The following is a 144179-nucleotide window of genomic DNA, read 5'->3' on the forward strand; positions in this document are numbered from 1 at the left end:
GTCCCCAAGATTAGCAAGTTGCTTCCCCCACCCAGACAAGAGTAGCCAGGTGGAGAAAGAACAGGGCTCCTGCTCCTTTAATAGTAACATAGAAGAGAGAATTTCAGCAACTATTAAAGGTACAAGACCTTTTTTACATAGCCACCATATGAGAAGTCTGCTGCTACTGTTCTGTGGCTACAGAAGCAAGAGGAGAGTGAGGGCCAAACTAGATATTTGCATTTTAGACTCACATTTTTTAAAAATGGAAATAGTATCAGTTCTTTTTAAATTAGAATTTCAGAATGCAGGAAAAGGAAGAATTTAGCCCCTTCATACCTTTCCCTGATCCTCAAGAATATCCCTCATTTAAAACTTTAGGAGGACAAAACCCTGTGTTAGCTAAAGAAGGTGTGTAACCCTGTCTCTTCCTCCATTGTTTAATAAGTGATTGCATACAGGTTATAAAGTATTTTGTGGGCCATAACTGCAATCTGCTCCTATTGTTTTTGTGATATGATCCTTTCTGCTGAGCATCACATTACTTTGAGTGGGGATAGTGTGTTTTACTTTATCACAGCCAGTCATGTTTCTCTTTGGAATAGGATTAGGGCATTTGGGTTTGGAATTACTAAAAAACATGGTCCCTTATTATGAATTTTGTTACCTTATAACATTTAACTCAAAATAAATACCGGTAATACACCTGCAGTATTTGCTAAGCAACTTTTAAATTTTCAAAAGAAGGTTAAAGCTTTCTACTCCTGAAGAGTAGAAAGTACTGTATTTTTCGCTCTGTAAGACGCACCAGACCACAAGACGCACCTAGTTTTTGGAGGAGGAAAACAAGAAAAAATATATTCTGAATCTCAGAAGCCAGAACAGCAAGAGGGATCGCTGTGCAGTAAAAGCAGCAATCCCTCTTGCTGTTCTGGCTTCTGGGATAGCTGCGCAGCCTTCATTCGCTCCATAAGACTCACACACATTTCCCTTTACTTTTTAGGAGGGAAAAAGTGAGTCTTATAGAGCAAAAAATACGGTAGATTGTACTAACCATAGTTTAGTGGAAAATAGCCCTGTGGTAGAGCACATGTGGAAAGCCCCCAGGCTCAAATTTCCAAACCTTCAGGTCAATGGATGTCAGATGACGTAATAGGGCTAAGAAAGACCTCTGGCAGAAACTCTCAAGAGTGTCAGACAATCTTATTTCACAATACTATGCTGGCGGACCCAGTAGCGTAGGGGGGGCAGTGGAGTGGTTTCCCCAAAAAACTTTAATTTCCTTAAAAAAAAAGGCCCCAGCTTCATATGTTCAGTCACACATAGGATTGGTTTCAATGCTGCAATTCTAAATGAGTTCACTGGAATATCTCTCCAAGTGAACTCAGTGAGACTTGCATATGAAAAAAGCACATGTAAGAAGGCCAAATTCCTTATCCCCAACCCACCCCTGCTTGTGCCAAGTTTAGAGGCTGGCATTCAACCAAGTTTTACTCAGAGTAGACCCAATGAAATTAATGAACATGACTAAATTAATCTCAATATGTGTAGTCTGAGAAAAGCTTACCTGAATGCTATCTAAAGCTTGAATCACAACATTATTTTTTCCTTGGCCAAAAGGAACTGACTTTGCAAAATGCAATGTGTGTTGCAATTATGTATTTAAGCAAAAATGCATATGTATAATAGTGACATTTGTTCCTTGTAGTTGTGAATTGAGCAACTGGGAGTGAAAGAAAAGAAATAAAGGACTAACAGCACAATCTTATGCATGCCTCTTCAATAGCAAAAGTCATTACAGTACTTCCATTTAGTCACGCATAAACTGTATTGTAAGGATTTGAGCCTAAGACCACACCAATGGCGGACTTGGGGATCTGAAATTTCAGAGCACAGTCCTGTGCAGCAGCACCGAGGCTCCACACAGTGTGACTGAACCCATTGCACTCCCCTAAATCCATGGGAAAACATGTCACCCCCTGGATGTTGTTGTATTACAGCTCCCATAATCCTTGGCCACTGGCGAAGCTGGCTGGGGCTGATGGGAATCCAACAGCATCTGAACACCACAGGTTTTCCATTTCTACCCTACTGAACATCATGGGACTTTATTTAAAGGACATATTTAAAGTAACGCGCTAAATGACTGAATCTATCAAACAATAGTACGTACTTCCAAGTTAACATGAGCAGAATTGTGATACATGTATATGTTTCTAGGAGTGATCCCACTAACCACGTCTAAGGATTATGCCATAGGTTGTACACACCAAGCAGAAATAATCCTGCAAGTGTACCTTTCAAATTTTCATCATTCAACCCAGTGCTGCCTGTTCTCTACGGCTTGAAATGTATAAACAGGTGGGCTTCACAGAGCTAGGGAAAAAGGAGAAAGGCAGGAGAGAACAAATGTGGGGTGCCTTTTACAATGAGCAGTTTGCTTACACGTGAGAAGAATCTCCCACCTGTTCCATAAGGATCCAGTTGCCATATCAAATTGCTAGATGGAAATGCTTAGATTCACGGCTTCGGTAGTATAAAAAAAAAATAGAATGCAAAACAAGGAGAAGCAACCTGTTAGACCAGGTGCCTTGTGGTCTTGTTACAGAATGTTCTGGGAAGCGGGGAGAAGCTTATCTCTTCATTTCCACATATTAATTGCTGTTTCAACTCTTCCCATCTTTACTGTGATGCTTTCTACACCAGTGATTAGCACTTCAGAAAGGGTTTAAAGTGGGAAATGATGGTTATCCATCTGCACTAATTTCCCCTTTGTAGTTAGCTATTAATTTATTTACTTTTATAATTATGCCTCCCATCAGGTCAGAGCCACTTGCTTCAGTACACCGCTCTTTTAAGTCTTCCTTACCATGCCTTACTAAGACTCTTGTGACATTCTTAATTGAGTGACACATCCCTGCTGGATATGTTAGAACTGTGTATTTGGGTTGTGCTAATGAACTAAGTAGGTTATAATAGTTCTCTGATCAAACCAGGCCTTTTGCATAGTGATGCACAGTACTCTCTAATGGTCTTGGCGAGTAGCTCACTAAAATGAATGGGGCCTCTTGCTAAGAACTATTCACTTTGCACCAGATTCTGAACAATTTAGCAGGCTTTTCTTATTTATTCCAATGTTTACATTCACAAACAACTCTTACTGGATCCTTAATGCTTATTTGCCACCGATATTTATTAGTGCAATTCAATCCGCTGTAACAAGTCCAGGAAACAAGCTGTATATCCAACTGTTCCACGTGGCCTTTCTTTCCTAAATTGTATTTTAACAGTAGATTATTCCACTCTGATGAAAGATCTGACTAGGATCATTCATTCCTGAATGTTAACACTATTAGAAAATATTAGAACAAGGTCACACAATAGACACCACAGTGGCATGGGAATTTTTGCACCCACTTTGCTGAAGGCAACATAATAATGGCATTAATTGATAGGAAAGGCTTTGCCCTGTTATAATCCTTTTCCTTCCCTCCTGAGAAGCTCTAAGCACAGAACAGTTCATAGAAAAATAAAACAACTGTAGAATTGGAAAGGGACCCCATGGGCCCAATTCTGTGGTGAAGGCATTGGAATCACAGCTCAGTCTGTAGAGCATGAGACTCTTAATTTCAGGGTCATGGATTCGGGCCCCACATTGGACAAAATATTCCTGCAATGCAGGGGGTTGGACTAGATGACCCTTGCAGTCCCGTCCAGCTTTACAATTCTGTGACTCAACCTCTATTTATAAACCTCCACTGAAGGAGAATTCCACCATCTTCCGGGGGAATCTGTTCCGCTGCCCAACAGCTCTTACTGTTAAAAGGTTTCCCCTAATGTTTAGTCTGAATCTCTTTTCTTGTAATTTGAATTCATTGGTTTGGGTCCCATGCTCTGGATCAACAGAAAACAAGCTCGCTCCCTCTTCCATGTGACAGCCCTTTAGATATTTGAAGATGGCTATCATATCACCTCTTAGTCTTCTCTACTCCAGGCTAAACATACCCAACTCCTTTGTGAGTGGGACACAGTGAAGGAGGTGACCTTGAAAGTATGAAGTGCTGAGTATTGTCCTAGCACAACGAGGTGGGGGTGGTGATTTGGTGGTGATTTGTAAACCCTAAAAAAAAACTTTGTAGGAATGAAAATAATGATAACAAACTAAGCATGGGGAGGTGTGGGGATATATATACCAACTCAGGCAAATATATGTTGGTTGTTTGCCTACCTGAAAATAAACTTGTAATACCAGTTTTTAAAAAGTTAATTCTGGGAGTATGAATTTTCTTGTAAGCCAAGCCCAGTAAATGTTGGTCTGAAACTGCATGCTCTTTCCAGAATTCTTGTTTTGAAAACAAAGAAGCATAAATGGTTTGCAGTGGGTTGTTGTTTTCATTTCTAATGGATAAAAAAACACACCTTAGGAGCTATTTTCTGACTTAGTGGATATTTACCGAGCTTCCTGCCAGCCTATAAATGTGCGCACATGAACATGGTTACTCATTAGCTTTCTTTAGAAAATGAGGGGTAATAATCACTTGGCAAACTAGTTACAGTTTGCTATGTTTTAAATGAGCAGGAATAACAAAGGAATTGTTAAGGGATTTTCTTAGTCATCTTGAGAGCTTTTTTTCCCCAGAAAGGTCTAATACTATATGAATTTTTAAAGTATTACTTTATTTACCACAAACTTATGTAAATCTCCCATTGGGCAAGAACCTGGATGGATCAAGCCCTGTTAAGAGAAGGAGTGTTGGTGGTAGGAAGTGGTTTATGGGCATAAAAGCAGGGTGATGAAATATCCCAGTGTTTGGCCTCTGTGCTGCACAACAACAGGGAAGCTTTAGATACCACAGCTTGGACCTAAAGAAGGGCAACTTCCCTCCTTTCAGTAGCAGCTTCCTGGACTCCCAAAGATCCATGTCCTGGGACCACAGTGTGTGCGCACAGAAGCATGCAACTTACTCACTGTATTACAATGCATGCATGCACACACAAACACTTTTCTCTGGATCCAAGTCAGATGTGACAGGATATTTCTCCGAAAAGTGCACTGTGACTGCCATTTAGATCATTCCAAACAGAATGATCAGAAAATTGTCCCCAGACCTGGCAGAATACCTTCTGAGAGTTCTTTGCTGCATATTTAAGATCACATCCCTCTTCTCTCATATAGAATTTTTAGAAGTAAATGTGGATTAGAGTCTGTTCTGCACTCATAATAACGCATTGAAAGGCTGGGTGTGGGGGCAGAATCAACTGCTGTATCACTTGTTAACTACCTGCAAGTCCACTTCATACATTAACAGTATTCTGGCACAAGACAAGTCCTGCATGCATGTGAACTGCTGTGTTTATACATGCATGTAGGATCATCATATATTACACTTTAGTCAGAGGAATTACAACATAGTAATGGGTTGTATTTTCAAGATTGGAAACCCTGGCTGAGAACAAGATATAGTAGGGAATTGACCCAGTGTGCAATATGTGATCTGGATTTATGCATTTCAAACTAGATAGATTGGAATCTTTGGTTTCTATGGCTCTATAGTTGTGGGTGTTTTGGCAGTTGGAGCAGCTAGCTTATTAGAGGCGCTCCATTAACTAGAGGCGCTAGTTAATAGTGTCTGTGGAAGCTCAGTGTAGTACAATGGTACCTCAGGTTAAGTACTTAATTCGTTCCGGAGGTCCATTCTTAACCTGAAACTGTTCTTAACCTGATGCACCACTTTAGCTAATGGGGCCTCCTGCTGCCGCTGTGCCGCTGCTGCACGATTTCTGTTCTCATCCTGAAGCAAAGTTCTTAACCCGAGGTACTATTTCTGGGTTAGCGGAGTCTGTAACCTGAAGCGTATGTAACCTGAAGCATATGTAACTTGAGGTACCACTGTACTGGAGCACTCACACATTCATACATCGTCCCATCAAAGGAACGTAAGAAAATCTAGTTTGCATGGAGATGAGCTAAAGTGGAGAGGTTCCAAATCAGGGATTTCTCTGAAAATCAGAGACCTCTGACAGCTTGTTTTGCTGAAAACAAGGTCTCAGGCGAGCTAATTCCTGGCACTATCTTTGCATGTTTTGCAATAGGTTAGTAATTTAGCTTCTCTGTCCTTCAGCCCTTCCTCTCTGAAGAGCATTCATGTGTAAAAAGCCTCTGTTGGGTAAAGGAAAAAAAAATCTTACCTCTTAGTCAGATAATTTAACTGGGATGGTGAAAAGCTGACTGAGAGGAAAGACCTGGTAGGGCAAAGTGAGGCATGGCACGTATCAAGCCTCTTAATATCACTGCTGAATTTGTCATCATTGCAACCTCTTCTTGTGAAAGGCTGCTCCTGGTGAGTTTTAGCAGGGCAATAAGCTGATGAAGGCGGGGCTGACCTGCCATGCCCAAGAAGAGCCTGCTGGATCCGTCCAATGTCCCATCTGGTCCAGCATCCTGTTATCACAGTGGCCAACCAGATGTCTATGGGAAACCTGTAAGAAGGACCTCAGGACAAGAGCTCTCTCCCTCCTCTGGTTTCCAGAAACTGTTATTCAAAAGCATTACTGCCTCCAGCTGTGGAGGCAGAACATAGCCATCATGGTTAGCAGCCATTGATATCCTTAAGAATTTGTCTTTAAAAGTTGTCCAAGTTGGTGGCCATCACTGCCTCCTATAGCTTAATTATGTGGAGGTAGGGATGGGTCTCTGAAAAGCGCAGCAATGCTTTTTAAAGTTTTGATCCAAACGGGGAGATGGCGGGAGACGTTAGGGCTCTGCTTCAGGCAGTCCCAGTGTGATTTGTCAGCAGGCACCACCCTCATTGTCCATTCACTGCCTGGTAAATACCTTGTTCATTTTGTTAAACTTTGTAGGATGCATACACACCATACAGATAAAGCACACCCACCCAAGAATCCTGGGAACTGTGGTTTGTTAAGAACACTGGAAATTTTAATTCAGTGAGGGATAAACTACAATTCCCAGAATCCTTGGGGAACACCTATGATATAAATGTATTATTATTATTAACTTTGTTTATTGCCCTTCATCTGATATGTACTATGTATGATATGTAAACAGTACAGCCATAAATGCAACTTAAATCTTGCAGTTTGTTTTATACTTTTATGACATTGTGGTTTTTTGTCTATTATTTGTATTTACATTTTAGTTGTGCTATTCCTCCTGTAAACTGCCCTTTGGGATGATATAGAAAAAAACACCATGTCTGTTTGGGCTTGCAGTAGGGAACACAGAGTAAGTGGTCAACATGGTGTTTAGCACAGAACCTAGAGTGGAAGATATTAGTAGCAATGGCTATGAGCAATGAAGACTCTGCCCTTGTTTATAGCACCCAGGTGCCTGAGACTAGCTCTAGTAAATACCTGGTAATTAACTTTTCTGTCTTATTCTTATATAAGAACAGCGCATACATTTAAACTGAACAAAGAACACATTCCAGCCTACTGTTTTACCTTTGCTTATGCTCCAAAAGGAACAAGAGGTATGATGAATTTGTATGTTTTAGTGTATCTGTTTATCAGTTCCAGGCATATTTTGTTGTAGGCCCATGTATGATATATTTATGTACCCCAATCTAGTTTGATTATGCACCAGTATCTAGTTATGCAGATGAAACGTGATTATGAGATTAAGAAATATATATAAATACAAATACCTGTCTTCAGAATGTAGGTGCATGTTTATATGGGATATTAACAAACATGGCCAAGTTATATTTAAGTCCCGCAACAATTGGTAGACAAATCCAAATCCTATCTGAGCATGGAGGAGTGGTGTAGCCACCACTGCACCTTTGGCACTATAGCTCATGCTGCCGGGGACCTGGGCAGAGGGAGATCTCTGACCCTTCACACACACACACACACACACACACACTACCAGTGCAACTGATGGGTTTGGACTGCACCCTGATTTTTTAAAAACACCAATGAATTCAAACATTTTCAAAGTTTAAGACTTGCCATGTTTCTATCAGCGAATGAATAACAACCAACCAACAGTTTTGTATAACTGCTGCTTACAAGGAAATTAATATATGATAATTTTAAATTTCTCGGTTTGGTGGGCTTCCCAGAGTAAGTGGGTCCTCATGTACTGCACAGCTTGTGTGCCACTGACATGACTGGGAACCTAACTTTCTAGCTTTCTTTTTGGTACCACTGAGTGGCCAATTCCTTCTTCTAAACTTCATCACGGACTACAAACCAGTCAACAAGGATACTCTCTAGCTGCAGAACTAGTGAACTTAATAGAACTTGAATAAATAAATATTTCCAGTGCAAATGGAAGCTTGAACAACTTTCAGCCCACAGTGTATAGAACTAGTTAAAATTGGGGCTATGCACACATCAGTGGCTTAGGATGCAGTGAGGTTGATTTTTCTCAGTGTTTCAGTTCATATTCTTACATTGCTGTACACAGTTGAGAGGGAGTGGGGATGTCTTCACCTGATTTGTTTCCGTGCTGATCTCCTGTTTGCTGAAGCTGCTATCTGCCCATGTGCCGTCCGCTTTCTTAAATGTACCCACCTCAGCTTACCTTTTTGAACAGGTTGGAAGTTGGTTTGAGGGGTAGCGCATCAATCAGCAGCAGTTTCTCAAGAAACTACAGGATAAATATGGATTGCTGCTCAAGTCAAGTGTACTCAGCTTCAAACACCAGCGGTGGGAACACACTGGAGCCAAAGTAAATGAAAATGGGCGTAGCCAAGGGGGGGATCACATGCCCCCTATCAAGTAAAACAATATAAGTACTTTTCTAATTGACCAATCAGGTCGGTTCTGCCTCCCATAACAAAAGTCCTTGTCCCCCTTAACCAAGTCCTGTACCCCCAACAAAATCCTGTCTACGCCCATGTATATGGCCCACAAGAACCATTTGCAAATGCAAAGTGGGGCCAGTGTAAGATTCAAGTTTATTGCACCTTGGGAATGAACAAATGTGCATGGTGCATGGCCAGAGTGCGCTTTTCAGGCTTTGTGGTGCAATTCTAGATACCCTTACACCAGTGGTTCCCAACAGAGGGGCAATTTGATTTTGAAGGGGGCAACTGAGAATGAGTTATTATGAGTTAATGGCTTCCTCCACGTGAAAAGGTGGGGGCATCAGTATTTTAGAAGTGCTTAGGGGGGGCATGGTGAAAAAAAAGGTTGGGAACCACTGCCTTAGATGGAAGTAAGCCCTACTGAGCTTGGTGGGGTTTTTCTTTCTTCTACCTAAAGGCGCCCAGCGAGTTAGTCAGGCTACAGGTGTCTGGCCAGAAGACGACGCCCGGTGATCTGCATGTAACGGCGCTTCCTCCCCATTTTTATTTCGTTGACCTGCTCCTCGGCGCTGTCGCTCGCCTACAGAGGTGCTGCTCTGCGAGAGGCCGCCGAGCAGCAGGGCCTCTGCCAAAGCAAGCGAAGGGCGCGCGCTCCTTTCCCAGAGAAAGAGGCGGGTTTAGAGGTCTGATTTCCAGCCAGGAGGCCGGCAGAAACCAGCCGGTGGCGCTGCAGCTGCGGAAGAGGGCGGCCCGCCTATTCTCGTCAGGAGGGCCCCGCAGGCTGGAAACGGAACAGAGACATGTCGGAGCGGGGCTGAGGCTTCCTCACAGCCTCAGGAGCAAAGGGGGCGGCAGCAGCAGCGGCGGCGGGACGACGACGGAGGCAGCTGCGCCCGCTGCCCCTAGGCCCCGCAACCGGAGCAGTAGCGGGGAGAGCCGCCGAAGTGGGCGGCGGCGGAGGAAGCGGCGGCTGCAGGAGTGGCGGCGGCGGAGGCAGCAGGCTGGATCCCTCCCCGGGAAGATGAGGCGGAGGCCCGGGGAGCTGAGCGGGCTGAGCTGGGGCGCGTTCCTCTCAGCCGCCAGGACAAGATGGCAGCGGCCGAGGAGGCGGCGGCAACAGCAGCAGCAGCCGCAGCCAGAGGCTGAGCCTGGCCTGGGAGGCGCCTCCTGGTAGTAGCGCTCTGGTCATGCCGAGGGCTGCTGCGGTGGCGGCGGCGGCGGCGGGGACTGTAGCGCTGCCGAATCTGTGAAGGTGAGAGGCTGGGAGGAGGCGAGCGAGTGACCGAGCGACCCTTCTTCCCCGCTGAGCGGGCAGAGCCAAGCTGAAACGCCCCTTCGTCCCCTCCCCTGCCCGCCACTATGTTTTGGGAGTTGTTGTGAACAAAAACCGAGGGGGCTGAACAAGGTAACCAAATAAAAAAAAAACATTTTAATTCCCCCCCCCCTTTTGGGTAAAAAGATCTCTCCACCTCCGAACTGGCAGTGGATCCCCGTCCCCCTACATACCCCTGGCTTCGACCTAAGGAGCTGGGGGCGCCCCGATCTTGGGCTGTAGGGCGAATCCTGTAGGATCGGTCCGGGAAAGTGAGGCAGGTCAGGTTTTCTCGCCGTCAGTTGACCCTTTTCCGGAACCAGGATTTGTTTGGGAGGCTTTACCACCCTCCTCCCCTCCAAAAAGGGGAAAAGGAAGGCAGGTTTTCTCGGAAGTAGATCCCTTTTGGGACTTCCGAAGAATTGTGCGTGGATGGCAAGTGCCAAGGGGACTGGCTGTACATCCCGAGTTTTATTTAAAGCTAGACGTTGAGTTAGGGCTATCTAGGAGCCTCTCTAGTTCCCTACCGGATCTGAGAGCTGGGATAGAAGAAATGGTACGAGAGTACCCGCGAGCATGTGCAGAGCTCTGTTTATATTGTACACCCGCACCCGGTCCCCGTGATTCTGGGACTAAGAGGACTGGTTGCAAGGTAAGGGCATGATTTCCAAAACAGGGCTGAGTCCTGGCGCACTTCTTTTTACAAGTCAACTGCTGCCTGACATGGGGGCTTAACCTTCGCACATCTTCTTGCTCCATCGGATGAAGCTGGTGACTCAGTAAAAAAAAAAAAAGGCTTTTAAGTGCTGAAGACGGAGCCACATTTTCTAAAACAGAAACAAAACCCACATTTCCTTTGTTGCCTTTTTTCCAGTATAAATTGACGAGGTCGAATTAGGAAGATAGTGAGGCTTGCTGCCACCAACAGCTCTGAGAGCCAACAGATTAGTACTGTACTGTATATAAATAGTTCAGCTCCATTTCGTAGTATCGCTCCCATTCTTGTTTTCTGTGGCGGTCTTTTCCTTTGGCAACCAGAATTTTCTCTTTTGTGTGTCTCCCACCCGTTTGCACTTTTGCTAGATAAGCCTGTTCGGGCCTCTGTAAAACTAACCTTTAGGATCTCTGGATATGAAAGAAGAAATGTGACACGACTGCTCCGCTTGCAACTTGCTAGGGCAGCAGGAAGGCGTGGTCGCAAGCTACTCTAGTTACAAGGGATTATTGCTTTCCTTTGGGACTCAGGGGTAATTTGCAACTGTAGTTTTGGTAAAGTAATGTCTATTTCCATGTCAGAGAGGGGAAACGCCAACTTAAAATGGTACGTGAAGTGAACATTTGATACTGGCAGTAATTCAGAGCTACAGGGGCTTAAAGTTGATGTAGAATTTAAAACTAATAATCACTTAGTCTTTGATTTCTTTTAAGTGAAATGCTGGTTTTTGTATTTTGTTTTCCCCCTTCATATTCTGATATAGTTTATTCACTGTAAAACGAAGTACTGCGAAATGATACTGTTTACTTTATCTAGCATTTTAGTTTGTCGTTTTTTGTTGCTTGGTGACAAGCTTAGATACTGATTTGAACAAGAACCGTGTGTAGTCAAGGTTTATTGATTTTTAGATTTTAAATAACTTGATTAAATAAACATTAAACTTTGATATCTGTTACAGGATTCCAGTGCTTTTAGTACAGCAGCTTTATACCCAAACACTTGTTTGGATAACTAACAACTTGTCACATTTTCAACAAGATTTAGGGGGCAATCCTAATCATGTCTACTCAGAAGTAAGTCCTGTTGAATTCAGTGGGACTTACTCCCAAGTAAGTGGGGCTAGGATTTCACTCCAATGTACTATGACATTTACATTATTTTTCTCATTCTATAAACATATTCATCTAAATTTATCTTTGGATAGAGATTTTGTGCATGTTTTGTAGGCTAAAAATGTTGAGTTCTCTTGGCCAGAGATATTGGTGTCTTATTCTCGTGTGCCTTGTGAAACCAGATACTTGGATATGCATGTAGCTAATTTTGTAAATGCACTTATTTTAAGCCATGACTATGCACTAAGTGCTATATAAAGTGTACTGTTAATCATTGGCTCTTTGTTTTGTGGTGTTCACATCTATTCCTTTTCTAAATTAACAAATCAAGAACAATGATTTTTGGCATTCCCTGTGTACTTTTCTTGATAGTTGTTGGATTCTTGTATGACACTAAATAGGCTATTGGAATCTTATTTTTGTGGAAATAAAATCTTGACATCTGTGTATAGCCCTTCTTAGAAAACTAATTAAAAAGTCATGATGCTCTTTTCTTCCTCATAGTAGGGCAGTTATGATGCTGAGTATAGTATTAACTGAAACTACTAAAGCTATAATAAGGTTCATTGTTTGTTTGAATTTTAGTTTCATACGCGTGACAAGGAGTAAAGATGTTCTGACATCTTTTAGAAGTTTGGTTTGTTGGAGACCTTTTGTAAATGCAGTGTCAACATCAGACTATTTCTTCTGTAGTGCTAAAGTGTCTAATATTAATAAGCGTGTCATTGCGCACACAGATTAAGAAGCACGTAACTAGGTCATGGCTCTAGTATAGAGTTTGTGAATGAGCCAAGCTCTCTTAAAAGGTAATGATTCCATGGAAAAAATATTACATTGGTCACACATAGCTGACCTACTCGAGCTTATTATTATTATGGGTAACTATACATGAACTATATAGCCTATAAATAAGAACTCTAGCCTATATTGTTTGACTTAGAAAAACAGTACAACCCTGTACCTGTCTACTCAGAAGTCAGTTCAGTGAGGCTTACTCCCACATAAGTGGGTATAGGCTTGCAACCTAATAATTATTTGTAATGTTTGGAAGCTTCTCAAATTCTAATCATATTTTTGTTGATGTAAGTATTAGTGGACGATCTTATCTTTTTATAGTTCAAAAAGTTTTTGTATGCGAACTAATGACATACATAAGGACGGTAATAATAATAACAATAATTTTATTATTTATACCCCGCCCATCTGGCTGGGTTTCCCCAGCCACTCTGGGCGGTTTACAACAGTAAGTGGTTGAAAAGTCAGAGGGTGGTATCTGATTAAGTTGTACTTCAGAGTGTGGGCACATTGAAATGCGTAGACTTAAGTATGATGTTGTCTGGGGTGGGGAGCCTCTGGCCTGGGAACTGAATGCTGTCCTCCAGCCCTTGCAAGCATCCCTAGGCTATATTCTTTTGTTGGGCCACACCCCCCATTGGCCCTGCTTCTTGCCATCCTCAAGTGCTTTTGCCTGTCTGTCTGAAATGTGATAATGCCTCTTGCTTGTGTAAATGGGAAGGTGAGGGTGTACATACAGAAATCTCTTATTTTGTGTAGCTAGAATGTGTAGCCCAATGTACAAAAGGAAGAGTTGTACCTGCTGCTTTGCATATTTTTGCCTCTGGGCTTCCCCATTACTGATATGCTTTCCCCAGAGACTGAAAAAGGTTCCCCACTGCTGACCAACCCCCTTTCAATAAGACTGACTTCTGAGCAAACATAGTTGAAGTTGGGCTGCTAAGTGGTTACTTTCCAGAATGCTTAGTCGATAGGAAATTCTGAAACAAATTTTACATTTAACTTGGCTGAATTTGATGAAGTGAAAGTCATACACAGGCATTTGCTTGGATTTGAGGGAGGCTGAGAAAAAAACAATTTCAGTTACTTGTCCTTGTCCTTTAAGACGTGGGTGGCGCTGTGGGTTAAATCACAGAGCCTAGGACTTGTCGATCAGAAGGTCGGCGGTTCGAATCCCCGTGACGGGGTGAGCTCCCATTGCTCGGTCCCTGCTCCTGCCAACCTAGCAGTTTGAAAGCACGTCAAAATGCAAGTAGATAAATAGGTACCGCTCTAGCGGAAGGTAAACGGCGTTTCTGTGTGCTGCTCTGGTTCACCAGAAGCGGCTTAGTTATGCTGGCCACATGACCCAGAAGCTGTACGCCAGCTCCCTCGGGCTATAGAGCGAGATGAACGCCGCAACCCCAGAGTCAGCCATGACTGGATCTAATGGTCAGGGGTCCCCTTTACCTTTAATGCTCTATAACTTTTCGTAATTCAGTGACAATCATTCATTTACTCTCCTCCCCCTCCCACAAACCATATGTCAAATACCTTAAGTAGGGGCCAGACAAACACCTCTGGACTAAACTAACATGTTGAGTGGCATCCTAGTTGTCAACCCAGAGGCAACGATGTGTAAAGAGATCAAGGTGATTTAAATTCCCAAGAAAAAAAGGTTGGTTTAAATAACTAATGTAAAACAAATGTTTAGTATTTTAATTTGTATTTCCTGAACAAGCCTACATATAGTAATATAGCAACCAATAAATTGTAACTACGGTAAATAGCTCCCTTAAACTTACTTTGAAGACTAATCCAAAACTCTGACCATGAAGTCCACATCCATTTTTGTGCTACAGGATCTGTTTGCTTAGATGGGGGGGGGGGAGGGGTTTGTTGTGATTTAAGGGTGTCTTTTTGGCACTTTTTTTTTTGCACATGTAAGAACACTAAGCAAGTTCCTATACTTGAATGCTAAGTGCCCAGAACGTTTCTTATTTATTTTATTTTATTTATAAACCTGTCCACCACATTGAGCCCAGGACAGATTGCAACTAAATGCAGACTTGAAACAAGCAGGCCAGCACCACGTAAAAATATCTTTGAAAGATTTCAAAGATTTCTTTGTGTTTTCTTTAACATCAGAGCAGGCTGGTGCAGGCTGCTTGGGGAGGAAGAATAGGTAGGAAAGGCTGCTTAAGCCTTTTTGCCTATTATAACTTTTTGCACTACTATTTGTGTTGCAGAAGTTATTAGCCTGCCAGCCTTTCCTCCTGCATGTGAAGGTTCGTTCCATGAGAGCCTGAAAAGGAAATAAATATATAAATGTTATTGTTTACACAAGTTCCTTTGCCAGTTGCCTGGAAGCTGATCTTATTTACCAGTGGCGGCTTTTTAGAAGCCTGTTATGCTTTCTTTCTGTCCCTTGTCTCATAATATCAGGTACTGCTACTTGTTTTGTCTCCAGTATTTTCCTCCTGTATAAATTAAGACACGATTATGTCACTCCCTAATTACCTTCTCACCGTCAAGTCGAGAAGTGCTGTTGTTTTCCACGTTACAGTTCAGTGCAATGTTTCTGGTTAATGGTACTTAAAATAGCACTGACTAGTTGTGCCTGGCATCATGCCCTTGATGTCTTCAGTTTTCATAACAGTTTCAATTCGGGTATGATTTTGAATTATTTGTTGGGTTTTGACCCTCCGTTTACCAGGAAGTTGTAATGTGTGTTAGAATAAATCTGTAAAGATTAAAAAACCCCACCAAAAGTAGAGCTGCACAGATGCTTTGGGCAGGGGGTGGCGGCAGTCTGAGTATGAGCCATATGTTGGCAATTGCTTGCACTTTGTAACTTTGCTTCTCAATCGCTGTTGCATTTAATCTATTTTGATAAGGGAACCTGTTACTGGAATGCTCCTGAAATACAAGATTGAGCTATGAGAATCCTAAAGTTGATCAGTGCATGCACCAGCTGTACAAGCATTCTACTTTTATTTTAAGTATGCAGCTATTTTAAAAGTGTAAAGTTGGATGGTCCTTTTACTGTCACTTTTTACCAAACTGAAGGATCCGTCCGAAACTTACCAGATAAGTTTTTGTTTTGGCACAAAACCCCCGTTAGTAAAAAGTAGTCCCCTGAATATTTGCAGTTCTGTTTAGTTGGCGTACCCCACAATTGTTATATGGAAATGATTTCGGAATAGAAAAGATTGTCTTTTTTGGGGGGTGGAGGGAGGGAAGTATCCTTCATGTCACTCTCCTCTCGTCACTTGGTCTAGAAGCGGCTGCTAGGCTTGCATCTATATTCATTGCAGCATTATGACATTGTAGTGAGTTGCTATAAAAATCAGGCAGAGGTCTTAACAGAGGCATAACATGTGACACTATCACCTGTGAGTACTGTGTGTAATTATGTAGTGTTTTACATCAAGCTTCCATTACTGTGGGATTATAGCTTGGCTCTGTGGTACAACCTTAACTGATCCTCTTGATGAATCCCTCCATCTTCTGGAGCAGTTCAAAATGCCTTCCAGCTAGTAACCGTTGGTTCTGATTATTCAATCTACTTAATGTCTGCCTTTGGGCAAGACAGACTTGGAAAAATTAGGGAAATAATGCTCTCAGTTGCTAAAACATTAGGGTGTGTCAGAAAAGTTGTGAAATCTTTCAAATAAAGTGGGTTTCTATAAGAAAGGTGATGTAAAAAATGTTTTTAGTAAATAAAGCTTGGGGTGGTTCTAGAGCAGGGTGGCACAACTTTTCATACCAAGTGGGCCACAAGAGTACTTTGACATGGAAGCCACAGGCTGCATAGTGCCTTGTTGCATGGGAAGGGGAACAGGAGGCCAGATTTGACATGTTCGCCCCAGCCCTCATGCTGCCTTCCCAAAGCTGAGTAAGCTGGGCTTTGGGAAGGAGGTACGAGGCTCTGGCAGGGTCCTAGAGTACTCCTTTTTTCCTTCCCAAAGTTGGGAAAGCATTAACTAGACCAGGGGTTTGCAACCCGTGGCTCCGGAGCCGCATGTGGCTCTTTCACATCTTTGCTGCGGCTCCGGGGCGGATACTAGCGAGGGAAGGAGGCGCATTGTGCGCCCCGACACTCCTCACTGTGGCGGGTGCTGTACTGGCTGTGACGTCGCATGGGGGCGGTGCGTGCATTAGTCACGCACCGTCCCGACGTCACCTTCCCGCCGGCTGTCAGATCGTGGCTCCGGAGATATATTTGTTTTAAATGTCGCAATGGTTTTGCGGCTCCCAGTTGTTGTTTTTTCTTTGGAAACGGGTCCAAGTGGCTCTTTTTGTCTTAAAGGTTGCAGACCCCTGAACTAGACTTTGGGAAGGAAGCTGGAGGACTCATGAACACTGTCAGAGCCCTCATGCCTCCTTCCCGAAGCCCAGCACTTTGCTAACCTGGCTTTGGGAAGGCAGTGCAAGGGCTACGGGGAGGGGAGAAGCATAAAAAGTTGTCAAGGGCCGCCCCTGGGCCATGTGCTGGACTGCCCTGCTCTAGAGGAAAGGCTAAATGTCTGCATTGACTTGATGATCCTTAACCAGTGTTAGAAACTGAGACACGAAAGCTGGGAGCTAAATGGCACCTTAAACCTAGGTTATGGGCACAACAACGGAATGTCTAGGTGCACTTTTTTATAACAAGAATACAAAGCTGAAAATGAATGAACTGCAGCTAAAATATTATGTTCATTTTTCACATGGTCTAGTCCTTCCCCTGCCCACCTCCTTAGTACTCTTAACAGAGTTTTTTCTCCAGTCTTCAGAGAGTAGCTGGAAGTGGGGAGGCAGAAAAAAATCCCTCCTTTCCTTCCACTCTGCAGTTTTAATCTGAAATCTTGGGCACGGTACTGCGTCCAGAGCTCAGAAAGTACTCATGCTAACGAAATTCCCTGTTGCAAAATGCACCTAGAACAATGATGGTTTCGGGCACTGTCCTTAACTCTTCCATTAATATATTTACATACAGGGTTGGCATTATGCTGTATTTTGAAAGAATGCACTGTTGAGATACTCCATTTTATTTTGACTGTTTATTGGCAAAGCAAGTCCTTGAATTGTCATAGATGTACTACAGGCACTGTTATTTGCATGAAGAAATACTTCCTGCTTGTTGACGTGCACAGTGGAGTAGAAATGTTTTTGTGTATTATGTGTTTAATGACATGCAATTCAACATGTGTTGCTTGGAATTTATCTGCTTTAGCATGCCTTGAATTTCATTCCCTGCAGCAAAAGTGAAGGCAGGTAGAACAGGCCTAGACTGGAGCAGGTCTTTGAAGAATCCTGTTGTTGTTTTTTCTTGCTCAACTGTAGAAAATTAATTTTGTTAACAGGCATGTCTCTTCTTTTCTTCTGTTCACAGTATATCTACAAAAATAAAGATTAGATGGACAAGTTAGTTTGCTTTTCTGAACTTATTTTAAAAACTCTAAAAGGATTCTCCTATGTTTTAAACAAATCAGTTACCAAGACTATTTAAGTAGTAATGGGAGAAAGGCTTTTCCCAGTACAGTGGTACTTCGGGTTACATACGCTTCAGGTTACATATGCTTCAGGTTACAGACTCCGCTAACCCAGAAATATTACCTCAGGTTAAGAACTTTGCTTCAGGATGAGAACAGAAATCGTGCAGTGGCAACGCAGCGGCAGCAGAAGGCCCCATTAGCTAAAGTGGTGCTTCAGGTTAAGAACAGTTTCAGGTTAAGAACAGAATTCCAGAACGAATTAAGTTCTTAACCCGAGGTACCACTGTAAATACTCTGGAAAATTATTGATTGGCAACTTACAAGGTTAAAATACCAGCTGCCATCCTTAACCAGCTAACAAGCTCGTGTTAGGAATGGAGATGAAGTGAGAAGTTTTAGCTACCTTTATATCTACCACTGAGTACTATCCTAGTGTGCGTTATGCCTGCTGTCTTTCTCAAAGTTCCCCTCTTAAGGGACCGTGGTGTTTAGGATCCAGAGTAAAAGTCACACAAGAGGCATGTGTAACAGCGTCTCCCTCAGAGGTTTTCAGAGTCTGGGACAGGGGTCAGCAAACTTTTTCAGCGGGGGGCTGGTCCACTCTCCCTCAGACCTTGTGGGGGGCGGACTATATTTTGAAAAAAACAGAACGAATTCCTATGCCCCACAAATAACCCAGATATGCATTTTAAATAGAAGGACACATTCTACTCATGTAAAAACACACTGATTCCTGGACTGTCTGCGGGCTGGATTTAGAAGGCGATTGAGTTTGCCTTAGTTTGCCTACCCATGGTCAGGGAGCTGGGGAGTGACAAATAGAAAAATCAGAAAACATTGAGTTGAAAAAAACAGCTGATGTGGAAAGGGTTATGCAGCATCTCTCCTATTCCCCTGCTTCTCATCACAGCCTCCTGTGGCTGCTTTTCATTTTGTAAGAGCCCTGTGGGGGCACAGACACACCATCTGGTTTGTCCTTGACAGGAAGCAGGGGAGAAATAGGTGCCTAAAAACTTAAGTGTAGCACCCCCTCTGTAGCTCTGCCAATTTAGGTAGGATTTTTGCTGAAAGTTGCCATGACTACATTTCCACTGCCATGAGTGACCCATAGCCATATTATGGCCTGGCTGTAGTTCTCTTTTTTTATGTTTCTGCTGCTTTCCCCATCACTGCCCTTCCCACCCCTAATCTGTAGTTGCTATTTAGAGATGCCCAAAGTGCTTTAAAACACTGTAATTGTGCTCTGTAATAGTTTTGAATTGATGACAAAGGCCTTATTGATAAGCTATGGTTTAATGTGAATGAGCAGTATGCTAGTTAGCGCATGCTGCTCAAAAGTTTCCACAGTGCACTTTCTCCACGCCTGCTGTGCCACAGACGAAACAAACCAGAGTCTGGCTTGTCATTCCTCAAACAAGCAGGAATTTTGGATTATACAGAATTCCTGCTTGAATAATATGAGCTGCCATGATGTTATGTTGTTGCATTTCATTAACTTTTGTATTAGTCAAAATGAATGACTGAATTGTATGTCTGTATCAGGGGTCAACAACCTTTTTCAGCTGTGGGCTGGGCCATTGTCCCTCAGACCATGTGGTGGGCCGGCTATCTATCTATCTATCTATCTATCTATCTATCTATCTATCTATCTATCTTTTTTTTTGGGGGGGGGGATGAATGAATTCCTATGCTCTACAAATAACCCAGAGATGCATTTTAAATAAAAGCGCACATTCTACTCATGTAAAAACACGCTGATTCCCGAGCCGTCCGTGGGCTGGATTTAGAAGGCAATTGGGCCGGATCTGGCCCACGGGCCTTAATTTGCCTACCCCTGATCTATATCAATGATATTGTCAGCAATGTAGTTATTCTATCAAGCAAAGTACATATCCTTTAGCATAGCACAAAGGAAGATGGGGACCTTCCTGTATACTTGCTCATTGCTGTAGACCTCCCTTTTCAGTTACATAGCAAGGAAAATTCTTCTTAACCTGTTGTACTTCACTTTCCAATAACCTGTCCCACTCAGGTTGCTAAAGCAGAAAAATGGATCTGTTTCTATGAAAGAAAATAGAACTCCCTAATGTTATATCTCACAACTGATCTGGTCAGCATTATTACGATGCAGCTGCAACTTGAAAGCATTCAGCAGTTGGTTAGGTGGTTATGGTAGAGGTGTGTGGGACGGGAAGAAAGACAGTTAATTCTGGGTCTGATCACATGACCATTTTTTTCTCCGAGGGCTGAATTAAAGTGTGGCCAGCCTTCAGAAAGGCACATTCCAGTGGTGGGTGTGGCTGGAAAAAGTGGGTGTGCTCAAAGATAAAGCAATGAAAGAAACCCAATTCCCTCCAGTTGGATTAATAAAAATTAAACACTAAAGGAAAGCAGTGCCCTCCCGCAAAATAAAATGAGTCTGTTGAGCCTTTCACCTTACCCCCTGCTGTTGTCACTGAAAGCCTGTCTATGAGATGATCATGCCTGCCTCCACCGCAGCTCACTTGCTGATCTTGTGATCCTCAGCACCCACAAGAAGCTGGTAATGAGAGCAGCCTCCCTCCCAGATGCAAGCTGGTTGCTAGGAAACACTAGCAAACTGGCTCACAGAATCCCTCTGGAGTTAGAGAGGAGGGTGGAAAAGGCGCAAAATTCAAACAAGTAAAGTTACATTCAGGAAGCATGTATCATAGCTAGCCTAATTCCTATCCTTCCTTTCTAATATGCTGCACTTACACGTGAGCTCAGGTTAGAGAAGAGAGGAATCGGCATCAAAATTACAACTGGGCTGCTGCTGTTAGCTGAGCTCAGGTTACAAGAGCTACAATTAACAAAGAATACAGAAGTGTTTTAAATGTAAGTGTCCTTAATCACAACTGAGTTTAGCAGACTAGCAGCACCATCTGTCTGAATCCTTTTCTGAAACCCTTGACAGTGGGAATCACAAAACAGTAACAAATTCAAAGGTGCTTACAAAAACCAGGCAGTTTTCAAAAATGTGTGCTGCTTGCTCTGGTTACATAGCAGGGAACAAGCTAGAGGAGCCAAACTGAGCAGGATTTAACCACTGCTCATCTGTTGATGTGTGTGTGGGATTACATCCTGCTTCTTTGGCTCGGAACAGGCACACAGTAAAGGCAAAATTGAACTGTGCTGAAGTAGTCTGCATGCTATTTGGTGCTGTAGTGATTTACATGTACTGTACCTGCAATGGAGTGGAAACATTCTCAAGGGGAAATATTTGGCTTAGAATGAGAGTAGGTAGGAATTCATGCCCCAAAACTGTGGGGAGTGGAAATCTTTGAAAGATTTATGGAGGCGGGGTGCTTACCATGAGAAGAAAGTAGCAACAGTTGTGTGTCTTCAAACACAACTTGTAATATGTTGCTGCCACATGTAGTCACTTTTGGTTGTTGTTTTTTTGCATGTGGCTGCCACCATCTGTTTTATTCAAAATGCTGTGGAATTATGCCATGACTTGGAAACTCTGGTACAAAATGGTGTTCGCCAGCTGCTGGGAAGAGCTCCGCTGTCACTTGTGGTAGTATATATTTAGTTGTTTGCTAGATTTTTGGCCCACTTGTCAGGGTGTAAATCCTTGGCAGCCAATTAAAGGTAAAGGTACCCCTGCCCGTAAGGGCCAGTCGTGTCCGACTCTAGGGTTGCGCGCCCATCTCTCTTAAGAGGCCGGGGGCCAGCACTGTCCGGAGACACTTCCGGGTCACGTGGCCAGCATGACGAAGCTGCTTTGGCGAGCCAGACCAGCGCAGCACACGGAAACGCCGTTTACCTTCCCGCCTATAAAGTGGTACCTATTTATCTACTTGCACTTAAGGGTGCTTTCGAACTGCTAGGTGGGCAGGAGCTGGGACCGAAAGACAGGAGCTCACCCCGCCGCGGGGATTCGAACCACCAACCATGCGATCGGCAAGTCCTAGGCACTAAGGTTTTACCCACAGCGCCACCCGCGTCCCTTTTGGAAGCCAATTACAAGGTACTTTAAAATTAAATAAAAATATTCAGTACACGAATAATTAAGATAAGAAAGCAACAGTAGATAAAACCTCAGTTAAAAGCAAAACTAATTTAAAATTAACCATAGGCAGACTGGAATAAACAAGCATTTAACATACTCCTGGAAGTCAGCAAAAAGGAGACCATTGGCACTTACCAGGAGAGGGTGTACCACAAAAAATGGTCACAAATATTTACTAATTAGGGTCCTCTCAGAGAGCAGGGCTTCAGATGCTGAACTTGAGCATCAGACTATTACAGGTGCAGGTGGTCTTTCACATAACCCAGTCCCAAGCCACTTAGGGCTTTAAAGGCTAATACCAGCAGCTTAAATTGGTCCTGGAAACAAATAAGCAGGCAACATAACAGACACAGAATAAGTGTCACATGGCTCAGGAGTTCTGGCTGCTGTCTTCTGCTCCAATTGTAATTTCAGTACCATCTTCCTGGGCAACCCTGTGTAAAGTGCATTGCAGTGAGTAAGCTTGGATGTAACTGGAGCATGTGCTGCTGAGGCAAGACCAGCTTTTTGTAGCTGGCGAACCAGCACAAGCTAATAAAAAACACTCCTGGGTGCCAACACCACTTCCATCTCCATGGTAACCACCACTGAGCAGAGGGGAACAGCACACCTGGCTCTTTGGGGGGAGTTTAGCCCCATCCAGAATAAGCAGATCTCCCCACTCATAACACTTCCATCTTCTCTGAGCTAAGCTTCAGCTTGTTTGCTCTCACCCACAAATTGCTCCCAAACACCTGCTTAGGATTTCCACAATGTCCTTGGGATTAGAAGACGAAAACAAGTTCAAAGCTTCTTACTATCTGCATCTGGCATTTTAGCCCAAACCTTTGGATGATTTTACCCAGCAGTTTCACATAGATGTTGAAAAGCTTAGGGGACAAGAGGGGTGGAACAGAGGTCTCACAGCACCACCTTTGAATATCATAAGAAGAGACCTGCTGGGTTAGGTAAGGTAAGATAAAGGAACCCTGGATGGTTAAGTCCAGTAAAAAAAAAAAAAAAAAGGCAGTCCAAAGACAGCTTTCCGGATCATTTGGCCAACATAACTGAACTGTTTCTGGTGCAACGGAACACCTTGATGGAAGCCAGAGTGCGCAGAAACGCCATTTACCTTCCCACTGCAGCGGTACCTATTTATCTACTTGCTCTGGTATGCTTTTGAACTGCTAGGTTGGCGGAAGCTGGGATAGAGCAATAGGAGCTCACCCTGTCACACGGATTCAAACTGCCAACCTTCTGATCAGCAGGCCCAGGAGGCTCAGTGGTTTAGACCACAGTGCCACCTGCATCCTACTGGATTAGGTCAAGGGCTATATGGTCCAGCACCTTGTTGTCCCAGTGGCTGACTGGATGCCTATAGGAAGCCCAGAAGCAGGACCTGTTCTCCCTCCCTCCAGTGAGGACAAGGGAACACAGTGTTGTTGTGGCTTGAGTCCCAACAGAGAGAGAATTCAATTGGTCCATGATATAAAGAACATACTCTTTTGTCTCTTCTTGATTGTAATGGATCCGAATAATCAATATTCTCCAAGACTGCTGGAATTGATGAGCAGATGTCTAGTCTTGGACTTTGCTTTCAAATGGTACATTGGAAACTGGTTGATAATTTTCAAAGCCATAGAATCCAAATTTGGCTTTTTTTAAAAAAGAGAAAAGGGGTCACTGTTGACTCCCTTCCAGGCACTTCTCAAATCTTTCCCCACTTGTGTATGAAGTGACACATTTAGGGTGTGTTTTTGCCAGCTCTAAATATATGTGTGCTCCCTGCTTGGGAGAGTTTGCTTGTAGAGACCTAGGGATGGGGATTGAATTGTGAGTAATAGCAAGTACAATGCACATATGTCCAGATTAGGAACATCTTACAAGGCATCAACAAAAGACAAAATAAGGATAGTGATTTATTAGGGCCAAGTGCCAGAAATAGACACTATGCTTGGTAAATGGGGACAGTTAAAGATGGTTTTAAAGTAGCGGAAGGATTGTTAGAGAAAACTCACTTGGCTATGTTGCTTGTACAGCATCTGATTTCTATCCTGCCTGAATAATTCTAGCCTTGGGGGGCAGAGTTCAGCATCAAGTCCTCTTCTTCTGGGTAGACTGCAGAGTGCTTGCCCTTGGATCAACTTGGAGGCTGCTGACCTGCATCTGTCAAGAGCCTCTTTGTCTAAAAATCAATGTCTGATTATGTTATTGTCAGAATCAGAGGTCTGCTCTCTTCACACATCATTTGGTATTATTTATTCATTTAAAAACAATTATATACAGCTTAATATTTCATGTATGTGTAAGACTTTCCAGTACTTGATTAGTTTTAGTTTTAGTCCAGGGTATGTTGCTTCTGTTGTTGGGGAGTTCAGATTAGTACAGTAGAGGGTTAACAGTGCCTTTTGTTTTTAATCTACAAGGCTGGCTTAGTTTATTAGTGTTTTCTCAGGCTCCTTGTGCAACCTTCATATTGACTCACTGATATACCAGTCTCTGCCTGCCTGCATGTATTGTATATTGCAGAGTCTGTAGCCAAACTAGTTTGTGTGTAGAACAGAATATCGGAGGTTCTGTTTAACCAACATAGAGATTTTGTAAATATATACAGGTGGTGAGCATTTCATGTGGGGGTTCCATTCCGGGCCCCTGCGCAAGTTGGCAGAGCATGCATAAAGTCCCCTGTTCTGTTCTGTCCTTCCCCCGTCCCTGTTCCACCTCATTCCACCCCTGTTCTGCCCTCTTGCGGGTCCAAAAGGACCTGCACATTGGTGATCACGCATCAATTGGACATGCCTAAGATGGTTGCCGCCTGTAATAGCATAAAACAGGGATGGTTCAGCTGTGACCCTTCATATGTTTTGGGGCTTCTAGCATGGCCAACGGCCAGGGCTTGTGGGAGCTGCCGTGCAGCAACATCTCGACAGCCACAGGTTAGCCGCCCCTGGCAGTAAAGCTTTACCAAGAAAAACACACACACCCTGTACTGATGTCTAGACTTTAGCTGCATTTTCTTTCAAATGGGAGTCTCCCTCAATCACACGCAGCATGGGAAACAAGAGTCCCTTTGCGGTGTATGGATGCCTGCAGAAGGAGTTGGAATCTCGATGCCTGCTGTTTGTTTTTCTTAATTTCTCCTACCTTAACCACCTTTCTCCCAATTAAGATCACCTGGTATTGGAGCTTGGCTGAGAAAAAAAATCATCCTGGAACTGATGGGAATTGAGTGGTTTGAACATGCAGGGGGTCTTTAGAATCCTCTTTGCCATTACTCCATTTTTTGTTGCATACCTGTTTATTGCTATGCAACAACAACAGCAAAACAAGTGGGTTGTTCATCCCATTTGATTAAAGTTATAATTAATGCCATATTTATGTTGGCTAGTTTAATCAATGCTACAGTATGTATATAATAATTCTGTTTTTGCTAAATTCTTTTTGGAACAGATGACTGAGAAATAACAAGACCCATATGTGCTTGATTTTAAAACAATGTATTAGATCAGCACTCATTATGCATGACCATGCAGAATTTTATTTTTGTTTTGACTAGTTTGAGGTGGGATACCTCAGCGAAAGAGCATATGTTTTGAGTGCAGCTCTTAAGTTTTAATCCTGCTGAACTCTGTTTATAAAGGATCTCCAAGTTTCAGAACTTGTAAATAACTCTCTTTGCTTGAATCACTGGATGAACACTGCAAGTTGGAAAAACCCCAAAACAATTCAGGATTAGATGAACTAATGATTGAATTGTGTATAAGGTAATACCCAACATTCTAAAATGTTCAGAGTGAAATATTTTCTTACTAGGATCATGTCTGTCAGCTTTTCTACTTCTATACCTACCCATCAAATTCAGATACACATGTAGCTTTCTATTTAAATCAACTTGGGACATACATATATATTGATTTTTATACCATCTTAGCTTTATCTCCAAAGCATCCTGGGAATTGTAGTTTGGTGAGAGTGTGAATAATTCTCTCTCAAGATTTCTCTAGCCATATTTGCACAGTTAGAATGCCTGTGGTTCCCCAGAAAAAGTTACGGCAATAGGCCCATGTTGTAGATACGTTTTGTGTGTCCTTCAGTAAATTACTTTCTTATTATTACAGAGCAGAAATGTATTTTAAGACAGATGTGTTAGTAATGGAACAGTGGCTTTCTCAGTTAAATAAAGTGTAAACTTGAGATGCGTTCTCTTATTTCAAGGATTAGATAAGAAAGCAATGAGACTATGAAATGATGTCTGAAATGATAAAACTATATGTAAGGAAGGTAAAAGGGACGTGGGTGGCACTGTGGGTTAAACCACAGGGCCTAGGGCTTGCCGATCAGAAGGTCGGCGGTTCGAATCCCCGCAACGGGGTGAGCTCCCGTTGTTCGGTCCCTGCTCCTGCCAACATAGCAGTTCAAAAGCACGTGGTGCAAGTAGATAAATAGGTACCGCTCCGGCGGGAAGGTAAACGGCGTTTCCGTGCACTGCTCTGGTTCACCAGAAGCGGCTTAGTCATGCTGGCCACATGGCCTGGAAGCTGTATGCTGGCTCCCTCGGCCCATAAAGCGAGATGAGCGCTGCAACCCCAGAGTTGTCCGCGACTGGACCTAATGGTCAGGGGTCCCTTTACCTTTAAGGAAGGTAAAGTAGATGGGCACTTCTCAATGCTTGACAAATACTTACTGGTTTTTGTAAAAGAAAGCATACTGTTTTGCCTAGAATTGATTTTGGATGAAATCCAGCATTGCCTGTGGATATGAAGAGATTTCCCCTTCCTCTCCTCCCCACCCTCTGCAACCGCCAACCTTTCAGAGTAGATTAGGAGTGGGGTGGGTGGGAGGGTGTCTGGAGGGAGAGGAGAGAAAATAGATGCCTTGCTTGTGTAAGCCGAAGTCCATTGCACAAGTGGGGTTCCACAACTGGGTATCCCTCTCCCCCCCCCCATGTAGTAAAATGTTAAATTAAAAGAGAAAAATCCAGACAGTCATAGGTTTTTTGGGGGAATGTTTGGATATTGATGTCAGTTGCTGGCTGATTTTCTTGGATGTTGATTAGAGGCAAATGGACATACAGGCCCCACCCTGTTTTCAGGCCACTTTCGGGGTGGTAGAGATGACCATGTGCGTGCTTGCGTGGCAATTGGACATGTATAAAATGGTCGCTGCCTGTACTATATTTGACTTAAGATTCTGTTATTTAATTTTCCCTATAGTGGTAGTGGTGGTGTGAGATTCTGTCAGGAACCGGAGTCAGGAGTAAAACACCCAGAGAAGTTAACTCTTTATTAAAAGAAACAAAAACAGTGCAAGCCTAGTGATCAAGCAACTCTTCCTAGTAGGTCTTGCCTCAGTGAGGCAGTTGTGAGGTCCAAAGGTCCTCTCCTTCCCACTGTTCTCTAAGGCACCTCTCCTGGTTTCTTCTCTGGGAGCCTAAGACTCTGTCATCTTGTCTCTCTTTGCTCCTTCCTTTTCATTTCTCTCTGCATTCTGGGAGACCATGCGGAAGGGGAGACTCCCTGGATTCTTCAGCCTGCCTGATCTCTGCCTCCCCCCTCCCTTCTGCCTCTGATTTTGGGTTGCTCTCTGCCCCAACCTCTTCTTGCTCACTAAACCCTGTTGCCTTTTCAGCTTCTGACGCCTCCTCCTCCTCCCAGTTTGCTCCCTCTTCTGCCTCTGACCACTCATCATTGTCCTACTACCAATCCCCTGGCTGTAAGCCATCTTCCCCTGAGAGTTCCCATGGGGATTCCCCACCTAGTGCCTCCCACCATCCTCTGCATCCTGCCAGTCCATGACGTCCTGTGACAGAGTTACCACCAATTTCTTCCTAGAGTTGCTTTTTGAGGACTTGGGAGTGTTTTATATAACAAGCTCAGTCGGCAGAGCATGAGACTCTCAATCTTAGAGTCCTAGAACTTGGGGGAAAAGATTCCTTCATGGCAGAAAGTTGGACTAGATGACCCTTGTGGTCCCTTCTAACTCTTACGATTGTATGACTAAAGTGGTTGCAGAATTAGTTTTCCAACAGAGGTGCAGTGTGTTGGGTTGGTTACACAGAGACTAGGGGATGCTTTCAAGTGTCATCACTTTTCTAACTTAAGAAAAAACTAGTTTTGGCTAATAATTTCTGGAAAGATGACTCTTTCAGTTCTGTTTTTAGTGGTGATCATATGATTTGCATATTAGCATTAGTGGTATATATTCATGTCTATATGTATGCAGAAGTGCCAGGTGCAACTCCTTAGGAAATGGAGGGTTTTTTCTTTTGGTAAATAAACTAGAAAGCCAAAGTGCCTTTTATTCATGGAATTCAGACTGTTGCAATTAACCTCTTAGTCTGGCAGTTTCAATAGTTTCCCATTTAACACAAATGAAAATATTTTTATTCTTCTTCCACCTTTTCCCCTGCGCCACAACATATAGTAGCAGTTTCTATTTGATTGAAATTGGATCCCGCCCCCCTCATTCTGTCCAGGAGCTGTGGAGCATCTGTAGGCCCTGGATTATGGGAGGGGTATAAACATAAATAACAAATCCAGTTTGAGATTACCGTATTATTCGCCCTATAGGATGCACTTTCCCCCCTCCAAAAATGAAGGGGAAATGTGTGTGCGTCCTATGGGGCGAATGCAGGGGGGAGGCAGGCAGGAAAAGCTCCCAAAAGGTGGGCTGGAGAGGTGGTGCGCGGCTAAAGAGGCTGCTGCCATAGCCGCGCGCCACCTCTCCAGCCCGGAGAGTGTGTGCGGGGCTAATGAATAGCCCCGCCACCCTCTCCCAGCTGGAGAGGTGACGCGCGGCTTTGGAAGCAGCCTCTTCTGTTCCTCCTCCAGCTTCGCTTGAAGGGCGCTGCGCAGTTCTCCCTCTCCGTGCAGCGCCTCTCCTTCGCAGGAGAGGTGTTGCGCAAAGAGGGAGAACTGCACAGCGCCCCTTCAGCCACGCGCCTGCCTAGAAGCTGGAGGAGGAACAGAAGGGTCTCCTTCTATTCCTCCTCCAGCTTCCCAGCGAGGCGCCTGTCCTGCAAAGCGGGAGGAGGAACAGAAGGGTCTCCAGCTTCGTTTGAAGGGCGCTGCGCAGTTCTCCCTCTCTGCGCAGCGCCTCTCCTTCGCAGGCTTCCCACGGCTTGCGGAGAGCTGCCTGTTCTGGGGGCTGGGGTCGGGGGAAGCTCGGGCTTCCCCCGACCCAGCTCCGCACCTGGGGGGGGGGCGATAATTTCCCCCCTTTATTCCCCCCCAAAAAACTAGGTGCGTCCTATGGGCCGGTGCGTCCTATGGGGCAAAAAATACGGTACTTTACATATCGTTTAAGAATGATTGTTTAAGTATCTTTTGTCCTTGATGTGGAGATACAATATAGCTTGTCAGCAAATGGATAGTAGCTATTTAAAGAGAAGAAAGTCATAGGATAAATTGTACTGGTTCAGGTGATTGGGAATACAAAGCAGGCTAATGAAAGCTTTCACTTCAGAATAGAATGAATCATATTTTGTATGAACTTGTGGATTGTTATTTACTAAAGTTATTTAAAATATGCAAGGATTAAACTGCTTCAGATCATGGTTTAATAATGTAACTTTAGGGGGAAAAGGCATTTATGGGAGTGTGAGAGAGGTCTAGAAATTAATGCACGGTGTGGAAAAAGTAGAAATAATTTTCTTCAACTCTCAGAAGATGAGAACTTGGAGTTTTACAATTAAATTGATTTAGAAGTAGATTTGCAATCGGCAAAAAAGTACTTCACTCAACACATAATTAGCATGTGGAATTTGCTGTCATTGCCACTGATTACATGATACATTGCATGTAATTTGTTCCATATTATTTTATACTGATGCAGCAAAGAAACAAGAAGCAGAGAAAGAAATCTGTATGTACGCTGTAGAATATTGGGACAGTCAGTTCAGTGCATGCACGAACATTTTCCCCTATTTGTCCAAAGATTCTTGCAAATGTATTCTTCAATATTTGTCAATATGAATTATGATGCAAGGCTTTTTCTGTGAATTGTGGTAGATGGGTTACTTGACTGTTGGAGACAGTGGGGCTTTGAACTCAGCTTTTGTCTTTTTCTTCAATTTGCATTTTATTATATCATTATTAGTTTGCATTTTATTTTAAGCCTTGAATTACAGACAAGTAGCTCCCTTAGCTCTTTCTCAATCATTCCCTCCTTTCATAAAAACACACTCACCAGCTAAGCTAAGGACAGCTGTAGCCCTGCTGGAAATGGGGAGCAGTCTGCTGGGCTACAGCCTTGGTAGGGTGGAGACTGCTCTTCCTGGCTTTTGTGCACACAAGAAGTTCCACTAGTGGTGGAGCTGTACAGACTAGAGGGAAGAAACCTGCTTTTCACCAATCTGCTACAAGAGTCTTCTCTTGAGCCACTTTATGCTTGACTTGTGGGCTTGCAAAGGCAGTGGGAAAGGCTTTGTTTGTTCCTATGTCCTAGGGCTGATTTGCTCAGTTGCAGCCAGTTTTTCCACTCTGCTTTTGGCACATCTGATGTGAGAGGGGATGTCAGCTGATGGGCAGCTGATCCATGGTTTGGTGGGAATGGCTTGGTGGGCCAAGGTTGGGCCCCAGGGTAAAAGTTATTTACCTCTGTCTTAGAGACTCGGGAATGTTTCTTAATCGTATACTTAATGGTGTACTGCAATGCTATATGCATTTCCTATTTATTTTGGTAACTAAGCTTTGAAATATCATTTAAAAGAGCATTTAAAGAATAATGGACAATCAGTAATGGAAAGAGAGGAATAAATTTGTTACTGATAAAGAAATAGTAATGTTTTGATTTGTTGCTAAGTATTTAGTGGTTGTTGTGTTTATCTGCCTTCATTGCAATTTTTGTATGTAATAAACTCTGCTTACAAACATAATTTGGGACCTGTTGTGTTTACAAAATATGGCAATTAATTTCCAAGCTGTGGTTTGTTTTGAGATTTATTTATTTTAAAATCTATAAAGGTACAATGCTTTAAATTTATTTTATCTCTAGAAGAATGATTACTTTAAAACCTACACTGGTCAACCATGTATAAGAGTATGCTGGGAGCTCTCTGGTAGTACTTCAGCAGCCGAGAAAGATTTCTATCTCTTTGGTAGAATGTGATGGAAGTATAGCATTTCTTAAATGTGTGTTATTAACAACAAAAATTGTCTGTGGGATGCTGAGGTAGAGGAGAGTGAAAGGTGATTGGTTAGGGTTTTTTTTCCTTGATGTAGTAAGGCTTGTTTTGAATTAGGTGGGGAACCTCTGCCTTCATATTATTTATAATTTATAATTTCACTTTTCTTTCTTGTTGAAATTGTCTGCATTTGCATCCTCAGTATTTCACCTTTAAGAAAGTACCATTCATCTTGGACTCCCTTCTCTTTGAGTATTTCTGCCCATGGGATCTCACCCATTCCACTTTTTGAAATCAGCCTTCTTAAAGTCTAGAGTGGATGTCTGATTATACTCAATTTTCCCCTGCCTGTGTATAATAAAACCCAAGAGGCCATGATCACTTCCTCCCAAGTTTCCCAGTACTTCCCCTTTGTCAATCAATTCCTCCCTGTTGGTGAGGGCCAGGTCCAACATAGACGAGCCCCTTGTTGCTTCTTCCACCTTCTGGAAAATGAAATTGTCAGTGAGGCAATTGAGGATTTTGTTGGGCCTTACAATCTTGGCAGGGTTTGAGTTCCAACAGATATCAGTGTAGTTTCCCATGACTACTATATTTCTCCCTTTTGAAAGTTTGGTAATCCTACCTGTTTGTTATCTTGTTTCAGACCAGTGTTATAGTACTATTTAAGTACTTTTAATAATATACAAATTGACTGAGTACCTCTGTTACTTTCTTGCTTTTCAGTTTGACAGGGCTTGCAATTGAAGGTCATATCAAGGCTCATTCCATTCGGGGCAGAGCAGCTTTGGCAGCTATCCTCAGATCTGTCAATGTCCAAGAGATTAGCAGGCCAGCCATAAGGTTGAGCAGGTTCACATTTACAAAGAATTATTACTTAGTTACCATTCAGACAAAACCTTTGCTTAGGTGCTGCAGAATTGCTTTACTTGAGAAGGGTGTCTGGATTCAATTTTTCATCCCTTCCATGTGTAATATATTTTTGTGTGCCTACAAGTTGTGGATACTTCTGGTGTTAGCTTCACTTGGAATTTTGAAAACATGATCGCTGCTGTCATGCATCTGAGTTGAGGAAGCAAGTTGAAAGAAGAAACTAACTTTAACCATTGAGAGGTTCCCAAATGGCAACGTGTTTTACAGTAATGAATTGCCTTATGCAGTATATGCTTCTACTATATTGATAAAAGAGGACCTTTAAAAACAAAACAGGAGAATTTCAGTTTAAATCTCTTCTTGCCTGTGAATGTAGCTTCACTTCTCTGTGTTATGGAAAATAGTAATATTGGACTTTCATTTTTTTTGCTCACAAATGTGCTGCTGTCTGTAATGAGTGACGAACCTTAAAACAGCAGATATGGGTAGATTGTTCCAGCAATTTCATTGTACTACCCCCCTTCTCAAGTTTGGGAGAAAGACTGTGGAAAAGTCATGTTTTTGAGGCACCTGGTGCACAGTGGCCTTGAAAACAGCCAAACCAGCAAATTCCTCACACCAGGTCCTGGACACCACAATCTGACAAAACATTATGGACCATTGTTTGTAAAGAATACTGAGATAATGTTGAGCACAGTTAAGAAAAAGGTATATAAATACTGCATTCCTGAATGGTTGCTTGCTCCCAATGTCTTTGTAGTTAATCAATTGTGGTTATTTCAAACAAAATTTCTTACTAGTACAGGGAAGTAAGCAAAAATGAACATACACACGCATTGAACCCTCAAGGCTGGTCAGAAGAGCATTTTATAAACTCACTGAATGAGCACCACACAAGATTTTATTCTCGAGGTATATATGTAAAGAATATCATCCTACTCACCATTCTTCCAAGCCAGGGGTATCCAATGTGATGTCATCTAGGCATAGCTGAGCTCCAGCTCTCATCATTCCCAGCTACCATGACTAATGATCAGGGATAATGGGAGTTGTAGAACAATAAAATCTGGAAGGCACAATGTTGGTTGCTTCTGTTTCAGATTCAGAACTGTCTGTATAAGGTTTCGAAATGGTGACTTATCTAGGTAGTTGTAGCCACTCCTAGACCGTGTCCCCATCTCCCAACCTGCAATATGATCCTGTGTTCAATTTTGTTTTAAAAGCCAGCAATACAACAAGGCGAATTAACCAGGTTGCACTTGCCATCTCTCTTACAAGTCATCGACCAGAATGATCAAAGTTATTTCAGTGCTGTAATTAAGCCTAAATCCTGAATGAAATGAATCAAGATTATCTGTTTCCAAGCATGTTTGAAGTAGCCTGGCCACCACCTTCTCAAGCATATTGCCTGCAAAGATGATTGAGTGGTAGTTGTTCAAGACAATGTGGGCTTGTTGAAGTGGGGCTGCGCCACTGTATCCTTCAAGGCAGCTGGTACTATACCATCCTGCAAGGAGCATTAACCACTAGACCCTAGACCCATCCAGTTAATCACTTCCAACTAGTTTTTAATAGCCAAGGTTGACAAGGGTCAAGGTGGCTGACCAGAGCCCCTCAAGTGACTTGTTTGAGACCTGAGGCCTCAACTGAATCTATCTCCCAATAATTAGATCAGGCAGTACTCAGGACACACAGACACTGTTAAGTACTTAAGAGTCAGGAATAAGTGCATGCTGGCATTGAATATATAAAAGTATAAAGTATAAATGAAAATAGTTTATCTTTTGTTAAATAACCTGCAGGGACACGCATGTTTTACAGTATGCTGTTTATAAAGTAATGTGTTATATGCACCCATCAGTATACAATTTGAAAAAGCAAATTCATATATGGACAAGATGCTGGTTTACGAATACCTAATGTACCGTAGTAGGAATTAATGGAGATTCCTATATACTGATATATTTCTATATATAATTAACCTACTATAAGGGCTGACCCTTTAAAAATAAAATTGTAGTTCGCTGCCCTTTATTAAATAAACTCAGAAAGCTGTTTGGTTATTCAGTGAAAAATCAGAATTATTATAATTTGAATATAGTGTTGCACTTCTGAACAGGCTTAGCATGCTTTAAACTATGCTATGTTAAGCTTCTAGTTGGAGAATAGTAGCTTACCAGCAAGTGAACATTTTATTTTATTTTTTTAAATAATATTTATTAAAGTTTCAAAAAGGTACAAAGGACAAAACAGAAAACATAGAAAAACACACAAAACACACACACACACACAAGATTCCACCTTTTAAGTCTCATTTTCAGTAACTTCTTTTCATGACTTCCCCACACCTCCCCTTCTTGTATTCCAGCTCCAATTATTTGTTCAGCAAGTTTTTATCCTTAGTGTCTTAACCATAATTTGTTAATATGCTTCTTTGTAGTCGGTTTAACCCTTAGTTCATTATTATATTTAATTTAGTTTATTCAGTAACTCTTAAATTATATACCTTAGTCATATGTAAAAAAAGAGAAAAAACAAGAAAAAAAAGAAAAAAAACTTTCCCTAAGGTTGACCCTAGTTCCCATCCACGAATTCCCCATTCTTATAATAAACCACATAAAATTTTTACAAGTGAACATTTTAGACCCCCAATCCCCTCCTGCTTTAAGAATTCAGTTCAAGATTCTAAGGTGGATGAGTGTATAATGAAGACTGCATTTCCTTGGAGTAGCAATGGTTGTACAGTTTTAGTGCTTAAGATGACTCTAAAACAACATACAGTACTGTATAGCAATAGTGCAAACGGATAGTTTCTGGCAGTGATGTATTGTTGATGTAGCAACTCAAGTATTTAAATCCAAGTGTACAAAAGGACTTGCAATTTTTTTGTGTGTAGTATGAGCAAACTCCAAACAAGCACAGAAAAGTTTTAACATTTTCATGGATTTATAATTAAATTACTAGGAAACAACTGCCAAAGTTTACTGACTCTCTCCCTTTTTTCCTCTTCTTTCAGGTATGGCCTCACAAGTCTTGGTCTATCCACCATATGTTTATCAAACTCAGTCAAGTGCCTTTTGTAGTGTGAAGAAACTAAAAGTGGAGCCAAGTAGTTGTGTGTACCATGAACGAATCTACCCACGGATCTATGTGAATGATAATTTTTTTGGAATTGCTCAGCCTCCCAGCAGTGTTGGTACTTTCTTGCAGGCTAGAAACCTATTTGACAGACCTCAAAGAGAGACCTTTTTGTTGCAGACCAGTGCTGTTGCTTTAAAAAATATTGCAGGTGCTACAGAGATATTAGCAGTGCAGGCACAGCAACCTCAAGTGGAAGCACCTTGGACTGAGATACAGGAAAGTGGGTTAAGCGTCTTGGACCGCCCCCAGCGATGTGGACTGAAGCGTAAGAGTGAAGAGTTGGAGAATCAGAGTGGCGCAATGCAGATTGTTGATGAACTGCCTATATTGCCTGCAATGTTGCAAACAAACTTGGGAAACCCAGTGACGGTTGTGACAGCTACTGCAACTTCAAAACCAAGTGGTACCAATGGAGATGGAGATTATCAGCTAGTGCATCATGAGGTGTTATGCTCTGTGAAAAATACTTACGAGGTTCTTGATTTCCTTGGGCGAGGGACTTTTGGACAAGTAGTAAAGTGCTGGAAAAGAGGGACAAATGAAATAGTGGCAATCAAAATTCTAAAGAATCATCCATCTTATGCACGCCAAGGACAAATAGAAGTGAGCATATTAGCAAGACTGAGTACTGAGAATGCTGATGAGTTTAACTACGTGAGAGCGTATGAGTGCTTTCAGCATCGAAACCATACTTGCTTAGTTTTTGAGATGTTGGAACAGAATTTATATGACTTTCTGAAACAAAATAAATTTAGTCCTCTTCAGCTAAAAGTAATACGGCCCATTCTGCAACAGGTGGCCACTGCACTGAAAAAACTAAAAAGTCTTGGTTTAATACACGCTGACCTCAAACCAGAAAACATTATGTTGGTGGATCCTGCCCGGCAGCCGTACAGAGTTAAGGTAATAGACTTCGGATCTGCTAGCCATGTATCAAAGACTGTCTGCTCAACATATTTACAGTCTCGGTACTACAGGTATGTAGCTTTCTGTATTTAATCATTTTTCTGCCCTCTGATTGGTATTTTTAAAGCTTTGACTTTGCTCCAGTGTCTGCAGTTTACTAAATTGCATGCTAAGCATGTTGACTTGGATAAGTCTTGAATTGAATTCTATTTTTCATTTCTCCCTAGAATATTTACCCCATTAAACAGAGTGTAAATATTTTTGTTTTGGTTCTGCACAGAAGTCCTCATAAGCATAACTTCAGTTTAAGTGTCATGTGTAAAACTGGACTATCTGACTTTAAAGTGGATTATGAGGTAATTGTCCAGAAGAGGTTATGCTATTTTTGAATTCTGCTTTGTAAAGCACAATTCAGAATATGTCCTTTGTGTGCGCAAGATGGCCTGGGAGAGAGAGAAAAGTTGATATAAACCTGATTTTATCATATAGTCACCTTATAGCTAAATCTTTGGTTGAAGGGATATGAATTCAGCAAACATACATGTTACCTCTTGAAATTTGAGAGTACCTTTTATTTTGTGTAGTAACTATTATGCAGATATTGTGGGTGATATCCAGTGGTGCCTTCCTGCAGCCAAACCAACTCCTGCAGCCAAACCAATGCCCAACTTTTTGCCCTACATTCCTTTGGACCACATCAGCGAGACTGAGAGAGGGGTCTTGTCATCTGGGCAACCCAGGACCGTCATACACATTGCTCAGGCTTGTGCCCCAGGGAGGTCACTTTGGTGCTGCTAATGCAGCGGTTTGACTTAACCCACAGAGGCGCACTCCATTGTCTCTTGAGACAGATGGATGCCAACAAGTGTCAAAGGTTAGTCACAACTCACTGTAGACCAGGTGTAGGCAAACTTGGCCCTCCAGATGTTTTGGGACTACAACTCCCATCATCCCTAGCTAACAGGATCAGTGGTCAGGGATGATGGGAGTTGTAGTCCCAAAACATCTGGAGGGCCAAGTTTGCCTATGTCTGGAAATCAGTGGGCTAACCTTGGGTTTTTTTTAAAATACTGCAGGTTGGCCTTAATTACTATGGGTTGGATCCAGATTTGTTGGAAGCAAAACTTTGTTTAACTGGTCACTTCCGTGGGTGGAAGGAGGGAGGAGGTGAGTTTTGCAGATTCCTCGATCACTGTAACTTCCCCAAATAGGAGGATTGTGGGGGCAGTGCCTGCTGGAGCTGTTGTGGGAGCTAGTACTGGGGCCTGAAACAGAACAGGATCCTGAGCCATTCCACAAACTTCAGGTGCTCTTTTGTTCTCAGAAGGACGAGTCTGGATCTAATCTTAAAGGTATTAATGAATTTAAATTCCTGTGGAATAAAGTCTACATGCTGGCTAAAGCTGGCAGAGTTGCTAAAAATAGAAAGGTGTGGAAATATTTTTACAGATATTAGTGATTGACTATTATTGATAGCAACTGTTGAAATGGCTGATATAAGGAATGGTGGAAATGTGCCTGCTTCAGCTCCACTTCTGGAAAAAAAGCAGGTCTGCTTTAGAGTATTAGGATACCTGTGTGTTTTACTTTGAGGTCCTCTTGAGAGGGGAAAATTGAAAAGAGACAGAAAGAATATGAATTTTTCATTTTTCATTTCACTTTTCATTAATACACAAGGCGGTTTACGAACAGAAGAAACAACAAAATATACAACACACATTATAATATGAACCCTGGTTTAAAAGAAATAATGCATGAAGTGTTGAAAACACAGCTCTGTTAGATTCCTCATCAGCAGACCTGATGAACCTGGAGTTGACTATGGAGAGATTTTTTCAGTCGTAGCACAATCTTTACAGAATCATCCCTACTCTGCACTAAGGCAAATGGCAACTCTGGCGTTTCAGTGATTGCTAAATCTCATTAACATTTTTTCCATGGCTGTTAGTATCAGATGGTTGAATTCATCTGTTTTATTGCTGCTCTGGCCTGTTGACTAGTGTGTTATATTCTATTGTAATTTTAACGTATTTATTCTATACTGCTTTTTCACTTCAAATGAAAGGCAGTGGATACATATTTTAAATAAAAACAGTAACTGCTGTATAACAATATGGAATAAAACATTTCAATTGCTCAAAAGTGCTATATGAAGGATGACTAGATATCTCTGAATGTAAAGTGGGGTACTTGAAAATTGAGGAAGTTCATGAACTTGAATATCTAAATAATGGTGACAGAAAATATTTTAGTTATCTCTCTTCAGTCTTGCTATCAGCTTCGTGAAGCAGGTACATATGAAATCTATAGCTAGCAAGGGGCCTAGTGGAGCCGTGCTGTTATACAAGCGCAACATTCTGACAAGGGTACACCTCTGGAAATCTGGGTATTTTCTGGACCATATGTGTCTTACCTGGCAATACATATTATCTGCAGGAGTTCTGTTTTTTTATAAACTTTTAAAAAGCTTTTTTAAAGCTGTAAAAATTATTTCAATTCCTGAGTACTAGAATGAGATGTTCAGGATCCAGCTTCAGATGTTTTGAACCACTAGTGTTATCAGGAGAGAGCAACATATTTTGTTTTGTACAAATATTTATATACAAACTATTTATGTACAGTGGTACCTCGGGTTACAGACGCTTCAGGTTACAGAAACTTCAGGCTAGACTCCGCTAACTCAGAAATAGTACCTTGGGTTAATAACTTTGCTTCAGGATGAGAACAGAAATCGTGCGGCGGTGGCGCGGCGCCAGCGGGAGTCCCCATTAGTTAAAGTGGTACTTCAGGTTAAGAACAGTTTCAGGTTAAGAACGAACCTCCAGAACAAATTAAGTTCTTAATCCGAGGTACCGCTGTACTTGGTTGGTGACTAGGATTAGATTAAAGATGACACAGCCAAGGTTAGTTGATAATTTTAAAAATAAATTGTTTTATGGTCAAAACTGTATTTGGAGGACTGATAAATGAATATAATTTCTGCCCTTTGTGTTAAAGTTGAGTCTTAAGACAGTTTCTCAAGGGGAGAAATTCAGTGTGCTTAGGCTAAGCATTCTGATAATATTTCATGATAAAGCTCAGCAGACATTGTTAAAGCAGATAAGCAGGTGTTTTTACATTTCTAGCTACATTTTTAGTTCCGAAACCAAATATATTTCTACATGTGGTATGCTATATATAGTATTTGTGAGCAAAAGCTGCTGCCTTTCATATTTTTCCATCTTGTCACATGCTGATATGATTTAGCTATCTTTTTATAAGTGAACATTTCCCACAACCCTTGATTTAGCTGCTGCTCAAGGGATATTGTGAAATTATGTATATTTGTGTTGTATAAGTGGAAATACATAGTTCTGACCATATTCTACTCATTGATGAAAGAAGCAGCGCATGAGAACCAGAACAAGATTCCTCTGTAAACAACTTGAGCTGGAATGTGGCCTCAGATGTTATTCTATCACTTTGAACTGTGCATCACTGAAATGTTGTGGGGGATATCTTAAAATAGGCAGGGGGTGGTGGCCAGAAACTGTTGACTACTATAGATGGTGAGGCTGTTTCGCTGGTGCAGTGAAATAAGCCAGAAGTACATGCTGCTAAGTGCGTTCATTTGCTCAAGGTCAGCATGCTCTAAGTCAGCTGCTATGCTTTTAAGCCTAGTTACTGTTAGGGAAGAGGCAGGGGCTACTACATGAATTAAAGGCAGCTTTTTAAGATAAGGGCTGAATTTCAGCAGACAAATTCAGCATACAGGAAATTTTGGGGTGGCGTTTGTGTGTGGTTGGCTTGGTTTTTTCTTTTTTAGTTGAAGCCCAAATTATGTGGATTGGTTCTACTGTTCAGCTGGCTGGTGTCGATGTAAACAAACTGTGAATTGTAATTACCAAGCATGCTGCTGCTTGGCAGTTACTTTACGGTTTAGCCTTTGTGCTTTCTCAAGCGGACAATTTGAGCTGACACCTTTTTAATTTTCCACTTTAGAACTATAAACCTCCTAGGGCGTCCCCATACTTTTTCACTTGTGGTGGTATGTTTGTCCTGCCTCATGTTAGAGTAGGTTTTGATTCTTTCAGACCACTCAGGTGGGTATCTACCAAATATTACATGCTTTTAAAAAGTTGATTTGCTGATACATTCATGTCCTTTTTCTGCATTGAGTCACTCTGTCTGGAGTTATCTCCTGCTGACCCAAGCAATCTTTCAAGTGGAATTCAGATATGGTTACATCAAGCAGCAATAGCATCTGGTATTCTTTTCTCTCTCTGTGTAGCTGTTAACTTTACTTCACTGGAGAGCTCAACTATTTCTTGCTGGTTATGCAAAAAAGAAAATCTGTTCTGGGGAGGCTGTTGGGTTCTACAGTGCCACAAGCTGACTAGATTGTGTGTGATATATGTGTGGGGTGTGTGTGTGTTAGTAAGGCATTCCCTGGAAAAGAACAGTCAATAAGACTTGATGCTGGTTTCTTAGCATAAGGACAATATTTTCTATTGAGTAATCTTGCTATCCACAAGCCAAACCCTATGCTATGTACTTCAAACTGTTCATTTCAGCTGCTTGTATGATTAGCAAGTGAGGCATGTTGTCTTGGTTTCCTCAAGTCATTTCTCTTCTTGAGTCTAATACTGTGCTTGACAAGAGTAATCTGTTGCATAATGATTCAGTAGTGAGTATTCAGGGATTTACCCTCTTCTTAGTCACGAGTAACTGGGAACTCAAGAAGATATCTCAACTTCTAGAAATTTGTGTGGATAGGGAAAAGTCATTTTCTCCCTTCCCTCTGGCCCATCGTAGGCTGTCCTGCCCTTTCAACCAACCACTACCTCAGTTATGGTGACTTTTATTTACTTATTGCTAAAACTGATTACTAGTCCATTGGCTATCCATTTGTCATTTTATTGACAAGTCAAAATGTAATGCATCACTGGAGCTGAACTGAAAAGACTGAAATGTAAAACTTTTGAATTTTAAGACTGAAATGTGTAACACTGCTAAAACCAATCTCCTCTTTTGACAGTTTGATGATAACTGTTCCTGCTTGAAAAACAAGATTTTGCAGGATCCACAAACCTAGACCTGCCAGCCCAACATATATTTTAATGTCAACACACAAGGAGACACTAGGCAAGAATGGTCTGGTAGATTGTAAATCTTTCAAAAAACAAAAGGCTCTTGAGTAAAATTAAGCCTGGAGTAAGGATGTGGGTTCTGTCACTTGTTGGGAACTCATCATCACTTTCTTATTACTAAAATAAATACCATATACTGTAGATGCTACTTAAACTTTGATGGTGCAGTCTTATACAGTTTCTTCAGAATTAAGCACCTCAATGGTCAATAGGGCTTAAACTCAGATAAGTTTGTATAGTATTGTAGCCTTAGTAAGATACAGTGGTACCTCGGGTTAAGTACCACTTCCGGAGGTCTGTTCCGGAGGTCTGTTCTTAACCCGAAACTGTTCTTAACCTGAAGCACCACTTTAGCTAATGGGGCCTCCTGCTGCTGCCACGCCGCCGGAGCACAATTTCTGTTCTCATCCTGAAGCAAAGTTCTTAACCCGAGGTACTATTTCTGTGTTAGTGGAGTCTGTAACCTGAAGCGTATGTAACCTGAAGCGTATGCAACCTGAGGTACCACTGTAATATTTAGCAAATCAGCATTAGCAGTTTTGAATGTGGTTGTAAAATTCAGTCATTTCAAAAAAAAATTAAATGATGTGTATTAATGTTAAAACTAATCACTGAATACATTTGAAGGCAATATGGACTTAAACCCTGGTTTAGTGTCACAAAAATGATCCTAGCCTCCCACCTGTACTTGTGCTCCCTTTTTTCCCACCTCTTCCTCCAGCATGACACAGAGGAGGAGTTTAGAAACCTTTGCTTTTAGTTGGCCATTACTTCCCATGTTGTCCAAACCCAAAATTGTGAATTAACAAACCAACTCTAGACCTTGGATTAGGAACCTCACTTCTTAATACTGACCTTAATTAGTGTTAAGACACAATTCACTGCTGCAAGGTATGATGGTCACCACTTTATTTGGCTTTAAAAGAGTATTAGGTAGATTTTAGTGGAGGATAGACCTCCATGATAGCTCAGCAAAGACTCTCATAAACTACCGTATTTTTCGCTCTATAACACGCACCCGACCATAACATGCACATAGTTTTTAGAGGAGGAAAACAAGGGGAAAAATATTCTAAACAAAACAGTGGATGTATGATTTTTGTGGTTCATGCTGTGGCCACAGACATGTGATCTGATGGTGAATTTGGGGTGACCCAGTGCAAAAATCCTGAGGATCCATGTGGATCCGTGCTTTGTAACCACATTTTAAGTGACAGATAGGTAGCCGTGTTGGTCTGCCATAGTCAAAATAAAAAAAATTCCTTCCAGTAGCACCTTAAAGACCAACTAAGTTAGTTCTTGGTATGAGCTTTCGTGTGCATGCACTGTGTCTTTAAGGTGGTCTTTAAGGTGCTACTGGAAGGAATTTTTTTATTTTCACGTTTTAAGTGGGGAGGGAAGGAAAAGCACTCAAGGGACAAGGAGCACGCGTGGGGTGGGTGGAGAAGGATGCTGCTAATAATGAAGAAGAGGGGTTTAAGGGGAGAAGAAGCATGTGTGGGGTGGGTGGAGAAGGTGCTGCTAATAATGAAGAAGAGGGGTATAAGGGGAGAAGGCTCCTCTCCTCTCCCACTTTGCTTCTTTAAAGCAAGCAGGCTCTGCTTTTCTTCCTCCTCCCCGCTCATCCCCGGCTTAGCGAGCTGAAAAACTTTGCTGCTATGTAGCGAGCTGAGTGGGGAGGAGAGAGGGACAGAGAGCCTGCTTGCGGAGGAAGGAAGGAAGGGGAACCATGGATCCTCTGCTCACGACTGCAGCAGATCTCTCCCCCCCTCCCGGTAGGCATTCCCTCCATAACACGCACAGACATTTCCCCTTACTTTCTAGGAGGAAAAAAGTGAGTGTTATGGTGCAAAAAATACGGTATTTCAATGTAGAGCCCAATACTGTACCTTTCAGGTATACATGTTCCCATGAAGGAGGGCCTGTGTGTAGCTTGAAATATGTTGGGTTTTTGGTTTTGAATTTAGTTGTCTGGAGATTTCCACTGGCTGGTTTGTGCCACTTTTGTTTTGGGAGCTCATAGTAGAGCATCCGCTTGCATGCAGAAGTCCAAAGTTCAATCCCTAGCACCTCCAGGTAGGGCTGGGAATGTACCCAATCTGGAATTCTGGAGAGTTGCTACCAGTCTGCGTAGATAATTCTGAGCCAAATGGACCAATGATCTGCATAAGGCACATTCCATTGTTCCCATGTCTTCTTGGTCCATGTTGGAAATGGGACACTGGATAGGTGGGCTGGTTCATCAAGGCTGTTTTTAATGGCCAACAATACAAGTTAGGAATTGCTAATTTACAAGGGCCTTGGTGGGAGGAGCTGCTTTTAAAAGTTCCGTTTTAATGCTCATTTTTGGGTGGCAAACCTTCACTTTGAGAGAATAACATTCTTAGGAAGACCAGCAGTATTTAAGCATGACTGCATACTGTCAAGTGTTTCAGCAAGTCAAATTATATGTGTGTAAGTTTTTTGGGTCAAAATCTGTTTGTCAGAAATGTTTGTTGGCAAAGAGAAGATGGTTTGCCTTACCATAGTTTTGATATTGACACTGGGGCATGCATACAGCCCACCCTGTTGGTACACTCTTACCAAGGTCCCTGGTATATTGGGTTGATTACATCTGGCCCTAATGCAACTTTCCTACGTTCAGGGACATGTAGTCTGTAGGGACCTCCTGCCTCTGTATGACCATGTTGGATTGCAGGAACTAATTTGTTCTGATGTAAGATTGCAAGCACCAATTTGCCTACATTTGGTTTTTAAATTACTGAATAGGTTGGTCCAGGAGGTCAGAAACACAGCAGCCATGACATTATACAATGTGCCCAGGGCTGGCCTCTACGAAATTTTACCTCTTGTCGTATGGCTGAAAGGCTTCCAACTTTTGGGAAAAGACAGTAACAGAGTAAAATAATTTGCTTGCATCACTCTGTTATCTCAGATTTGTTGTTACTCTGTGTTATAATTCTATTAACAGTCAACCAGTATTTGGCCAGGCAGTGTGATCTCTTTTAGAAGTAGGAAGAAAGAAAGAAAGAAAGAGGTGTAGATTTTTAAATAAATACATCTGGACATACGTTTTCACATGTTGCATGCCTTTATCTTGTTCAGTACAGTGGTACCTCGGGTTACATACGCTTCAGGTTACATACGCTTCAGGTTACAGACTCTGCTAACCCAGAAATAGTACCTCGGGTTAAGAACTTTGCTTCAAGATGAGAACAGAAATCGTGCTCCGGCGGTGTGGCGGCAGCGGGAGGCCCCATTAGCTAAAGTGGTGCTTCAGGTTAAGCACAGTTTCAGGTTAAGAACGGATCTCCGGAACGAATTAAGTACTTAACCCGAGGTACCACTGTACTGAGTCTGCCACTGCTGTAGTAATATTATGATGTTTCCTTCTATAGGTAAGGAAGCAGAATAGATTGTAAAAATATAGCCTACTGGCAGGCAGGTGAATAATTATTTGTTTTAGTAGGCTTGTATTTTTGACTGAAGTTTTCAAAGCAGCTCACATTATAAAAATTCAATGAAGGATGCCAAAAGTTTTGTAACAGAGTTTAGGCAGCTCAACTGGAGAAGGAGCAAGCTCCTGACATTTTTTCTGTCTGTCTGCCTGCCTCCCCCTCTTCCTCCTGGAATCCTTCCCACATGGCAGATGGCGTTGTGGCAGGTGAGGGGATAGGCCAGTTGTTTGATTTTCGTATGCTTGACTGTTGCAAGAAGACATTCTAAGGTGATGTCATAGGTCCATAAGCTTTCCATTGTGTGTCTGTATGTGTTTGATGGGTAGGGGATAGGATAGGATTCAGTTTGGTTCCTTTGTTAGTGAGTTTAATGATATCCTCAAAGAGAAAATAATTAGACACATTCATAACTAACAGTTGTAATTGGGAGCTAATGTGCTGTCCTGAAAAGACAAATGATGTATTCGGATCTTTTTAGGAATGCTACACAGCTAGAGAAAATCAATTTAGAGAATTAAACAGAGACTAGCTGGCAACAATTAAGACTCTCAAATGCATTTTAGACACAGAATTGCTATTGTAATTCCATTATAGGTGAAGGGTAAGCATTGGCAGCTGAAGCATGGGGAAGCTGAAACAGGTAGTAAAGAAAGTTCAAATCACACAGCCAAATTCATGCTTTTATTCTCTTTTTTTTTTTTGCTAAATTGGAAACAATGTTTTGCCAGGTAATTTGTATTTATAGCCTTACATTACTTATGTAAATTAAATACAATTTTGTAGCTTGCAGAATACTTTTGTAGCTTGCAGAATACTTGTAGCTTCACTGTAGGGGTGAGAAATATGCGTCAATGCAGAGTATGGGAAGAGGATACGTGGAAGAAACAGAATAGCTAGAAAGGACAAAGAATCCCTGTCTTTAGAGGACTCTGGAGATTTATTTATTTGTTGTTTTGGCTTTGCAGACACTATATGTCAACATCCAACATGGCATCCATGAGAGTTAGGAGCTTGGCATGTAGTACATAATCCACTTAATTTAGAGTTTTTCATTTGAGCATAGGGGACTGCTTCACAGTAAATAGCTTGTATATTTCAGCTTTATGTCTTCAGTGACTGCTTGACAGTCTAAGGAATACACATTTGTATCAGAAGCGGGGTGTTGTCTTGTGCTTGTTTGGGAGCAAAAGCTCTTACTTAGCAGGCAAAAGCGGCTGCTGGCCAAGTAATGAAGCCAGATGTCTGTGGGAAGACCTGTGTGGCAGAAGAACCTGCCCCAGAAATTTCTGTTTTGCTGTCATATTTGATGCAAGGTGGGGTTTGCTCTTTCGTCACTGCCAAAATTGCCAGGACCTGAGCAGGCTTCACACATTGGATGAGAGTGGAAGATGTACATGTGGAAACCTTCCTGTTCTGAGACTGTAAACCACTTTACAACTGTCAGCTTTCAAGATGTAAGGCTGACTTTATTTGAATATTGTTGTTTGCATCAACATTAGACATTCCAGGTATGCTCAGAAGCATACAGAGAATTGGGAACTTAGGAAGAGTGTTCAGCTTTAGCCAGTGCTTGCGTTCTCTTCCTGCCCAGCTTGGTTAGTGTGGGAACTGGGATATGTTTTATTTTATTATCTGTTTATTGCCTCTATAGCTCAACTTCCCTCCAAGGAGCTCAAGGTGGCATACACTGTTCTCTTACCCATTTTGTCTTCACAACAACCCTGCATGGTAAGCTAGACTGAGAGACAGTGATTGGCCAAAGATCACCAAGTGACCTTTATGGCTTTGTGAAGTTTTTAATCCTGGCCTGGCAGGTCACAGTCTAGCACCCTTAACCACTACACCAGGGGTCAGCAAACTTTTTCAGCAGGGGGCTGGTCCACTGTCCCTCAGACTTTGTGGAGGCCGGACTATATTTTCAGGGATGAAATGAACGAATTCCTATGCCCCACAAATAACCCAGAGATGCATTTTAGATAAAAGGACACATTCTACTCATGTAAAAACATGCTGATTCTCGGACTGTCTGTGGGCCGGATTTAGAAGGTGATTGGGCCGGATCTGGCCCCCGGGCCTTAGTTTACCTACCCATGCACTACACCATTAGCAGACAAGATGATGGATGACGGTGGGGAAACTACCCGTGGCTGGATGTTCTTTCAAGCTCTCAAAAGAAGTGTTCGGTTTTCCCAAATGCAGCACAGCTCATTTCAAATTGAGATGGGCTGATTTCACAGCACTCCTCTCTACATTAAACCAGTGGGATGTAAAGTGCCATTGATTTTGTTGAGGCTCAAGCATGCTTAATGTTTGCTGGTTTGTGCCTTTGAACCCTGTTGCTCTGTATTATGCCTTTTAAAACTGTTGATGAACAGTTGGATTTCATTTAATTAGCCAGACAGTCATGTGTCTCTTGAATATTCGTTGGACCAGGTTTAAACTGCATTTGCAGAGCAATTTCATGATAAGCTTTTCTAATAGGCATGCATACTGAATAGCGAAAACAGCTTGATAGGGTTGTTCTCGAAATGATGACTTGACAGTATCTCATAGCAGTGGAATCCGGCTATCAATTGTGTGCTAATCCAGCTAAGTGGAGAGTCTTTCCTAGGAAAATACAGTAGTCATGTGAGCAAAATCATTGGTTGTAAAAATTGCTACCAGAAATGCAAACATCATTTTAATGTATCTATATGCAAATATTATATGCATTTTTGGGTAATGCACAAACCGTATTTCTGGATTGGTTTATTTATTTACCAAAATTTATATACTTCTTGTATATGCTTCTTGATTGTAAAAAAAACAAACATCTGCCCCCCAAAGTTTACAAAAATATAAAGCATTAAAATTATGAAAATCATCTTTAAATGTATTCAGTTATTCTTTTATAGATCAAATTGACCATTGATTAATAAATTGCATTAGTGTGATTTTGTAAAAAATGGGATGCTTATTGGAGCATCCAATAAATTGAACTAATTTGTCTTCATAAAACAATGGGTCAGATACTGTAACCGTGGGGGATCTTCCACTAGGACTCCTGGCCCACAGTTGAAGGTGTGAAACAATTTTTAAAATCCTCCTCTTCCCCAAATCTCAAAGCCACACACTCTGTCTATCCAGCAGACACTCTTATCAGGTTAGGGAGGACTGCTTGAAACCCCTTAAGAACTGTCCTGTACCATGTGGTACCCAATTAGAATCATACATCTGTTCTGAGCATGCTCAGAGCTGTTTCCATGAAGGGCATATTTCATAGCTTTTAGCCTGTTCCGGTAACTAGAGAAGCAACAGGGAGCGTTACTTACTTTGCTTTTGTTTCGTTTAGTATTTGTTTTGTGACTTTGCTATAAAGAGAGAGAGAGAGCAGGTAAGCAATTTACAGTTGACACAGTGTGAGTTTCTTTCTATAATTAATATGTTTGCTTAATCATGCTGCATATAATTTTTTGAATTGGATTGGGAGGAACAATGGTGAATGGCTTGTGTATGCAACAAATGCCATATTAGCCATTTTCCTGCATTCACTTATTGAAAGTGGCTGTAGCTGCTGGGCAGTGCAGGTTGAGCCCCGTGCAGTTGTATTTCCAGAAGAGGTGTGTGCATGTGCTTCCAACAAGCCCCTTCCCTAGCTTAAATTCAGGTTATCTTGAAGGCAGAATGGAGTAAAAAGCTGTTGCTAGTATTTCTTGCTACCTTTTTTTTTTTTTTGAGTGTCAGTGAATATTTGAAATGAAAAATATGAGCTGTATGCCTGTCTCAGTATCACACTGACTCCAAATCATTTTCCTTCCTTTCTTTTAAATATATTTTTATTGCTTTTCCAATATCGTTCCAGTAACAGCCTCACTATAACAATACCAATTTTATCCAGTTAATACCATTATCAATGCCAATTATTTAAATGTCAAATTATACAATTTAACTAAACTGGACCCCTCACATGCTAGAGTTGATGAGTTCATTCTTCTACATTTTTTCTGCATTCCAAAATTTTAATAATTTCCATTCCATTCCATTCAGATATAATAATCCCTTATATAACAGCTACAATTGTGATTTCAATTCGTGTTGGTATAATAGGTGATTTATAAAGTTTCAAGTGGGAACTATGGCTGTAATTCTTATTCTTTTCTACCTCCTTTTTCACTGGAAGATGCTGTCCTTAATCTCAGACATAAGAGGCTGATTGTGAGTAGTCTAGTGTAAGCTACTCTGCACATGAGCAGAGATGATTACTTCACATTTTCAGGACTAAGCCATACATTGCAAATAGGTTCTGATGTGCTCCAGCTCAAATGAAACAATCATTTTTTGTCTATTGGTTGGAAAACTTTGTTCTTCTAACTTAGTGGTTTGGATAATAAAAGTCAAAATGATTTTTGTGGGGAGGAAAACTGCACGTTCTTTACCCTTGAAATGTTTTTCTGTTTGATTAGTTTTTTGGCAGTGGATGTGTAGGTGTAATCAGTACAGGAATTGAAAAACATGTCATGTGGTATGCTTACTTGCTAAATAAGAGACATGGAATCAATCTTGTCTGAATGAGAAACATACTAGAGGCCTCTTACATGTAAGGTCTTCCCCACTCTACAGATGTGCAGAGAAAAGCTTTTTGTTTATTTACTGAGGAGACAGTGACATTCTGCACACATGTATTAATCCTTTAACAAAAGTTTGGTTCCTGCAGGCCTCTGGGTAATCCAAGATGTTACTTTGTGGTGAGATCACGGATTGAGTGCACCTGTGTTATCTGGTATGAACTGGGCTCCAAAGCCACTATGGCAGCCCAGGTAATTGAAGGAAATGCCTTCGTGGTGAGAGAGCACATTTCTCTCTCAGTTCTGGAAATTTACTGACAGCCCAGTATCTGATTAGCTAACTTGGCCACCATTTTTTTCTTGCTTGAGCACATGTCTGTGCTGTTTTATTCCTGTGGTATGGTGTCATTGCCTTGCCATCTATATCTAGGATATCTAGATATATTTTTCATTCTAACTTGCATTCTCCCCCTTCCTATTTTCCAACAGTATTCTTTTATTAGTACTTTTTCTGAGCTGTGTTTTTTGCATTATTTTTTAACCACCTCACATCAATTTGATGTGCTTTATTCTGGAAAAGCTGGGTCCTTAATTCCAGTGTTTTGGACTTCTTTAACTGCTACTGCATAGCATATAAAGGAGGGTGCTGTGAGCTACCAGGACCTAGGCATCCACATGAAAGTTGGTAGGATGACAGGTGTGAATGTTAGCTCACTCGGAGCAGTTTCTGCTTCTGAGCAGTCTCTGCATTAAGTTAGATTCTTCCATAGTGGTTAATATATCAGCAGTGATTGACCGAAGAGTCTCATTTGTCTCTGGAAATTGGATATGTTTATGGACGCGGGTGGCGCTGTGGGCTAAAGCCTCAACGCCTAGGGCTTGCCGATCGAAAGGTCGGCGGTTCGAATCCCCGCGGCGGGGTGCGCTCCCGCTGCTCGGTCCCAGCGCCTGCCCACCTAGCAGTTCGAAAGCACCCCCGGGGGCAAGTAGATAAATAGGTACCGCTTACCAGCGGGAAGGTAAACGGCGTTCCGTGTGCGGCTCTGGCTCGCCAGAGCAGCGATGTCACGCTGGCCACGTGACCCGGAAGTGTCCCCGGACAGCGCTGGCCCCCGGCCAATAGATGTGAGATGGGCGCACAAACCCCACAGTCTGTCAAGACTGGCCCGTTCGGGCAGGGGTACCTTTACCTTTACCTTTATGTAAGTAGCAGCTGCAGTGACGGGGAAGGGCCCTACAGCTAATTTGCCCGCCCACCTGTGGTTCTGCCCTTTAAATATATATCATTCAATGTAGCTGTTAATTTGTGACACCTGTGAGCAAAACAAATGACTGGAACGAGAGATGTGTTTTGATTTACATTATGATTAACAAATTATCATGTTTTTATGGCATAGATTCCTTTAACGATAGCATTTCATTGTGTTAAATGGATGGGAACAGAGTACACTGGACCTTCCAGATACAAACTTAATTCATCCTGGGGGTCCGTACTTACCCCAAAAAGTCCGTATCCAGAGGCGCCGCTTCTGTCCATGCGCGCTGCGTGATAGAGCTCTTATGCACATGCGCGCATGGTGAAACCCGGAAGTATACGCTTCCAGGTTTGCCGCGTTTGCAACCCAAAATTACGTTACCCGAAGGTAACGTAACCCGAGGTACCACTGTATATTCTAGTACATACTAGTGAACATTTGCATTCTGCATTAAATCTGCTGTGAAAATGAATTATTAGCTTGTTGGCAAAGTACTGAGGATGTGTTAATGTAACTTACTCACTGGCAGTAGAAGCAAACATGGACCCACAGTCGTTGGCTTACCTTAATAGCCAACCAACAGTTTGTGTTGCCAGAACCCACTGCAAAGGGCAGGGTTGTCTCCCTGAGCTTGTGTTGCACTTCTCTTTTCTCCAAGCTCATCTGCTTTTAGATGGCTTATCTGAGGCACTAACTGTACCTCAAAGGTACAGTGAAACACAGAAGGACCACAAACCACCTCCCAAACAAAGAGCTGGAGGGAGTGGTGAGTGATCATTCCTCCAGTTGTGCTTGTATAGTTTAAGCTGCTGTAAGAGCTTCAGCAACGCAGTGTGCCAAACCTAAGATCCAGCTCTCCTCCTTATTGAGTAGGTGATGTTGGAATGATTTCTGCACTTGCAGTGCAAGCATGTTGGTTTTGCCTCAGAAGCACAGAGCTAGGAAAGGAACAGGGTATCATCCCCAAGGTTGTATTGAGAGGTTCCAAGTGCCATGCAGGGCAACATTCAGAGGACAAGTTTCAGCAAGGGAGGAGGAGGAGGAGGAGGAGGAAGATCACCATTCCATTGTGTTGTGCTTCAAAAGCTCTTTGAGTATCTCTCTGATCAAAAATAGAATAGCGATTTACCCATCCCGAGTATACTTCTTGCACCTCAAACACAAAAACCAGTATTTGGGGGGATGGGTGGGAATGTGCACTGCTGATTCATTTATCCTTTTTTTGAAAAAAATAAAAATAGTGCTCTCAATGAGCATCTTTTAACTTTTGTTTGGTTTTGCATATGAAAAAAAATTAAACTCTAATTAAACTTGTGCCAAAGGTTTGTTTAGGCTCCACCTAGCATAATTCAGTTTTTAGGCTTAGTTTTGTTCAGTCATAATGACTAAACTTTGTTTCACCAGTTGTCTCTTAAGAGACGTACAATGTACACAATTAAAATATCATGTAATTTGTACAATTGAAATATTGTACAAAAGAGGTGCTATAGATATTTATACTTTAATATAGATCTGATGAGTAGATTAAGCCATCATGCATTGTGAACATTCAGGGCCAAATTACTGTAACAGTATTGTGAGTGTCAAACATTTATAAATCATGTTTTGTATATTCCAAAGCAAATTGCTATTGTATTACCTCTGTAATGTGGCATAGTTGTCTTACAAATATTAGTATCTCAGTTGCAGCTAGGCATGGTGTTCTGCTTTCTTGATTTATTAAAAGCAAAATGTTGGAAAGGATTTGCCCAGAATTCGTTATTAATTTGAAATCTGATTTACTGTCCGATTGGTCAGTCTTTTAAGTTTCTCCTGAGTTACTGAGTATAAAAACCTGTAACACCTTCTGCAATCATGACATGAGATACTTCTAATGTGGTCCTCAGAACTAAAATACCCCCCTTTCTAAAGTAGTGCCTTACTGAAGTGTCTGCTAAAAATAGTCATTCCATCACTTCAGAAATATTTGAGCTATTTAAATTCAACATGTAAAAATACCACAATAAAGAGATTTTGCTGCTACCATTTTTGGCTTTTGATGGGAATCTTCTTCAGCATGATTGTCATGCCATTTTAGGAAATGAAACAGGTTTTAAATATATAGAGTCTGTAGTGCATTATACTTTTCTGGAAGGCATGTGACTTTGAAGTTCTCTGAATTAACAGCTGTCTTTGGTAGTCTTCCTGACTTTAAGCTGCTTGAAGGATCATTTTTATTTTTATGGCACCCAACTGAAATGTCAGCCAGACCACATTGAAAATGCAGTTTTTACTTATTCCATTATTAGCAATAAGTTCTTGGCTACATATTAATGAGAATTCACTTGTTTCTTTGAACTTTTTTTCCTTTCTGTTTGTATTATCCAACAAAGGGTTGACATTCAGAATTTGTAGATTCATGGAAACAATGCTGCACTTTTTATAGCTTTCATTAATTTCACTTTTCTGATCACATCAGGCAGTTTTCCTTCCTATACGAATTTTTCAGTTGGATTTATATTCTGCAATTTTAAAGTCTTGAATTGATTTACCAAAAAATACAATCAGATGGGCAATGGATGAATATCCTGTGTTACAAAATATGCACATGTTTGGATCCAAATATTTCATGGCACATGTGGAATCTCCCCTGCTCCAACCCATGTGGGTGTTATGGAGTCAGTTATTAGGGAGGAAATTCCCTGGGCTCAACCATTATTACCATATTGGCCTGCAGATAAGCCACCCCCCCCCCAAATTCTGACTGTGAAAAGTTAAATTCTCAACCTTACAAAAATTGGCTTTTACAATATTGCTGCTGAAACAGACATATGGTAAAACGGAACAGGTGTGAGTGCCTGCGGAATTTTAAAGGAGCAACTTATATTCGGGTATTGTCTTTTCTTCTTCTTCCCCCTTGAATTTTAAAGGCACAACTTATTTACAGGTGTAGCTTCTTTTTGGTCCAATACGGTATATGAGGAAAAATTAAATTAACAGTCTTTCTGGGCTTTGTATGTATCCATTACGGATGTTCAGAATGAATTGGTTCCACTGTAACACACTGACCTGGTGTGCACACAGTGAATCATTAGGAAAGGGATTGAAAATAATATTGTTAATACCATAATGTCATCATATAACTCTGTGATATGGAAGTGCACTTGAATACTGTGTATGGTTCTGGTTGCTGCGTCTCAAAAATGGTTTTCAGAGAGCTCAGAAAGGTTCAGAAAAGGGCAGTGAAAATAATGAAGAGCCTGGAGGATCTCACCAAGAGGTTTGGATAGGTGGATAGGTCTCTACCATAATACTAAAACCTGGGGGCATCCAATGAAGATGACTGTTAGGAGATTCAGAAAAGAAAATAGGAAATGCTTCTTCACACAGCACATATTTAAACTCTGAAATTCATTAACACAAGATGTAAAAGGGAACTAGACATATCCATGGCGAATCAGACTTATCAATAGCTACTAGCCAGGATGGCTGTGTAGAGGTGATCTGCCTCTGAATACTAGTTGTTGGGCATACCATGTATGGAGAAGGCTATAGCACTCAGGCCCTGCTTGCAGGTTTCTCACAGGCATCTTGTTGCCCAACAGGATACAGATGACTTCCCATTTACGTGAGGGTTATGTTTAGACCCTCCCTGCGAAATAGCATAGTATGGGGAGCCACCTGTATCGGCTCAGCTGGGCAAACCACACTGTCCCTCCAGCTCGCCAAATGCGTAAATGAAGAGTTGTCTGTCTTGGATTAGATGAGCTTTGTCTGATCCAGCACAACTGTTCTTATGTAAGCCATAGTTTATTTAGCAAGTGTGGTTTCTTTCTGTCCTAGTTCATCAGCCTAACCATGGGACACACACATTTTATAATCAAGCTTCTGCCCAATAAAGAAAAAGTGCTACACTTCACAGTCAACAAAACACCTGGATTCGTGCAAATGTTAGGAACAAAGGCTAAATAATAAATTTAATTGATGTATAAATAATAAATTCAGTAATTGTTGGGAATGGGTGAACTGTAAATTTAAATAAAGAAATATTTATGGCCTAACCTTGTGCCCATGATGCCTTGTTGAATATGCTTTAGTATCCCTTTACTTTGGTTTTCAGTTAATTTCTTTTACTAAACTTTAATGTTAGCACACACTTGAGGAGCATGTCTCCATAGATACTGCTATGTGCAAAGTAAAGCACAATGCAAGTTCTCACACACATTCAGGTGAAAAATAAAGCACTGTGTGAATTTACTATAGAGTAAGTGTCAACTTTTTTGTGTTTGCAGTAAAAATAGCCCAGATACTGAAAGCCACAACTGGTAAAGTATGATAAAGCAGAATAACATATAATTTGTAGATTCCATGGCACATAACTAGTATGGTCTGCATGGGAAGATGGGGGATTTAATAAGAACAGTTTACCTTACAGAAAAAACAAAGTTATATGACTTTTATAATTATTTAAATAATGTTTTCCAAATTCCAGTTTTTATTCAGGTTATTGTTTTTATGTAGAATATCCATTAACCATCCCTGTTTTATTTGCAGAGCACCAGAAATCATATTGGGTTTGCCGTTTTGTGAAGCCATAGACATGTGGTCACTGGGCTGTGTGATTGCTGAGCTATTCCTTGGATGGCCACTGTATCCGGGAGCCCTCGAATATGACCAGGTAGTAGAAACTTGATGATCTGAGATACTTTTATCCGTTTAAGTCTGCAGTTTAGTCAGTTGGAGTTTAGAGTTCATTGATTTTGTCATATGACTTTGAACATACGAAATAATCGTGCACCGATATTTAAAAACACCAAGAAAATGGTTTAAAATAACTCCCTTTGAGTCAAGCTCTTGAAGCACTGCAATATTGGATAATTGGCATTAAGCAGGATAATGGTGGTGCGGGCATTCAAAATCATAACTGTATACAGTACGATTGTACCTTGTGCACGATTTCAACCTTGTGTGGTTGAAAGCTGGCTGGTTGAAATCCCGCAAAATTAATTGCATGCAAGGCAAAGAGCTTAAAAGCTTCTTTTTCACTCGATTTTCCCAGAATTTCTTACTGGGTTCTGGGATGTTCTTGCAAGAACTCAAATGGCCCTGTGAGATCTTGCAAGAGCCCACACAAGAGCATCCCAGAGCCTAGTAAGCAGGCAGAGAGTGTAAAAGCTTACTTGGAAGGTAAGGGTGATCCCAAGGGGGGTATAAACCTTTTTGCACATACCCACCATCCCTGGAAGTAACCACCACTCAAGACGCAATCGTACAGCAATGTGTTTGTAAAAGTCGCACTTCTTTTCACTTTTCAGATTCGTTACATTTCACAGACACAAGGCTCACCTCCAGAGCAGTTGTTGAACGTTGGAACGAAGACCACACGGTTTTTCTGTAAAGAAACAGATGCACCATATTCTAGTTGGAGATTAAAGGTACTAAGAATTCTTGAAAGCGCAGACAGGAGTTCCTGCCATCCATGTTTTTGGCTATACATGTGCCTTCAAGGAGGAATACAGCTGAAGCAGAACAGGGGGTATATTTTGTGAACACATGGTTGGTCTGTATTGGTGGCTGATTGGAAGAAGCAGTTTTGTGGGAGGGGCCTAGGAAGCACATCCCTCTGTGTTGGCACACTGCCTTCCCGCCAGTTGTGCTTCAGGCAAGGATAGAACTCGATTGGCTCTCTTCACAACTGCAGCTTTAGGATCCTTATTTCATCAGCCTCCCTCACTTGTCCTCTGATGTAATCACATAGCAAAAACTGATTGGCTGTATGGTCATGTCACTATTACTCTGCAGAAGGGTTATCTTGCAAACAAAGTGGTATTAAGGGTTGCAGATTGTCAGGAAAATGTAAGGTTGCCAAGGGGAAGGGGGACTGGAGAAAGTTTTGGCTTCTTCCTTCATACTGACTGGAGAACATTTGGATCAACTCTAGGGACTAAGGTAAATGGCATAGCTGATTAAAATGAGTTGCCCTGCACACCTCTCTTAGACATAGAACATTTCCATTTTTGGGAAAGGCCATATTTTTACAGCAATAAACAGAAAACACAGTGATGCCTACTGTAGGTTGCTATTGCTTTGTGCCGCAGAATGATTTCCTTCCCAGTATATTAATAATTAAACCATCCATTTCTTAAATTTCTGAAGACACTGGAAGAACATGAACGAGAGACAGGGATGAAATCCAAAGAGGCCCGAAAGTACATTTTCAACAGTTTGGATGAAATAGTGCATGTGAGTACATTCAGATGCATTTAATGTATACAGTTTGTGTGTTTTTTAATGTATTAGCTACCATTTGTGATTTAGCTACCTCTAATTTCACTTGTGGGAATTGCTCCCCTGTATCTACTTTCAAGATTTTCCCTTTATTTTAATTTGGGGGTTTTTTTTACTTTAAAATACCTGATGTCTTTATATCCATACCCGTCCATGGTAGCTTCACCAGTGCACATGGATTTGCTTTCCAATTATGACAATTTTTGTTTATTTATAAAGCATCACCTCTTTAAAAGTTCCAGTCTCCTTTCTGCTGCATGCCAGTCCCACCTGCATGTGAAATATTTACCCCCCTACTAATTTCAATGAATAGTGTTACAACCTAGTGACTACATGGCCTCTAAAGGTTTGTAAAGCTAGGTAATTAAAAATGACACTTGACATTTGGCAGTTTCCTTTATTTTACTAGGCTTTTTAAAAAAATGAACTGTTCATAATCCATGGTTTGAAGTTGGCTTTTTTTTTAAACTTCCAGAGTTTATCCCAGGTTTACATATAGTGATAAACCAGAAAATGACATTTAACTGTGGTGAAGTTCTGCTCCCAGCCACATGGAATGTAGAGAACCATGAGAGACTGAGGCATTACATAGGCTCCTTTCTGTTTGTGCATGTAGCACTAAATCATGGCTTAGCATTCCAGGCCAAATTCATGAATGAATCCCACTAGCGGAAGCCGGTGCAATATTGTCTACTAGCGCAGCAGAGCTTTGTGCCCCAGATTGGCTTGGGGAATTGAGGGAACCCCCCAGAAAACTGCATAGGATGAAGAGAGGAGAGGCTTGTGCTGACAGAAAAAAATCTGTTGTGCCTACATTGAATTCTTCCCTTTGTGTGAATGCAGCCATTTAGGTTCTAACCATATTTTACAAATACTGTAGTTAGTTAAGTTGATATTTAGCCTGTACTCTGCAGCACGGTTGTTTCTTTAATAGTACCCTTTTAAATGTTCTTTTATATATATATATATATATAAACATTTCCATCTCCCCTTCTCCTAAAGCTTGTACCACTTCTTTCTATCATCCAGGACTTTTCAAAGTAGAAGGGCACATAGAATGAGGTTTTGCTTGCAATGTAATTAAAAATTACACTTCATATGCTGCCACTGATAATTGTTTGTATAGTGTTGTTTTACTGCTATTTGTTTTACTGTGGAATTTAATTATGATTTTGCTGTCATTTATATTTTTATACGAAGCTGCCTTGAGTTTAATAATATCTTGAAAGGCAGGATATAAATATTTGAATGAAAATGTTGTTATTGATGAATGATAAACACCTGATTGTTTTCACTCTGACATTTACTCGTTCAACACCAGGTGAACATGGTGATGGACTTAGAAGGAAGTGACCTATTGGCAGAGAAAGCAGACAGAAGAGAGTTTGTCAGCCTGTTGAAGAAAATGCTGTTGATAGATGCTGACTCAAGAATCACTCCAGTTGACACACTGAACCATCCTTTTATTACCATGAAGCACCTCCTTGATTTTCCTCATAGCAACCAGTATGTTGTATAACACACTTGTAAAAATAATCATGGGCAAGGCTTTTTGAAAGGGTTCCATGCTACCCATGCTGCTATGTTTGCTGTAGTTCCTGTGCCTTTTGATTCTGGGCCACCTTCTCCTGGTTAGTGCAGATTACAACAGAACCAGGGTTTCAGTAGCTATGGCTTTTCCCCATTCACAAGCATTAATTAGTCTTGGTTGCTATGTTGCCTGTTGCTGGTGTGCTGCTTTATATTAGAACTAGAAAATAAAGGATAACTGAATCCAGGAATTGTTTTGAATTACCACAGCCAGCCACACACATTCATAGTCACAAATAAAAAGACAAAACACTTGCTGGCAAGCATTTTATTCTTACTCTTGTATTTTCTTTTCTGTTCCAAAAAGATAGTAAAAGCAAAATTCACCAAACAAACCACACAGAAAGTACACAGAAAGTTGAATAATACTGCAGTGACTGCCTGATCTCAGATGAATCCAACACACGAAAGATGCATAACAGTTGCTAGGGGGAAAGGAGGGACATCCTATGGAAATGGCAAGGAATAGAAAATAAGAGAGAAGCAGGAAAAGTGTACTAATGGAGATAGGAAAACAGACAACTCACTTATCAATCACAGCTCTCACTTCTCCCATTGGCTTAAAACACTTGACAGGCAGGAACAACCGTCCAGACAGAAATTGCTTAGAAGAGTATCTGCAGAATTACTTTAAAACAAAAGAGAAAGAAAGCTCAGGATCTGGGGACCCTGCTGGGAGGCTACAGTGAATGCCTTTGTAAGCACTGGGTTGGCAGCCCCCTGGCTTAGTGTGTCCTCTGACCCAGGGATCAAGCTTCAGCTTTCTTTCTTAACCACAGTCTACAGCCAGTGTCTGTTCTTGGCTATAGATCATGGTTAGGGAGAAGAGAGCTTAACTCTGCTCCTGGATTCAGGCAGCTAAACTTTGACTAAGCTGCCACACTGCACTGATTTAAAAGGCTGAGGGAGGGGCAAAGTGGGCATCAGCTTCTCTTTGGGAGCCAGCACATTTGCATGGTACTGGTAAGCTGTAGTGTGGCTAAACCATAACCAGGGCAATGAGAGTAAAATACTTGTGTGGGTTCTCCCCCCCCCCAACCCCAGTTGAGACTGAGTTTTTAACCTGTTTAGTCTCTAAGGAAATAGTCTGGGCCAGTCCTGTGATTGTTATAGTGGGTTTCTGTGGTTGTTGTCACTTACTTTCCTCACAAATCATTCTTTCTTCTCTTCGCCATCAGAGTGAAATCCTGTTTTCATATCATGGACATTTGCAAGTACCGATCAAATTCATATGATACAAATAATCGCAATAAAACTGTGCACCTGAGACCAATTGCTTCAGGTAATGCACCAAATCTCTCAGCTAATTTTGCCAAGATTGGTGCAGTACGAAGTCAGGTAAGTACCTTTGATTTCACTTTGGGTCTCCTATTCACTTCCACCCTCATCCCAGGGTTTAGATCATGCAAGATAATGAAGGGGGCGTGTCTTAAGGTATTGGAAGGCGGCAGGCCTTTCTAAGAGGGGGAATAAAGATGTATCTGGTTTTAAGGGAATGGTTTTTATGGTTTGGACAATGTAGTTGCACATGACATACTTCTGAATAAAAAGGTGAGGTAGAAATCATGTCTCCTAAACAGAAGATAAATCAACATATTCACTGTCCATTTCATGCATATTAGGCAGTAGACTAGCTACAGAAGCTCATTGCACTATAAAAATTGTTAAGTTTTAAAAAGTGCCAATAAGCTCTTCATTGTTTTTGCACACAGTGGCTTGGGATATGATGAAATGCAAATGCTTCATCACTCCTATTATTATATTCACCAACCTAAATTGAACAGTCACATTTTCCCCTGTGGGGAGATCCAAAAGTTGAAACTATGTCAGAATCATACCAATCTCCTCATGGGTAAAGATGTGGAAGCTAAGTTGGTAACTGAGGCATCTGTGCTTCTTGTTTTTGCTGCTATTTGTTAGCTTGATGCTCTTCAGAGTCTGGAATTGTATTATGGGAGTATAAATAATTGGGAATCCAGGAGTGCCTTGAGACTTGGCTATGGCACTCTTAGCATTTATCATACTTATCCCCTTACTTGCTCTCTTGTCCACATGGGCCAGGAGAGGAGGCTTCTGTTGTGGCTCTAAATGCCAGCCTGGTAGAGAACCGTGGAGAGCAAGCTCTTCAAGATGAGTTACGTTCCTTGTCTAGTAGTTCTCTTGGAAGACATTTTCACAAAATAAAGCCAAAGGTTTTCTGTTCAAGAAATCCTTTGTTGCAGTGCCCCCATGTGGTGAAATATTCAGTGTGCTGGCATGTGCTATAAACATGATATGCATATATTAGGATTTGCTTTTGCTGCATGCAAAAGCATGAACATCATAATCCTCATGCAACATTATAACTTGCGATTTTAAAAAAAAAATGCATGTGAAAATTGTGGCAATCATTTTGTTAACTTATAATATACTATTATTTTCAGGCGTTAGCAGGATCTGCCCATTCAGTTATGCACCATGGAATACCACTGCAGGCAGGAACGGCTCAATTTGGTTGCAATGATGCTTTTCAACAGACACTGATTATATGCCCTCCTACTCTCCAAGGTATGAGGCAATTAAAATGACACGTGATATAAAATTAGATATTCACTTGGTAGTTCAAAGAATCGCCAATTCAGGCTTTTGACAAAACCTACTACAATTAGCCAAGATTTTACTCCAGGTTTTCCATTTTCCTTGGATGATCTAATAACATTGAGAACTCTAGTGCAGTGTTTCCCAACCTTTTTTGGGCAAAGGCACACTTGTTTCATGAAAAAAATCTCGAGGCACACCACCATTACAGCCCCGTGACGTCAGCGCGCAGCGTCACGCCGGGAAGGACATGAATTGCTAGCAAATTACATAATCACCTCCTTGAGGGCTGGCTCATCTTCTCCGAAGGCAGAACCCCATTAATTAACAGCACAGACTCACACCATAGCCAAGACGAGGGGGGAAAACCTCAGTCATGCACAGTCATGCACATGTGGGGGCTAAATGAGGACGAAGACCGGGCAGAGAGCAGGGTTCAAATCACCCCACCTGGCCAGGACAATCCCTGGGTGCTCCCTTGGGCCACTCGCCTGACCCACATCGCAGGGCTGTTGTTGCGAGGATAACACGGGGAGAACCACGCGCGCCCCCGGGAGCTCCTTGGAGGAGAAAGCGGGCGATGAATGCAATGCACGAAATATATGAGAGGCGACCAGGTTTTGCAGGTGAGGGGCCCCCACCAGCCTCCGCTTCCAACACCCGGCGCAACGACGCTGAAGTTTCCCCCCGGGCTCGGCTCGGGGAGCAGCGCTGCTCCCCCCCGGCTCCCCTTCGCCCTCCCGGCTCTCTCTGCCGCCCACTGGGGACCCCCCTCACCTGCCAAGTCCGGAGCGCCGGTGGAAGTTGCATGCATGCATGCAGGGCGCCGCGTTGCCATTGCATTGCACTGCACTCCATGCAACGCCTGCACGCATGCATTGCCTTGCACTCCCGCCAAGGGGTCTCCCCGCGGTCCGATGTGTCCCCTCCAGTGCGGATGCAGCATTGCAAAAATTGAAAACCCCCGACGCAGCCCTACCTGGGGGGCAGCCTCCGCCGCTCCGCCTCCGCGGGGATCCCCGGGCTCCATCCTGCCGCCCGATCTCCGTGGGGGCGCAGGCAGGCTGCGCGGGGTCTGCGCGGAAGAGCCCCTGCCCGCCCGGCCGCCGCCGCCGCGCTCATTCCATGGCCGGGAGAAGAGCGTTTCAAACAAAACGCCTGGCCCGCCAGGCCACGCTGGGAAACGTAGTTTGTGCACCCCGCGCGGGCGCGGAGCCCAAGGGCGAGGGGACTACGGATCCCGGCAGCCCCCACGCCGGGGACGGAGGGGGAGAGGCCGGGTGCCGGGATGGAGGGACGGGTGGGTGGGCGAGTGAGTGGCAGCCGCCAAGCCTTGGCCGAGAGCCAGGAAGGGCCTCCCCGGAGGAGGAGGAGGAGGAGGGAGTCGTAGAGCGGGAGGGAGGGAGGGAACCCCAGGGGTCATCTAGTGACGGCGACCCAATCGAAAATTTGACTTTTTTTAAAAAAAAAATCTTTTGAATTTTTTAATTTTTCCTGCGGCACACCAGGCAACATCTCGCGGCACACTAGTGTGCCGCGGAACAGTGGTTGGGAAACACTGCTCTAGTGGACAAGTATTTTCAAGAAGATGAAACGGAAAGGTGATAGTGGAGTCATATTATTGCATTTTGAGGCAAATTTCCTCACTTTTGTATCTAAATCCCATTGCACTTCCTTCCAGTGAACCAAAATAATTACATGGACCTCATGCATGAGTTGTCTTATCGTTTTTGAGAATACCTGTTGGAATCCATAGCCTACACTTATTCAGCGTTAATCTTACTTTACATGGTAAAAATCTAGAAGCACTGTGGGCCTCTCAGTGTTCCCTCTTTTAGCTTGTCAGCCCTTGACGGTTGCTGTCTGGGTCATGTTTCCTAATATGGATCCTTCTGTAGTCTGTCTGCCCTTTGTTGCTGAAGATTCACTTTTACTTTTACTTCCTTGACATAATTTATGTTATGCACCTTTATTTTTAAAAATCACGTTTAGGAATGTAGGGCTAAAACAGTGCAGACTTTGTGGAATTTCTTTGAACACCAAGTACACGCAATGACTCCTCTGTCTAATAAGACTTGATGCGAAAGGCTTGCAACATATGTTCTCTGCTTAATCCCAGAACTAAAAAGGACGCTTGTGGGACGCTTGTGGGACGCGGGTGGCGCTGTGGGCTAAAGCCTCAACGCCTAGGGCTTGCCGATCGAAAGGTCGGCGGTTCGAATCCCCGCGGCGGGGTGCGCTCCCGCTGCTCGGTCCCAGCGCCTGCCAACCTAGCAGTTCGAAAGCACCCCCGGGGGCAAGTAGATAAATAGGTACCGCTTACCAGCGGGAAGGTAAACGGCGTTCCGTGTGCGGCTCTGGCTCGCCAGATGCAGCTTTGTCACACTGGCCACGTGACCCGGAAGTGTCCCCAGACAGCGCTGGCCCCCGGCCAATAGATGTGAGATGGGCGCACAAACCCCACAGTCTGTCAAGACTGGCCCGTTCGGGCAGGGGTACCTTTACCTTTACCTTATCTGATTGCTAGATTATGGTTTAGGAATCAGGTCAGAAGTGATTTGGCCCTGGGTGATCACTGGACTGAGCAATATTTCCCTGAGCAAAGTTTGCATCAGGCTCAGAAATAAATTCTGTATGCTAACCTTTTATGAATTTGGATTCAATCTTAACTCCTCTTTTCATTTTTGTGAATTAGGAATTCATGCTAATCACGGGAAGCCCAATGGTTACTCTGTAAGAGTTGATAATGCAGTGCCGTTGGTCACACAGGCCCCAACCCTACAGCCACTCCAGATAAGAGGAGTCCTTTCTCAGGTATGTTGTTTGATGCTGTAGGTTTCACATTTTCAGAGGTTTCACATTTTCAGAGTCATAAACATTAATTAGCTTGACAGATTTTGAAGTAATATCACATCAGTCGAGAGGGACTGTAGATTAGTGACAGGCCAAATGCTTTGCATGTAATCTGACTCGGCGTTACACTCCCTGCATTACTATGTAAAAGGACCTTTGGGCAGCTGGACTGATAAGATCTGTTATCAGAGTCGTCCGAGAGCTGCTGCCAGTCTGTTCTGACAGTACTTTGGGCTAAATGGACCAGCGGCCTAACTTGAAAAAAGGATGCTAAACATATTGTGATGTCGTTATTCATAACGCTTTATGTGTTTACAACAGACGTGGTCTAACAGAACACAGCAGATACTGCTTCCAGCATGGCAACAAGTGACGCCTGTGGCTCCGCCTACAACACTAGCTTCTGATTCTGTGGCTGGCCCGCAGAGACTTGGAGACTGGGGGTACGTCAAAACAGTATTTTGATTTTGTGCTTGAAAACAAAGTACGCAACTCTGCTATATTTTAATAAGGATGTGTTTTTCTCTGTTCTCCCTAGGAAGATGATTCCCCATGGCAACCATTACAACTCGGTGATGACACAGTCTCTGTTAACCAATCAAATAACTTTATCTGCTCCTCAACCAATCAGTGTGGGCATTGCACATGTAGTCTGGCCTCAGCCCACACCAACCAAGAGAAATAAAGTGTGCCAGAACAGGTTGGTTTTATACAGTGCCTGTGGATCATTTAGATGTAAAAAATAATAATCATTCTTTCAAAATCCCTTTAAAAAGGGGCTGTATATTTATGAATGCTGCATGCTCGCCAAGGTGTTACACCTCAGACTAGTTTGTTTAGAACATTTATTTCTTTAAACATTAAATACGGTGTTACAGTTCAAATTGATCAGAAGCCTACCCGTTAAAACCAAGGGATGGTAACAAAATGGGAAATAATGTAAAGTAGCATTTGCTGCCCTTTGATCTTCTCTCTTCTTGTGACAAAAGTGGCTTTGACTATATTTATCTGCAGAAATAGACTTTGGTTTGGTTATTTAAGAATTGCAGGTAGACGCAGTTAGCAGTTCCTAGACTCATGTGCATGAGCAATTGTAAAATTTGGACTATTGAAAATAGAGACATTGTATAATAGTCATAATATGACTTAGAATAGTATTAAGAATAGTCTTTCTTTTGCTGGCAGCAAGAAACACTTTAAGTGCTCTGTGGAGAAAATGTGCCCCATCACTACAGAAGTTATTTACAAAGGTATGGGACATTTCAGTAATGGAGAAACGTAAGACCGGGAAGGACAGTTACACTATGTTAAGTAACCCCTGATTCATGTCCCCTGAAGTCAGTGAACACAATTCCTGATGATTTCAGTGGATTTTGAATCTGATTCAAAAATGTTTATGGTGTCCAAGCCAGCATTTCTTCATTCCTTCTTTCCTTTTTAAGAGAATGGTATCTTCAGCGTATTGTACTACATTTCATTGGTAAATCCAACTTTGAACCTTGCATTGCAGCATCTGAACAACCCTGCTTGTGATATGCAATAGTTACCTGAAACGTTTTCCATGATTGCTCTGGAAAACAACATTTACAGTGTTACCTGTATGTTCATTGTTTTATGTTTCATGTGTTGATTTATATTCATTGCTGTTTCAAAGTCTTACGTTCTAGTTTGAGTCAATTTGGGGAGGGTGAAGTCAAGTTACTGCATTTGTTTGATAAAGAAACATCTTTATGACATGTCTAAATAAATGTCTTCTTCGCAGGAGTAATGTGTTACAAAATACCAATATCCAAAATTCAGCATTTGTGTCTCCAAAGATAAGCAATGGAAAGGCTGGTGAGAAGCTGAGCTGTGTAGAAACACAGGACAATTGTAACTCAGTTGGTCAGGAAAGCACCTGTTGCAAACCACCCGTCAGGCAGGACCCTGATTCATCTGTTTCAAACAAACAGCGACAGGCTATCATTATTGCAGATTCCCCAAGCCCACCAGTCAGTGTGATCACCATCAGCAGTGACACGGATGAAGATGATGTGGCACAAAGGCATTCATTTGCAGAGTAAGTAGTAGCTTTGGGCTTATTTTAACTCCCCTTTTCCTCAGGGTTGTGCTGGAGAGTTGGTGTTTTGGTGATAGTAAGAGGAGCTTCCTAAATATACAGCGCCAGTACATTCACTTGAATCAGCTTAAATCACTTGGAACACGGCTGCCACTTCTAGGCAGCAGGTTGTTACACCTCTTTGAGTTTCACAGCATTCAGTCTTGGTAGTATAGCTTAGCACACAGTTGGCACTAAATCAATGCAGCTAGAAGTTGCAATCGATGTTTAGCGAGAAGTGTGCAGGATGAATGTTTTATTTATGTATGTATGTTTGCATTTCAGATGTAAAGGGAGCCTAGATTGTGAAGCTTGCCAGAGTACGCTAAATATTGACCGTGTGTGTTCATTAAGCAGTCCTGACAGCACTTTGAGCTCTAGTTCTTCTGGACAGTCGAGTCCATCCCCTTGCAAAAGACCCAACAGGTAAGAAATGTACATAACTGGGTTTGATGTCCCTGTGTGGCAATAAGACCTCAGAGTCTAAAACCTATTTCTGGAAGCATTCTTAAGCATAGTGTAATGTTTACATAGTGTAATGTTTTGATCATACCTGCCTCAACAGAGGTTTCTCTCTGTATATGTGACAATGCTTCTGTGCTGGATTTTTTGGAACAAGGGTTAGGGTAATAAAGCTTCCTGAAGGAAAAGCCTTAGTATGCTGGATATTGCCTGTCACTGTTAGCCTTCTGTAAAGTCTTGATAATTCTGTTAACATAACTGTTTGGATAGATATATGTATTATTTGAGTATGTGGAGGAATCATTTCCTATCAAATATCTGTTAAGTGATTTTACAGTAAAAAAAAATCAAAAATAAAACCATTCCATATGTAAAAACAATTACAAATCCAATACAGAGATTGTCACTTAAAAGGCTTGTTTAAAAGGGAAGGTCTTCCATAGGCAGTGGGGGGGGGGGAACCATAGAGATGGAGTCTTCCTGATATGTAATGATTGGTTATGCCAATCATATCGTTTCTGAAGATAGAAAATAATGAATCTTAAAGATAACGGTCAGCAGCACCTTTCTACTATTGTACGCTCAACTGGTTCTTTGGTTTTCTCGGAATCTAATGGTGATAGCTCAGTTGCATCACTAATTCTTGGATATAAATTTAAATCCATTGTTGAGTTAAATAATTAAGTATTGCAGAGCGAACTCAAATGAGCAGCTCTGTGCAGTTGTGAAAATCATGGATTTGTGATCATTTTAAAGATCCTTTATAAAATTACCTTGCTGCCCTGACAACGATTGCCATGACAACTATGCAACCCTAATTAAAAAGATGAAAGGAATTGCTAGGGCTGAGCCAGATGTCCTCCAGTGAATATTTTTGACATGCAAAAGGGGCTTCACCACCTCCAATTGTTAGATTAAAGAGTCCCCCCAAGCTTACATTTTTAAACTTGGTTTGTAGTCCTAATCAGCTACAGAATTGGTGTCACTTTTTATTTGAAAGATAACCCTTTCCTACCTAGCAGCAGTAACATAGATATGCAGCTATTCAGATTTGGCTACATGACATCACTTAGGGTAAATGAAGTTAATTTAGCTTTAGAGTGATGTTACAGTCACTAGAATGGATAATAAATGGCAATGAAGTTGCAGCTTCATTGGGGTCTGCAACAGGGTTGCTGCCATCTGAATGATGGTAGGTGGAATATACATGGACACTACCTGTGTTTTGGTTGGGGGCATCTACTTCCCTTCCTCTAGGTGTGGTCTGCTGGCAGAATTAAAGTCTTTTCTGGTGTGTGTGCCACCAGAAATCGACCAGCAGTCAGATTGGTGGATCAGGGCTGACATTTATTTTACTGTTAGTTTATTTCATATTAAAACATTTATAGGCTGAATTTAGGAGTAAAACTCTCAAGGTGGCTTCAATAATTATGGAGTAAAATATCAACAGTACTTTCCAAACACCAAACAATACTAAATCTAGCAGTATGAAACATCCAGCCGCCACCCAAAGAAACCTTAACTGTAACCAAAACCATCAGCAACAAGAGAAAACAATAAACAAAACTAAATACACATTCTATCTGCTCTTTCGTCATAAAAACTTAGAAGTTGCTTAAACCAGTGACTAGTGAAAAGTGGTCTTGGGCAGAGTGAATTGGGATAAGACTGCAGCATCTCCATTCATAAGTGTTGGCTGATTTCTTGGGGAAAGGTACATTTTATGTACAGATCTGAAGCTCCTTGGTTTTTTGAAGATGTCCACACTTTCCCTAGTAGTTTGTTTATAGAATGAAACCTGGGTTGATTTTGGAAAGCTGGAAGTTTAGAGTCAAGAACTTCAGCTCTCCTGTTTAAACTTAATTTTTCCTGTTTTTATTTTGTTTTGTTTTTGGATGTTTGCTGCAAATGGAATGAATGTGATGTACCCTTCACAATGGTGCTTTACTTTATTTCTGTAGTATGTCAGATGATGAACAAGAAAGTGACACTGTGGATGGTTCTCCCAGTTCAGAGTCTTCAGGCCACGATAGTCCATTCCTAGAAAATAGTTTTGCAGAAGACACCAATGAAAACCCAGAAACAAGAACCTCAGCTAACTTGGAAGCCAAACCAGCTGTCTGTACTGTGGTGGTGCCACCAATGAGGATAGAGAACAGGTTAAATGCAGATGAGCAAATTACAAATGCAGGTAATTGGTGCTTATGTGTTTTCTGTGCTGGCCACGTTTTGTTCAATGTAGATTACATGAATGGGGGACCACCTGGGTAACAGATCATTTCCTGTCTCTTCTCCTGTATCCTCAAAAACCCTCTCGGGGGGAGGAATGGGACTCCGGAGAGGTTTTTGGGGGTGCACTTCCCCCCTGAACCAATAATAATATGGGATGTGTGTGGTTTGTTATCTTCTCCCTTGAATGTTCTAATGTTTTACAGTTTTAATGTTTACCATTAAGATGAATAAAGTGAAAACATTAGAAGCAACCCTGATGTATCCTATGTTGATCTTTGCATATTTTGCTAGTTACCACCTGTCAACCACTGGTAAAACGCCGATCTGCCCGTATAAAAACAAACCATCCTTCTGGCTTGGGCAATCGTCAACGAAAATTGATATCAGCATTCCATCAGCAGCACTCAAACCTCAGTCAGGTATGTATGTAAATATTGCAATGTAGAGATATTTTTTATTAGTTCAGATATTTTAATGTTGAAATCTACTGCATACACATGACTCAAACTCATCCCCACTACTTCATCTATCTTTCATTCTGACCTTTGTTAACTATACTTTTAATCAAATTAACCAAAGAGAAACTTTTAGACTGGTTGAGATATCAGGTAGAGACAATTAACATGCAGTATGCTGGGCTTCCTTGAAGTCTAACTAGCAACTGCAGTGCATACATAGTTTGATATCCCAGTTCCTGATGATGGAGTAGACCACTACAAACATATGACATAAATCTTCCAGAGTCTGCATTTGACACTCTATTTCTTTTCTAGCGTAACACAAGATTCTGGTTTGGACCTAAAGCTCTAAATGGCTTTGAACCTACCTATCTAAGGGGCTGCCACTCTTCTGTAGATGCTTTCCTGAGGATACCTTTTACACACCAGATAATACTGAGGACTCGTACAGTGGTATTTTCTGTGAATGTTGCGAGTGGTTAAGCATACAGCAAGAAATTGTATCTACACCTACATTTTGGGCGATATTCTGTTAATGAGTCCTGTCAGTGCAAGCATTTCACAATGGGATTCCCTCCCTTCTCTGCCTGTGTAGGCCCATGTCCTCACCGAGTCTGTTCCAGAGAGTTGGAAACAGATTTGGTGGGTGGGTGGAGGGTGGGAGGAGAGGACTATAACTTCCCATTTCCCAAGCAGAAATATTTGCGCCGACAGAACGTTTGCCTTAGTGCTTTCTTTGATTCCATCCATTGTGTTCAAGTCTGAGAGCTCCTTCAAAAAGTTGTGTAGGAGCTGCTCCTTCATAGTTATAATGTTTTTTTCTTAAACAAGAAAGAGGCTTTAAACAAAGCCATTGAGAAAAGTTAATTTAATTCAAATACTGGCTCTGGCAATACCTTGAAAGGCCGCAGTATTTGTGACATGACCACAACGGCATGGATAAGTGGGACTTGTGTGATTTGCCCTACTTGCGTAGTTGTGGTATTTACATTGGGACATACAAACATGCATACACATATACCATAGTTGCGTAGGAGAACACACACACAAATAGTATGGTTCATTTGAATGTGAAAGTGGGCCAAAGTCTAAGTGTTACCCATTAAGTTTTGTTTTGTTTAAGCATATTTGCTGGTGCTTTGGATCAGTGTGGATCTGGTTTATTCATGCATTCATTTGTGTTTTGTGCTACAAAATTTGTGACTTATGTGTGCTTGTTTTCAACTCATAGATAAGTTTTCTAGAAGTCTCATGACTGTATTGAGAAGCATAACTTATAAATTGGTTATTCATATATTCATGAGTTCGTAGATTCCTTTGAAAAAATCTAGTTGAAATTCTCTCATTGTATTTCCATATATAGGTGTGCACAATATCATTTGTGATGTTACATATAGATTGGTTTTAAGGGGCAGGATTCAAGAGAGAAACTTCAAAACTAATATAGTCAAATTTACCTGAAGGTATTCTGAACTTCCTCTCCTATTGCATCACATATCCAGTGTCAGATAATGCGATCAATAATTCATATAAAAAGCTTTGAGCTTCTTAATTCATAATGCCATACATCATAGTCTATAAATTGTTCTTATTATAGGGGACATTAACTGTTGGCTCTCAATCCGTTCACATGAGAGGTCTTGTCTAATTCCCAGTTGCCAGAACTATTTTGTTTTCCACTTTCCGCCAGTCCCAACATTATAAAATGGGGTGGAACAGAAGATAGGCTGTTCTTCCTGTCACAGTATGAGGATTTTGGGGTCACCAGGTTCAGAATAGGAGAAAAAACACGACTGTACACAATGGATTTGGATTTGCAAATGAAAGAGCTCCTTCCATTCACAGGCAGAACTGTGATTTAGTGGAGGCTTCTGTTGGGGGGGGGGAGAAGAAGGGAAGCAATTTTCCAATTTCTCCTTCCCCTGGAGCCTCCAGTGCCGCCTCTCACATGGTTCCAGAGGGTCCTCCAACCCTCTAGGGTAGCTTTTCAGAGGGCTGTAGAGGGACAGACATAAGTAAAAATTGCCTGCTCCCCCCTTCAGTGGGACTATTCTATGATCAAAGTTTCACTTAAATAAACTCTGGATCCAGGTCAACAAATATTAAAATTAGGAGCTGTAATTGCTGCAATACGTGTTGACCAACACTAATTTGCATGGCTTTAAAAAGGAATGGACAAATTCAAGGTGGATAATTCCATCAGGCTATTCCAATCCTAACTAGATGGAAACTCTATATTCAAAGATGATACACCTCTGAGTACCTGATGGTGGGGACAAACAGAGGATGCTTTTTCTCATGCCTTGCTTCTAATCTTCTCAGAAGCATCTAGCCCAGGTGTCTTCAAGCTTTTCAGACCCACGACCCACTTCCAACCGAAACATGCATTTGGGGACCCATCTCTTAACCTTTTACCATATATTTGCATGGTGGTAGCACTCCTGTTGTGTGACCCACCTTGGGTCAGGCTGTGACCCACAAGTATGGGGTTGAAGACCACTGATCTAGCTGACCATTTAGGGGAACAAAATGCCAAACGAGACGACCCCTTGGTTTGATCCAGCAGCGTAGTTCTTATGATTGTGGGGTGGTGGGCATATATGACCACAAGGAGGTGGAGGAAGCCCATCCCCAAAGATGTTTCAGGCAGCGCTGGTGGGAACAGAAGAAAGATTGTTTAGATGTGATAGCTGTCCACTTTGGAGACTGGGGAATCTTGTATTTACTGCTTGAAATTAACTGCAGTTTCTCTTGAGACAGGTTCAACACTTTGGATCTGGGTCTCAGGAGTGGAATGGAAACTGTGGTCATTGGAGACAGCAGGCTTATATCCCAGCTAATGTTGCCAGTCATGCATTCTCCCTTCAACATGGAAGTCCCACTCATACCTCAGTCCATGCACATTTGGCTGGAAGTACACATCTTGGAGGACAGCCTGCTATTCTGCCGTATCCATCATCTGCGCCCCTCACTACTGCTGCTCCCGTTGCCCACATCCTAGCCTCACCATGTACCTCAAGACCGATCTTACAGCATCCCACTTACAGTATCTCTCATCACGGTGGCCTAGTTCACCAGGTCCCAGTGGGCATAAATCCCCGACTGCTACCTTCCCCAACCATCCACCAGACTCAGTACAAACCAATTTTCCCACCACATTCTTACATTGCATCACCTGCTTACACAGGATTTCCATTGAGTCCAACGAAACTCAGCCAGTATCCATTTATGTGAGAACTCAAGTACGCTGACAGAGCTCAGTGATACATACATGTGATTTGAGAGGAAAACATGGTATTTAATAAATATTAGCCATGGCACAAAAAGATATTTTTTTTAATCATGTTAGACTTGGGTGCAATTTAAACAACCTTGAGCTTTAACTCACTTTTAATGTGTTTTTGCACATTTGGTATAAATTTGTCTTTAGTCATGTTATCTTCTTATAGAGTAACTCCAGACAGGTGACTTATGGGAGCAGAAATCCAGTTTTGCTCCTACTATTTTTTATAAAATTGCCTTCTAACTAGTGCGAGACACGTCTACATTTGGGAAGCCATTGAGTGTACAGATTTAGAGCAACAGATGCACATGTGTCATCAGTATCATGTATGAGTAACTTGTTTGTATTATGTATCTTGGTGTTCAGTGTCGAGTCACTTATCTAAAAAAGGTTGAGCTGTTCTTCACATTGCATGTGTCCTTTGCATGGGCAAAAACAAAGTTGCCTAGAAATTTGCTCTTAAATGTTGGTGTCCTAATAATCTCAGCTGCATTGTAAACTGTTCCCACACATAGTGCCTTAAATATTTGAGGTTGTTAATGTTACTATATTATAAATGTTGAGGACTGCAGCACTTAACATTCAGTTTTGCTGATTATTTCATAGAGTTATGCGCTCTCTCTCTTTCTTTTTTTATTTGTGCGTGGTATGATTTTAGTATAGGTTGTGATTTCTTTATCTAGGGGACAGCATGTTTTGCTGTAGCTGAATTCTGCTGTCTGATATTTCCCCCCGAATGATCAGCTTCATGGAAAGCATTTTGTAGTTCATAGGAAAAGTTGATTCAGTAGCTGTTGAATTAAAAAAATGGTGTTTTATACTGTTCAGTGGAACTGCAATACAATCTAAGTAGTTTATTTTCAAAGTGTTTAAGTCCAACTGGATTTTAATAACCTGTTAGAGGTGCAGTAGGCATGACTTGGCTAGATTATGAAAGAAAAAAGCAAAATGCTCATTGATTCATGCTGTGGTTTCATCTTAGCTTGAGCAAACCATGCAGTATTTAATAAATAGTAGCAGAATATTTACTATTGAAGCTTGAAAAGGTGTGAGTACTTTGTGTGCAATTTTTCATTTATGCATGGGAGAGATTTTAGCCTTTTTACATTCTAGTATTTGTTCTAGACTTTTTTGGGGGTGGGGGTATTTTCTTATTTAATACATTCCGTCAGGGACAACAAATTACATGCATTTTCCCCTCTAGGAAGTGCATCATTTCTCTGTGTGTGTGTTTTTGTTCTTGTTCAAATAAGATTGCTTTTGCAGCACCAAAGACTTAATCATCCATTTCCTATTAAAAGGTAGCTACTTTTTTCATAGACCTCAAGTGTAGTGATAGGGATGGGTTTTAAAAGGAGGGTATTAAAGTGAGGTTGTGTTTTAGCTTATGAGGCAAGTAATAAATTGTATCATCTATCTTGAATGTATCATAGATAAGCTGCTATATAATGATTGCCACTTCAGATAGCTGTGAAATTAGGTGATTTAACTAGTTCTTACCCTTCTAATTTCTGTATAAGTCTAATGACATGAAATGGAAGTATGGGGTTGATTTTGTTTTTGTTTGCTTTCATGTTTGGAGTGTTGTAACTACTATATTGTAAATGATGGAAGACAATTGCATATGTTATTTTGGGGTGTGTTATTTGCATCAGTATTTTATCTCCATTAACTATCATTGCATATAAATGGGTGTATCCATGTAATTTAATTTGTATGTGTTCATATTGACATTGTGTAGACACTTAAGAAAACTATCTTGGTGGCTTGACTTAACTTTTTTTTATAAACAAAGATTCTGGAATACAGTTTTTGCAGCATAGACTGGAATAGGAGTGCAAAGGGTTTCTCTCAAGCACAATCCTAGGCATGTTTACTTAAAAGTAATTCCCACAGAGTTCAGTGGGCATTACTTCTAGGAAAGTGTGAGGATTGCAGCCTCAGCAGTCTAACAGCTGATAGAGTTTTTCTTTGTTCCATTAACACAAGCAGTGTTTTATTTAATGAATGTCTAAGTGGAAAAAATGTGCCTACATTTGATTTACTTTTCAGGACTGAAATACAGCAGTATTAGTTGACAAAAACCAAAACCAGCAGTACATTTTAACGGCTGAATATGGAAATAAACCCTAACCCTTTCTCACAACTCTTAGGCCACAGTCAGAGAGCTGCAGCTTTGCATGACCAGGTGGGGCTTTTTAAAAAAGCGCCCTGTGTCATGTACCCCCCCCCAAAAAAAAAATCACTTCTGAAAGTTGGAAAAGCTTAAAACCCAGCTTTGTGATAATGGCATGGGAGAGTTGCTGTTCAGATGAAAAGAGTGACAAGTCCCACTGAGTGCAGACATGCCCTTGGGCACACTAAAGGAGTATTCTCGGTTTTTTCATAAACAGTTTTATGTGTTTTGTAGAAATACAAATGTGTCTCTATCAAATAAAGACAAGAATAATGTGTTCTAATTTGAAACCTTTTCAGCATATATTGAAGCAGATGGAATCAAGAAAATAATCAAGCAGATTTTGTCATGTTCCTTAATGTTTATGGTTCAGTAAATTCCTCTTTTCTGTTAACTCCTTGGTGTTAAGAATGGCATTTCTTGGTGCTTATCTCCATTGCTGGCAGTGGACGCATCAGGAGCCATGAGCACCAGAAGTTAGCTTACTTTTTCTATAAAGGTAAAGGTAAAGGTACCCCTGCCCAAACGGGCCAGTCTTGACAGACTCTGGGGTTTGTGCGCCCATCTCACATCTATTGGCCGGGGGCCAGCGCTGTCCGAAGACACTTCCGGGTCACGTGGCCAGCGTGACAACGCTGCTCTGGCGAGCCAGAGCCGCACACGGAACGCCGTTTACCTTCCCGCTGGTAAGCGGTACCTATTTATCTACTTGCCCCCGGGGGTGCTTTCGAACTGCTAGGTGGGCAGGCGCTGGGACCGAGCAGCGGGAGCGCACCCCGCCGCGGGGATTCGAACCGCCGACCTTTCGATCGGCAAGCCCTAGGCGCTGAGGCTTTAGCCCACAGCGCCACCCGCGTCCCTTTACTTTTTCTATAATTGTCACCAAATAAAAATAAAAATGTATTCTCGTAATTTACTTGGACCTGTCTTGCTCTGTAGAGTATTTACTATGTTTTAAATTGTGTTTGGGATACAAAGCTAATGTACTTGATACATTACACCATGTCAAACATAGAACTGCTTGTAAGAGTAATATCCCAAAGGTAGCCTCTGACTCCTAGCATATTGCAAAAGAGCAAATATTTTTTACTTTTCAGAAGTGATAAATTAAGTTCTGCCACAATCAGCACTGAGCATAATGTGCTACTCAACAACCAGTTCTGCAATGAGCATTGCAGTGAAGGACTAGATCTTCTGCCCTCTCTCAGGCTATACTCTGCAGTTGCACAGCAAAACGGTTCCGTTGACTTTGGTTGCAGCGGAATAATTTAGCTGTGGGATAACCTACTTATGGTTGCTGTGGCTTTAGGAGGGCTAAGAGTCTGTCCAGACAAAAAAATGGTGTGAATCTATGGTCAAAGTAATCCCATATATACATCTTATTCTTCTGATGCCTTTTAAATAAAACACTGCACGATAACAAAATTGCATACGATTTTTAATTTGGAAATTTAATTTTTATATGAATCCCTTGTATTCGGTTTTTAACTTTAATTCAGGGTGTGTTATTGATCAAATATACTACTGTATTAACTAATTATTTTATTTTTAATTTTCAAATATTCTGTATTTACAGCTAATTTTAACTTGGTTTGTGTTCGGTAAATGCTAAAATCACACTGCAAGCTGTAGAAAGATTTGTTTTAGAACTAATATAGATTTGGTTACTAAGTTTGAACTGTTACAGTTTAACAATTATTTGTAGACTTGTGGCTTTTTTGTTCTTGATTTCTGTGCTACACTAGTTTGCCATGTAGCAATTGCACTGTGCAATATTACAATAAGAGGACTGGGAAAATTTTTATGGATGTAATGTTTCCTACAGTTTGCGATAGTATTTCTCTCTAGTTCTCAGTGATTTAAATGTGACCAAGCCTTCTGTACTTTGTCACAAAAAGCGGGTTTTCCAGGTGACTATTTTGGTGAGTGTCAAAATAAGAATTTATGGTGTATTACTGTCGAGATTCACTTTGAATTAAAATATATATTGCAGCAAATGGAACTTGTCGGCTTTTATTTTTATTAAAGTAGATTGAGATAACTGAAAAGCTTTTCAATCTTTTCTCTAACTCTCAAGGGCTCATTTATATAAATTTCCAGTTTCACAGGATTCAGCCCACCAGCTTTATCTTAGTGATGTGATTTCCCCCCAAATGGTTTGACTGAAGTGATCTTCAAGAACATTTGAGCTTCCATTTTTGGCCAGTCAACAGAAAATGTAACTATTGGAACACATGGTGGTTTTGGACTTCATTGAAAATTGCAGCTTTTCTGACATGTAGTTCCTCTGAGATGCCAGTGGAATGGTGATGGTACAAGTTGCCAAATGGTGGGGAAAGCATTCGTCTTAAGGATGTATTGAGACATGATGCTCCAGTAGTTTATTATTTATTTCCATTGGCAATGGAATACATGTGATCTGTGTTAGAAGAACAGACAGTCTGATGTGGAATGGATAGAAAAGAATATCTGCTCATGTCAGTCCCATGGAGAGAATCATTGTGCTAAAAACCACAAAGTTTATTCGTGAAGCAGTTACACTTTTTTTTTGCCAAAGCTCCCAATTTTGATGAAGGATGATGAAAACATCAGGAGTGGGAGAAAGAATAGCCAGTTCCTATTTCTATTAAGGCTGCTGTGGATGTTACATTATAATTATACCTTGTGGTGCCAACTGCATTTTAGTTCTAGGTAGCTGAAAGCCTACATTCACAAGGGCAAGGGTTAGTGAGAAATGGGCAGGCAGTAACAATAGCCTATCCCCAGTATAACGTGGAAGCAAAGTGAAACTGCCATGGAAGAAGAAGAAGAGAAGAAGAGTTTGGATTTGATATCCCGCTTTATCACTCCCCTTCGGGAGCCTCAAAGCGGCTAACATTCTCCTTTCCCTTCCTCCCCCACAACAAACACTCTGTGAGGTGAGTGGGGCTGAGAGACTTCAGAGAAGTGTGACTGGCCCAAGGTCACCCAGCAGCTGCATGTGGAGGAGCGGGGAAGCGAACCCGGTTCCCCAGATTACGAGTCCACTGCTCTTAACCACTACACCACACTGGAATATAATAGTTTCCTTAGGGCAAATTTCCCCATCCCCAACGACATGGACATAGATGAAGAAAAGATCTCCAAGAGATGAAGCAATTGATGTGCAGAATGTAATAGGAGATCTCTTGCCAATCCTTGAGCTATTTCCAGGTAGTAGCAAGTTATTGATCAGAGGTCAGCAAACTTCAACAGGGGGCCTGTCCTTCAGACCTTGTGTGGGGCTGGACTATATTTGGGGGGGGGGAATAATGAACGAATTCCTATTCCCCACAAATAACCCAGAGAAGCATTTCAAATAAAAGGACACATTCTACTCATGTAAAAACACCAGGCAGGCCTCATGAATGACCCAGAGATGCATTTTAAATCAAAGGACGTACCGTATTCTACTCATGTAAAAACACGCTGATTCCTGGACCATCAGCAGGTCGGATTGAGAAGGCGATTGGGCTGCATCCGGCCCCCAGGCCTTAGTTTGCCTATCCATGCTATTGATGCTAATTATGCTTTTGGACAAGACATTTCCCCCCAGTAAGTTTCCTTTTATTGAGGTTGGTATGTGCTTTGAACAGTAAAGCACAGCAAAGATGTTGGGACCTGATCTGAGGCTACCGCTTAGCACAGTACATTACTACTACTATTTATTTATTTTTTTTAAAAAAAGAACTTCCTTTGCCGGTGTGGAAACAGCAATCATTGATTATTGGTTGTGGTTTCTCAAATGGTACATTTTCACTAGGCCAACCCAGTGTTCTTTTTTGTTCTTTGTTCCATCCAGTTGTGCGGTTTTATGATAAGCATCATTTTTTCCTTCCAAGCAATGTGTATTTTTGAATTATAGGTATTCCCTCCCTTCATCTGTGATGTAATGGGAATAAAAGGATAATCAAGAATAATAAATATTTATTCTGAAAATTCCCCAATCTATGTTGCACACACATTGTAATTTGAAGGCCACTTTACACAAGGTGTTTTTCCTACATAGTTGTTTCCATGAGTTTTACTCCTAGCAGACATTGGCATGCTGCATTTGAGATATTTGTATTTTCAGTAGCTGAATCATTGGCATACCAAAGTAATTGCAAAATCTGGCATGTAAAAAATATCAGCTGATATTGTACTTTTGCAGCGTGTCATAAAAATTTAAATTCACACTATGGGTATTTGTTGACTTAATAAAATTTGATAAATAAAAGCATTTAAAATTTCAAGTAATAGAATTGCATTCCACCAGGGGGCTCTGCCCGAATGTTTCAGCAAGATTACTATGACAGGAACAAATTTTTTCCTGCTCCTTTTGGAAGTTTCACGGCATTGCATGGAATCTTGTTTCCCATGAAATATGAAAGAGGCAGCTTAAATTGATAGAATTTCCATTAACATTTGTTTGCACTTTCTTAAAATACTAATAATGCAGAGCATTTTGCTTCATTTAGCAATATCAGGACTACAGATTTAGGTGGGATATGTGTGTATGTTAGGATTAGCCCTCTCAAACAAAACAAAACAGTAACAGCATTGCAAACTATAAGACACAACATTGATGACACAGCAACACATCTAAAAATCATCGCAGCAGCTGAGATGCCTGCAGACAAAAAATGAAATGAGTGCAAAAATAGTATCTGAAAAGACTACCAACAGAAAATTGAATATATTTTAGCTTCATGTTATTTATTTCCTGAGAATGTAGCTGCCAAGCATTCAAGACAGAATTATCATTTTTGTTTATTCAGCATTCAGAATTGTGCTTCTTTTTAATGATATCTGCAGCCTTAATTCTTGAATCGTCTTGTGGATATTTTGTAGAAAAAATTGTTTTCCAATTTTGCTTTTTTGCTACCCTCATTCTTTTTATATTGCTCTTTGTTACATTTTTATCAGGCTTCTTTAAAAGTGTTCTTTCCCCTCCACCCCAGCTTGTTCCTCAGTGGGGAAATTTAAGAATTGCTTCAACTAAGAATTTGATCAGGGTCATTTTTCCCCCAGAGGGAAAAAGTGGACACTAAATAGAGATTATTTGTTTAATCTAAAAGTGGTATGACAAGGAGCACAGGTGAAAGGTGATTTTCCTGCACCCCACAAACCCTTATGACAATAGCATCCACAACACATAGCTTCCACAGTTTTGCAATAGAGGAAAAGAATGAGTTATCCTGCTGCCACCCCCCTGAGGAAACACACATTTTGTTCAAGTAGAAGAAATGGTAAAGAGCACTATTGGCAGTATTGGGGGTGCACAAAATAGGGTTGCCCACCCCAGCATTTGATTGCCCATTGATTTTCCTACCCTGCCTGAATTATAGAGGATTTGAAATACAGGGTTTTAAGTATCAGAATAAAAAGGGTGGTAGTCAACTAGGTTTTACAGAGAGGAGGTACACTGGAATTAATGCACATTAGGTCTATTAATATCAATAGGTCTCCTCTGTATAAAAATTGCATACCACAGACAGGGTAGTATTGCACAAAATTGTCCCATTTGTGCAATGGAAATTTGCCTTCCTCTCTGCCTCCTGTACCCTCCAGATCTGTTCTGGGGTTTCACCTGACCCTCTGGACCAGATTTGGGGGGAGGAGAGAGGAGGAAAGAGGACATTCTGTTGCACAAACAAGTCCTTGTGCAAACAGGTTGATTTGGCTGGGCACAGTTTACAAATGTTAGAACATACCTTTAAGATAACATACATTAACAACAGGCTCAATATTATGCTCTATGAAGTGTAACGCTCCAAAATGGTCATAATCCAGTGACAAAAAGTTTCTTATAAAGCTACCACAGGGCTGCATATTTCATTAATGCAATATGTTGTCAATTTGTCTTCAGACTCTTTATTTTACAATTTCCCCAAGCATTCTTGTTTCAAAGGTGACTTATTACAGTTCCAATGAAAAGCATAGTTCTGTTGAGAAGACTGTATCATGCAAGACAAACTATCTTCTCCTTCTAAATCTCTATTATTTGCATGTATATATATGCTGTTGGGTTATATATCCTGAGATTCCCCCCAGATAACTCCACCTTCTGCTTCTGAACACCAGCACCTTAAAGAATCTCAGTTCTTCAAGTGTTTGAATGTGGATGCAAAAAGACAATGCCTTGTAACATGCTATGGGGTGAAATCAGAGAGCACACATATTGACCAAATGGTACTTCCTCGCTCAGCACCCACAGCCTTACATGGTACCTGGTAATAATATAGTGAGCACAAGCGGGACCCATGTGGGCAACAAGGCTGAAGCACTCACTGTGCACCATGAAAAAGAACTAGGAATATTTACACAAATCGTACACTCTACCCATTAGCATTCCCAATGTGCATATGTATCTGCTGTTTCTGCTGGAAACAAACATTGGCATATCAAGCAGTAATTAGTGATGGGTTCATAATAAAAATAATTCCAAGCATAAGTATTAATGAATCATCCTTGACACCATTACCTCTCCCAAAGAGACAGTCAAGGAGCCGGCCAAGGTGAGAGTGTTCCCATTGGAAGGCAGGAGGAGAGAGCCTGGCTTCACTGATCCATGCCTGGTAACCTCCAAGTTCACTACAATGTTTTATTTATGTATGTGGGACTGGCTTTGAGGATGGTACAGAAGCATCTGGGTTGTTCCTAAAAATGAACAAAAAGGAGTAAGTACACCCCTGGAAAGAACTAGTCCCATATAGACTCCCTCTGGTGGATGTGTGTATGCACGTTCACACACCCCATGAGGTATAAAGCTAGGAACATGCATTGCTCACATACACCCCCCCCCCGCTTAACACCCCCCCGGCTGCTCTTCAAATATCTGTATGTTAAGACAGTGTTACAGCTTACATAAGGGTTTCCAAGTGCAGCCAACTGAACATGCTTAAAATCCCTCTGCAAATTTTGCACTGTGTGGAGGTCTAAAGAGCAACCCAAATGACTGGGTGGGGGCCTGCCCAATCTCTTAATTTTAAATATCATGCCCAAAGTGCAAGATGCACATAAATCACGGGTCAGCAAATTTTTTCAGCAGGAGGCCGGTCCACTGTCCCTCAGACCCTGTGGGGGGCCGGACTAGATTTGGAAAAAAATAATGAACAAATTCCTATGCCCCACAAATAACCCAGAGATGCATTTTAAATAAAAGGACGCATTCTACTCATGTAAAAACACATGGATTCCCAGACCGTCCCTGGGCTGGATTTAGAAGGCGACTGGGCCGGATCCGGCCCCCGGGCCTTAGTTTGCCTACCCATGACATAAATGATCTACGTATGTGGGTAGATTCACACAGAAGAATGTGTTTTGTGATGTACCCATATCACTCGGCTTTCTTTGTCAAAACCAGAGCCTTTAACTGGGACCGGAAACCTGCTGGGGAACCAGGACTCTAGTTTCAATACGCTTCATGTATCTTGCTGCTGTTAACTGCTTGGCACCCACTCTCTGAACCAAGTGCAATTTCCTAACATAATCAAAGGCAGCTCTGTTTGTTTGTTTTCTTTGCTTAACATTTATACCCTGACCTTTGTCAAAAGACTTCAGGGTGGGTAATGATATTAAAGAATACATAAACCAAACTATACAAACAAGAGAATTTTTTATCAGCATCACATGTAGAGCACAAAGCATGCATAAGTGTGGCTGGATTCTCCTTCCGGAAAGGTGGCGCTGGTTCAGGTTTAGGTTCTACAAAGCACTCCTTCCCACTACAGCTACCTGGACATTCAGAAGTAAGGCTAGGTATAAGAGCACACCAGTAGAAAATCTGAAACTTCAAGGGTGGTACAAACCTATTGAACTATGTTTACTTCTCACTCAAATGCATCAGCAAGCACCACCTCCAGCTTATGTAGCTCATATATATTTTCCCCAGTATACCTAGAATTGCATGGAAATCACATGTGTACACGCATCTTGCACTAGGGGCGTCTGGATGTGATGATGTGCCTGGGAGATGTGTCTGATGGTAAAAACATACATGATAACAGTGATTATGGGTAGGGGGAGATATGAAATGGCTATGTAAGGGGAGGACAATTGTATTTTCCCACGCACAAACTTTGGTCCATCTCCATCCATGGTCAACTTTGTAACTCTGCCAACTTGACTTTGGACATCCTGGTGTTGTTACTTAAAGTCAGGTAGCTTAAGAATAAACCTTCTGTCATCTGTGACCTGATCATGGAGAGAGCTGACCTTGAATGTATTACTTTGACCTAGGTGAAGTGAATACTTCTCAGTCACAACCATCTAGGTATTTGGATCAGCAACAACAGAAGTTGGGAAAGTGTGGAGTTTTGACTACAGTCTATAAGTGAATTTAATTTCCAGCCTGGTTCCAGGGCTGAGTGTTTGTACCATGTGTTGGCAACTGGGACAGAGAGGGATTCTGCTAGGGTATCTCTGGGGTACTGAAACATCCATGCAGAAGACCCCTTTCTCTGGAGTGACTCTGGACTTCACGGGCACCATGAGAACATAATGGGACAAGTGCCTTTGTTTTACATGCGTCAAGGGTTTTTTGGTTGGGAAGGACAGTGGTGGTCTAAGGCAGTGTTTCCCAAACGTTTTTGGGCAACGGCACACCTGTTTACCGGAAAAAAATCTCGCGGCACACCACCATTAAAGCCCCGCCCCGTGACGTCAGCGCGCAGCGTCACGCCGGGAGGGACGCACAAGAGTGAACGTTTTTCCCCTTCCCCTTGCCGGGGTGGGAGGAGGCAGCAGAGCGAGGGACTGAGGGACGGCGGCAGCTGAGGCGGCGGCGGCTGTTGTGGTGGTGGCGGCGATAGTGGGCGGAGGAGGAGCCGTCGCCGGGAGTTGCTGCTGCTGCTGTTGCTGCTGCTGCCCGGACATGCCGGCCTCCTCCTCCTCCACTGTCGCGCGCGCTGCCCCGCCGCTCGGCACCACCACCGCGGAGCCGCCCCCGGCTCGACGCGGATCCTCGCCGCCGCCGCCGCCTCTCGCCGCCCGACTCGCCCGCCTCCCTCCCACGGCACACCAGCCGGTGTCTCACGGCACACTAGTGTGCCGCGGAACACCGGTTGGGAAACACTGGTCTAAGGGCGAGCTTTTCATTAATTATTTTCTTTTGCAAAATAAATAAATAAATAATCTTCTTTAAAACTCCTGCCTACCTTAAGAGAAGATACCATGGTTCTGAACAGCATAAAATCAATAGAACTGCATTTATGAAACAAGCTTCCTAAGGCCGTTTTCAGGCACTATAATTGCCCCTGATATTAGGGAAAGACTGCCATGCCTAGTGCGAAGAGTGGGAAGGTGCGATTCCACTCCGCCTCCATTTTTTTTTTTAAAGCGGTAAGAGAGCGATGCTGGCGCGCATTTGAGGGACCCCCTTTGCACCTCCCTCGGTGGGTGGCGCGGCGGCGTGGGTCACGGCCAGGTCCGCCAGCCCCCCAACCCCCGGGAGCCCCGTTCCAGAGGGAGAGGCGCGCGCGCGCTGGCCCTGCAAGGGCGCCCGGAGCCCAGAAGAGGTCCCCCTCGCCTTAGGAGCGCCGCCATCTCCGCCCCTCGACGAGCGGGAAGGGGGCGGAGGGTGTCGCTGCTACGTGATTCCTTTGTCGATGAGGCGCCCTCTCTCTGCGCGCTGCAAGCCCAACTCCGGCCCCGGAGCGAGGGAAAGAAGCCGTCAGGCACGAGGACCGGCGGGCGGCCGAGCGAGGAGGCCCCCTCGGCGGCGTCTCTTGTTGCCAGGCAGAGGCGTCCCCGGCGCCCGCAGCTAGGCGGGAAGGGCCCGGCGGCGACGGGCGGTTCCATGAGGCGTCTCCGCAGCCTTTGCACCTGCACCTGCTGCTGCTGCTGCTGCTGTCAGGTGGCGTCGGCGGGAGCTCGCGACCTGCCTCGCGCCTCGATGGGCAGCCGCGGGCTCTGAGGGGCGCCGGACCCTCGACGGGGATGTGCCATCTCAGCCGCCCCACAAATGGCTCTCGGCGACGAGGCGGCCGTGGCGCCTGCTGCTGCTGCTGCTGCTGCCGCTGCTTCCACCAGCACCAGCACCCTGAGGGGTGAGCTTCCCGTGCGCCTGCGGGGACTCTTTGCAGCAGGCATCTCGCGGGCTTGGGCCACCAGCGTTGGCCTCAGGCAGCTGCTGCTGTTGCTGCTGCTGCCGCCATGCCCTGATCGGAGAAGCGCCGAGGCAGCCGCGGCTACCAAAGGGCCCCTTTTCAAGGCTGCCATGCTCCTCGGGGTGCTCTTAGTCCTTTGCCAACGGGTCCAGGCGGAGCAAGGTGAGCGGCGCGCCTTCAGACCCGGGCGAGGGTGGTGAAGGGAGGCTGAGCAGGAATCGCTTAATGAAGAACGGGGGGGGGGGTGTGTGAGCGGGGGGAGGGCTTCGTTACAGCTGCAGCCATTGTGTTATCGGCGATCTCCTTCCAAATAGTAAAAATAATACTCTTCTGGGATGTGCTAGAGGAGGGGAAGCTCGCGCCTGGTTCTTGGTGCCTTGGAATGGAAAGGAGGGAGGGAGGCTGCACAGAAGAAGGGGCCATCTCCCCCCCCCCCCGGTCTCTCCTCCTCTCCCCACAATCTTAAACAAAAGTTAACAGCCTTCTGCATAACAGCTGCACTTCACTGCAATGCCTCAGCGTTGTTTCGGTGGCCATGGGGTTCGCATTTGATTTTTTTTTCAGAGGGCGCCTGGCGGTTTGTAAATATTTTAGCTCAGAATAATTCCACCCTCCTCCCGCCGTCGTTTTCTGTAGCTGGTGAAGTGTGTCAGGTAACAAATGAGGAGGGTTTCTGAGCTTGTGTTTTCAAAGGGGCCTACAGTGTTGGAACGAGTGCTCTGCTGCCTCTTGTTGACTAGCATCTCTGCCCCCCCTCCCCAATTTTTTTTTTTTACATTGCACAGAAAAGAAGCTGTTGTTACCTCAAACAATTACTTTTTGGAAGGAGGGGGGGCGAGAGATGTATCAGAGCTGATAAGAGTACAAAAAATTATCTCCAGCATAACATATCTTATTATTGGTATCTTGGGGATTTTTTTCAGGGGGGGGGGAGAACCCTACCATTTTCCATTTTGAAAGTAGCAGCGTACAGAGTGACATCAAAGTTAACAATGCTGTACTGTATGTGAACAAGGAATGGTAGTATGGATCTGTGTAGACACAATCCCACGAGGATGGAGTTCATGGGACTTTTTTCTGCAGGATTTGGGTCTTCTCTAGCTGAGCCATGATGCTTTGGTTATGACTGCAATCCTCAGACTGTTTCCTTTGAGGTATAATCAGTGGAGTTATGAACTATATAAAGCCCAATTTTGGAGCATGCAGCTTTGAAACTCCCTTCAGTTTCAGATGCAGCTTGACATGTGGCTTAGCAGGAATGCTATTCATGAAGAAGTCTAAAGTGTCTGGGTCTAGTCTTACATATCTTTGGATTCTGGCCATTGTTTAGTATTTATTTAGTAGTAACGATTTAATTGTTGAAGTGCTCAGCGATCAGGAGCATGAAAAAGCTTTTCCCTCCCCTCACCTGGTTGCTTCTGTGGTAACCAAGGTGGCTTACTTACGATTAGAGATAGAATACAGTACAGTATTGAATAAGATTAGCTGGATTAAAAATAAAATAAAATAAAATAAAATAAAGGAAGGTGTAAGGGTTTGCTATATTTCTCCGTAGGGTTGGAGTGACAGAAATTTCTTACTCAAATAGTCTTGAACTTATGTAGGGTCTGGGAGGATTTCTTTGCACGTCAAACTCTCCCCCTGCCCCAAATACCACTAGTATAATTGACTGTGATCTTAACTGGTAGGTTATGACCTGAATTCTTATACAGTCATACCTCGGGTTAAATGTGCTTCAGGTTGAGGGCTTTTGGGTTGCGCTCCACGGCAACCTGGAAGTAACAGAATGCATTACTTCCGGGTTTCACCGCTTGCGCATGCGCAGATGGTCAAAATGACGTCATGCGCATGTGCGGAAGCGGCGAATCATGACCCACACACATGCAGATGTGGGCTGTGTTTGCTTCTGGATGCGAACGGGGCTCTGGAACGGATCCCGTTCGTATCCAGAGGTACCACTGTATAGGGCGCAATCCTGTGAAAACTATACCTGTTTGGATTCCACTAACATTATTGCAACTTTAAGTGGTTTGATGTGCACTTAAGTCCCATTCAAATAAGTGTGTTTTAAGTTGTTGTGAACTATTCCATTTGCTTAATTCCCATTTAATTTTCTTTCAGTTGGACTGATTGAATGTGCTTGTTAGTTAACTTCTAACATTTTTTAAATGGAGAAAATACCTTGCACAATTGGCAAGTAGTGTTAAATGTACTGGCCCTAATTTGGATCTAAGCGCTAGTTAGAAGTTCCCTTCAACAGATGTGTGTGAGAATAACAGGCTTATGATACAGCAGAGAAATCCATTTAGGGGAGCTCCTTTGGTTCGTAGATTTTCCTTGCTGAACTGGAGTTTATACAAACATGTTTATGTGTAATATGCATTTTACATATTAGCAGTGTTTTTTTTCTTAAATTTTTTTTAGGGGTGCTCTTATTTTCCTTCTTATATTGAAATACTGCCCCTGAATGAGGCCAAACTGTAGATTCATAAAATGTTTAGGGGTATGTGTACCCTTGCATCCCCCCAGAAAAAAACACTGCATATTAGCACCTGTCAACAGTTCTTAATTGTGGCCAGTATCCCATACCAATGAAAAACAGCTTACATGGAGCTGACAGTCAGTTTCCCACTAGACCAATATCTTCTTATCTTTAATAATATAACAGAATAATGTGTCCTTTAGCCCATTTTTTTTGCATCCAATTTTGTATTAGGGTACAGTATGTTGTAACATAGACTGCAGGTTTCAATTGTAAGTGTTCAGACTCTTCTAAGTTTGTGGTTAGATGTTTTAGCCAACCTGGCAAGGCCCCAACTGATAGTTCTTAAACTTTTAGTTCTAATGTGAGAAAAGGTTTGGGTTAGGGGAACAGATTGAGCTTGTGATAGAAAATGTGAGTTGCTTTCCTGTCCTGCATGTACAGTGTCTTCCATGACTTCTAGTCATAATAATCACAGTGACAGTGCATTTGTAATGTGATGTTAGGAGGAATTCCCCAAACATTGCTCGTTTCTTTTATTTCTGAGTCACGTAGCAGGTTTTTTAAAAGGTGCAAACTGTAGTGTAATATTCCGAAAGATGAATGAAAAGGTTAGGATTACACTGCAATAGACACTCTGGTTGGACAGCATTTCTATATCCAAGTGGAACATATTTTCATTTGTCTGGTGATGTGGAAACTTGCTACCAATATTTTGCTACCAGTCATTGTTTGATATGAACAGTACAAAATAGTTTTATAGCATGTGCAGAGAATGAACAGAAAAATAAGATGAATGTATTACAAGTGGGAAAAAACCCTAACAAAGACTATTTTTTCCATGTAAGCACATTTCTGTTACCAGGAAAGTAGAAGTTGCTAATGCAAAAATTTGAAAGCAGGATAAAATGGTGAAGTATCCTTGAGAAAAGCTCATTATCAAATAGTGGTTCTTTGTTTAGTAATGAACAAAAAGAACTGGATTGTTTCAAGTTGCATAGCACTGAAGTGCTGAAAAGCCAGTTTAAAAGAAGCCATTACAAACCTGTCTCATCTCTTCTTTCAATTTCTGTTTAATCTGATAATTTATAGAACTAGGTGGATGCATTGCTAGTAAGACTTTATTTTACAAGAGTCACGACTACTTGGAACAGAGAAATAAGTTTATATTGATTGCATGTAATTGTGGCATGTGGTTAAAAACAACAACAACCCTGTGGTCCTTAAAACTGGTGCAGCAGAATTCCACAAAGTTCTTGTTCCTCTTCAGTTCACTGTGTTTTGGTTCAGGAAGATCTGTGGCTCAGTGGCATCTGCTTTGCATGCAAAAGATCCCATTTTAACAATATTTCTGTCATCCAGCAATAAATTACTCTGGAAAAAACAAATTTATTGACTTTTATAAAATGTAAGATATATGGCGTAGCAAAATAATATGGTGTAGCAAAATAATAATTTTTTCAATTTCCATTGAAATGTAATATGGTAGCTTTTGTCAATGATACCTGAGCTGGAAAATCACATTTATGCAAGCTTCAGATCTAAAACCCAGTGGGATTTACTCATTAGTTCATAAATCTTGGCTAGAGAAGAATTAGCCGTGAATTAAGAATGGATTTTCATGCAGGAACCCAAGTCCAAACTATGCGTGACACAGAAATATGAGCAAAGGACTCTGGTAGCCTATTTCCCTTTTGAAAAGCAACTTCAGGAAGGGGACATTCTGGATGAGAGGGTATATCTATAAGAATCATTCCTGCTGCTTTTGCATACGAGTTGCCTACATTTGAAAGTATGTATTTGGAACTCTGTAGGAGGAAAAGCAGCTTGAGAAAGGTGAATTTAGAGCAGACAAGTGGCAGTGTGTGCTTAATCTTTTTGATTTCCAAATTGCTTTATACTAAAGCTGTGTTTCCTTAAAAGAAGGAGCCATTGCTGTTTTGTTACATGTAGGAAACCGTAACTTTGGTTGGTCTTGGTATTTAACCATTGTTTCTTTTTAATAAGGCTCAGTTCTCTCATTTCCTTACCATGGAGGCCAAATAAATGCCTTCCCCCCCCCCATATTCCTGCCCAGCAAACACCTCCACACCCAATTTTTAGCAGGAGATAAGCAGTGGACTGTGTGTGTGCATAGAAAGCCCTGAAACCTTTATCAGTATTCTGTACCCAGGGTAGCCTATCGTATTTTTTGTGCAACTTTGTCTTACAAGTCTTCGTAGATGATAATTTTCAGCATAACCTGAACTGTGTTCCTTAAAGAAATCTCTACAGCTGCCATTCAGAATAATCACACCACAAATACTGTAGCATTTAAATTAGCCGCGCAGGGATACTATAATAGCACCACCGCATTGGGTTCAAGAACTAACTCATGGGAAATGAACAGCACTTCCATATGAGAATTCTGCCTTTCTCTATCAACAGGTAGAAAAAACTATAGAGGGTATAGAAAATACACACACAAAGGGAAAAGGGTCTCTCCTTATTTATTTATTATTTTGCCTCTGTTCAGAGTGACTAATTTCCCCTAGCGGTAGTGTAATGGGTTTGAGTTACTCGTGCGTAAATTGTCCCTGTTAGGGGGCTTAATTGCCTTGGTTAAACCCTCCTGACTGCACAGCCCATCTCAGTGTGGCTGCCTCAGTTGCTAGCAGAATCTGTCTGTGGGCGTTTCTTAAACCTTTTCCAGCATAAAAGCTGTTTGACTCCCAGTCGTCTCCGCCTTTCATTGCGCGGGAGTCTTCTGCGCAGGGAGGGCGTGGGTAGTGGAGGACCAGTGCTTTCCTCACTGACGTCCAGGGAAGAATCCTGGAGCTCTCCCTCCGCTTCCCCCATTTCCCCTCCTTGATCCCTGGTGTTACGCTGATTTCCTTCCTCCTCTACCAAGCTGCGTCTCCCCCTAGTGCTGGTACCTTCTCCTGCAGAATCGGGGAGCCTCTCCTTCGCCTTTCGCTCTGATGGCAGTTCCCTGACAAGTTGGGACAAGCAACAGAGAAAATGAGCCACTCTGAGGAGAACTAAAGCCACTTTAGAAATGAGAGAAATTATTAAAGGAGAGGCAATTAGGTGTGGCGCCTTCCTACTCCAGCGTGAGCAGGAAAATGTAACATCAGAAGTTACAATCCCCAATGTGGCACCCTCCAGATATTTTGGGCTACAACTCTCATGAACCTTAGCTAGCAAAAGGGTGGAATGGGACTGAAGGGAGCTGTAGTCTGGTTGGCCCAGGTTGAGAGAGGCTGTGTTAACCCAACACTGACTATACAATATTTATAGTCAAAATAAAAAAATTCCTTCCACTAGCACCTTAAAGACCAACTAAGTTAGTTCTTGGTATGAGCTTTCATGTGCATGCACACTTCTTCAGATACTTCAGTGTATCTGAAGAATTGTGCATGCACACGAAAGCTCATACCAAGAACTAACTTAGTTGGTCTTTAAGGTGCTGGTGGAAGGAATTTTTTTATTTTGACTATGGCAGACCAACACGGCTACCTATCTGTAACAATATTTATAGGTGCCCATTTTGGAAGTGATGAGGAATAAGTTGTACTATGTGTTTTAGCATTTGAATGGATAGTTCAGTAGAGAGATGGAAGTTGCTGGCCTGTTCGTTGTGAACTTGCATCCACATGGTATCATCCTCATCAACAAGTCATCCCCTTACCGTACATGTTTTGTTTTTAAAACCTACTGGATATTTTGTGGAAATCCAGATTAAAGGAGGAGATAAAATGGGGCAGTGTTTTGATGAGTTCTGTGGATACTATTACAAAATTTTCAAGCATGAACAGCACCGACTTAATAATAAACTACCAAGTGGAATTATCCAGAAGTCATAGGGAGCGCACCAGATTGGACAAGGTCAACTCAGAATCATGGAGTTGGAAGGAACCTCAAATATTGTTTCATTAAACAACATCCCACTGATGCAGGAGATCCTCTGTTATAGGGCCCCTGACAGGATATCCAGCCTCTGCTTAAAAAGGTCTACCACTCTGAAGGCAGCCTGTTCCACAGTTTCTTCACGTTCTCAAGATATCCAACGCCCTTTGCTGTGCAGTTATGCTTAGCTACTATTAGTGGCAATAGGATTTTCCTTATAATTGGTTCACTTTCGGTATGAATGTAGATCTGGATAGAAACCTTGTCTGGACTTCTTTTACCCAAAGTCATTGCCTCACCTTTTGCCCTGGTTCTTTTAATCTTCTACATCTACTTTGTTATTCTTTGGCTGACATCCAGAGCGCATTATCCCCCTCCCCTCTTCTCTGAATTTGAAACAGCTTTTATGGGTGAAAGATCTGACTTGTGGTCTGTAAATATTTCCAGTTGTTATTGAAAAATAATTCTGGGGCATCTAATTCTGTTTCATGTCTTGTCATTTTCACCTGGTTGGTAGATTGCAAAGCAATAACTTGCTTTCTTCTTAATGTACTGCCATACTTGCCAGTTTGCATTTTGTGAGCAGTTATTTGACATTTCTCTCACTCAGGTCAGAGTACCCTTTTTAAAGATTGCTTTTCACTCCAAGCACATGCTACACGTTCACTGTGTGTCTACTGCATTTCAATAAAAGGTCAATTTATTGTGTTAGATTTACCTTCTCAGCTGCTGACTCCATGTGCCAAAAGACACATACCTTTGGAAATCTCTCTCTCTCTCTCTCTCTCTCTCTCTCTCTCTCTCTCTCTCTTTAAGTGCTTTCTTCGTTTTAAAAGAAAAAGCATAGCACAACAAAGAAGAACAAATCAAAAATATAGTATTCAACAAAAAGCAATCCCAAAAAAGAGTTTGCACTTCTTACATTCAAAATTGAATTAATTCTTCATTGATTCTAGTATGACTTCCGATCTAGAAATCTAGTTTCTCAGTTTGCAATATACTAGTATAAGATTGCAGTGCAAACAGTTGTTGCCTAGGAGTGGAATCCAATCGGTCATCCTTGCCAGCCTTCGAAACTCCCATTGTTCTAGGCATGTTTTGTGACAGGGAATTTCAGTTTCAGAGCCCTGGGTGCCTAAGATTTCAGATTAAAACTGCACAGTGGAAGGAAAGGAGGACCTTTTTCTGCCTCCCCACTTCCAGCCACTCTGTGAATGTTGGAGAAGATACACTCTTAAGAATATTAGGGGGGTGAGGGGGAGCACGTCTTTGATTTTTGCAGTCTTTGGATGAGGACTAGACCATGTGAAAAATGAACATAATATTTTAGATGCAGTTCACTGATTTTCAGCTTTGTATTCTTGTTATAAAAAAGTGTGCCTAGACATTCCGTTGTTGCTTCCATAACCTAGGTTCAAGGGGCCATTTAGCTTGTAGTTTTCATATCTCAGTTTCTTACACTGATCTTTGCACTGTTGGTGCAGTGGAAGTGTATATAAACAGAGGGGAAGGGACAGATTTCCAGAGGGTGCTGTGGTCTGCAGTGTGGCTGTGTCATCACTGCTGTGCTGTGCAGTATTTGAAAACCCTGTTTGGTCACTTTGCACTAGTACCTCCGGCTGTGGACAGGATCCGTTCCAGAGATCCGTTTGGATCCTGAGGTTTCTGCAATCTGAGGACCGCTTCTGTGCATGCGCAGGCTGCTTCTGTGCATGTGCGCGCGGTGAAACCCGGTAAAATACTTCTGAGTTTGCAGAGCACGCATCCCGAAGTTTATGTAACCAGAAGGTTACTTAAACGCAGGTACGACTGTACTTTGTTCCAGCCAGTCCTATCCTACCTACAGGCATGAGCTAATTTAAATTCTATTGCTTAGAAATGCTCAGTTTAGTAAGAGCTATCCAGACAGTGAATTTAATAAATGTATGCCAATACCACATTCTAGCCTTTGTTTGACAGTTTTGCAGTGCCCCCATTCAAAAACAATAGGACAGCATCCAGTTGACACACGGTGGGTTTTTTTTTTTGAGCAGGATAACTGTTGCTTTTCACCCCTCTAATAAAAGCTGGCATTGTAATGACTACCTAGTGCTGTGGGCAGAGAATAGACAACTTTCAAAGTATTAAACAATTTTCTAAAAAGGAACAGGTGGAAAAAATAGTTGTTGCTGCAAAGTAGCTATGTTTTTATCATCTTCCTTTAAAACGCTTGCTGAGCACCTAGCCCAGCCTTTTCGAACTGGTACCTTTCAGATGTTTTGGGACTACAACTGGTTTGACACTTGCCACTAATGATGTCATAAGCAATATCTAATAGAGGCATATTCACAGCATTCTTCACAGCAATCTTGCTTGCAGTGGATGCAAAATAAAGTTCGCCGAGTGCTGGGGGTAATGCAGTATTCTTCACAGAAACATCTGAGGACAGGGTAGAAATTCTATATTTCTTTCCACAAAAGCGAAGTACTGGAAAAGGAAGGAAAGCTACTTTCTTTGCTTTCATGTTTTGTTTTCCTTTGCTTCCTCCATTTATTAACTTACTTAAAATATCTGCATACAGTGGTGCCCCGCAAGACGAATGCCTCGCAAGACGGAAAACCTGCTAGACGAAAGGGTTTTCTGTTTTTGAGCTGCTTCGCAAGACGAATTTCCCTATGGGCTTGCTTCGCAAGACGAAAACGTCTTGCGAGTGTTCCGATTTTTCCCCGCTTCCCCCCCTTTTTCTAAGCCGCTAATAGCCTTTTAGCCGCTAAGCCGCTAAGCCTTTAATAGCCGCTAAACTGCTAATAGCGCTAATTCGCTAAGCTGCTAATAGGGTTGCTTTGCAAGACGAAAAAACCGCTAGACGAAGAGACTCGCAGAACGGATTATTTTCGTCTTGCGAGGCACCACTGTACCACCCTCCATCTTCAAATTTTAGGGCCATTTACAAAGTATATTAAAGCAGTGTATGTTGAAAGCGTCAGCTCAAGAACCTGGGAAGGAAAGTCTAAGAAATTGTTCTTGTATTGTAAAATGCCCTGTAATTCTTGGATGAGGGGTGGCATAATAATAATTTATTATTTATACTCTGCCCATCTGGCTGGGCTTCCCCAGCCACTCTGGGTGGCTTCCAACAAAATATTAAAACACAGTAATCCATCAAACATTAAAAGCTTCCCTAAACAGGGCTGCCTTCAGATGTCTTCTAAAAGTCTGGTAGTTGTTGTTCTCTTTGACATCTGGTGGGAGAGTGTTCCAGAGGGCTGGTGCCACTACCGAGGAGGCCCTCTGCCTGGTTCCCTGTAACACGGCTTTCCGCAGTGAGGGAACTGCCAAAAGGCCCTTGGCGCTGGACCTCAGTAGAACGTTGGGGGTGGAGATGCTCCTTCAGGTATATTGGTATAGAAAAGTAATAAATAATAATAATGATAGTATTTATCATCATCATCATCATCATAGACTTTTATTGTGCTAGCCATAGGCCATGGCATGTTTCAGAAAAATAACAAAAGGAAAAACAGCAATAACTATAAAAATCATCAGGCACCACACATACAATATAAAGCACGGTCACAACTACTAAGATTGTTTGTTACATAAAATAGAATAGCAGAAGATTCTCTAGTAAAATGTGCCAAATTAAATATCCGAATCCCCATTGCAGTTAACCACTATTTTATCTAGTTCTTTCCTCCTGATCTTCTTAGCTGCCAATGCATAGAGTGTTACAGTTATCAGTATCGCTAAGCAGCCATTTTACCTTTTCCACCCTATTCAAGCGAGTTCCAATCGGAAACAGGGGTTTTATGAATCGGTCTCTTGGGTCTATATATAACGGGCACTGCAATAAATAGTGGCACAGGTCCTCCACACAGTGTTGCCCCCCCCCAAAGTGTCTCTTCATAATGTACTTTGCCGTAGCATCCATCCAACACCACCAAGGGCATCGACTGGAATAGTAATTCTGTGAAAGCGATTCTAAGCATGGCAGGTGGGAGCTTTGACAGGTAACTGGCCCGGGTATGCTCCGTTTTAATAAGTGGGAACCATGGCGAACTCTTGGTAGAAGCCATCATGGTTAGATCCCTTTCTGCATCAGACCTAAAGAGACAATCTCTTAAGTGCCTCTTGTCCATCTTCATAGTCACCTGAAAATCTTGTAATTGGTATTGGGCCAAGAGGCGCTGGATACTGTCCTTCCAACATTTGGTCTGTTTCTGTTCTGTGTGTGACATAGCAGGGAATCTCTCCTCTGAAGGAAATTGAAGTCTTTTCACATAATTTAAGCACAGGTAATCAATTCTAGCCTATATTGTTGTCACGTCAGCTTCAACATGGAGAAGAGCAGCTGGAGTCCCGTTGGGGAGTGAGAGCACTTTCCTGAGGAATTTGTTCTGCACTATTTCTAAGGCTTTGTTGGCATTTGGGTCCTTGCCCCATATCACTACTCCATGAAGCATCTGGGAGACCACTTTACTGGCAAAGATTTTCAAAAGCTGACCACCCACCTTAAAATAGAATTTCATTAACGCCCCACAAGCTTTCTACGCTTTGAGTTTCATAGCCTTGATATGAATGATAGTATTAATAATGATGATTAAAAAGGTATTAAAACCTGCAGAAGTTTTATGAAAAGGATAGGCCTTTAATAGAAGCCAAAAAAAAAAAAAAATGGTTGGTGCATGTTGTACTTCATGGCGGAGTTAATTCCAAACGTTGGGTACCCCAACAGAAATGAGCATATTATTGAGATTTTTATAAGGTTATCTGGGATTGTTAGTGTACATGTGTACTGATTTGCAGTGTACCATCTTCACGACTAAACCCTTAAGGACTCCTGCCAAGAGGATATATTATTTCTCTTATTGCAGGTGGTGGTTTTGAGGAACCTGCAGCTCTCCATGTGATGTTGGGCTACAACTCGTATCATCCCTGTCCACTGGTGATTTTCGCAGGGGTTGACTGGTGCTGGAGTCCAACAACATTTGCAGGGCTATGGCTTCCCTACCCCTATATAGAAGAATATAATAATTTATAAACAGCGATCTTATTAGAATATATCATCATAACTGTCTTGATGCCACTGCTGTTTAGATACATGCTTTAAGTCAAGATCTTGAAGTTCTTGAATCTACCAACCTTACACCCCTTTACCCCATATAAGTTCTGTTTCCCACAGTTGTACTAACCTTGGAGATTATTCTTCTCCATGCCTGTCCTGGCACTGAACATCTTCATGCCCTTCTCTATTTATCATACCATGTTGTTTGGAAGTAGTATGACAGCAACTCTTAATTTATGGTATAATTGTCCCTCTCTCTTTTGTGTGTGTGTGTGTGGTTTTTTTTTTTTTTTTGGTAAAAAGCAATATTATGCTTTGTCTTGATCATTCTATCTCTTAAATAGGAAGATCTTAATCCTAATTCCCAAATAGTCTTATTAGTTAGTTGCATTTTCTCTACATTCTGTGGAACCCAGACGGTCACTTTATACTGTTCTCAGATCACTGTGTTTATTCAGGGACCTATTCATAAACTAGGAGGACTGCCAGCATTCAAACAGCAGCACTTATCCCCCCTTACCTTTATATAACTGCTATTTCACATGGGAATAAGTGTTCATTAAAATATAAGCCTTGAATATTCTATCTACCGTATTTTTCGCCCCATAAGATGCACCGGCCCATAAGACGCACCTAGTTTTTTTGGGGAGAAATAAAGGGGGAAAAAATTATTCCCCCCCCAGGTGCGCTGCGCTACACCAGCGGCTTGGGGCGTGCGGAGCTCAGCGCGCCCCAAGCTTCTGCGTGCCGGCAAGGTATCCGCTAGCGTGGGAGAGCCGGGCGCCTCTCCCAGGGCTAGCGGACCCCTGCGCTAATCCAGAAGCTTGGGGCGAGCTGAGGTCAGCGCGCCCCAAGCTTCTGCGTGCCGGCAAGCAGTCCGCTAGCCCTGGGAGAGCCGCGGGGCTCTCCCAGGGCTAGCGGACCCCTGCGCTACACCAGAAGCTTAGGGCGTGCTGAGCTCAACGCGCCCCAAGCTTCGAGGTGCGCGCAAGCAGTCCGCTGCCGCCCCAAGCCTCGCGCACCCGGTGGGACCTCCTGCCGGGTGCGCGAGGCTTGCAGACACTCGCCCGAAGCAGGGGGAGCCCTCCCGAGGTCTCCCCGTGCTTCGGGCGACAGGCTGCCGCACCAAGCCTCGCGCACCCGGTGGGACCTCCTGCCGGGTGCGCGAGGCTTGCAGACACTCTCCCGAAGCAGGGGGAGCCCTCCTGAGGTCTCCCCGTGCTTCGGGCGACAGGCTGCCGCCCCAAGCCTCGCGCACCCGGTGGGACCTCCTGCCGGGTGCGCGAGGCTTGCAGACACTCGCCCGAAGCAGGGGGAGCCCTCCCGAGGTCTCCCCGTGCTTCGGGCGACAGGCTGCTGCCCCAAGCCTCGCGCACCTGGTGGGACCTCCTGCCGGGTGCGCGAGGCTTGCAGACACTCGCCCGAAGCAGGGGGAGCCCTCCCGAGGGCTCCCTGTGTTTCGGGTGACAGGCTGCCGCCCCAAGCCTCGCGCACCCGGTGGGACCTCCTGCCGGGTGCGCGAGGCTTGCAGACACTCGCCCGAAGCAGGGGGAGCCCTCCCGAGGTCTCCCCGTGCTTCGGGCGACAGGCTGCCGCCCCAAGCCTCGCGCACCCGGTGGGACCTCCTGCCGGGTGCGCGAGGCTTGCAGACACTCGCCCGAAGCAGGGGGAGCCCTCCCGAGGGCTCCCTGTGTTTCGGGTGACAGGCTGCCGCCCCAAGCCTCGCGCACCCGGTGGGACCTCCTGCCGGGTGCGCGAGGCTTGCAGACACTCGCCCGAAGCAGGGGGAGCCCTCCGGAGGGCTCCCCGTGCTTCGGGCGACAGGCTGCCGCCCCAAGCCTCGCGCACCCGGTGGGACCTCCTGCCAGGCGCGCGAGGCTTGCAGGCATTCGCCCCATAAGACGCACCCTGATTTCCCCTTCATTTTTGGAGGGGAAAAAGTGCGTTTTATGGGGCGAAAAATACGGTATTATTTAAATATTGTATGTTTGTACTGCTTTGCTAAGGAACCATGTCCAAAGAGTCTTATAATAACAGACAATACAAACAATCTAAAATAAAACAATAAAATAAAGAGTTAAAAATGCCTGAAGCCAATGCCCAGAGGCAATACTTGTACATTTTTGCTGCTGAAAATTGGTGTGGCTTCATCTGAATGTTAGTGAACAAGGTATGGTTGGCTCAGCCAGCAAGGGATATTCAAACTAACTGGCTGTGCTATATACTGTTTAAATGCAGACAGTTCTACTTATGCATGCTGAGCAGCACTTTTCCTGTGTAAGTTAGATATATAAAAATGACATTTAATTGCAAAAAATAAATAAATGATTTTTGTTATTAATTTTGCAACCAAGGTAGGAAGCTCTGTCAGGTAAAAAGATCCTTTTGAGCGTGTGCATGTGTGTGTGCATTTATTCACGGGAAGATGATTCCGTGAGATATGCTGAAGGAAGTGCTATGGATTTAAACATTATTTTTTTAATGGATTCTTTCAGAACCTTTTGTTCTTTCTGCTGGTGCATTTTCCACTTCAAGAATACAGACGCAGTCATTTAAACAAACAGATCATAGGGAAGCTCTAGGGATGAGCAGTCTGCCAGGGATTCAGGGAAAGTAGGGTGTCCTGCCAGTTGCATCTTGCCTTCCTTTTTGCTTTGGTAGTGGGATTTTAACAAGTGTCTCGGGAGACCCCTCCAGCAAACTGCTCCAAGAAACCACTGTATGTACACCCTCCCGAGCAAAGTAACCTTGCCTCATCATTAGCTCCTTTTGAGATTCCGTTGCTATGAATATTTTACATTAAATGAGGTTAGTACATGTTAAACTGCCAGGGTAACATCTCATTTTGATGTCAGGAGCCACTGTTTAACCAGTCATTAATGCTTGAATTGCCTAATTTTCTTTTGGGGTGGTGCCAGCAGTTTGTTAGAGTAAAGTTTATTGCTAGTAGAGCGGAAGTAAATCAGCAGCCCACCATTAAACATTTATATTGTCTTACACAAGCTTTTGTAATGGGCAGATGATGAGGAGGAGGTGTTGGTGGTGGTGGTAGAGGTGGATTGAATGTGTGTTCTGTGCGGCTTTGAAAAATGCAGACCCTGCAAAAGGACTGGAAACTAACTGAATGGTAGGACTGCTGGAAGTGCTGCCTGTGGAATTCAATTTCGCCCACCTTGATTAAAAGACGTCGCCCTTGCTATGCTATCAGCAAGGTTTTCTAACTTTCAGAGCAGATTTACAAACACTAATTAATTGAAAGCTTCATGAATAAGTCATGCCATATGCCATTTTACACATGTTGGTAATCTTGGTTCTAGAGTCCTGCTTCTCAGTGGTACAAAGCAAATCATTATTAGCGCTTGTTGAAATAACAGAGAGCTTTTGAAAACTGATCATAAGAGGTTTATACTTTGTGTGGCATGGAGAGCCGAATCCCAAGGATCTTCTCGTTCCTATTTATGGTTAAGCTAAGAGAACATCCACATCCACGTCTTTTTTTATTCATGATGTGTTGCAGTGGGATTTGGAAAGGAAACCTGAGGGTGTATTATATGTTTAATGCATGCCACATACACTGTAGGCATATTTTTTATGAAGTATTATTAAGCAGAACCTAGTGGTTTAAACTGCAGTTCAAAGCATATATGGGTGAGTTAACAAATTTCCGCTGTTCTCACTGTAATTTGCTTGTGTACAAAATGTTCTTTTATCCCTTGCCTTAGCTAGGAAGAATGGATGTCTCTTAATAAATATTCTTCCCTGAAGTGTATTTAGGAATAATGCTCAGATGCAGTGAATCTTAGCTTTTCAGTTGCATTTTTCAACCAAACCAACTAAAATAACATGCCATAATGCTTACCCAGCAATAAAAAGCTTAGAAGCTGGTCACTTTCATGCCCCTCTCCCCAAAGATTAGAGCATATCTTCATTAAGTAAAATAAAAATAAATTTTCTTAATTTTTTTTTTAAACAGAATGGTCATTGATTTAAAGGAGCTATTTCCCATCAAGTCAGTGATCCATCAGAACTCTTCTGAAGAGCAACTTCAATAACAGAATAGTTCTTTTTAAGGCTATGTAATAGAAATCTCACGTATGTGCTTAATTGTCTTTTACATACACAAAAAGCTTTCGAGTTGAAATTTTCTTCCAAACTCTACTATTCTGTGATTCCATGATTTTCCTTCAGGGGTTTTTACCTAATGCTGTCCTTCAGCTACCAGAAGGCTCTTTGACCCCGTGGTGTGACAGGGCGAGATGCTATTTTCCTCAAACCCCACCCTGGAGCACTCTGTGCCACCTCCCATGATATTCCAAAGGGACTTTCAACACTTTGGGGTCGATTTCGGAGGGAGCAGCAGGGGTGGCAGCGTGTGAATATGTAAAAAACCCCTTCCTTCCCCATGTTGCTAATGGAAGTTTCCTCTGGATTAAGGAGCCATCCATCAATAGAGGGACCCCACTGGATACCACACTTAATTTTTAATATTTTTCTTAAGCTGAGTGAGCCACATATAAAATAATAAGTTATGACTTGAGGTATCAAAGAAAACAAACTTGAGTCCATAGCTCATAATGACCTCTGAATTAATGATATGTGTTATAAATTCAGCAGTCTTTGCTGCTAAACCTTACCTGTCTATAAGCATGATCATGCATCATAAGTGTTATTTAAAAATGTTGCCATTTCATCACATGCTACAAACAAACAAAAATATATATAACCAGGCGGACGGGGCGGGCTGTATGTTAGTGATAGAGTTACTGAAATAATGGACAGAACTAACTTAGATCCATTCACTTCAAAGAGTCTACTGTATAACTTGGTTGGATACAACCCTATTCATTAATTAAATAGACAATGGCAAGTTGATTATTTAGATGTTATTTTTTGGCATCCATCTGTCTTAAGAGACAATGGACTGCACCACTGAGGGTATTGTGCAACACTCCCAAACTTTTTGAGCTAATGAAAGTGACAGGAAAATGCACTGGGCAGAGTGCAATAGCATTTGCTTGACGCAATGCCTTTTATTTCTTTGCAAACAAATCAGAACAAATACTTAATAAATAGCTGGTGTCCTCTGATCTCCATGCAAACAAATCTGGATGAATACTCAATAATGGGTTGTCTGAAAGTAACCTGTGCCACAATTTCTTTTGAAAGAAATTGAATTATTTTTTTTAAAAAAGTGAGGCCCACTGTCAATCCCGGAGTATATTTTCAGGAAGAATCACAAGAAACACACACAGTGCAAACACATTTTCTCTACTTTATTTTTAACCTTATAGCAATGCCTAATTTGATAACAATATGTAAATTAGAGGGTGTTTTTTTTTTAAAAAAAGCTCAGCAGGTGCTACTGACAGAGTTTGCTCTTATCCTAAGTTTAGAGACAAATAGATCAAAACAAAAGGAATGAAGGATTGCCAGTTTAAAGATGTTTGGGGAGAAAGACTCCAGGAAAACAAAGGTTTAGTAGCTGATGGATTAACCTAGCTGATTAAATAGACTCTTTTTAATTGTGGCCTCTAGATAAACACACACAAATACACACATGCTCTTAATTGTTTAAAAGTGCCATTGTTAAATTTGGGAACCTGTTTATCAGGGCTGGAAAGCCGAAATATTTTCATCAGGCTGTGTGCAGCAAAAGAGATTTTGCTGTATTAATTCATGCCTGAAGTGCTATTTCCAGCATTCATCTCTCTGTGTGTATACATACCTAACTTGCTGCAGTGATACACCCTGTTGTGTTGCTTAAATATTTAATAGAACTTCATATTATAGAACCCAAAATGATGAATAATTTACATAACTATTTATATTAGTAATTAAGTGATATGGTTTCTGCGTTTTGAACCATAAACGTAATCATTGCAATTAACAGCAGATAGTAAATGGCACTGATTGCACTTCTGGTTTAGAATTCTCATTAGTCAGTTAAATCACCAAGTTCATCCTCCATGTTTAAAACTGTGCTATCAATCAGTCAAATTCATTTTCTAAAAACTACTGGTCGCCACAAAAATACAGACATAATCTAGCTGAGATATACATTTTAGCATAGGTGATTCCCCAGAATATTGGACTCTATATTTTGAATTAAGTTTTTGACTGTTGGGCTGTAGAGCAAACCCTGAAACCCTTTATGTCATCTAGTTATCCCTATCAAATAGTAAGTAACAGATTTTCTCCCTACTGTTGAAAAAAACTGGCTGAAGAATTTCAAAAACCTTTCCCTTGGGAAATTATAGAAGAACAATACAATACAATAGTAAACAATATCTTCCACTTCTCCCTGGCCACAGATGCATAAATGACAATTTACAGGTATTTCAGTGCATCTCTCCTCTAGATGGTCTGTAGGAATAGAATCTCAAAGCATAAATCCTCAGTTCATGAGCAGATAATTAGAAAAAAAGTAATCTGGCACACAGTGTTTTGATTCAACAGAATAATAAAAAAGTGAAAACAGCATTGTTAAAAGGCAACATCTAGTTAACAAAAGGCCCTGCTCTTTAACCTTTAAAAAAATAATTAAATTTGCTTTATTGCTATATGAGTAATCACACTAAGGACATCAGGAATCAGTCCATACTTAACTATAACAGCTGATCTGCTCAGATCAACTGTAGGTTAAAAAAACAACAACCTAAAACACCATCAGCAGTATTGAGGGAAGAGCCAGCCATAAGAAAGTGTATGGAAGGTAAGAAATCAGAATCTTCTGATTTAAAAGGAAAAACAGATGTGAAGGTTATGAGAAGAGATTCAAGTCAAGGGAAGGTTTGTAAGGAGGAGGTGTTAGTAGGATAAAATCATGTGCTAAGATATTGCAAGAAATGCATGTAGTACTGTTGTTTTGTTGTAGCTTTACTTTTAAGTTTCATTAAATAAATAAACAAACAAACAAACAGTTCCTGTGCAAGTATTGAGTAGTAGATTGAGATGTTTGCACATCCCTGCAGGGTCTCTACACCGCTCAGACTTCAATAGTCTCTCTCTGACTCTGGTAAGTACCCTAAAACTATGCTTTACTGCTCCTTCATTTAGTGTCTGAATTAGTTTCCTACAGAGAGCTTTCTTCCTGACACTTACCTCTGTTTACTAGCATATGTGATGGCTTTTGCTGCCCTAGTCCTGCCTACCTGGCCCCAATGTTGCCCCTTGTTGCCCATCCCATATGCTGTTTTGCTTCTTAACTTGTATAACCATCTCACAAGATTCCGTGAACCAGATCCTATGAGTTACTCTTCACTTGGGCTTGCAGTCCTTTCCCTGGCAGTAGAATATATGCTTTCTATTTAATTCATACCTACAAGCCAGATACCTGCTGCTCTACTCCCCATGTTGTTCTTTGCTTGTAAATATGTAGCAAAATCAGAGATGGAGATGGCATGGGGCAAGGGAAGGGAAGAAGTACAGTGGTACCTTGGTAGTCAAACAGCTTGGCTCCTGAACAAATAGGCTCCCAAACGCCGCCAACTTGCAAGTGAGTGTTCTGGTTTGCGAACGTTTTTCGGGAGCCCAACGTCCGACGCGGCTTCCAATTGAGTGTAGTCAGTATTAGCTTGAAAGAGAAGGCTCAAGAGCATCTGACACCTCACAAGGATTCTGAGATCAGCTTCCACCTTTCAGAAATATCAGGATCCCAGTGCCATCTTTCTTTATATTAGCATTATCTCAAGCTGGTAAATCAGTTCTTTACAGGGAAATTTTGGCACCTGAGGCAGACTTCCAGGGACACCTCCCTCTCCACCAGGGAAGAAGTGAGGGACAAGGGCAGGAGGAGAAAGATCAACATTGGGAGGTGCTGCCCCTGTGGATCCTCCCGTCTGCCACACCTCATGGGTGGGTCGGCACTGGTTCTCTAGTTTTGGAAAATACAATGCTTGCAGTCAAGTCTTGGAGCATATTTGCTGTGTCTGTACTGTGTCTTTGAAATGCCCCCGAAGAGCTTAACTATAGTATATAGATGTTTGTTACCACTCAAGCATCTTTTCATTAGAAGTAGCTGATTACAAGTCAAAGTTAGAGGACATTTCTGTGTGGCTGAGATTCATAAACATGTAAGTGCACTTAGAATTGTTGCTATAGCGATGGAACCATATAGTGCTTTTAAGTCATCCCCCCCCCGCTGCAAAACCGAATAGCTTTCAGCTGAATTCAGCATTAGCTGCTACATAAATTCAACTAGTAACACAATCAGCTATGGGCAAAATAAAGAAGAGAGAAGCCCTTTCCACAAGTGTACCAGTTTGCAGGCACTAGAATGCAGAGTATATAGTGATGGTTTTATGTCATTTTCTCTGACTTCTAGTTGGTTTCTCGGCACAACTCAGATTGCTGGTTTTGTCCTTTATAGCCCTAAATAGTCTGCGTGGAGAATACATTAAGAGATGCCTTCTTTCATACAAACTCGCCTATACATTTAGAACTTCTTAGGGGACTCTGTTTATTCCCAGATACGGTGGTATGTTTGGACACGGCTTTCTCATAACTGGAACTGTGTCTGCAGGGATTTTTACTTTGTTTCATATTGCTGGGCTTCGCACACCAGGCAAAAGCAGTTTTATTCCAGAGAGCTTTTGAAAGTATTTGGCTAACTTTCCTTAGTTGGTTAAGCTATGTGTGCTTTTTTCTTGTTTAATTTTATGCTGATTGATTGTGTATTATGAATATTTGGGTGTTTGGTTAGTTATGTGGGTGATTTTTTATTGAAAGGTAGGACAGAAGATTCTTAATAAATAAGTTACCACTGGTTAGGAGCATGCTTAACGATTTTGTTTCTCTGCCTGACAGTGAACATCCCTTCAGAGCTAATTTTAATCTTTAGTCTCAAAGATTGTAATAATTTATGCATATCAAAAATATTGGGAGAAAACAGCGAGTCTCCTCTTTTAATGCAGTGATCAGCAGATGCTGATGTCATGAAGTTGAAAATTAGGTCACCTTGAATTATAAACAGACTAGAGTTCAGTTTACCTCCTGTGGTGAGCATAATCTCAGAATGATAGGCAAAACTTATGTCCCCCTCCAGGGAGAAGAGAGGACATAAATAGCACTTGAGAATTGGTCATCCATTTCATGCCATGTAGATCTCCATCTCTACAACACAATATAGAAAAATGTATATGCATATTGATAGAGTCCCATATTTTGCTCTGTGCATAATTACAGTATTTATGTCGCTTTGAAAAACATATCCTTGAAATGCTACCCTTTTGACATTCTGCATCTTTTCTGTATTTCCAAGGAACTAACTGCAGCATAAAACACAGCCCTGTCTATAAACACTGATTTCTCAATATAAGGTTGTTTCCAACTAAGGTTTATTCAGAGTAGCCCCATTGAATTAGTCATGACAATTTTGATGGATCTACTGTAAGTAAATACAATCCATACCTTTGATATGTGTTAGTGTTTGGGACTGGTCTAAAAGCAATTGTTTAAGTTGCTTTCCCTTTTTGAATTCTTCATTGTTGTCTGAAATGGCTGAACCAAAAGACTTTGAATTTAATTTGCTGCTTCCTTCCTTCCAAACTTGACAAGGAACAAAAAGTTATGCGAGTGTAAGAATCCACTTTAATGTCAAATCAAGTGCTGAGTTTGTTCACGCTCTCAAAATTACATGCGCTGTATGTCAGAATAACTTTAGACCTTCTCAATGATAATTCCAACTGATTCTGACCGCGCACATTCTGGAATATAAACCTGATGCTTTGTTGGTTTTTGAAACCAGAGTACTTGAAGTTAGATTTGTTTTGACAAGGATACGGAGTATTCCAGATGACAGTAGCAGTGAAGATGTATCTTCTGCCTCCCTTGGTTTATAAGCATACAAAAGTTGCTTAAGAATGTTTCTGAAAGCATTCTTTCCCATTTAACGTAGAGTTCCTGAAAGCAAGAATTGTTGGAATTACTGCTGGTTAGAACTGATTGTAATATAAACAGGCACTGCTTAAGAATTTCCATATTCATTCAGTTTGATATTCAATTGAGCCAAATATTTGATGCACCAGGATGACAGTTCATTTATACAGTGCATGTTAACCTTATGGGGTGTGCGGGGAGGGATTAACCTGCCAGACATTCCAGTTTGAATTTTTACTATTATAAAACTTCCTGTATTAAAGAAATATTGGCTATACAGCTCATCTGTACATGCTGTAGCTATGTTGGATTCCAACCCTTGCTTTAGAGCAGGTGTGGGGAATATTTATCCCTCCAGATGTTGCTGAACCACAACTCCCATCAGTCCCAGCACATGGCCAGTGATGATGGGACCTGTAGTTCAGAAACATCTGGAGGGATAAATATATAGTCCCCACACCTGCTTTAGAGGCTGTAGATCAGGCTTCCTCAAACTCGTCCCTCCAGATATTTTTGGTCTACAACTCCCATGGTCCCTAGCTAGCAGGAGCAGTGGTCAGGGATGATGGGAATTGTAGTCTCATAACATCTGGAGGCCGAGTTTGAGGAAGCCTGCTGTGGAGAGTCCTTTCCCATGTTTTAATGCAGGTATCTATGGGACTTTTTGCTCGTTTATGAGGACAGTTCAAAGTGTTGCTGCTGCCCTTAAAGCCATAAAAGGCCTCAGCCTTGTAGACCTGAAGGAGCATCTCCACCCCCATCATTCAGCCTGGACACCGAGATCCAGCACCGAGGGCCTTCTGGCTGTTACTTCACTGAGGGAAGTGAAGCTACAGGGGCCAGGAAGAAAGACTTCTCGGTAGTGGCACCTGCTCTGTGGAAAGCCCTCCCATCAGATGTCAAGGAGATGATTAATTATCTAACCTTTAGAAGACCAGCAGCCTTGTATAGGGAAGCTTTTTAAGGTTTTATGTTTGTTATGTTTTTATATATGCTGGAAGCCGCCCAGAGTGGCTGGGCAAACCAGTCTGGTGGGCGGAGTACAAATATGATGATGGTGATCATCATCATCATCATCACCATCATCGGTACTCGGAAGGCCTGTGCATGGGAATGTTTGGAGAGGTTGTAGTTTTCCTAGAAAAGAGCAGGGCCAGAAGGTTTGCCTCACTGAAGTGGCCTCCTACACGTTACATGCAACAACATAATAGTGCCTTAGGGAACTTTTTTTGGGGGGGGGGGTTGTTTCGTTAAGAAAAGCTTTGGTAGACTACTATTTTGAGCAGAGGAGGAAAGCACTTAGTCGGTGTGTGTTTACTCTTATTACATGACCATGGAACTCCAAGGATGGAAAGGCACCTTAGGGAACTGCAATTTTAGGCAAGGAAAGAGTTAATCATCCAGTGTCCCCACTCCTCAAAGTCAGTCTTCTAAAACTATTTTTCTTAATGATAGCAGCAAAGTTCATCAGGACACCATTGCATACATTGCGTGTAATTTGCTCTGAAATGGCACAAGTTCTTAGAAGGACAGACAAGGTTTTCCTCAGTGTGGCTTCTACAATAAAATCTCAAAGATTTTTGAGCTGTGGTATGTATAAAATTAAACAGAGACATTGTATTACCCTTCATGCTTCTTGTAACTGAAGATTTATCTACATGAAATACTATTAAGGCAGTGCGAATGCTCTCATTTCATCACATTTTTTTAAAAAATGTTTTATTGGTTGCAGGCTGCATGTTTTTCTTAACTGGGACCAGGGCACTCTGCTGTTTAAATAATATTGATGAGTTCAGTAAAAGTAACATAGTAATAAAATATATGTAATGAATATGTGATGGAGCACATGGGAAACAAGGGTTGTCTATTTTTATAACAGGCAAAACAGTATTTTGCTTAGAGCTGAAGTGTTATTACTGTCAGAGTGACTACATAGGGGCATACATTTTCATAGAGTTGGCATTGCCTGTGCCCAAGGGTGGCCAAAGTTTTTGATTCAAAGAGCTGCATGCTAAAATCTTTATATAGCAAAGAGCCACGAGGCAGGCATCCGTCCATTGCCAGTGTTTTCTCCTTTCTTAGGGCCTTGGCAATACCGCTGGTGTTTCCTTGTTTTTCAGTGATATCATAGAAAATGGAAGTTGTGTCTCCTTCAGAATGTGCCTGAGAGAGAAGTTGAGGGAAGGAGCTTTACAACATTTACAAAGTTTCACTGGCATGGTTAGCACTGCTGTTCCCATGTGAGGAGCCATTTCCCATATGGCAGAGTCTAGATGAAGCTTCATTATGCTGGATTACCACACTGCAGAACAAATGCTCAGTTCCTTTCTGGAACTCCCTTCCTAGAGAAATTAGACTGCCTTCCTCCTTGATGTCCTTATTCTGGCAGGTGAAGACTTTCTTGTTCCAACGCTCTGTCATTTTAGGAGGTGAAACTTAATTCTTTCAAATTTATTCAGTGAAGGTTTCAAAAAAATATGCTTTTGTGTGTGAGGAATTCAAATCTGCTGTTATGTTTATGACTGGACAACATTTAGCTTGGTAAGTCTACATTTGATGTGGAAGGACATAAACAGCTTTCAGAAAACCAAATAATACTAATTTTACCTTCTGAGAATGTTAGGTAATGTTTAATAATAATAATAATAATAATACTACTAATAATAATAATAATAAAAAATGTTTTATTGTTGGCATCCGTTGGCATCAGGAGGCAATGGAAGAGTGCACCTTTGTGGGTAAAGTCAAACCGTTGGAGAGTTACAGTGCCTGCTGTGGTTGTAGAGACCGATACTGGAGAGACATGGCTTATTGCAGTTGGGGCAAATGAAGGCGACAGTTTGCTGCTATAGCTGCACCATGGTTTTCTTTTCTCTTCACTCCTTCTAGTGGTCATTCTTTCTTCTTACATGACCTGTCTGCCTGTCTCCAGGCACTGCGGTTATTTGCCAGGGATTCCCATATAGCTGGGTTAAAGTTGCCAGCTTTCATGTCATGTTTGCAGACATCTTTGTAATGCAGAGTCAGTCTGCCGACAAGATACGTTGAAAATATATCCTGAAAACATATATATTCCACCCACCTTTGAGTCTCCATAACGATAATGTTTCATAATTTGCCAAATCTGATCTGTTTTATATATGTAGATATTGGAAATGATTTCTTACATCAATATTTTTTTTAAAAAGAAATTTTCATTATTTCATCAATTTCAATGAAGTCTAATTACTTGAACTGAGTTAACTCTAGTAAACAATTCCGTTCTGCTTGCTCACACACGGTCCTAAAGTGCTTTCCCTTTTACAGAATTGTAAGTCCCACATTCCCCCCCTTCCCATCAAAGGCAAAGAGAGAAAACACACATGCAACAATAATTGATTAAATCTTTGCTTTTCTGAAATGTACTTTGCTAGGAATAATTTTCAAAGTTGGCTTATTCAGGCACCTTGGGGGAAGTTGCATTTACAAGGAAGCCTGTCTATGAGCAAAGCATATCTTAAATTGTGACAATCCAATCCTGTGTCATAGCCTTTAGGGAAACTTATCAAGCAAGCTTAGGTAGGCTTGTGTTTCACTATGCAAACCTCTTTCAAGTTTTGTTATGCATTTGAATAATAATTACTGAAAGATGTTTGATGCATTGAAATGAGCTGAGGCACTGCAGTGCAACACTAAGAGAATGAGACATCTTGTTTTAGGGCATATTAGACCCAAAGCACCAATCTTGCACCAAATTATATGTGCTTAGATCTCACTATTTTCAGTGGGGCTGAAGCACATTACTGGAACAAAAAACTGCAGCCAAAAAAGTAAGACTGTGCAGGTAGGATATTTGTGTTCTAATATTCAGCCTATCATGATTCAGAACTTTGCATTAGAGTCCTGGGAAATCAGTGACCCTGAGACTGGTGACTCTGTACATGGCCAGGTTTGGGAAGCAGCTGCTGGTGAACCCTTTCCTGCAGGAGGAATAAGAATGGACCTATATTTCCTCTATGACCTGCTCCTCAGAACTGTTAGCCTGCCCACATCCTTAGATACAAATGACTCTTCTTTATTTCCTTAACTCCTGGTGGCCAGCCATGATAGCCCTAGAGGTAGAAATGGGAACATTTAGAGACTTCCCTATGTTGCTGCCAGAGGACATGCTTCAGAAGCAGAGCTTTAATCCATTAAATTGTGAGCTCACTTTTTGCAATAACAAGGACACACACCTTCCCAGAGCAGCAATGGAGCCATCAATACACTTCTGACCATTCTTACTGGGCAGTACTCCAGGCAACATACTTGCTTGTTAATCCTCCAGTTCACAAAAGGTTTAATCCAGGTCAGGCATAGGCAAACTCGGCCCTCTAGATGTTTTGGGACAACAACTCCCATAATCCCTGACCACTGGTCCTGTTAGCTAGGGATGATGGGAGTTGTAGTCCCAAAACATATGGAGGGCCGAGTTTGCCTATGCCTGATCCAGGTTGCTGTCACTCTGTGTTCCACCTTAGTGCAGGATTTCCCAACCTTGGGTCTCCAGCTGTTTTTGGACTACAATTCCCATCATCCTTGACCACTGATCCTGCTAGTTAGGGATGATGGGAGTTGTAGTCCAAAAATGGCTGGAGACCCAGGGTTGGGAAACACCGCCTTAGTGAATCTCTAACTAGCATGTGTGCTCACTGCCTGTGGCTGCTTACCTGTATGTAAGCCACATACAAAACAGGCTTAGATTGTGGTGATGATTAATATGAAAATGTGGAATACTTGAGGGAGAATTCAAGGAATCAGAACCTAGGTATTCCACTGCCTACTTTCCTCACTGTGGGTTTTGGTTTCAGGCAGAAGAGCCAACTACAGCTACAGGGCTATGGCTAGCTGCTCCAATATTCCTTCCCACTTCCCTATGTTGCTGCCATTATGTTGGGCTTACCACAGCGAAGCACTCATTGGCTAGGGTGGAAACGTGGAATGTTCAGTTTTTCAGGAAATCATACCACTTGCAGTTCATGGAGTCATAGAATTGTAGAGTTGGACAGGACCACCTGGTCCAACCCCCTGCTATGCAGGAATCTCAACTAAAGCATCCAACCTCTGCTTAAAAACTGCCAATGAAGGAGACTCCGCCACCTTCCAAGGGAGCTCATTCCACTGTTGAACAGTTCTTGCCATCAGAAAGTTTTTCCTGATGTTTAGTCGGAATCTCCTACCTTCTGGACCAGGAGAAAACAAGCTGGCTGTATCTTCCACGTGACACCCCTTTAGATAGTTTGAAGATGGCCACCATATCTTCTCTCGGTTCAGTTCAGAAGGCAAAGTTGTCAGGGTTAGGTTTAGGGCTGAAGGAATGTTCCTAAGTAAACTAATAGTTCTAGAGAAAAAGTCTTGAAGGAATGGAAGGTGTAGAATGCAGCTTAAGGAAATGGGCAATAGAGACAAGGAATTTGAAGTAAGGGCTAATTGGAAATGAGGTTGCTCCTTTTTTCAGCTCAATAACTCTACTATCTAGTGCGTATTTTTCAAGTTCCTGCTTTCAGGCTACAGCTCATTTTGTTCCTCTTCCCTTGTGCTGCCATATCACTTGACTTGTCCTCTTAGCAATAATCTCTCCATCCCTCAAATTCCTTGTCTCCATTGCCTATTTCCACCTACCTTTCCTTCAAGTGGAATTGGAAGCAGCTAAATTATTTGGCAGCAGGCTTCTAGATTACAGGATTGCAGTATTCATGTTGCATGTGTAAACAAAAGAGGTGTCATGGTGCAGAGGGCCAGCTAAACAAATCTTGCTGTCTGAGGCTAATGAAAAGATGGTGCTCCCATTCCATGTAGAGAAGGCAACTAGACTGTCAACTGAATTTCACATCAGCACTGGCCATGGGACAGCGCCTTGTAATTTAGGCATGCAACATCTCTGTCTTCCAGTATTTCACTACCACTCTGTTCTCCCCTGCATCTTCTGCCTGAGGCACCTGTCTAATGGTAGAACCAGTCCTGGTGGAGAACTGGGATGAAGACGTACTGTTTGTATTGCAATCTCTTCCATTCTGTGGAAAAAAGTAGGTCTGGAATCAGAGGAGATACCTGCCCACTGTTCTGCAGTTCCAAGGGCAGACTGGGGATAGAGAGCAAATTTCTTAGCCATTTTCTGATTGCAACCCCCTTTTCTATAGAACTTGGAAGAACCGTAGTGGAGGTTTTGAGAGTACATTGTATACTAATTAATAGGAAAACTGTGTTCTCTGTGTTTTTGAATCTGTCCTTGGATTGTAGTTTCTGTTGGTAGGTACCAGTGACATAATAACTGTTCACTATAAATATAATTCATCTAATGAACCAGTGAGATCTATAATATTTCTTTGTTCTGAAATATTTTTTGTGCACCTTTCTATTCAGTACATTTTTAAAAAAACACACACACTCACACTTATACACCCCCCCAATTCACTGCACAGTAAATTATACCATGTCTTTTCAAGTTAAAAATTTGATTCCCTTTTATTTAGTGGTTTTACCTCTGTCACAGTATCCTGAGCATGAATAAACATTAATGTCTGAACTGTTTGTGATATGGTTGGTGCACCCTTTGATTAAAAAAAACAATTGGCTTGGTTGGTAGAAACTGCTTCAAAGAGAGATAATTTACATACTTGCTTGTTTTTGACTTGAACAAAGGCTGACTGAATAGAAATCCTCTGGGGGGGATGGGTACTTGTAAAAGGCTACAGTGGTCACCAGGGCTGTTAGCTTCTCAAGAACCCACTTAAAATTTTAGTTTGTGGCATATGCTTTTGTAGGCTGTTGGCTTTCATTTGGAACTTACTGCTAGCAGATGATGTTTATTCCTGTAGCTGAATTTTCTAGAAGGCACGATTAATCAGCTGATCATGTGATCCTGTATTACTTAGGACCTCTGCACTTAACCATCTTCCAACAAATGTCCTCTGGGAAAATAAACTCTAGGCTTGAGTTTAGTTTTTGGCTGATAGGCATATGTCTTTCTCAGCAAATAAAGCCAAATCAGCGTGGATACATGTAGGTTTTTTTTGGCAACTCCTTAAGTTAATTTAAAACACCGTCCCACAATGAAAGTCTATCTTTAATAACAATCCCTTTTGTATATTGTTGGTGCTTGAGTTTTTCTTTCACTGACAATTTGGACCATGCTATAATTGATAGTGTTACTTGAATACTTGGACATGTGAGATCATGTAATTATCCATTTCACCATTTCTACGATTGCCTCTTTGGCAAGTTTGAGTGGAACTTGATTTCAGCTGGGTATTAGAGACTGCTGCTGCTTGACGGTAACTGAAATCTGAATAGTTACTGCTGCATTGCTTTTTTCTTTTTTGGAATGTAAGCTGTTTTAAGTGTCAGTAAAGAAAGGCAAGATACAAAAAATTTAAAAAACAACCAAGAAACTACCTGACAGCGGTAGCCATTGCTAGCAGTAGGTTATAATAAGCCTATTGTTAGGACCATATTATATTATGAATAGCTGCATTTATGTGTTCATATGTTTATGTGTAAAATATATAAAGTCAATGCAAGGTGACACATTCCCATGGGTTCATTTATCAGGTTGCACATGAACCCGTTTGGTAATCTAATTGCTTTTAATGTTCTGGCATGAAACCCAGCCATGAGCATACACCTGGAACCGAGTTCCCTGCTCTGAGAGTTGGTTTAGATGTAGTTGACCCTTCTGCAACTCTAGAGCCTCTGCTTATGGTGCTGTTTCTCACATTAAAGTGCTTTTCTCTAGTACACATACTATTTTATTCATTTTTACAATAACAAACAAACAAAAAACATCACATATTACAAGTGTTTTTCAAAGTTCTGCTAATGTATCTCTAGTACACATGCAAGCATATGCATACCATTGTGACCGTTCTTAAAGATATGTTGGCACTGATGTGTACAGGAAGGAGCACTGAAACAATTTGTGTGGAGTGCACTCCAGGAATAGGTGTGGGGTTTTTTTGGGGGGGGGGCGGGCGTGGGTCTCCATGTGGCAGCAGTCTGCACTGGACTTCATTCTGCATTCTCTGGAAACAAGGAGGCGAAGGCTGGAACGCATCATTGAAAAAAGGGCCTGCCTGTACCATTCAATCTGTCTAGCATGTAGACATCTGATTGGTTGCCAGTTGTATTGTTGTATTTTTAATTTTTAATTTTTTAAAAAGCAGGACAGAAACCTAAAGGTAGGGCAAGAACTGCCTTCTAAGTAGGGAGGCTGGATTCACCTGGTAACCTCCAGCTGCTGACCCTGAGCTTTCTCCATCCTTCTTCCCCAAATGTGGCCAGCTTCTTCATCTAAAAGTTAATGGCTCCTATCTCTCTTCTGAGAATTCCTGTTGCTTACACCCTCAAAATTAACTTTCAGGAGTAACTTAAAAACATTTCTCTTCACCCAAGCATTCAAATGGCTGAAAAGTACCGTTCTTGGCAATTTTGAAATTGTGAGGAAATTGTGACTGTTTCACTTGGTTTTTTTTTAGGTAACTAAATTGCTTTTAAATGTTTTAAATAGGCTTTTATTTTATTTTTAATTGTGGTTTTTGATCACTTGTGTTTTACTGCCCTGGGCTCCTTTGGCATGCCGGGGGGGGGCAGGGAATAAAAATTGGGTGAGTTAATAAAGAAATAATATGTTAAGTAAGCATTTGAAATAATTTTGAAACCCATATTCTAAATTGGTCCCAAGCACTCTGTGCTGAAAAGCAAAGAAGGACACCACAATGCTTATGTAATAGTTGCTCCATGCAAGACAGCAGGAAACCTTGAAAATACCCATGGTGTCCTTTGTTTCCTGATGGCCTAGCAAATCCCCAGTAAGCTAGCTATATTTCAGAAATGCTGTCAAGGCTATTCAGTGTGAAAACTTTCCTAATATTTTCTTCCAGAGCAGACAAAGGCATGAAATCTATCTTTAAAAAGTTTCAGGTTCAATTTTGTGTGATGTCAGGAGCAATTAGGCTCCTTTTGTCAACTTGTTGTCAGCTCAAAATTGTTCTCATTTTGCACTTTCAGACATGTAAGATATTGAGCTGGCCAGCATAATACATTGCTTCAATTTGTTATTTTGGAGCAAATTGCAAAGTAGCACAAATTGGATAATGGCTCATTTGAAATGTGTGGATTCATTATTATGCCCTATAATGAAAGCAACACATGAATTCTCTTGTATTTCCTTGTGGGTACAAACCACCTACGTTCCACCCTGCCCCTGCTGTTCTGATGCTACTTCCTCTGTTCTAGCACATGAACAACTCACTCCCTTCTGCTGCCCATTTTTCCCTTTTTCTTCTTAAAGTGGAATCCGTTCTCATTAAGTTGTGAATGGTATATGAGCAAGCCTGCAGCCGCTATGCAACATACAGAGTAGGTAAAGCAATCTCCGTGCAGTAATTTATCTTGTTGTGGTAGACCTAAACAGTCACTCTTCATGTGTTGGAATGCAAAATAGCTAATAAAAAGTTCTGAGGAAACAAAAGCTCCATCATCAGGAATTCTTCTGGATTAGCTGCAACTGTACCTGTTTTGCATCTGTTTTCTCTGCGACGAATATGGCATTAAATATGAAGCTGCCATATAGTGAGTCAAGCCAGTGATCCAGCTTCTCTTACCAATATATGAGTAGCTCTCTACATTCTCAAAGAATATCTCTTCCCAGTTCTGCTGCTGATTTATTTTTTAACTGGAGGTGGCCAGAGATTTAACCTTGTGCTTGCAAAGCCATGTGCTCTGCAATTGGTTATGGTTATTCCTCTGTTTCACATCCTCAAACTACTCCAGAATCAGTACTGAAAGGAGCTTTGTACTCTACAAGGGGTTTGAAGATTGCAACCCATCTCACTGTACATTGTTTGCTGTCCTATATTACTATTTCCAAACACCCTTTTCTTTCCTAAAGAAAAATAGAAACTAGCTGTGAAATGAGGATATTTCTTCAGGCAAAGTTGGTCATAACTAATAGAATCATCAAAGTCTTTATTTGCAAAAGACTGTTGAGCATCTGAGATCTGATAAAAATGCTTCGAGGACAATTACGGTATCTGAGGGCATTAGCAAGTGATTGTTAAGCAGGGCTTCTCTGCTTTCTTGTTAAGTAGTATTAAACAATATTAATCCAGCCAGCCTCTTTCTATGATATCAATCAGCAATTACTTCACAGGGAGCTAAAGTGTCTGTGACCACAGAGTACAGAATACATTGGTATTTGTTAGGACCTGTTATGTTAATCTGAATGCAACCCCCCCATACTCAGTTGATAATATGGTGGAATTAGCTTCAACCCCTTCATTTTTATTTTTTAGCTGTTCAAATAACATAATATATCTTCAGGATTCTGAATTATGAGGGCATCTAAATAAACAAGCTACCTAGTGCTCACTTTTTATTAGAGTGCTCTCACCTCGCCTCCTGGAAACCCCACAAGCTCAGAGTATATTCCAAGGTCAGTATTTTGCTTTGGGAAGTGCCCATATAATTGGACCAACACCTAATCTGAGACTGAATGGTAAAGGCTTTTAGTATTGACTTTGAATCAATCTGCTGTAGAAAAGAACTGATTTATTTGTTACCTCTAGTGGGCTAGGAAAACTGCTTATTTGTGGCTCATTAAACTGCATTTAGTAGACGGTCTCTTCTGAAAAGAACTCAAGAGCTGATTTTATCTTGGTTAAAAGATTTTATTTTAAAAATAATTTTATTTACGATTTTCATATATCTATATACATTTCAGTAGTAGCGTAACAGTAAATCAAACATTTCAAAACTCGACATCCTTCCTCCTCTTTCTGCGGTTCATTAATTTTTAATTCATAATTCCCTGCATATTCTAAGTTATATTAAATCATTCTTTTATTCATCTATTTTCATATATCTATATTTTAAAAACTGCAGGTTGTTACAATAGTCCTGCCAAGGTTTTTATCTGTTTGCAGTTTGTTTGTAAAAATTCAATATACCATTTCCATCCCTATATAAAAAGTTTGTTATCCTGATTTCTTATTCTTCCAGTAAGTTCCGCCATTTCTGCATAGTCCATAAGCTTTTGTATCCATTCTTCTTTTGTCGGGATTCCTTCATCTTTCCATTTTTGGGCAAAAGGTGCCTTCTTTCTCTTTACATTTCCAACACTTGTTTGATTTTGATTTATACATTTTTGCCAATCTAAAAGGTGTTGGATACCATCTATGTAACATTTTCATATAGCTTTCCCTTATACTATAACATGCAGTAAATTTTATATACGTATTTCACAGTTGCCCTCATGCATCATTAACATGCATATGTTAAGACCTATATCAATTGCCAAATTTATCATTGAAGATTTTACTTGTTTATCCTTCGTCTCCCATTACAATAATATCTTATACATTTTGGACAACACTTTAACATTACATTCCAGCAGGTCTCTTTCCAATTGTGATGATTGTTCTCCAAACCCTCGTTCATATCTTTTAAAAATACTTCATTCTAGTGATGGTATTGCATCCATGTTGTTAATATTCCTGATAATTCATTAAATTCTTTTAATTTATATTCTCCTCTCTCATCTCTTAATAAATGTCTATAAGTTACCCATCTTCCATTATATATTATTTCTTTACCGCTATAGCTTCTAATGGTGAGAGCCAGAGTGGTGTTTTCAAATCCAACAGGTTTTTGCATTTATACCAAACTCTATACAATTTTTTCCTGATTATATGGTTTGTAAATCCTTTGTGTACTTTCACTTTTTCATGACACAGATAAGCGTGCCAACCAAAATGATTATCATGACCTTCAGGATCTAAAATATACAGATTTTTCAATGTCAACCATTCCTTCAACCAGCACAGACAAGATGCCTCATAAGATAATCTTATATCCGGCAGGGAAAAGCCTCCTCTCTCTTTCACATCAGTCCATATTTTATGTTTTATTACTGTTTTTTCCCCTTGCCATGTTTAGAAATGTCTTTTTGTCATGTGTTGAAGCAATCTGTCTTGCTAATCACCGATATTGATTGAAATAGAAATAACATTTTTGGTAATACATTCATTTTTATAGTCTACACTCTACCCAACAATGAAAGTTTCATCCTGCCCCATACTTGCAAATTTCTTTCAATATCTTCTCAAGTTTTTAAATAATTATCTTTGAACAAGTTTGTATTTTTGCGGTTAACCATGCACCTAATATTTAATATTTCTTTCAATCTTTAAACCTGATGTATCTTGTAGTTTATTTTTACTATCACCATTCATATTTTTTACCAAGAGTTTGGTTTTGTCTCTATTTATTTTAAGACCTGCTATGGTTAAAACTTTTGAAGGCCTTTTAGATTGTTGTTCAACAACAACAACAGATTTATGACCCAGAGCACTAAAGGAAAATATGTGATTTGCTGTGTATTGAAAGATAATTTGAGACAGGTGTTTAAAGTTGATCAATACAAATTATTTATTCATTACTTTTGGTTCTCCACTCAGCACAATTAAAGTTAAAAATAGAATTCTTTTTCTCACATCATTGTACAGCAGGAATCAAAAATCTTTCATTAATATCTATCTATCATCCATATCTATCTGTCTGTCTATCTATCTATCTATCTATCTATCTATCTATCTATCTAATCTACTGCAAACTGATATTTCCTAAGGGAGCCTGTAATCTGTGCTTCAGGAGGGGGTTAGGATGGTTTCCACTGGCTCTGCCAGTGATGGTGGTGGGGCGGTTGGAGCAGAAGTATCTTCTCCACCTGCTGAAGATTCAGAGCATGTGGGAGTTACTACCGGTGATGTTTATGCTGGAAGCATCTGGCACAAGGCTTGAAAATGAGGTGTTTTAGGGATGGAGCAAGTCCAGCCAGGATCTGCTGGATCCTAAGTTAACCCATTGCCAGGTTAGTCCATTGCCAGGTAACGGGCTCAGTCTGAACCCCTCAGCTGTGCCAAGTTGATGCCAAGAGAGAAATGTTCCCCATCTGCCCTTACCAGCAGGAGCCAGCGGGGTTTCAGATGGCTCTGCCACTCCAGTAATTCCTGGCACCTGGTGACCTTGGGTTTTGATTCCTCTGCCTGGATTGTGGCCAATGATTTCATTCTCTTCACAGAAGGCTCCTTAATCCAGTGGAAGCTTCTGTAAATGGAAGGGGGAGCAAAGGCGATTTTTGCAAATTCCCATTTTCCCTGCAGTTCCACAAAAATCTGCTTGGGGTGGGGAGAAGGAGAGAACAGCTTGGAACAAAACAGAATGTTGCATGGGGAAAAGATGAAACTTCGGAAAATAGCTTCTCATCCCTTTCTATTCATGCTGGATCGAAAAAACATTCTGTGCATGGAAGGATAGAAGCAACCATTTCCTCAAGATTTCATGGCAGAGCAGCCAGCACATCCATAGCTCTGATGGCTTGCAGTGGTAGGTTTTTTTTTTGTCTACTAGGACATAAATAACTATGGATTAACCCCCTGGATGCTGTCATTTCAGGCCAATTTTGTAGGTAAGTTGGAGAAACAACATGCCTTGGAATAACTTCAGGAGATCAGGGGACATAAGTATCATCTCGCCTGTGGGTCGTCTTCTCAACTGTTCTCAACAGGCTGTAGGATTGCTGCCTAAGACACTTTTTTCAGCAACACTGTGAGATTTAAAGTTCGGTTTTTCATCACATGTAAACAATTATTTTACTGAGGCTGCAGTCCTAAGCACCCTTATTGGGGATCAAGTTCACCGAACTCAGTTAGATATACTATTGAGAACTGTACTTCCGTTATCAGTAATATATACCGGTACACTGTATATATTCAGGACAATATTGCGGTGAACTGCAGGCTCCTGTTCCTTGGCTTTGAGTTCTTTGTGTTCCTGAATCATATGTTCTGGTATTGTTAATTATATCTGCCCTTCATTTTGAGTAGTTTCTACTCAAGGGACAAGCTTAGTATAGAACCTCTTAGAGCCATTTCATATAATACATTATTTTTTCGTGCCAGTACAGCAGCAGAAAGTGCAGGAATGGGTTCCTGAATCTTATTGATTACTTATTTACGGAACTGTTCTCTGGGCAGCACAAAGAATAAGATACAATATTAAAATTCAGCAGTATTTTTAGCCTGGATTATTAAATGAAACACATCTCAGACATGGATAGCCCACATGTGTGCATGTTTTGAAAAGCACAGATTATTTAAAATTTATTTAAAGTTCTTGGCACCAAAAATATAATAAGGAAAGGCAGCAAACAAGCTTCTCTGGGGAGACTATTCCATAGCTGGGGTGTTACCACTGATAAGGAATTCCTCCGGGGGGGGGGCAAGCTATCTGCATAAGGCCCAACTTTATTCAGAACTCCTTCGAAAGTGAGGCGGGAATGCCCACTTTGCCTGCTTACCTCAGCAATTTGTGTGCAGCTTGTACCAAGGAATGCTGGGTACACTGGCTCAGAACCTTTTAGAAAGTAATTGCTTTGATGTATCTCAGATCCCCTTACACCTGGACTACAAGAGTAAATGAAATATGATTGGGGGCAGTTAATCTACTTCTTAGAGTTAACCTCCCCTTAGACTCAACCTCTGTGTTCATTGTTTGGATCCTGATTGTACAAACAGAACCTTCAGTAATGGACTGGGTTCACATGGCTGACCCTCTTGTTAAATTGGTTGGTGGGTTGAAACCATCTCCATGTCTGAATTGCTGCTGGAGCTGGACTGCATGTCAGAAGCTCCCAGAAGGAGTTTGAACAAGAGGATGCTGACTTAAAGCAGATGTAACCAACCCTTTTTGGACCAGTGGGCTTATTTGGAATTCCGAGACAGTGTGGTGGGGGCCAGGCAAAAAATGGATGTCACGAGAACATGGTGCAACACAAAATGGTTGCCACATACAAAGGAACAGAAAGAGAGAAAAGGTAACAAAATGGTACAGGCTGCCCCCTCATTATCAACCCCCCAGTGAATGGAAAATGCCATAGGAGGTTCTGGTGGGCACATTGGCACCCATAGGTACAATGTTGCTGATCTCTGATTTAAGATCTGTTCTCTCATAAAATTGCTTTACTGTAAGCAAAGCACCAATCAACTCCAGTCCAGTTTCTAAGTGGGACCTTAAGTCAGTCTTGCCTATTGTGAAGTTAAGTTTCCTAGGATTTATTTGTGTTGGGATACTGACCTTGGATGAAACCAGGAAACTGGTAAGAAGACAAAAAACAAGTATTTAGCAAAAGAATGAACATGGTGACTTTTGCTATTGACTTCTTCCCATCACTTATCACCCTCTGTGGGCTTAATAGTATTTCCTCACAGGAATTTTAGAATGATTGATTTCACATGTGGAAAAGGTCTAATGTGCTGTGAAATGCAATAGCCTAATGCTGAGATAATTAATTATAAGGCATTTAATCCTTGGATTCATACAAATGATTGCATAACTGGTGGTTCTTCTAATTTGTTCAGTCTCTGCTTCAGGTCTAAGAACTGAATCAGAGAAAGAAACTAGAACAGTAAGGTGGTAATTATAGACAAGCAGCTCTATCATTATATTTCCAGTTTAATTTTTTTTTTTTTTTACCATGAAACCTGAAGGTTTCATTTCTTTGTTTCCCAAAGAGTGTACCTGGTATCTTTCCTGAATTCATAACTGTTATTAACTAAACTGTGAATTGGCTTATGAAAATTGCCTAAAACAGGATAGCTTTATTATCTACTTTCTGAGGCTCAACACTCCCCTCCCTTATAATTGAAATTCTGGGGAAAGATGAAGCCACACAGTGGAATTTGAGTTCCCGTATTCACATCCTTTCTTACTGTAGGTATGAATCTTTCAGTGATACCATTCAGCAGTGTGCATGCTACTATTTTTGAGTTCTGAAGCACGTTTTTGGAGGCTATACACTTCCAGAATAGCTGGAACCTGCTGGTTGACCTGTTCTAAATGGGATATTCGTTTAGAGTGAAAGCTGTTGTGCTTTAAATATTTGACTCTGGGATGAGGGCATAGGCCAGTAGCAAAATGCATATTTTCTCTACAGGAGGTTCTAATTCTGTAGAATCTCTCCTTAAAATGATTTAGTGTACATGTGCTGTTTTTCCTTGAGTCCTTGGAATGCCTCTGTCAGAAGAGTTAGTACTGAAATAGATGGATCAATTCTCTGGAAAAGTGTAAGAAACTCTTATAGGAGTCTGGAATTCTTATAGGAATCACACAACCCTCCCCCCTTTTAAATACTAAAACCTATTGCTTATTGCAGATAGAAGGTATGATCCAGCCAAAGTTCAGTACTTAGTCCCATTGGTACTAATTGTATATTCCAAAACCTAGCCAAAGTTCAGTACTTAGTCCCATTGGTACTAATTGTATATTCCAAAACCTAACCATATAGACTTTAAACAAGTTGTGTAATACATTAATCATACATTTCAGGGTTTTGTTTTTTATATATATAAAAGACGTTTTAATATTTTCATGGTATTGCTGCTCTTTATTTTGTAAGCTCTTTTTTATATTCAGATAGAACAGGCTAGAAGTTGTCAACAAATGAATAGAATGTCTAATTCAAAGATCATGTACTGGATTGTTTTAAACATGTTTAAAATACGTACTGCTTTTTAGAGTTTGGCGTGTGGGTTCGTTCTTGTATGTCACAGGCCATTCCCAAGGGTTAATGGCTAGCATCTCTTGAGATACATGGCAGGGCCAGTGAGGATTTTAATAACCCCTCTTAAAATGGTCCATTTTGAAGCAGTAGCTTTGATGGTTGTACTTATGAAGCCCAACAAGATGCACGGAAACAGTAGCACTTGTAAAAGTGATTGCCCCTCTGCCCCATATTGGATGGCACTCACTCTAAGCTTGTCACTCAGCATTGATCTTCTTACTATGTTCTCCCTTACCTGACTCCCCCTCCCTCTCTCTCTCTCTCTCTCTCTCTCTCTCTCTCTCGTATGCTTATGTGGTCATGTTGATACTATTTGCCATTCAAGCAAACTGAAGTGCTTTGTGGGATTGTACCCCTGAGAGTATATTTTCAGGATCCCACCCTTTTTTTGATTGCATTTTTTAAATTTTTTCACAATTGTATTTTATGTAATTCCCCCCCCCCCGGACTTTAGGTTGAAGTGCAGTTAAATAATAATAATAATAATAATAATAATAATAATAATAATAATAATAATAATAATAATAATAGTGTTCAAGGGTCAGGAAGCACTTAAAACAGGTGCCATGGTCTCCTTTATTATTTTACATGTTTAGCATCATTATCAATTCCTATTCTACCCAACAGTTTCATCTAACAAGGCAGCGCTCCCATCTACTCCTTTAATTTAAAATTCTTTCCTTGGTAAATGTTTCTTTCAGCTCCATATGGAGCAGACAGATGCAGGAACATCCTGATGGGAACAGTTTGTCCTGTATTTATCTAGAATTTTAAGCATTGAGAAAAACAAAGCAAAAGGAGATCAGTGTGTCTTTGCACCTTCCCGGAAAACAATGTCAAGCTTCAATAGGTGCCCAGTAGCCCACTCACGAAATGTTTACTAATTTAATTGCGTTCTTGTGGAATGACATAATGGGTACTATTTCCCAAAGCATCTTCTTTAGTGGAGAGCTATATCAGGCAATTCAGTAAATAAAAGGGGATGTTGTCATTTGTGGATGAATGATTGGTGACACATTCTTGACATTTGTTATAAATAAAAAAAGAGTGGCATTTCTGACACATTTTGTAAAGTGTCATGTTTGTAGCAGTTTTTATTGCTTCCTTAAAAAAAGAAGAAAAGCCCAGATTATTAGAGACTGCTTGAATCAGTGACCCGTAATACGTTGCCAGAGCATGTGTGAACTGTTTTTTATTCCACCATTTACTTCACCAGATGGGATGGAAAGCTACAGATTGTTCTCTGCCCCTGAATTCTGGCACAAAGCCTGTTTACATGAGTATCCTTTATGTGATAAGGACAACACAAATTGACCTTTTCAGTGGAATTTTTGTGTTACGCCATGTGAAAGCTCTAGATGTTCCTTGATGAGATGTAGGTTGAAACTAGCCCATAACTTAGTTACCTCTTAAGACACTACACACACTACAGATTTTAAACCAGTTTAAAATTGGTTTTCATATCATGTTTCCCCCAAAGGGCTGTAAGAATTACAGTTTTCTGAGAGACCCAGGGACTATTATTTGAGACCTCCCAATCTAAGGTTTCTTTATAGCGTAATGTGATGCACATAGGGGGAAGACATCCCAATTTCACATGTTCACTGACGAGGTCTAATCTGGTAATGACTGATCAGGAAATAAAATCTTGTAGCTATGGTGGATAGCTCGATGAAAAATGGGCCAAGTGTGCAGCAGCTGCAAAAAAGGAATTATAAATAAATAAATAAAATAAAGTTCCAATTTGAATACTTCCTGGAATTTTGGCATTCCTTCTCAGAAGGGTCTCTTAAAGCTGACGAAGGTGCAGAAAAGGGCTGCCAAAATTATTTTGTAGGCTGAAGGGTCTGGAACATTTTCTCAGTAAGGAAAGGCTATAATATTTGGGGCTTTTAAGTTCAGAGGGAAGATGACTAATGGGAGATGTGATAGAAATGTGGTGTGGAGAAGTTGGATTGTGAGAAACTTTTCTTTCTCAGGGATCATCCAACTCAGGGGGTCATCTAACAAAGAAGATTAGCAGGAGATTCAAAACAAAGTACAGTACTTTCCCCTCATAACACATTATTTATGGAGTTTACTAGCACAAGGTAAATGATGACCTCTAGTTTAGATGGTGTTAAAAGGTTAGACAAATTTATGGAGCTTAAGACTATCAATGCCTATGAGTCATGATAGCTACAGTATATGCAACCTTCAGCTTCAGAGAAAGTATGTTTCCAAATACTAGTTGCTAGTGAGCAACAATGGCTATTTTCCTCATGGCCTCCTTGTAGAGTTTCGAAATTGGTTGGCGATTGTGGGGAATAAGGAAGCTGGACTCAGGTGGTTGTTTTGACTCAGAAGAGCTTCTTATATTATTAGGACTATAACTGCATCTTCTTCTTACTGTTAATACTTATCCAATTAAGAGTAAAACATGAACAGGAAATATTATTGCACGTCATGCGTGATATGGACACATTCTAGGCAGCAATTGTCCTTACGTGGGTGTTGAAATGGGGCTACATTTATTAAATACAGAACATAAAGAGAGGAGGAGGAGGGAGACTCAAATAGATCATCAAGCCTCACACCCCTGCGCTCCCCACCTGGCTGCAAATGACCTTTCCAGCTGGCTGTTGGAATAGGTTATCCAGATGTCAGACAGCTTAAAAATATTTGGCTAGAAACATTAATCTTAATTATCTTGTGCTACCCATGTATAGTGTTCTTATTATGAAATTTAATGGCAATTTCAGGGACATTTTGAAGTCCTGGAGATGATTTCATAAGGGACTATGTGGACTCATAAAGTGAAATTGTTGATCAGTTTGTGTGTGTGTGTGTGTGTGTGCTATGGTGAGAAATAGAATAGAGAGAAAAGTAATAACTGAGCTTTCTGCTCTCTGTGGAAATGGACTGATTAATGAGAAGAGGTCTAAAAGGAAAAGAATACTGAAATGTTTGTCTCCAGGACCAGGCAAAATGCCTGACCTTGATTTCAGTGATGGCATTTGTGATGGTATTGATTTTAGCAGTAATAATAAATATGCCACAGGAAGCAGATGGATGAAATTATACCAAAGCTCGGTAGTATGATAAATATTTCTTCAGTGGAAAGTAGGCACAGAAGTGAGAACAAATAATTTATCAGGATATCAGTAGGAAGGAAGTACATTTTGTGGAAGTACATCAGTACTATGTACTAATATTGCACATAGACATATTTGAGAAGAGCTAGCTGGATCTAGCATCTCCTTTCAAACATCAGGTTCAGCCTGTAATAAAGAATATCTTCTTCATCTCCAGATTTTATGGGTGCATTATAAATTATATTTTTAGTATGTACCTGTTCTGTATGTTCTAAAAATGGAATGTGCAGTACTTATAATAAAACGTTGCATACTAGCTTTTTTAATATAGCTACATCTTGCAGGATCCTCCTGATTCACCAGTTTCTTTCAGTTAGTACCTATTTTGCAGAAACTACTGGCTTGCATCCAAACAGCAGAAGGAATACCTGGTTTCTCATTTTCTGTCACAGACATATCCAACATACACTATTATTTTCCAGAGAGCCCCTTAACCAGTGTTTTTCAACCACTGTTCCGCGGCACACTAGTGTGCCGCGAGATGTTGCCTGGTGTGCCGTGGGAAAAATTGAAAAAGTCAAAAGATTTTTTTTTTTAAAAAAAGTCAAATTTTCGCCCACTAGGCGGGCGCCAGACTGTGTCCACCCTATTTTCCATCCGTCCTGGGTGGGGATCAGATCGGATGGGATCGGATGAGAGCGGACAGGCGGTCCGCTCTCATCCGATTCCCCATAGAGAGCAGCGGGACTCTGACATCTCCCTCTCCGCACACAGTGCAGAGACGGAGCTGTCATCCGCCAGCTCAGTGGATGTTTTTGTTTGCCATTGTTTGCCATTAAAGAAAAAAATATTAAACCATGCTTGAATGTTAAACCATGCTTCTTTGTGTTTATTTGATTCCTATTCAAGAGAATTACTTTATATATAGTCAATATACGCACAGAGTTAAATTTTTTAACATTTTCTAATGGTGGTGTGCCTCGTGATTTTTTTCATGAAACAAGTGTGCCTTTGCCCAAAAAAGGTTGAAAAACACTGCCCTTAACCTACTAGAGCAGATTTTTCAGGGCACTTCAGAGGAGAAGGGGTGGCAAGAAAGCCCCATTTTCTTCCCACAAGCCATTTTTATCTCGGTAAGGATTACTTATCACAACAAAGCCCCACTGTGGGGGAAAAAAGACGTTGGGGACAAGTGATTTTTTTAAAGGGAGAAGATATGAATATAGGACACAGTTCATATTCTGCATGTCAGCTCACCCATACAGTGGTACCTCGGGTTACATATGCTTCAGGTTACAGACTCCGCTAACCCAGAAATAGTGCTTCAGGTTAAGAACTTTGCTTCAGGATGATAATTGAAATCGTGCTCCGGCGGTGCGGCAGCAGCAGGAGGCCCTATTACCTAAAGTGGTGCTTCAGGTTAACAACAGTTTCAGGTTAAGTAGGGACCTCCGGAACGAATTATGTACTTAACCCGAGGTACCACTGTACTGCACTTGTGCTTTCTGGGAAATTGAAGGCAATGTGATTGTGACAAGTGGGTCTGTTGCCATCACATCTAGTTTGTTTCTGAAGTTAATTGGAATTGGAAGAAATGAGAGAACACTCTTTAGCATAGTCATTTATGGGATCATCCGCACTTTTGTTTGCCCCACTGCTTTCCCCCAGGAAAACCTGGGGTTTAGTGCTGAATTGAAACAAACATCAATTGAGTTTTCTGCAGATTGCCATTGGTTCCAATTTATTTTTAAAGAGAGGATTTCCCAGGGTAAAAACAAAATTACTTGGACCTGTGCCTAGAAAGCACCAGAATAGCAGAAAGGCACTTGGACCCATGATTTTTAAGCACTGGACAAGCGGAATTGTGGTTGGAATTGTTTGCAATTGAAAAAGCTGCAAAGATGTATTCAGCATCTCAAATCAGTTAAATCTCATAATAAATTATGTTACTGGCTTTCTTTACATACCCCACTCCAACCTCCTTTCCTTTCCTTTCCTTTCCTTTCCTTTCCTTTCCTTTCCTTTCCTTTCCTTTCCTTTCCTTTCCTTTCCTTTCCTTTCCTTTCCTGCAGCGATCTTCTGTTTTGAGTAGCTCTGTGTTCTGCTGTAGTTTTTCTAAATGCATCTAACAGCTAATTTTTCTCCAAAATTAATCTGGAAATTTGGAATGTTTTATACAATAATACACACCAAAATATAGTAAGCCAAGTGCAATGAGATCCATTTACAGTATAAGGTGCAGTAAATGTTCCTCCTCTACTAGTGAAGCATTTCAAAGCAACTAGACATTATGGCACATTAGTGGCTACCACTGAAAGCAGCAGCCTGGTCTGTTATACTCTGTAACATTTGGTACTACAGAATGCAATATGTGGAACAGCATCACATGGGTTCTTTGGCTGGCCCCATCTATTTTTAAATGAGTTCTTCAGGCTGTTTTATTTTAGTGGGCATTTTTTTTATGTACTTAGAGCATATGATAATGTGTTTTGTTGGTTGATTGTTGGGTTATCTCTTACAATACAGTGGTACCTCGGTTTACGAACTTAATCCGTTCCGGAAGTCCGTTCTTAAACTGAAACCATTCTTAAACCGAGCTTTCCCTAATGAGGCTTTCCCTAATGAGGCTTCCTACCGCCGGTGCCCTTCCACTGTTTGGCTTCTGTTCTTAGACTGAGGTAAAGTTCGCAAACCGGGACACTACTTCTGGTTTTGTGGAGTTCATAAACCGAATATTTCGTAAACAGGGCTGTTCTTAAACCGAGGTACCACTGTACTGCTGTTGCTGGGCATTTGTGTACTTTTCTTATGATGTTAGTCTCTTGCAGCAAAAACAATTGGATTCTGTAGCACATTAAAGACTATAACAAATTTATTTTAAAATAATAATAATAATAATAATAATAATAATAATAATAAATGGACTCAAGTTCACCTCCTTAGATGTATCAAATGAGACTTTTTGATCATAATAATGATATTTTAATTTCTTTCTTGATTTATATTATGTTAGCTGCCTTAAGTGGCCTAGTCATAGAAGGGTGCTCTAGAGCAAATAAAAGTTATGTGAGATTATCACTTTAACCCTGGCTTCGCTGCATTGCTGCTGCCTACAGGCATGGATCAGAGAAGTGTGATTGCTACTTTTGACAGTAGCCATATGTGCTCTGTAACTTTTAGTTCAAGAATAAGGCTTACTCTCAACCAGATATTTAATTGAAAGCAAAAGGCTGAAGGAGAGGGGGAAATCAACAAAATACTTCATTTTCTTCTATTAGCAGAGGCCTATGCCAAAATCGGAAGGGACGCGGGTGGCGCTTGTGGGTAAAACCTCAGCGCCTAGGACTTGCCGATTGCATGGTCAGCGGTTCGAATCCCCACGGCGGGGTGAGCTCCCGTCGTTCGGTCCCAGCTCCTGCCCACCTAGCAGTTCGAAAGCACCCTTAAGTGTATTTTATTACTATGTACTGAAAATAGGGTCATGTGAACATTTGCAGTGATTTTTAAAAAAAGGCTGAAGGAGCCAACATAGTCTTAATGGTGAAATACTGCCTTTGTAGTCCAAACTGTCAAAGTGAATGTTAATGAACTATTATTTCTCAGTAGCAGAAAGCCTAGTGAGAGTGTCCTAAAATGTCGTTTCCATGTCATTTTTTTGGTGTGATTTATCATAAACCTGCAAAGCAGCAAACTTTTCAATTAACTGTTCAGTAAAATAAAAACAGGTCATTAAGATGTCAGCATTAATTGTGACATTTAAACCTTGTCATCTTAAGTGGTGACTGCTGGTTGCAATAAAATAGAAGTGTAAAAATGTTAGCCTGTATTCTGTTGTGCTGTCTCTAACTGCAGCAATAGTTCTGTTGTTTTCTAAAACCAGAATTATCCTTCACAGCATTGATTTCTTTTCCTTTGATAATGATTTTCTTCATTTCAGCAGTTTTGTGCTCTTTGTAATATAGATAAGGGGGTCAAATTTATAATGAAATGGAAGCAAAACAAAAAATTAAGAAGATTCTGTCCTAGTTCACTATGCCAACCAGATCACCTCAATCTGTATGTTTGTTGACATTCTCAAAGAACTCTTAATAGGTTTGTGTTAAAAGTGTAGTACGGTGGTACCTTGGTTTACAACCATAATCTGTTCCGGAGGTACAGTTGTAAACCAAAACAGGTTGTAACCCAAGGCGCGCTTTCCCCAATGCGGTCTCCCCCTCCCAAATTGGTTGCAATCCCCCCAAAAAGGTTGTAATCCAAAAAAAAGGGACACGGACTTCCAAGTTTGATGTGGTTGTAATCCAAAACGGTTGTAATCCAAAGTGGTTGCAAACCAAGGTACCACTGTACTAGCCTCAGGTTTTGCCAGGTGGGCAAGGCTAGAATTGAAACTAAATCTCCTGCAAGTTATGATTGCAGTGTGGTGTTTTATCCCATCACAAACTTAAGCATTTACTCTGCTCTTAGAAACTCTAGTGGTGGCTATCATAAGTAAATGCACATCATCAGGTGTCAAAGGGGAGACCCCAGGATGACTGCCATCTCTCAGCCCTTCTCCATTAAATGTAGGACAGAGATTAATTCAGGAACAACTCACAGCATGGAATCAGAAACATACAGCTCCCCCCCCCTCATAAAAGGAAGAAAGTTCATTCAGTATTGAGGTACGTGGCATGGGACTATAAATCTCTCCTGCATTGGCTAAACAATTAAGAACATAGAAGTGGTAACGTTGGTGAAATTTGAATCTTCACAAAAAAAGCATTACAAGCAATTGAAGAAAACAACAACTATAGCACATGGATAGATGAGTAACACTTGTCTTCTCAGAAACCATACTTCCCTCTCTTTCATTCTTTTTTCTTTTCTTTTCTTGTTAAATATGTGAAGAAAAACAACCTTGTTTGAATTAATATTTATTTGTGTATAGCTGTGTTTATTTTCATACTTCCTTGTACTGACTCTGTTTATACATTAAGCAAGATTTCCAGTAAACTGGGGGGGGGGGGAGCCCTCCACATACTAAACAGTGAAATGTATTAAAAACACCTGTTGCTGTTTGATTCTTTTATCTCTTCATAGGTGGCTTGACACCCTTTCAACATGCACAGAGGCATACTTTATTTTATTGACTTAAATTCCTCTCCTAACTGTGATGAATCTCCCACTTCTGTGTGCCATGCAAGGCCCCCGATAATGCCTTCAGCAAATGTGGCCACTGGGAGCCCAGTTCTTTCTATGAGGAATTGTTCCTTTTTTAAAAAAACAAACTCGTATTCCCATGCCTTTGAAAACAGTTGGACAGATAGTAATGGCAGAGTTAGCCCCATCGTTAGGCTGAGTTAGACAAGTGCCTCGGGCAACAGATGCTTGGGGCAATAGGGAGGGTCAGAGAAGAACATTCCTCGCCTATTGGAGAGCAGAGCTCTGTGTGTCATACAGACTGCCCTCATGCGCCATTGCCACTCATTGCCAGTGTTCAAGAAACACTCAACTGTCAGTCTAGTCAGCTTCTGTATGTGGATTGGGTATGTATGCATGCATGCTGTGCTGTATTTTGTCTCAGGCAGGTTTTTGGAACAAAATCAGCCATTATAGTACGTACCTGGCTAATCTATTGTGGATTGTGATGTATTTTAATGTATTGATTTTAGTGAAATTGTATGGTGGTGTTTTCTAACCGTCTTGGTGTTGTTGATGTAAAGAAGTATTAAAATGTTTCAAATAAAATAAATAAATGAGACAAGGGTGTCCTTAATGTGTGCTAAATGATTTATTCACCAGACAAGGTGTGTATCTGTCGTGATCTTTGTTTTTTCGGGCGCTCTGTCACAAAGTGTTTTCATTGTTCCCTTCAAACAGGCATGAACAAAGACATGTTACATTGCTTTCGTCAAATCCCAGATTTTGAGGGAAGACACAGACCCTTCTCCCAAGGGGACATGGAGCTTCATTAACATGTAACCACAAAACTTTGGATTGTCTCCAAACCGATCCAAAAGGGCCCCAATCGAGCACAAAACTTTGGCATTAGTTTGGAGCAGATCCAAAGCGTTGGGGTTACACATTAATGAAGCTGATATCTGGTTTCTATGAGTTCTAGACACAAGCTCCCTCCCATACACTGTGATATAGAGAGGTAGCTAACTACAGTACTTGGTCTGTTTTACTATCCGTGACCCTGCCATTTTCCAATGGCAAAGGGGTTGTTGTAGGTTAGCTGTTGCTGTTAGGGCTTACTATTGATTTCAGCTTCTTTTGGGCTGATTGCTTGTACTTGCAGTGTCAGTGTCTGCCCTTCTGAGAGCTATGGTGTGGTGTTGCCTATGTGGCAGGTGTTGTGGGCTCTTCTTGCAGCATGCTTGTGCATTCTTTGAGGGAAGGGTATGAAATGAGTTAAGTGGCATTGCTGTGGATGAATGGTGCAGCTGACGCACACATGGCTGATATGGCAGCAATGTTGTGATAGATGGGTGCCACTGGAATTGTCAAGAACTCTGTGGGAGCAGCCATTATTGTTGCTGCATTGATGCCACCCCAATTGCTATCATCATGCGTTTGATGGTAATGCAGGGCAAGCATAGAATACCAGCAAGCTGTGCCATGTTGCTGCAGCATAGTGGTGGCCATATTAGATGCACCATATTATTGCCCTACATATTGACTGCTGACACATCGGCTCTTCTGTACATGCTTTGTTTCCAGCATTACTCAGTTACCATATGCCCTTGGTTATCGTTTAGAAATCTTACTTTATAATTTTAATGCTTGAAACGTTTCTACAGTGTTGGGTCTTAGGGTATCAGAAAGGCAAAAGAAGGACAGAGCCAGGCAGATAACCTTTTATTGGATTAATGTCTGTTAGTGAGAGCAGCTCGATTATTTTTTGGAGGGGGCGGGTGGGTTGCACAAAGCTTGTCTTCAGGCAGACCCTGCTTAATGCATTTTGAAGGCTGAAATTTATGGCTGAAGATGTATTCGACAACCTTAAGCAAGTAAAATACGCAACATATATCTGAACAGAGCACAGTACTCAATCTGGATTGGTTTTAAGAATTTTGTTTTGTTTTTGGAATATTTTACTATTTTACTACTATTGTAGGAAAAGTAAGATAAAGTAGTTGGGTGCAAGCAAGTCAGATCTCTTTATAGAGATACAATATACTGACATTATATTCTGCGGCCCCAGATAGGTACTTAATGGGGTTACCTGATGGCTTTGCTTTTTAGAAGTTCAGTTGTCGTGCTTAGGAACATTAAGGTGCTACTAAAATGTGCAGCAGGAAAGCCATTCAGAACAGCGTGCTCTTGCAACTGACCTGCAGTTTCTTCTATTCTTCACTTTCGTATCAATTAAAGGTTTTTCAGAAAGTGAAGAACCCCTTTTGCAATAGAACGGAATCAACCAATTATCAGGGGGAATCCTCTTTCTTGGTGCCATATGAAGCTGACCTCATCTTTAGGACATGCTGAGTAGGTAGGGAATATTTTTTGCAGAGGATTCCTGTACATGTTTACTCAGATCCAGTGGGATCGATGGTCAGTAGTTCTGAAATTGCACTAATAATAATAATAATAATAATAATAATAATAATAATAATTTTTTATTTATACACTGCCCTCCCCGGCCAGGGCCGGGCTCAGGGCAGCTAACACCAAATATAAATTACAATAAAATGTAATAGGGGGAAAAAACTGACTCTGACAGTCCTGATTTTCCACTGCTTCCTTTTTTCCTTCCTCTGCTTGTGGAGAGCCATTTCAGAGAATTTCAAAACATTATTGAAACATTTGAAGGCTTAGGCTTCAGTGGGTCACTGCAGAAGTTGTTTCTTTTCACCCATGATCACCCATGAACATTTTTGTTAAGATAGCAATTTTGGTGTGGGAAGATAAGATTTCTTCACAAGCTTCTCACTTGTTAATGTATCAACTTGGAACTGATGCTTTTGCACTTAAAATGAGCCAATCCTCTCATGTGGCAGCACTTGCACTTTAGAGCTCCCTCTCATTGATGTTAGGCCTTAGCGGCCAAGCTTTCAGTGCCTGCTTAAACCTTTTTTGTTTAAGCAAGCCTGCTCCAACATGTAAAGCCAAAGTGTATTTTAATATGTAATTTCATTTTATAATGTGCATTTTATTTTTACTTTGAATTCCCAACCCCACACCCCCGGCAATTTTAATGTCTGTAAACAGCTTATTGGTGTTGATGATTAAGCAGTTGATGATTAAACTTGTTAAACAAAACAAATTCTCGTATTCTCATTTGCAAATGGGACATTAAGGTGGTTAGGGATAATATATCTTGTGAACTGTCCTGAAAGCCTAACAAATGAAATACAGTGGTACCTCGGGTTAAGTACTTAATTCATTCCGGAGGCCTGTTCTTAACCTGAAACTGTTCTTAACCTGAAGCACCACTTTAGCTAATGGGGCCTCCTGCTGCCGCTGCTGAAGCAAAGTTTTTAACCTGAAGCACTATTTCTGGGTTAGCAGAGTCTGTAACCTGGAGCGTATGCAACTTTAAGCATATGTAACCCAAGGTACCACTGTAAATAAATGAGCATTGGCTGGCAGAGGGCAAACTACCCCAATGCTTTCTTTCTTTTTCTCTCCCCATTCCGCGTTCCTTTCGTATCGTGTCTATCACATTGTGAGTATGCAGGCATGGGCTGTCCTAATTTTGGGTATTTTATAAGTATTAAATATTATTGTTATTTATCATAATCAACAACAGCCATCAGCTTACAGTTACCCTATGCATTCACAACTGCATTGGGCAAACAGAGGTCTGATTACAGTGCACTGTCCCTCAACCCATGCTGACTTTGAACAGATTGTGCACACTTGTCTTTTCATACCTATTTCTAAGAGGTGGCCTCCTGAATTCACTTAGAATGAAATGTTTAACCTTTATTGACAGATTTGTATTCTCCATTGCACATTTCACGGTTGTGACAATGCCGTTTCCCATTGGAGTTACTAATTTTTAAATCGCATTTGTTCCAGCATAACTGACACTTGTTTTGCGGTGATTTTTAGAAGTGGCAGATTGATTAATAGTAATTGAATAAGAGCTTTAAAGAGGGAAAAGCAAATGTCATTTAACAAAGGTTAAGGAAACTGCATTTAGAAAGCCAGCAGCAAATGCATTTAATGTTATTTGTAAAATGTCTGTGAATAGTAGTCTATGACAGAAAATATAGCTCAGTGGAAAGATGCCCCAAAGGTTTTAGCAGGGAAGAAACAAATATTACACACCGGGAATCTAATCCAGCTATCCCAAACAATTGGGGACATGCAAGCAATGGTGCTAGCACCCAAGAGGCATGCTTAAAAGATAAAGCTCATGCCTTGAACATTGCGCTTCTTTTCAGCCAGATGAGCTACTAGTGCCCTAAAATAGGTAGAGTGAATCTGTCTCTCCACCCAATGTTTATTTGCTATACTTACTAATGATGGACCTGAACATCTGCTCTCTGAATATAACTCTCATTTATGCAGATGATGCAGCTGCATTTGCCGGTAGCAGAATAATTTCCTTGACTACAAGTCAGTGCACTCTCTCTTTGGCTCATCAGTTTTCTTTCCTTTTCTGCCTTAAGGGTATATTCACCTGCCTCCCTATACAGTTTTTACAGGGTGTTGAGGAGACTTGAAGTGTAACTGTGACTTCACTTTTGAATCCTCAGACTCAGCAGTGGGTTTTGTGTGACTGTTCCACAATATTTGTGTACCCTTGACAGGGAGCCCTAGCCAGTCTTTGTTACCTGGCAAATGTGATGGTCTGATACCCATGTTTACCAATGTATATTTGCCACATTCAAACTTTCCTTTTTTATTTTTAAAAAGGCAGTCAGCTAAAAATGTTTCAAGTGTGAAATCACCTGAAGTGGCTCTAGTGACTGTTTTGAAGAACTTTGTCTTATGACACGTTAGCCAATCTGCTATGAATGGATCCCAAAGGCAGGAAAGTAAACATAATATATATTGAAACCTAGTTCCTCCTCATCTAGATATCTCATTTTAGTCCAAAAGCCCGGAGAGATCTCCTTGGGGGTGGTTTTCCTTTCAGGGGGCGATATACTGCCCTCCCTTATGTGTTGTGCTTTCTTAATTAAAGGCAGGTTTATCTCTGCCTTACCTGGAGGTTATGTGGGCGACAGTCTGCTGAGTTATATTCCTGTGTAGGAATCATTTTGGAAGAAATCTGGCCCTTTTTTAGGTCATCCTCCTTGGTATCATTATATGTGTCTTTCCCAGCCAGTCTGTTTCTTAATGTTTCTAGTCTTTCTAAAATTTCAGCTTGGACTGAGGACAGGAATGACCAGAACTGATTTATTAGAGTGTTTTATTCTGTAGAGAAATTGTCCTTTTGCTCATTCACAGGGCATTGCAAATCATGTAAGGATGTGCTTCTCCTTTTTAATTTTGGGGTCTCTTGTTTATGATGATCAGACCAGACCTTTTGGGGTCGGTTCTCCTTTTTGGATTTTTGTTAATATATATATATTGTCTTTGCTCCAGGGAAGCATTTGGTGTTTATGTTTGTTGGGTATTTGGAAACTACATGAACACAACAAAGATGCAGGCTGCTCTCCTTTTAAAAAGCTCAGATAAATATTGGTGTATCTATTTGTTACCCTGTTATCTATGATTATAGCTTTATTTGTCATGTACCAAATTAAGAGTAAAAGATTATCTCAAAATTGTGTGTGTGTGAGAGAGAGAGGGGGGGGGGAGGGAGAGAGAGAATCTTGTCTGCCATACTATGTCACTTTTTTCAGTTCTCCTAATTATATCTCATTTTAGATCGCAACAGTGACATTACCAGTCTAACCTGGGCATGTTTTAGTATTTGAAACTTCTTTTTGATGCTTTGCACATTAATCCAGGGGACTATAACATCCCTCTTAGGTAGTGTGGAGGCTTTCAACACAGTGCCCAAAATGCTTATCCATTCTTCTTCACGCTCAATTCTAGTCATGCGCACTAAACTGGGAGCCAGTGAATCACACATTTGCAAAATTGGATGTTTTTTGTGTGTTACTCAGCAATATTGCGGCCATGTGCAATGTATGGCTACATCACTGCAGCATAGAACAAAACAAGGGTGCTGGTGCCTTTGGATAGCAGACAATATATGTGTACTGGATGCATATTTATCTTGATTCAGAACTAGACACAAAAGGGTAAGTTACAAAGTCCCATACCTTTCTGTATATGGAACAATAAGCTTCTGGCAGCTACTTCTGCCTTTGGCTGATATAAACCCCTGTCTTCTTTAAAAAGATATATTGGGAGATACTGCAGCATTTGTCACATATCTTACCCAGAGACCAATATTCTTTGTACTGAAAAATCTATTTTTGCAGATTTGCCATTTGCAAATTAATGTATATTAGTGAATTTTGTTTTATGTGATCACTTTAATAAATGTTCATTAAAAGCAAATTTTATTCAGCCTCAACAGGAGTAATAATGGTCTCTAACTGTTTAGGACTTATATAGGCTGGACTGAGTGTTCTTCTAATCAGAAGCTCAAGGAAGCTGGAATAGATGGACGTTTGGTCTATTCCAGCTGAGCTTTAAGGCTCTTTCATTTTCACACCATATTTATTAAATTTATACCCTGCCCTTCCTCCCAAACGAGCCTAGAACGGCAAACACACATGCAATAAAACAATAAATACATCTAGAAACATTTCCAGTACTGATTCGGACTGGGAAATATCCGTACATTAAAAGGCTTGTTGACAGCAGAAAGTCTTCCTTAGATGCCCAAAAAGCAATAGAGATGGCACCTGTCTAATATTTAAGGGGCAGGAATTCCAAAGGGGAGGTGCCACAACACTAAAGGCCCAATTCCTGTACCGTGGTACCTCAGGTTACAGACGATTCAGGTTACAGACTCCCCTAACCCAGAAATATTACCTCGGGTTAAAAACTTTGCTTCAGGATGAGAACAAAAATTGCACAGCGGTGGCGCGGCAGCAGTGGGAGGCCCCATTAGCTAAAGTGGTGCTTCAGGTTAAGAACAGTTTCAGTTTAAGAACGGACCTCCAGAACGAATTAAGTTCTTAACCCGAGGTCCCACTGTATTGTGTGGAAGGGACCTCCTGTTAAGGCAGTATTTGCAGGATGCCCTCTCCTGCAGAGCTCAGTGGTGGAGCATATAATGGGTGATATGATATTTTTAGCGTATCCCTGTTCCCTAGCTGTATAGGACCTTATACACTAAAACTAGCACCTTGAACCTTAGCTTCGTTGCTAATTGGCAGCCAGTGCAATTCTTTCAGCAGTGGCGTAACATGATGGTGGTGGCGCTATCCTGCCCCTTTAGCAGTGGAGGTGCCATATCTTGCACTAGCTGCTGCTTCTGGACCAGCAGAAAGCACATTCCAGCAATCCAACCTGAAGGTGCATGAATGACAGTGTTGACATTTGGATAACATTGTGGTGACATATGGTTGTAACTAAAAAAACGTTTGCCTCTGAATAAGAAGTGCCATGCATAATAGCCACTGATAGAATTACTATCCAATCCTCTTTAAAAGTATATCTAAGTGAGTTGCCATCACAAATCAGGTATGTATTGTGTTACATAACACCAGTCATAAATGTATGACTCTCTTATTAATTGCTTTTCAATCTCTTTTTGTAAACTAAAAACATCCAATATCTGTACCCTATTCTCATAAGGAATGTGCTGCACTTTGTTGGTCAATTCAATTGTCAGTTTTTGTTTTTATTTTATGAATATGGTATTCTTGTAGAGATGAGGCAGCTAGCATATTAAATACAGCTACCCCATATAAATGCATAATGACATTATAATACTTGCTATTTAATTTTTAATCCTACCCCTGCCCGCCAAAAAAAATGTGAAAACTAAATTTAGCCTTTTCATGGCTGCTGCACACATGAATTGACATTTTCAGTAAGCTTTCTGCTGTGACCTAAGATCTTTCTTGGGTATTCACAATCAATTTAAACCCTTCAGACTCCCGAGGTCTGACTGGAATGCATGAAGGCTTCCACTTCTCCCTCCCCTTTGCTAAAGCAAAATTTCCTCCCGTCTAAAATGTGCTTCAATCAAAATGTGGTGTTACATGTTCTCAAACCTTAACCATTTAAATCAGGTTTGAAATCAAGGATATGAGAGGATCTTCAAGCTTTGTTTAAGAGATGGATCTTATTATTTGTAGCTGTGGTTCAGATGTACTGTTAAACCGTAGAGTGGTACCTTGGGTTACATACGGTTCAGGTTACAGACGCTTCAGGTTACGCACTCCGCTAACCCAGAAATTGTGCTTCAGGTTAAGAACTTTGCTTCAGGGGACTTCCGGGGTTGACGCGATCTGGGAATGGCGGATTCCCTCCGAGCTCCGGAGGGAATCGGCTCAGCAGGGGACGGGTCTTTGCCGTGCCGGCGACACGGGGACCCTTAAAACCGCAGGCGCGGTGCCTGCGGACTGAAGACTCGGCGGGTGCCTTAAGCGCCCCCCCTGATTCGCAAAGAGCCTTTTTAAAGGCTGCGGAGGGGATACGGGGGGTGGCGTGGCACTGAGAGTCCATTGCTACCTCTGCTGAGCGAAGCCGCGAGCCATGACCGGAGAGCGCTGACTTCCTTCCTTGAAATTCGGCTGAAAAAACAACCCGTGAGTAATTTGGACTTGGCTTTTAAGAAATTTATCCACTGAATTTGAGACGATTGGGGGATGTGCTAAAAGGAAGTCCGCACCCCCCACCTCGCAGACGATCTAGAGCAACGAAAAAAGAACTAAGCTGGAGTGCCTACCCTGTAAAGGGTGAGTTTTAAAAAAAGATAGTAACTTCCAAGATTTGGAAATTTTGAGCAGGAGAGAGGAGTGTTGGATGTTTTGTGTTCTGTTGTAAACAACCCCCCCTCCCGGGCCCGGGAGCGTCCTGCTTTGGAGCTGGTTTAAGAAGTGCAGAGTTTGACAGCTGTCAAAGCTGTCAAACGGACTGTTAATAGTGGAAAATTGCTACCTAAGTTACCTCTGGATTAAAAAGAGCTACAATTGATCTAAAATTGTTGGAAATAAAGAAACAATAACAAGATAAAGGATTGTTGGGGAAAAGAATACTAAGTAACCAGATTCCCTCTAGAGGGAATTCTGTGGAACTACAATGGCTGTGGATGGAAAGATACTGAGAGAAATCGAAAGGATGTTTTATTTGGTAGGAATCTTACAGGAACAGACTACGGCTATGAGTGAACAATTGATGACCTTGAATCCTGAAACAAGTAGTTCTGTTCAATGTAATGAGAACCTGGCTGAGAAAGAATCCACAGCTGAGCCGGAAATGATAATCAAAGAAGAGGAGAAGACAAAACAAGAAAGAGGAGAAGTGACGTGGGAAAATACAGAGCAGAAGCTGACGCCTGTGGAATACAAACAAGGAGATTATTGGAGCAAATCTACTATAAATCTACAAAAGATGCAGAAGACGAAAGTGGAGGCCCTGGGAGTCTATGAAATTAAGGAATTTAAAATAAAGAAATATAATTGGGGCCTTCACATAGACTCTGACTTTGATTACCTTCAAGATTCATGCCTTATGGAAACTCTTCAGCAGCTGTTTGCAAATATGGGAAGAGACTTTGGATTGATGGTGAAAGAACTCTTTCGAGATGTGACGACTGGCATAAAGGATTACCAACAAGACCGGCGGAGAGGGACTGAAAGAGACTGGAGGGCCTCGGACGTGAGGAACCCGGGCTAGGAACTGTCATTTTGGATATGCTTTGGGAAGGGACGCAAACCGGGGATGGGAGGGAGGGAAAAAATTAAGTTTTAACAACACTCATGATTATGGGATTTGGTTAAAAAGATTATTATTCAAGACAAGATGGGAAATCGATGGAAGGGAATTGAGGTCCAACTTAGAAAAAATTAAATTTGTTTTGTTTTCATAAAAGGACTAATATTAAGACAGGGAAATGCTAATTTGCTGACATAAATTTGGAAATGGGGATGCAAGGGAGGGGGTAGGGGGAAGTCAATGACCAGGGTTAGGAAATGACATTTTCGGGAAAGTATATATGTTTGTTGTTGTTTTTTCTTTTTTTTCTTTGCTTATGTGTTTGCTTGTTTTTTATGTTTTTGTCTTTGTCTATATAAAATGTGAAAACCCAATAAAAATTTTATAAAAAAAAAAAAGAACTTTGCTTCAGGATAAGAACAGAAATTGGGCTCCGGCAGCGCGGTGGCAGCAGGAGGCCCCATTAGCTAAAGTGGTGCTTCAGGTTAAGAACAGTTTCAGGTTAAGAACGGACCTCCGCAACGAATTAAGTACTTAACCCGAGGTACCACTGTAGTTAAAGCAGACAAAGGGAATGGGGAATTCCCATCTTTTTGAAGCCATCCAAAACAGTTTAACTGACCTGCATTAACAAAGTGGCAATTGGAAGCCAAGCATTATGGCTTGTTGGCAATACTTGCACAGTTTAGCTTACTTGATGTTCCTTGTTAGAATTAGTGTTATAAGTTCTTCCGGGTTGTTTTAATCACTCAGTTGCGTAGCAGCTTGAACCCTCTGATATCAGAGCAACTAAGCCCATAGCATCATAGGGACCATGACATCACTCTCTACCTCCATCGTTCTGCCCAGACACTGAGGTCCAGAGCCAAGGGCCTTCTGGCGGTTCCTTCGCTGCGAGAAGCCAAGTTACAGGGAACCAGGCAGAGGGCCTTCTCGGTAGTGGCACCAGCCCTGTTGAATGCCCTCTCACCAGATGTCAAAGAGAAAAATAACTACCAAACTTTTAGAAGACATGTTTAATAGGTTATTATATTTCAGTATTTTGTTGGAAGCTGCCCAGAGTGGCTGGGGAAACCCAGCCAGATGGGTGGATTTTTTATATATATATATAATAGTAATTATTATTATTATTATTATTATTATTATTATTATTATTATTATTATTATTATTTATTGTTATTATTATTACCATGTCCCATAGTGACCTGTAGGCCAAAGTAAAATCAGTCATTGGGGTTTCTTTTCTTTTCTTTTTTTACTTTTTCTTTTAACTTCTCTTTAAGACCATGCCATTACATTTATCCGCACTGTATGTGTTGTGTGACTTTAGGAATGTGCATTGTAATTCTGCAAATCTGTGGTTCAGCAGGAGTTGCAGAGTGCAGAAAGTTAAACTTGTATATAGTATCCTTCAAGGCCAGGGCCTTAGGGAGACTGCATGATGATGGAGTGTAATGATTTTTAACAGCAGGAGTTTGAAATGATCGCATTATTCACAAGTGATGAAGCCAGATATGCTGATAAAGTCTTTATGCCACACTCTCGTGTGTTCTGGATGGGCTGTGAGCTTGGCAGAAGACTCTACCCTGAAGGCATTTTGCAGTTTTTATTATTAATCATATTCAAATCCACACATCCATAAGGACTAGATTGCCATAGTACAACATTACCAATGGTGTATCATTGCGGCAGTATTATAACATAGTAAATAATTTGCGCTACTAATACCTTGTACAATAATATATACAGTATTTGTTTTATTTTTAAACATAAGCTTAGGATACACATCAAAGTGCATTTTTTTCTGTGCTTGCTTCTAGTTATTCATTGATGATTTAATTATAAAATCTAGCATGGCTTAAGGAGTTACCCATTTCTGAACTTTGGCAAGACCACGCATCCAGAAGGGGGATTTTATTTGATGTACATTTGAGAAAGTGATTTTGGCTGACTGTAGAGATTGGGGAGGCAGTCTCTCTGGTGTATAGGCACTGACATATTTTTAGAATACATGAAAACAGAATGTCTTTGGAGTTCAAATGTGAGAAAAACAACTTCACTCCACCTAGCACTATATTTGTTTAATTATGCCATTTTTTAATGTTCTGGAGCTGGGGGTAGTGATGGCGGGAATGGAAGAGTATGTTTAAAATATGAAAGTGTTCCATAAACATACACCAGAGTTGCAAAGTGTTCATTCTTTTTTAAAATAACAGCATGGGATGAAAGGAGGTTTACCCTTTAAGCTTAAAACAGAATCCAGATTGCCCTTCATCCATTCACAGGAAGGCTGAATAAGGAGTCCCAGGCTGATGAAGTTTGTGAATATCCTCAATGTTGTGGTGTGGGGAAGGAGGTACTGATTCAGGCAGGAAGAGAGGAGTGTGTGCATTTATCATAACAAACTGCTGGACGATCTCCTATTCTTCTAGAGTAGTTTTCTAACATGCTTAGTATGTTTCCTGAAAATGAATCAAGTGAAGGCAAACTCCAGGACTGAGAGCTGATTCATAATTTACTGTTGTTTGAACATTTGTTCCACGCAATCTTTTGAGCTGCATTTTTTGATTAACCTTGGCTGACTTTATTTACAGAGCCATAGGCTTGAAAAGTTACGTGAAATCTTTCCTTATGGTGCCATAGGTTTGAAAGGTCATGTGAAAGCAAATTGCTCCTGCTGGGTGTGTTCTGCCCAGATCAGTTGTTTCTACTCAATCACAAAAATTCCCAGAAGCTGCATCTGCAGTCATTTGCAATTTATTTATTAATATGAGGCCAGTTCTTAAATACCAACAAAACAGTACATGATACAATCTAAGATATTAATAACTATTGAAGTCTTTGTACAATTTTTAATTTTATGTTCTGTAGGTTTTGTTCTTTGGTTTCTTTGCAATGAAAATGTGAAAGTTGTTTTCTGTTGTAGACTGTTAACTGTGTTAATTATCATTTTTAGGGGCTGCTAACTTGAATGTGTGCATATGAAAGGAGCTGTGGCTTGATTTGGTCTTTTAAACATGTCTCTAATTATAATGCAGCATGACTTTTATGTATCCAAGTTGTGTGTAATCCTCATTTTTGGACCTGCAGCAGCCTACACAATCTTTATTCTCGGAAACAGGATTTGCTACGAGTCCTGGACATTTCACCCTCATTAGCTTGTTGCTCAAAGCTCACCAAGTTGTGTTATTGTTGATTTGCATGTGAATACTGTCAGAGAGCTAGTGTATCCATGTTGCTGCTAGCACATTTCAAATGAAACATTTTGTCCCACATACTTGTGCAGCTTTCCATCTTCTTTCCTAGTACTGCGCAATCATAGCCTGTTCTTTTCACTGTACTTCTGAGCTACGCCTGTTTTCTAGATCTGTTTCCTCAACTGATCCTTTTAGCATTGCTCCAGCTTCTGTACATGCGTGACAACGTGGAGCTTTGATAACTGGCTGCTCAGTGCAGTGCTGGATACCTGATAGGTGACTTCAGAAGAGTGCAGCCTGAAGCAAAGGCTGAACTCAGAAAGCAGAGATTGCGAAAATGCTTTTATCTTCAAATTTATTAACAGAATTTGTTCAGTTTCTAGGCTGCCTTTCTCCAATAACGACTCAGGGCAGGTAGTAAATCCAATAAAAGAGAAGCTCAATAAACTTTGTGTTTTCACTCATGGAAGCATACAAAACTGGTTAACTTCACAG

The 144179-nt window shown here is 41.4% G+C and overlaps 2 protein-coding genes across 9 annotated transcripts in view; both read left to right on the plus strand.

Moving 5' to 3' along the window:
• The first annotated feature begins 9402 nt into the window (after window positions 1-9402).
• On the plus strand, window positions 9403-73446 carry HIPK3 (homeodomain interacting protein kinase 3). Of its 5 annotated transcripts, none has more exons than XM_082231544.1 (17): window positions 9403-10008; window positions 35178-36279; window positions 55129-55252; window positions 55890-56009; window positions 56731-56817; window positions 58184-58368; window positions 59631-59790; window positions 60876-60999; window positions 63725-63843; window positions 64204-64325; window positions 64421-64582; window positions 65645-65941; window positions 66266-66406; window positions 68404-68633; window positions 68966-69093; window positions 69448-69585; window positions 71893-73446. In XM_082231544.1, the coding sequence occupies exons 2-17, from the start codon at window positions 35180-35182 to the stop codon at window positions 72364-72366; spliced, it is 3711 nt and encodes a 1236-aa protein (XP_082087670.1). In that variant the 5' UTR covers window positions 9403-10008; window positions 35178-35179; the 3' UTR covers window positions 72367-73446. The 5 variants fall into 5 exon arrangements, with proteins under 5 accessions (XP_082087670.1, XP_082087674.1, XP_082087672.1 ...); XM_082231546.1 differs by lacking the exon at window positions 9403-10008 and adding an exon at window positions 10016-10161; XM_082231547.1 differs by lacking the exon at window positions 9403-10008 and adding an exon at window positions 10577-10720.
• Window positions 73447-84360: 10914 nt separating this feature from the next.
• KIAA1549L (KIAA1549 like) overlaps window positions 84361-144179 on the plus strand; it is a 150706-nt gene continuing 90887 nt past the window's right edge. For 3 of the 4 annotated variants that reach the window (XM_082231518.1, XM_082231519.1, XM_082231520.1), the window contains exon 1: window positions 84371-84862. In XM_082231518.1, coding sequence (XP_082087644.1) covers window positions 84556-84862 — 307 coding nt within the window. In that variant the 5' untranslated portion in view covers window positions 84371-84555. Of the gene's footprint in view, window positions 84863-144179 lie in introns of all 4 variants that reach the window. The other variant, XM_082231517.1, reaches the window with a different exon arrangement.

The sequence above is a fragment of the Podarcis vaucheri genome, assembly GCF_965113315.1.
Source record: "Podarcis vaucheri genome assembly, chromosome: 1".
In the NCBI taxonomy this organism is placed as follows: Eukaryota; Metazoa; Chordata; class Lepidosauria; order Squamata; family Lacertidae; genus Podarcis; species Podarcis vaucheri.

Excerpts from the sequence above, each read along its gene's own strand:
- HIPK3 (XM_082231544.1), top strand. The coding sequence starts at position 35,180 with ATGGCCTCACAAGTCTTGGTCTATCCACCATATGTTTATCAAACTCAG. Across the intron at positions 59,791-60,875 it reads TTGGTGCAGTACGAAGTCAG|GCGTTAGCAGGATCTGCCCA; the intron begins GTAAGTACCTTT and ends TATTATTTTCAG. Across the intron at positions 65,942-66,265 it reads CAAAGGCATTCATTTGCAGA|ATGTAAAGGGAGCCTAGATT; the intron begins GTAAGTAGTAGC and ends TTTGCATTTCAG.